The sequence below is a fragment of the Pelodiscus sinensis genome, chromosome 1 (assembly GCF_052426305.1).
Source record: "Pelodiscus sinensis isolate ZL-2025 chromosome 1, ASM5242630v1, whole genome shotgun sequence".
Classification (NCBI taxonomy): Eukaryota; Metazoa; Chordata; order Testudines; family Trionychidae; genus Pelodiscus; species Pelodiscus sinensis.
In genome coordinates, this window is record NC_143052.1 from 328,187,298 (window position 1) to 328,315,089 (window position 127,792).

General features: G+C 46.2%; 1 protein-coding gene across 1 annotated transcript; it reads left to right on the top strand.

The window, feature by feature from the left end:
- The first annotated feature begins 57,394 nt into the window (after positions 1–57,394).
- SMCO4 (single-pass membrane protein with coiled-coil domains 4) lies at positions 57,395–120,704 on the top strand. The gene is made up of 3 exons (XM_089775757.1): positions 57,395–57,843; positions 107,455–107,601; positions 119,913–120,704. Exon 3 carries the CDS (start codon positions 120,046–120,048, stop codon positions 120,223–120,225), a length of 180 nt encoding a protein of 59 aa, XP_089631883.1. The 5' UTR covers positions 57,395–57,843; positions 107,455–107,601; positions 119,913–120,045; the 3' UTR covers positions 120,226–120,704.
- The last annotated feature ends 7,088 nt before the right edge of the window (positions 120,705–127,792 follow it).

Below are 127,792 nucleotides of genomic sequence, written 5' to 3' on the forward strand. Positions count from 1 at the left end.
GTGATCTGTCGTTTTCTCTTCTGCCTGTACGCAAGTGAAAGAGGAAGGGGGTCTGGGGTCTGGGCCCACCCTCGCTCCGGACCCCGACCCAGGGCCCTAAGGTGAGGTCAGCGTCCTCACTCAACGGAGGGGGTAACTAACCCCAAACCCTCCGTTCTCGGGTTCCGCGGCCCCGCCCTGGGCCACTTCTCACCCCGCCCTTGGACAGCACATGCTCTCTCCAGGTCCCTGTCCAGCGGGGTACCTTACCCTCCTAGGTCCCCCTGTCCGTCGCTGGCCGCCTCCGTCCTTCCTCCTCGAGGGCCTCCCTTGCCCCCTTTTGAATTCTCCGCCGTCTGCCGCTGGCCCCGCCCCTGCGCAACGTTCCCGCCGTCGGGTAGCCCCGCCCCCGGCTCCATCTAGAACACAAATCAGTGACGTCATCCGCCGGCGCCGGGGGTTGGTCCTCCAGCCTCCCGCCGGCTGTGCCGGCCGCGCCTGCGTCGTCCCTGCCCGGGGCCGCCTCCCGGCCCGCCCGATGGGTTCCGGGGTCGGCCGGAGTGCGGGGCGCGGGCGTGCCGGACGCCGCCCCATCACAATTACTCATAAAGCTAATAATCTATTTAAGACTATTAACACTACTACTTATCAATACCTCTAAATAACTTCAGATAACAATACTTACATTTAACAGACACACAAAGCATAACAGCAACAGCAACATGTTCGTTATATGTTACGCTCTACGGGGAATTCGCTTGGTTCGGTGAGCGGGAGGGGGTCTTCGGGTGATCAGTCCTCAGACCTGGCTTGTATTCTGCCTTCCAATTTTTGTTCGAGAACCCTCAATCTGGTATGGGTGGGGGAGCTGATTTATAGAGAGAGCTTCTGCGCACTTTTTTGTGATAGGCGAGCAAACCCTGTCCGATACATGACAGGGTGTGGGGGAAGGGGAGGGGGTGAGATGGTTTCCTGTTTTTCTCTTTTTGCCTTGTACAATATGGCACATCCAAAGTGAACTTTCATAGTACTGGCAGGGGGGAGGAGATTTTAGCTAGGGAGGCTATGCACACGAGGCCTGGCCAGCAAAGAGCCTGCTGTTACAGAAAGTAGAACAGAGAACTTTAGAACTAGTGACTGCTAAAGGGCGCTTGCTAGTGAGAGCAAGAGCACATTCCAATGACCGTCATGAGTGGTAAGAAGGAACTGAGGCGGGTGGAGGGTCGGCAGGGGTATCTAATGGCCGGTACATTGGAGTCACTCCAGGTGGCTCCCCTGCTGGCCCAACGGGTACTGCTAAAGGAAACATTTCCGACAACGCATGCACGCTGCGCGCACACACCTAGGTGGAATCGACATGAGCAAGCACTCGAAGAAGAACTGTTTCTTCTGAGTAATTTTTTCAATAATTTGTTTTATTATGTCTTCTGCCATCTCATCAATTCTTCTTACTGTATCGTTCGAATGTGGGATAGTTTTAGTTTTGATGACTTATTTTCACTAAACATAATTTCAGTGATTCCCATAGAAGCTGGAATAACAGGCTTCTCAGCAATGGTATGTGGTTTCTTTGTTTTTGCTATCATTTGTGTGATTTCATAAGAAGCTTGTAAAGCTTAGTGAGAGCTTTCATAGCAGCACTAGATATATTGATACCTTCACGTTTTCTTGTAAAATATTCAATTGATCTATCTTTTAACGTAGGATGCTTTGATTAAAGTGTCATTTCAACAGAGACGGTTTCATATAGTGGTTAGATAAAGTCTCACAGCAAATCATGCAAAGTGGCAAAGGGGGTACACTTCTGTTTGTAGTAAACCCAAATTTAAGATGTTTGGAATTGTAATTGCGTGTTTTTCTTATATCAGAAGAATTTCCACTTCTACCACTTGTACATGTTTTTTTCACTACAGGTTTTTCCACCTCAAATGATTCTGACACAGTTTCCTGTGTACTACCTTCTTCCAAATCTGCAGTTTTATTCTTTGTTTTCACAAGAAATTGGTCCATTTTAAACCCTTCAGTTTATAATCAGTTGTAATTATAAAAAACTAAACTAAAATTGCACTAATAGCAATTTTATCATTTACTTCTGATAGCAACAAGTGTAATATTCGACTGATCACATCTGTCTGCTACTGATGCTGCCAAGTAGCAAGGCATGCCAAAGATGAATGAAGTTTGCTGATAACATACCACTCGTCACCACTCGGCCAATTCTGTACCTCCATCTAATGTAATACAGCCAAAGGATTGAAGGAGTTCACGGATTCGACCGAGGTTTGCCAACTGATATCATGCAAGTAGCCAGGTGGGCGATTAAATTTTTGGAGGTAAAAAGGACAAAAATAATAAAGTTCTGTAAAACTTAAAACAAAAATACAGTTTTTTTTCCAAATGTCAGTTGTATTGACATACACCCTCCCCCCACCCCCAGACTTCTCTCATGTACCCCTAAGGGTATGCGTACCACCGGTTGAGAAACACTGGGCTAGATGGACTGTTCTGAGCTCCAGTATGTTTATATACAATCTGGCTTCCTGTAGTGTCCATGAACCTTGGGCTATGTGATGATCCACGTGGGCACCTCATCCTGCAAGGGAGGAGTTGCATAAAGCCTCTGCCCAAGCTGTTACTTGATTTACACACCAGGGCTGTGTCTACACTGGCATGAATTTCCGGAACTGCTTAAAACGGAATACTATTCCGTTTTCAGTTTTTCAGAAAAGGAGCGTCTACATTGGCAGGCTGCTTTTCCGGAAAAGCCCTTTTTCCAGAAAAGCGTCTGTGGCCAATGTAGACGCGCTTTTCCGGAAAAGAGCCCCGATTGCCATTTTCGCGATCGGGGCTTTTTTCCGGAAAAGACTACTGGGCTGTCTACACTGGCCCTTTTCCAGAACAGTGTTCCGGAATAAGGACTTATGCCCGAGCGGGAGCAGAATAGTTTTTCCAAAATAGCGGCTGATTTTGTACAGTAGAGCGTCGTTGCTTTTCCGGAAATTCAAGGGCCAGTGTAGACAGCTCGCAGCTTATTCCAGAAAAGCGGCTGATTTTCCGGAATAAGTGGCCCAGTGTAGACACAGCCAATGTGTCTAGAAATGCATTAAACTGTAAGGTCCTGCCAACACATGACTTAGAGAATGACAAAAACTGCTGCTGACTGCATTGCTGTGAACACTGCTTAAGCCTTCTCAGACTCAGTCAGATGCTGTGCTCTGGAAGGTATCTTTGTAACTATTGAACTTTGAAACTTTGTACTTTTTCTTTGTAACTTTCAGCTACCCTGCCTAGAGGAGGTGGCGCGGCTGGACCAGGGTCCCCACGTACCAGAGGCAGTCCTGTGGGGGGAGGAAAGGGGCCACACAGCACAAGGTGGTGGGGCAGTGGGTGGTGGAGTGGCCAGAAACCACGCGCCACTGGAAACCGGCCTGGCTGCCTGCTGGCAAAGGTCCAATAGAGCTGCTGATGCACTCTGCATGGTGGGGGCAGGTACAGGAGGCTGTTATTGCAGTGTCGTGCCAGGAGAAAATGGCAGGGCATGGAGCCATTTCTTGGTCACTTCTTCCCCAACAGCCAGTGTGCCCATCAAGTAGTGAAATGTCCAGTGGGGCTTTCCAAGACATTTCACTACTTGATGGGGACAGAGTATTTAAAATTGGGACACTCATTGGTATATATGTTAGCTTGACTTAATCTTGAAAATAATTCTCATTCCTTTTTTCCCAGTTAATAAACCATATTGGTGCACATAAGTCACGTTAGGGGATAGGTTTGGAAGGTGGGAGGGGGCTCAAAGCAGGGTTGGAGTGTAGGGGTGTGAAGGCTCCATCTGGGAGTGCAAACTCTGAGGTGGAGCTGGGATGAGGAGTCTGGGCTACAGGATGCCCCAGCTCGCAGAGGCGTAGCGAGGGTGTTATGTGCCCAGGGACAAAAACAAAATTTGCACTCCCCCACGTCCTAACACCACGTGACAGGGCCTCGAATCTGGTGCACAGCTGAGCCCGACAGGGGTAAGGGAGCTTATACTGCATCTTCCCCCACCCCTTCCAGTTTGGGGTGGGCACTATCCCACTGTTGAAGAGGAAGGAAGATGAGGCTGGTGTGCAGAGGTAGGGAGAAGGCTTCAGTAGGCGGAGGTTGATGGAGGAGGAGCAGGCGAGCAGAGGCATGATAGGGAGAGCAGAAGGGCAATTACCTCCCCACACCGTCTTTCCTACATCAGTGATTGTAAGAGATTAACTTACCTGTTAAAATAACACTCAGAAAAAACTTTTAAATAAAACTAACACACAACACGAGAATCGCCCTCGCTTTCTTGAAGCAATAAGTAGCCTAAGGCTGAGGTTACATTGCAAGCGAGGATTTCAGTCTGCCACGAGGACTGTTTCCTTCAGACTGCTGTGAGAGTCTATCCTTAAGTAAAGGAGAGAGGTCTCTCTGAGCTGCTCTTCCAAATTTCACACAAGCCATTCAACTGAAGCCATAAATATCAAGATGCTAGGCCAGCCTTGCCTTTGGCAGACTGCATGGCCAAGTATTCACAATCACAACGTCCAAACATGTATAAGACATTTAGTTGAGAGAGCCACATTAATCCCAAGTCTCTGCTATGACTGGGAGATGTGGGTGACCTATAGAAAACACCAGCATTTTCTTTGGAAAATCCCTGGGGGGGATCTATGACCTCAGTAATGCCAACTTCTTTAGAAGTGAGGCTTTGATTATCCAGCACCAGCTGAGGTAGAGCGGGCACTGTGTGCATGTCTGATATATTTTTTACCAAAACTGATACTTGCCCAACTTGTCAAAGGAGAAATGAAACAGGGAGGCCAAAAGGAATAGTTTAGAGCAGTGTTTCTTAACCTTTTTTTAAATAAAGTATCCCTTTTAAAATATTTATAAGTACCCCCAGAACCTACAGTTTTCAGGCTCACAACATTTTTTCTACAATTGCAACACATTTGTTTAAACAACTTCATCGTATCCCCATCACTCCTTACAAGGTACATTGCCCATGGAGGTCAATGGGACTGGGCTATTTTATATGTAAAGGTACTGAAAAATGTATATGTCAATACCAAGATGGCAATGTGTATATTATGTAAATAATACCGAATAATAATTGCCAAATGAGACCACTTCCCAACCTGCTTACAAAGGGCCTAATTAAAATTTAAATTTTAATCTAGGATTGAGCCCAAAACAATCTGTTGATATGACCAAAAGGTCCAGGTAACATTTAGTCACCCTTCAAACATATAAGGGAGCAATCAGTAAAAGCCCCACTGCCAGGTAGAGGTGATCTTTGAAGAAAATTGGAGAGACTTTGAATTTTACTTTTTCTGACAGCAGCGCTTTCTCTCACTGAACGTGGGTCTTCAGCACAGGTTTCACTTTATGTGTCAGAATAACAGAAATGCATTGTCACAGCTAACTTCATTCAGGTCAAAGCAACGTGCACCCCAAAGACAGAAGAAAAAATCCCTTGAAACTGGAAATCAAAACATCTCACCTCTTCACAGAGCTCACAAAGGGTCTTGTTCACCCAGAGACACAAGTCATGACAACTCTCTCTGGAGGGAGACAAAACGTCCTACCTCTCGGTGGACGTACCAAATGTTTTCATGTGGCATCTTACCATGCTGTTTAAATCGACTGCTTGGATGAGGAAGACTCACAAAGAGTCTGTCCATCATCCACACTGGAGCAACATGGTGATTTACCACCGTGGTAACAGACCTGATCTCTTTTTGGAGCAGCAGTCTCTTGGGGGGAGAGGCCAAGGGTGTCTCTATTCCAGTGGTTCTCAGGCTTTTTGGCCCGTGGACCACATGACTCAATGTAAACCTTTCCGCAGATGGCCAGTTGCTAATAGAAACCCACCTTTAATTACACAATTATGCCCAAGCCATTTTGCTAGTGCTGCAGCCGGGGAGAATGGTTTAATTGCAATTATTAAACAGATTAAATGTTAACTCTCTCATGTTAGTTTATCAAACTTCATTTTAAATAACGTAAAATATTAATTTATGTCCAATACAAAAGGTTTCAATGTTTTCTTTACTTATGGCAGGGGTAGGCAACCTTTTTTGGATCAGGGGCCACTGATCCACAGAAAAATCAGATGGGAACCACACAAGTGAGAAACAAAAACACTCCTCCCAAAACCCCAACCCTCACTGAGACCTCTCACTCCTCTGGCAGTCCAGCCCCAAGGGGCGAGGGGAAGGGACAGGGAGGACTGAGGTTCAGGGCTTTCCATAGGCTAGATTTGCTTTTCTGATTAATTTTATGGACCCCTTAGGTTCTAAAGTGGGGACAACAATAAGGGGTTCAGTGTGTGTGAAAGGGCTGCCAATGAGTGGGATAGGGATGGGGTGCTGGATCTGGGAGGGAGGTGGGGGCAGAAGGGGGCAAGATTTGGGTGGTAGGTAGGGTGCAGAAGCAGGCTGGATGTAGGGTGTCTGGCGAGGGGGAGGGAGCAGGAGCAGATTGGGGGTAGGGTATATGGCTAGGAGGGAGGGTGCAAGGAGGGGACTTGGGTAGGAGTTGGACCTCCCTGGTCTGGCATCTTCTGGACCTGACTGGTCCCAGATGAGGGATTTTTTGGACCAAGGGAGGTTATTTCAGGGCTCCTAGTTCCCCTCCCCACTAGGCTTCTCTGCACCTCTGTTCCCTGCAACCCAACTGAGCTGCCCACCCCTGCTGGTTCCCTGCACCTCCCCCAAAACTATCCCCCACAATCCAAGGGAGTGCAGCACCAGTTCCCTGCAGCCCCTCACAGCCCAGCTGAGCTGCCCTTCTATTCCCTATGCCTTCCCACATCCACCTTAGCCCAGTTGAGCCCCACATAGGTTCCCTGCATGCCTCCCCCACAGCACAGCTGAGCCCTGTTTCCCTGCACCTCCCCCAAGCCCTGCAGAACTGCTGATCCCAGCCCTGATTCCCTCCCCCTTCCTACCTCCCCTTGAGTCCAGCACCAGGTTCCCAGCACCTCCCTCCTCCTGCAGCCCAGGTGAGCCCAGCGCCCCGCACCTTCCCCCCCCCCCCGCATCCCTCAGCAGAAAGGGCAGGGCTAGAGGTGAGGTTGGGGGCTTGCCTCCCCCAGCACTGCCTTCACTAGCCACCCATGCTTCTTTGGCTTTTTTCAGGATATCTTTCCTTTCACACTGTCCTGCCATGCTATTTTCTCCACGTCCTCATCATTCATACTTTCTATGTGCCCAAATCAGCAAACATGTGGTCCTGGATTTTCTCAGCTATCTTACAGATTTTGAATCCATCCTATTGCTTTCATTTAAAAATCTGATCCATTGTATAACTCTTTATACCTCAAGACATCTCATCTTAAACCGGATTCTGCACTATACAGAACTGTGGGTGTGTGTTGTTTTATTCAGTTGGTCTTTCAGTTTGTGGCATATGCTTTCTGTACACAACAGAGATGTTATTCCATATTTTTCCAGCACTTCCCAGCCTGGACTGCTTCCCATATTCAAGCTTGCTGTCTTCTGTTTATACCAAGTTGCCGAGGTGTTTGTACTGGTTTGTCTCAAAGTACCTTGGCAGCTATCCAACAAAAATACTGCAGCTCTTAAGCCTCCCCTAATGCTGTTAGGCAAGGACTTGATTTGATCAATGCTGGGCTAATTTATCTGGATCAGAAGGGCACAAGCTCAGGCTCTCCGTCTGTATCATGTCTCTATCATTGGTTATCAATCAAGTATGAAGGATACAACTGGGTGGCTGTCCAACCAACAGTTTTATTTAACACAATATCAAACTTAACTAATAGGACACCTTAGATTCAAAACCAAAACCAAATCTGGTTGTCAAAACCAAAATAGTGACATGAAGCCAGAACCCAAAATACATACAACAAAACTGAGCCAATACAATAAAGAGGGGATCATACCACCGTGCTCTCTATGGCCAGAGGTGAGATACGAAGATGTCATGGAAGCAGAAGACACCGCAGGCAGTGAACTCAGGATAGCAGGTCATTGTCGTAGGCCCTCAGGAAGGCAGGAGGTCTTCTCACTTCTTCAGTTCTTCCCTTTTTGACCTGTTGTTGTGTGTCTAGTATGCAAACGAGGAGGCAAGTGATGGGTATGCCTAAAGAATCTGACTGCCTTAAGCCCTACTAGTGTTACCCTGACCTAGATCAAAATATGCTCTGTGCTAGCAATTGCTACTTGGTGTTGGGAAATAGGGTTACTCCACCACTGTGGACTGTACCAGACTCTCTCTGGTTGGAGATTCCCAGTCTCTCAGTGGTAGGCAAGCAGCCAGGCTCCTGCGTCTGGTGGCCTATTGAGCTGACAGCCTGCCTCAGCTGCCTGAAGGGGTTAGAGTTGAGCTGCTGCTCCAGTACCACAGAGTTGCAGAAAGTGCACAGAGAGCTCTGAAGGGTGGGTGGATGTCCCTTATGTGCCCTCCTGTTGCTGAGTAGATTAGGGTCAGGTGACCCTTCTTTTCCCACCTTTCCCTTTCCTGCCTTTTTTGGTCATAGGATAATGACAGGGAGGCTGATTGCAGCCTCGGGGAAAAACAACAAAATGGTGGACATAAAAACAGTGGTGGACCCCACCCCCAACAATGCCACCCGTCTTTCAACAAGGAAACAAGTCACATTAAGCTAATGTAAATAAATCCCCTCTCCTGCCGCAACAAAAATCCCATTCATAACTCACTGTGTTGGAATGCACTCCTATAGTCACACCATACATACTATTGTCATAGTCTTTGTACAAAATATAACTTGCGGTATATCATTTGGAAACTAAGAACTCAATGGTCAAATGCCATGATGAAATGTGTGTAGGAACATTATATATAAAGTTATGAATTCTCTTTGAATGATGTTGATGGCACACCTTCAAACCCATGTAGACCTAATAGGCAGGCCTGATGAAGCAGGTTTTAAACAAAGGAATATGTTTACCTCAGTTTACATATAAGTTTCAAACAGCAGGCTCCTTGGAGAACAAGAAGGGGAAGACAGGAATAAATTAAAATCTGCTTTTCAGAAAACAGGTGAGAAGAAACAACATGAAGCCTCTTTCATGACAAGACTCCGAGTCTCTGTCCTCACAGCAGGGATTACTAGGGGTACGCCTAAATTTCAAACGGTGACTGAACTATAAAAGTGAAGGGCAAAACCTAGTTCTCTCCCTGTCCATCTTTTTATTTTCACCTAATAAGACAAAAGAAACAGCCTTTAGACTTTGGCAGCAGAGTTTGGCCTGGGAGTTTGTTGGAAATATGTGGTACGGTAATTCACCTTGAACCAAGTCTAGTTTGTTAAATTGAAAAAGCATTTTTCTTTATTTTTCTTGTTACTCACTCAATCTCTCTCTTTGTAAGAAAATAAATATGGTTTATTCTTTAACTAGAAGATTTACTTGGCATTGCTCAGGTCATAAACTCCAATCAATTTTGCTTTTCCTTCATTTAAAGAAGTTACTCACCTTCGTGCAGTAACCATGGGGTTTTTTTGCGCAAGAAAGCCTGATGGCTAAAATGGCCATCGGAGCATTCTTGCGCAAAAGCGCGTCTAGATTGGCATGGATGCTTTTGCGCAAAAGCACTTTTTGTGCAAAAGCATCCTTGCCAATCTAGACGCTCTTTTGCAGAAATACTTAACGGAAAAACTTTTCCGTTTAAAGTATTTCCGCAAAATCATGCCAGTCTAGACGTAGCCCTAGTGTTGTATTCATTCCAATGTACAAGTGAGCATCACCACCAGGATTGCTGATGGGGAGGAGATGCCCCGGGGCCCAGTGACTTAAAAGGGCCCAGGGCTCCCAGCCAAAACTGCCTTTACCTCAGCCAGAAGCACCATTTAAATCAGCATCCAAGTCCCCAGCAGCACATGCCCTGTAGTCCGAGTGGCGCTGAAGGCTAACCCACAGCTCCACCTCTTCTGCCTGAGGTGCCCCCCCTTCTGGAGGACCCAGAGCTGGTGCCCTGCAGGGCCTGATGCAGTCTCTCAGTTCCAGTCACCACACTGCCCAGCATATTGCCAACAAGTTAAAAATATAACGTGCCATGGAAAGTTAATTTGGTTGTGATAGACAAAATAGCTAATATGAAAGCTGCTTGAGGCCTGCTGATAAATGAATACCCCTATCTTCTGTGAAAGCTGTAGTGGGTGCAGCTTTTCATTGGTGATGTTGAGATCTGACAACTTTCTCATTGCATATGTCAAAAGTGAAAGGCATTGTCAAGTTTTCCCAAAACAAATAAATACCAGCAGCTGTTTCCCAGTGTTTTTTCAATAGTACTACGTTTCATCCATGCTGAGGAAGCCTTATTGCACTTGATGGGCATCTTCTAATAAACGTCTCAAAGTTTTTCAAATATGCAAGAAAGCTCTTCCCTCAACTGCCGATGAAGAAGGGGTTGCCATATATTGCCCCTACGTCAACTGCAATGACATTCTTGATGGCAATGTCTTTTGAATGTGAAACTCAAAATTAATTTCATTGCCTAAACCCATAGCTCAGTCCATTGAGAATATATAAAATGACAATTTGACAATGTCTGATGCCAAGAACAAGCTCCTGAATATTAAGGGTGCGTCTAGATAGCATTCTTTTCTCAGAATAAGTTATGCAACTTGCACTACACAGATTGCGTAGCTTATTTCAAATATATTTTGAAATAACGTGCTATTTCAAGACATCCCTTAACCCTTATGCCGGAATAGCGCACCCGTTATTGCAAAATCTATTTCAAAATAACGGGTGCATGTAAAAGACATGGAATAGCTATTGTCTAGACATACCCTAAGAGATGTCTGTAGAAATACTGAAAACTGTCTCTCAAAAGCTGAAGAGAAAAAGATAATAAATGAAACAATACTACAGAAAATTTGAGTGATTGCTTCCTGTCCCGGGGCGGGACTCATCGCTGCAGCTTCTTCTACTGGTAGCACCAGGGAATTAGTTTTGTGATCATCAGGGCACCTCGTAGCTGGTGCCTCACCCATCCACACTCACTTTCTGGACCCATGTTGCTCCCAGACCACGGTGTCCTCTTCAGGACATTGCCCTCCAGCAGCACCCACTACAGTGGTCTGTCATCCCCCTTCTGGTGGATTAGCAGCAGTCTTCAGTTTCTTCTTCTGCTCTGGTGGCCACCTGTGGACTCAAAGTCTAGCCCCTCTGCCTCAGGGGAAAACCCCTTCCTGGGAGTATCAGTGGTCCTCTGTCTCACTTGCCACTGCAGCCCCAAAACCTAGCCCCTCTGTCTCAGGGGCAAGCCACAGGCTGTATAGGCCATGGTTCTTGGTGGCAAGATGTGGTGTAAAGGGGGGGGGGGAACCTAGGCTCACCCACTACACTGTTTCCCAGCCCAGATACCCTCTGTCAGCAGCCTTGTCCTTCCCTCCTTTACTGTCTCTTTCCCTGGGCCACTTCTTTAGTGACCTCTTGGCCCTTACATCAAGGCCACGGCCTGTCAAGTATCCAGCTGCTCCTGCCAGGAAGCAAGGTCAGCTCCCAGGCAGATGCAGTAGGCAACGCAGTATGGGAAGGAGGTGAATAGCCCCCGGTGGAGAAAGAACAAGTTAGGAACTATTTAGAAAAGCTAAACATACACAAATACATGGGCCCAGATTTAATTCATCCGAGGGTACTGAGGGAGTTGGCAAGAGTCATTGCGGAGCCTTTGGCCAATATCTTTGAAAACTCATGGAGATCGGGAGAGATCCCACATGATTGGGAAAAGGCAAATGTAGTGCCCATCTTTAAAAAAGGGAAGAAGGACAATCCAGGGAACTATAGACCAGTCAGCCTTACCTCAGTCCCTGGAAAAATCATGGAGAGGATCTTCAAGGAATCAATTTTGAAGCACTTGGAAGAGGGGAAAGTGATCAGGAATAGTTAACATAAATTCATGAAGGGCAAGTCGTGCCTGACCAATCTGATTAGCTTCTATGCTGAGGTAACTGGCTCTGTGGATATGGGAAAGTCTGTGGGATTTGAGTTTGGTTAGTCTGCAGAAGAAAAGAGTGAGGGGGGGATTTGACAGCAGCTTTCAACTTTGTATGAAGACCTTTTAGTTTTGTAATAAGTCTTTAGTTTATTGTATTATGTCTTTTTATATAAACTTTGTATACTTTTACAGAACATAGAAACTGTGTATTAAGCCTTTTTACATAGAAACCTTGTATCTTGTAGGTAGATTTTTAGCCCCCTCTCCCCTTTGCTAAACTGATTATCCTGTTGAGTGAATGAGGTGTGAATGGATAAGACATGAAAGAAAAGCATCTCTTGCAATGGTTGGAGAAATGTGGAAGCCAGATTCAAGAACAATAAGAACAATGGAACCTGTGAAGTGGGCTCATTGAAAGAAGGCTGGACCTATGGATGCCTTGGGAGTAAGCAGCAAGCACCTGCTTTTGGAAGGTCCCTCTTTGAAGGTGAATGGGGGAGCATTAAAAAAAAAACACCCAGAAGAAGGTGCCATAGATGAATAACTACATATGCATATGATGACTCTCTGCGTGAGAGGGAAGACACTTTACATCTCTAAGGCATCTTGCAGTCAACATGGGAGCATTGATCTGGCTCCAACCCTCCCCCACCTAACTAATCTGGCCTGCAGTTAGGTGGAACAGATATTGGTAATAACAAGACATGGTGTGTGTTTGTGTGCTGTATTATATGCATATAAGTATTGACTGCTATATGTGTGTATTACCAATAAATGTGGCATTTTGCCTTTTCCCCAAAAAAGATCCCATGCAGTACTTTTATGTACAACACAACCATTCCTGCCCCAGAGACAGCCCCTCCAGTACCCCCCATCTGAAAGGCACTCACCCCCTTCCCCTGAGCCAGCCCCCCATAGTGCTCCCCATCCCCAATACACTCACCTCACCCCTGCCCCAAAGCCAGCCCCCTCATGCACTCCCCCTTCCTTCCCCCAGAGCAAGGCACCCCCAGTGCAATCAACCCCCTCCCCCCCAGCCAGGCACGAAGGAACCCACCTTTCTTCAGAGCACTGCTCCTCCCGCCCAGCTGGCTGCTTTGGCTTGCACTTTGGAGAGAGCCGGCAGCAGCATTTAACCGGCAGCTCACAAGAGCAGAGTGGCTTGGTCCCACCCCGCCCAGCCCAGCGCCCCCCTGGGGGGGAAGGGGAGCACTCCCCCAATCAAATCCAATCCCGCCCCCCAGCCAGGCAGGGAGGAACTGTACCCTTCTTCAGAGCACTGCTCCTCCCATCCAGCTGGCTGCTTTGGCTTGCACTTTGGAGAGAGTCGGCGCCGGCAGCCGCAGCAGCACTTAGCTGGCAGCTTGCAAGAGCAGCGTGCGCGCCGCTTGATCCCACACCAATCCGGCCCCCCTAGCGTGGTGCCTTGGGGCAATTGCCCCCCCCCCCCGCCTGCCCTTCGCTACGCCTCTGTCTGGACCCAGGAGCAGGTCCAGATGAAAGTTGAAGAGCTACGCCAGGGCAAGGGAGTTCATCTCCTGCTCAAGGGCAGTACCACACTCCTGTCCCTATTACCAATACCTGCACAACATCCTGGGGAGCAGTGCAGCCTTTTCCCCACTCCTGGTGTCAACTCCCTCTTTTGACTCAGTATAGAACTTTTGCTTAGGATCTTTCGCAGGCCTGTTTTCTGGCTTCCTAGTTAATAGATTCAAAGAACCGGCGCATATACCCTCACAGGTGTCTTTTTGATTTATATCCTGTGCTTAGGTGCTCAGATTAGCATTTGTGTGCATATGAATGGTGTTATATAGGTCCATGTGGATATACTGACATACTTCCGTGGCGATCCGATGTATGTATCCAAATGCTGGATTTGGACATTCAGTTTAGCTATCACAGTACTGAAAATTAAGCCAGTGAGATTGGGGTTTGCCCCGGGTGCATATGGGTAAAGGGAAACCATGGGTAACCACACTGTTTGCATGTCTTTGGAACCAGCTGGGAAAATTATTGAAAATATAAGCATATGCATGATTATACAGTATGGACTTGTCTGTTTATGTGCACATATTTAAGCAAAAACCCTGCAATAACTAGTAAGGGTTCTAAATACTGAAGCCATAAAAAGGATTTTTCTCCAATTATTATTATACACGTAATAATTATGTGCAAAATAGGCTAATTATTCTCAATTTGCTGAGCTTACAGCTGTTCTTCTGCGATTCTTCTTGAACTATTGCACCTTATTCTATTTGGCTAACATTCCTTTAGTTCTCTTCCTTTAATGTATTCCATTTCAGAAACTATAAAGTGAACATTACCTTCTTTACTGTACAGATGATTTTAAGCAGAGCATAAATTGGAACAGTGTCCTTTTTTGAAACAACTGAATCTTAACACACTGCAACAAATTCTCTTGAATAGCAAGAAAACTGCCTAATAGGAAAATACCTGTTTTTGTGAGTCAGTTCCCTGTCAATGTGAAACAGCATTGTTGTTCATGATGAAACTTTGGCTATCTAAGCAATTTTCCATCATTTTGAAGTACATTGTCCCCTTTGTGTTTGTAGCTTTTCCCAAGCTAAATTGACATCTGGTTGCTTCCTTGTTTTGTCTTTTCTATTCCATATGTTCATCTGTTTGCCTATAGTGGAGGGATGGCCTTGGAGTTCAGGCACAATAAGGGGAATTTGGAACAGGTCTGATACTAGAGATTGTTGTTTGGAGTGAACTCTCCTTTGGCAGCTTCTAGTGTATCCTTTCATGTTATTAATTGTTTGATGGAGATTTAGCAAGCATCTGCTTCTCCCAGATACACTTCTAAAACCTATGCTACAGGCAATTAAATCAGTGGAATAGTGCCTTGGATAACAAGCTGAGACTGTAGCTCCACAAAATGCTGAAATGGAGGTTAAAAGTTTTGGATGAAAGCATAAAAACTGAGTAAACAGTGACGTGCTTCCAGGACTGAGCTCAATAACTGGCTGAATAGAATAGAATTAATTAGGGATCTTTCCTGGTGTCTCAACAGACATTCATAAAGCAGCTAGAAAAGTCGATGCTGGCCACTGCCACCCTGGCATGAACTCTAGTAAATTCTATCCTCTGAGGCCCAAGAATAAGAAATTGTGACTATCAGATGAACCCAAAAACAACAAGCAGACCTGTGGCACCTTTGGGTATGTCAAAGTTGCTGCTGTGGATCTTCCAGTGTTTGAATTAGTGGGTCTAGTGAAGACCTGCTCATTCGAACTGAGAGGGGCACTCTGTTTGATGCCGGTAGTCCTGCTTCCATGAGGAGTAAGGGAAGTTAAAGGGAGAGTGTGCTGCCTTCGACTTCCTTCAGTATGGACAGCGCCAAAATTCAAGTTAAGGTATTTTGACTTCAGCTACACAACTAGGCTGTGTCTACACTGGCATGAATTTCCGGAAATGGTTAAAACGGAATACTATTCCGTTTTCAGTTTTTCCAGAAAAGGAGCGTCTACATTGGCAGGCTGCTTTTCCGGAAAAGCCCTTTTTCCGGAAAAGTGTCTGTGGCCAATGTAGACGCGCTTTTCCGGAAAAGACTACTGGGCTGTCTACACTGGCCCTTTTCCGGAACAGTGTTCCGGAATAAGGACTTATGCCCGAGCGGGAGCAGAATAGTTTTTCCAGAATAGCGGCTGATTTTGTACAGTAGAGCGTCGTTGCTTTTCCGGAAATTCAAGGGCCAGTGTAGACAGCTCGCAGCTTATTCCAGAAAAGCGGCTGATTTTCCAGAATAAGTGGCCCAGTGTAGACACAGCCCTAATGTAGCTGAAGTTGCGTATCTTAATGCTATCTCATCCTGTAGTGTACACATACCCTTAGGGTACGTCTACACTACATGCCTCTGTCGGCAGAGGCATGTAGATTTGTTGCTCAGCAAAGGTAAATGAAGCCGCGATTTAAATGATCGCAGCTTCATTTACATTTACATGGCTGCCGCGCTGAGCCGACAAACAGCTGATCAGCTGTTTGTCGGCTCGCCGCTAGTCTGGACGTTCCCCCTGTCGACATCAAAGCCCTTTGTCGGCAGCCCCGGTAAACCTCGTCCCACGAGGAATAACGGGGCTGCCGACAAAGGGCTTTGATGTCGGCAGGGGAGCGTCCAGACTAGCGCACTGAGTGGACAAACAGCTGATCAGCTGTTTGTCGGCTCAGCGCGGCAGCCATGTAAATGTAAATGAAGCCGCGATCATTTAAATCGTGGCTTCATTTACCTTTGCCTATGTGTCTAATCTACATGCCTCTGCCGACAGAGGCATGTAGTCTAGACACAGCCCTAGAGGCTACCTTCAAATATATGTTTCTTTCTAAAATGGTGTTAAGGGCTTCTGGAGGCAATCCAGACCAGTGTGGGGTTGTGTCCCTCTTAACCTGAATGCCTTGATTTCTCTCAAAGCTTTGCTACTATAATTCCCTGCTTGGGACATTCAGTCAGCAAACCTGCAGGTCACCCACTGAGTATCTGTGTGTAACTGCAGCTCTGGTCCAGCAACTCTGCCCAGCAGCCTCCCAGCAACACACAAGTCACACTCCCTGATCTCTATCAGTCTTGTTTATAGCCAGCAAAGTGACTCCGCTCCTCCCCACACAAAAAACCACCCACCCCCTGCCCTATATTTTCCTCAAACCATGTACTCGGCAATGTTCAGCCCTCCTCTGGACAGTTCAGAAGAATGATAAAGTTTGTTTGTTCCTGTAAAGAGACATCACAGTTTATTAACTGGTGTAAGCACATCCTTTGCTGCAAAGACAGTACTGAGTTGGCTCATAAAAATAAAAATGAATTTATTAATAAGACAGCATAACTTAACCTAAGTAAAAGCTAGAAAGGGTTACAAGCAAATAAATGTGAAAATACACATCTAAATGTCTACAACTGAGGGTTGGTCTACACTGGGAATTTACACTGTCATAGCTATAAACGTAAGAAACAACAAATGGTCTGATAGCACTTTATAGATTAACAAATATGAGCTTTCGAGAGCACAACCCACGTCTTCAGATGACTGGAGTTTTGAGTTTAGGATGTGCAGACCCAAAATAAATAGGGGAGAAGAGAAAAGGGGGAAGGAAAAAAAGAAGGGGGTGGGAAACAAGGAGCAGAGAGTATGAAAATATCACAGGGAAAAATAAGTAGGAAGAGCTGGTAGTCTATAAGCACCTAAAGATTGGATAGTTAAAAGAAGCAGATAAGGATCATAGGATAGCAATTAGATGGAAGGGTACCAACGCAAGAATCTACACAGACAAAGAGCTGTTGGCACCTTCATTGAATGTTAGGGTGATAATGTTCCAACCATCCGTTATCTCGATTGAGGCCATCCATGTGAGAATTGAATTTGTGGATGAATTGTAATTCTAAAGCCTTTCTGTGTATTTGGCTTGTTGAATTGGTTTGTGACAAGACAGCCACCTGAAGATCTTTTAAAGAGTGATTAGATAGATTGAAGTGTTCTCTAACAGGTTTCTGCATGTTCCCTTTCCATGTTTCTGATTTGTGTCCATTGATTCTTTCCCATAGGGACTGTCCACTTTGTCCAATATATATTGCAGCGGGGCATTGCTGGCATTTGATGGCATAGATCAAATTACTGGATGTGCAATTAAATGAGTCTTTGATTTGGTAGCTTATGTTGTTGGCTCCAGTGATGAATGCGCTTGTATAGAATGTGGGCAGAGCTGGCATTGTGGCTGATTTCAGGGCTGGGTTCCTGGATACTTATGATGTGGTTGTGTAGTATGGTTACTGGAAAGAATTTGTTTCAGGTTGGGGGGTTGTCTATAAGCGAGAACAATGTGAAAAACTTATGCTGACTTAACTCCTTTTGTATGCAGTACTAGCTTGATGAAAGACTTCTTTCATTGACATAGCTACTGCCTCTTGAGGAGATGGATTATCCACAAAGGGGGGAGAACTCCTCCATCAATGTAGTGCCTACACTGAAGCACTACAGCAGCACAGTTTCAGTGATCCAAATCTAGCAAGGTACAGACTTTGTTCCAGCTGGTTTCTCTCCCCAGTCATTCTTCTTCCTAACCACAGCTGATTTTACCTCAGTCAGGACCTCCCACAGAAGTACAAGGTGCTGGCTTCCCTTCTTTTCCTAGGTAAAATATATTTGCCTAAGCAGTGTTTCACTTGCATTCAGTTTCCAGAGACTTGAGACCTGTTTCCATCCCGTTAGGTGAAGAACCTATCTTTCTTGGCTCTCAAGAATTCCGTTTCCTTATGTCTAGTAGTGATGGATGCCAAAGAAGGCCTCTGTCATTGTTTGAATCTTCCAAATTTCAGTGCTTTTGTTTTAAGAGGCAAGATAACCTCATGCTGTTCTTCCTTTCCTGTGAACTTTCCAGCCCACTGCTGATTTCTGTGGAAATGAGCCTTCCACTGGTTTTGGTCATGCCTTGCTTAATCTCATTAGAGACAGGTAGATAGTCAGAGGTGACTGCCAGAGAGGGACCAAGGGGGATTCTGACCATTTGATTGCCTTGCCATGTGACTCCTCCTCAAGCTATCCCCTACTCCAGAGGAAGGCCCCACCTCTTCTTGCTCCTGACCTCCCCCCCCCCTCCACTCAATCCCAAGCCTGGCCTCTTCCCACTCCTGCCCCACCCTCACCCCATCCCTTCCCTCAAGCCTCAGCTCCTCCATGCCTCTTTTCACCCCTGCTCTGCCTCCGTTCCATCCCCACTCCACCCCTTCCTCCAAGCACCCTCCCCTGAGTTATGCAGCCCACGGGATTAGCAGGGGGTCTAGCGTCAGAAGTAGGGGTTGCCCCCTTTATGGTGACATGGAGAAGTGGGAATGTCCTGGTCCCACTCTGCTCCCCTGGCTCCCAGCTATGTCACTCTGTTTCGTGCTGCTAGTGAGAGTGGGGGCAATTCCACCCCTTAAAATTAAATTAAATTAAATAAATAAAATTAATGGAGATTGCCTGTCTCCTAGAACTGGAAGGGACCTTGAAAGGTCATTGAGTCCAGTCCCCTGCCTTCACAGCAGGACCAAGTACCATCCCTGACAAATTTTTGCCCCAAATGGCCTCCATAAGGATTAAACTCACAACCCTGGGTTTAGCAGGCCAATGCTCAAACCTCTGAGCTATCCCTTCCTCTCAAGCCTCCTCCCTCGAGTAACATGGCTGGGAGCCGGGGGAGCAAACTGTGCTGGGACCGTGTCACTCTGCTTCCCACCTCTGCCAGTGGGTACCTAGCCCCCTGCTAATCTGCAAGGTTACCCTGGGCTCCACAGGGCCCTCCAAAGTGAGGGGCCCATGGCGGGTGGATGAACCATCTATGGATGGGACAGCTCTGCCCACTGGCTGGCCCCCTTCCCCTCTCTTCCATGCCTTTTGGGGGCATGGTACCCTTCATCCCCCTCCCCCACTTGTCACCCTTGTAGATAGCTGCCTTCTCTCCTGTTTGGGAGGGAACCAGTTTCTCCTATTTGGCCTCAGATTTCAAAGGATAACATCAATAAGAATCCATATTTCCTCATATAGAGATAATATATATATATATATTACACAATGATATTAATCCTCAGTGTCTCATGAGCTTTCAGAAAATATTTCACTCACTACATTTATAAAATACAGTAATATAATATTGTATACAATCAGTTCTTTCGTTTGCTTATCATTTGAGTTTCAGGCCTATCCCCTGCCTTTATAGACTAGTGAACCTTTGCAATGGATTCTTCTGAAGATTACTCCCTCAAAGTAAGGTTTATTACCAGACACACCCAGTGTTGTGAGGAAGGTGACATAGAGTCTGGTAGTGAAGGAAGCTCCATGCTGTGGTTTTTTCCTCTGTTAGTGTTTGCTAAGATGCAGATTATTCTGCTTTCTTCAGTCTCCTCAGCTGCTGTCTTGATGGTCACTGCTGTCACTGCTTATATGTAAAACTGAGGCAAAACTACATTACTTTGTTTAGGACAGACCTGTTTTAAGATTTTATCTAGGCAAGGCCACCTGGTCTTTATATTCTTTTAAAATCATACAGTGGTAGTTCATAACTTTATATATAATGCTTCTACATACATTTTACCATGGTATTATTGACCAGTGAGCTCTTAGTTTTTAAATATCTCATAAGGCATATTTTGTAAAAAAATATGATCACAATACTGTGTAAGGTGTGAATACATAAGTGCTTTGGATCACAGATGGATTATCATTAAAAGGCTTCTTTGTAGTGTTGTAGGAATATTGCACCAAGATATGTGAAAGACAAGTTTGGTAATGTAATACCTTTTTACTGGACCAACTTCTTGTTTCTCTCATTAAAATGCTTCACAGTAGGAGTGTATTTCACGGAGAGGCTTAAATAAACAAGAGGTGGTGGTTATTTGACCTATACATTTGGGACTGTAATTCTGAGGTTGAGGAGCAGCATGGGTGCAGATGCAAAGACAAGAGCAAGATAAGGGTACAAACTGGCATTTGGGAGAAGGGAAGGGGAGTAAGAGTATTTAAACATGTGGTGACTATCAAGTAGCTATGCATAGATTCTAATACTGGTTCAGTTTCTTGGTGTGTCTTTTTAGAAACCAAATACTTCACTGTAGCAAAGGGTATGGCCTTCCACGGAGTGTCACAGCACAGAAAGGCCCAGCAACCTCTGGTGGCAGAAACCGGAAAAGCCTCTGTTGCCGTACTGGAAGCAGGACGGGGCTCTACAGGAACGGAAAGTGTAAGAGGCAGTCCCTTGCACCAGGCAGCAACGAGGAAGCAGCTGAAAAGTCCCAGGTTTTTTAATCTCTCTTCATATGGCACATGTTCCAAACCCTTAGTCATTTTTGTTGCCCTTTTCTGAATCTTTTCCAATGCCGATGTATCTTTTTTTGAGATGAGGTGACCACATCTGTATGCTATTCAAAATGTGGGCATACCATGGTTGTAAGCCAAAGAGGAGTAGTGGAACATCTTAATAATAAGAAATGTCCTGGTACAAAAGACTCCCCAAAAACTAATGTATGTACCGACCTAGGACCGGGTCAAAGTTGACAGCATGAAGGATAGTAAGTTGTTTGTACATGTCTATAAAAGGGCACCGCAAATGGTGAGCACCGACTGACCTTGGCGAGGGGTGCATTAGGCACCTAAAGCAGCAGGTATCATTGCTGAAACTTGTAGAATGCACAGTGGCTTAACATTGGCTAACCACTGTTAATATCTGTCATTTGGCAATAAGCCTGCTACGTGTTGGTACATTGTGAACGCTTGCAGAATGCACAGTGGCTTGGCGTTGAGACTTTCTGCTGACAACTGTTAATGCATAGCATTTGGCAATAAACCTGCTCGACTGATTTCATCCTTGCCTGAATCTGTCATTTCTGGGGGCTCTCAGATCTCCTATGTTGACCCAAGTGCACAGGGTCTAACGCTTTAGATAAAGGGAGCACACATATGCACGCAGCCAAAAGTATATCATCACCAACGGAGTAGAGGATCTGTCAGGAACACACCGGGGAAACCCTGAAAACCCTGATGGATGACACTGATGACACCCCTTCCGGTTAATATGCTCTGATGCCCGGTGGTTGGGGGTCCAGATGGGAATATGGGAGCTGTCAACAGCCCCCTCCCCTCGCAGTTTGGGAAGCCCATGGCGGCAAAGCCGGCGATGAGGGTCCATGTCGCCCAGGTAGATGACCTTGCGCAGCAGGATGGTGTTGATAGCCCTCACCACCTCTAGAAGGAGACAAACAGAGAATCATAGGGATGCCGAGGCCCTCGAGCCTTTCCCCTCTGCCCCTCACCAGGAGCAACCCTGACTTGCCCCATCTGCCCTCAGGGTTTTGGGAAGGTGGGACTGAAAAACCTCCCAGGAAGAGGGCTTCCATCCTCCCATTCCCCCGTTCCCTAGGGAACCCCACTCCAATGTTATACCTTCATGACCACAACCCCAACTGTCTATCTCCCCAAGCCAAACTGGTTCCCAACGGATGGTTAGCTGTCCAGAGTGGCAAGCTTCCAGATGGTTATGCCTACTTGGAGGGGAATGATGGGTCTCATATGGGTGTCCTGTCACTGGAGGGCAGGGGTGAGCCACTCATACAACTCCAGAAAGGTGTCCTTCCGCATATGGAAATTCTGGGGCCACTGCTGGTCATCCCACTGCTCCAGTACAGTCTGGTCCCACCAGTCAGAGCTGGCGTCCAGTTGCCAGAAGCAGCAATGCATGATGTGCAGGGGAGAGTGGGTGGGGTCGAGCTACATGAGCAGCACTCGGAGAGAGGAGAAGAATTGCCCCACACGAAGCTGGGGGTTCTGTTCCTCCGGGGCCTGGAAGGCAGCCCACAGATACTGTAGCAGAAGGTGCACTAAGACATATAAGCGCCGTCGACTGCTTAGAGGCAGGTCTGACTCCATGGCAGGAGTGCTGAGGTGTCCACAAGGGCAAACATATTGGGTGCGTCTAGACTGGCAAGATTTTGCGCAAAAGCAGCCGCTTTTGTGCAAAAACTTGCCGCCTGTCTACACTGGCCACGAGAATTTGCGCAAGAACACTGACGTTCTACTGTCCGAAATCAGTGCTTCTTGTGAAAATACTCTGACGCTCCCGGTCAGGAAAAAGCCCTCTTGCGCAAATGTTTTTGCGCAAGAGGGCGAGTGTAAAAAGCCCTAGTGGCTGCTTGGAGGCTCCATAGCTGCAAGCAGCTCCCAGACTTCCTGGTAACCCAAGACCCCTTAAAGGCAGACCCAGCCTGCTAAGGCCACGAGGCAGAAGCCCTTCTGGAACCTCTGGCCAGAGCTGTGCCAGCCCCTGCTATCCCCAACGACACCCAGAGCAGGATGGCAGCTCCAGGGGAGGAGCAACCACCCGCACCCCCAGCACAGGAGGCCCCAAGGGGCCGAAAAAGAAGGGCCCCATCCTGGTCCTCGGGGGAGCTGGAGGCACTGCTGGACCTGTGGCAGGAGGAGGAGGCCCTGCACGACACCCACTCCTGTCGCCACAATGTGGACATTTTTGCCCGCATGGCTCAGGTGCTCGCCCACCAGGGTCATCCAGTCCAGACCCTGGAGCAAGTCTGGGCAAAAGTAAAAGAGCTGTGCCTGGGCTATGTGCGGGCCAGCGAGGGCCAAGGGGCGGGAGCCGACACCTGCCCCCACTACCGACGGCTCCACCGCATCCTGAGCCAGTCAGCACCGCAGGGACCGGACGTCCCTGTGGACACCAGCGTGCGCCCCCCCCCCATCACCAGGACCACCGAGGCGGGGGAAGGAGACACCAGCAGTGGGTTCAAGGACGAGGCCAGCACTGCTACCCTGCAGGCCCTCTCCGGCAGCCCTGATGTCTCCCATGCATCCTCGGAGGCCGGGGAAGGATCCACCGGTGAGTGTTGCACTTTGCACTCATAAGGGTGTGGGGGGTGGGGGAGCCAGGCGCCAGGAGGGGGGAGTGGGAGAGCACGTCACTCGGGCCACGTGAGCTGCACAGGCTGTGTAGCATTAGGCAGTATGCAGCACATGCAACCATGTGGCCGTGGCAGGCAGCTCCAGGGCGCGCCTGGGACCGTGCTGCTCACACACATCCGGCAGGACCAGGGGGGAAGGGTGGATGCTAGCTGGAACCAGCCAGGGCCCCAGGGACTCAGGCCAGAGCCCACAGCTCTGCAAGGGTGCAGCACACAGAATGGCACACTGTCCCATGCCTGGCTGTGAGGCACAGCCAGCTGCTCCTGGTAAAACTGCAGCGTCACAGCCTGTGAGCGTGGCCCCCACTGAGCCCCTCGCTTGCTCCCAGTGCCTTGGCTGGCCCCCCGAGGGAAGTCCCCACACATGTCCCTGGGCTACGTGTGTGAAGGCTAGCGGGAGGGGGAAAGGAGAAACGCTCGGGCCAGCCCTAGGGCCGCCTGAGTTTTGCTGCAAGGATGGGACACTCCCCAGTCATTCTCCTGGTTCCATCCAGGAGGCATCCCACGTGATGGGGATCTGAGAGCCCAGACCACGTCTGCCAGATGTGCTCCCAGGCACTGTGTGGGGATTCATCTCGCTCTCTGTCAAACACCATTTATTAGCCCAAAGCCTCACAGCCTCCACCGGCAGGGAGTTCCACAGGTTAACACAACACCAGCGCCCTCCCACCCTCTAAGGGGCCAGGACACAGACTAATGGTTACAATACATAGAAGAGGGCCCTACTCCAGGGGAGGTCCTGTATGCAAACATACAACACGGAGGGGAGGGGGGTAACCGAGTGGGCCCAAGCCACACTACTGTGGTGTCACCTGGGCTCAAGGGTGGAGGTCATGAGGTGTGGGGACAGTGGCCGGGCTGCCTGACTGACCCATCTTTTCTTCTGTTCCCTGCAGTGGGACCAAGCACAAGCCGGGGACCCTCCAGCCCTATGGCAGTGGCAGCAGCAGCACCCCCAGCCGCCCAACCACCAAGGCGGCGGGTCCGCCACCGGGACCAGCTCCTGCGGTGCCACGTGCAGGCCGTCGAGCGCGTCGAGGCTGCCATCACTCGGCGTGTGGAGGCGGACCTGCAGTGGTGCCAGGAGGCCTGGGGCTGTTTCCAGGCCAGTGCGTCCGCACGGCAGATTCATTAGCCACCCTCACTGCACACATTGGCCATGCCATCCACTATGGCATGGCCTGGCCCCATGCCCCCGCCATCCCTCCCCCAGCACCGCACCTGCCCCCTCCTGCAATGGCCTCTCCTGCCCACCTTCCCTTGCTGCAAGTCCGCCCCTGCAGAAGCAGTCGCAGGGGCCACCCCTCCCAGGAGTAGCTCCTCTCTCCCCAATGTAAATAAAAACTTACAAGTTTGTGTTAAAAAAAAAAACTTGTGTTTGTTGTTTATTGGGAGGTAAGGGGAGGGGAGAGGGAAGGGTCGGGGATGGGAGGGAGTTGTAAAGGGAGACCGAGGCGGCCCTACTATGGGGCCTGGGAGAACATGTCCATCAGGGCCTCCCGGATGCACACCCCATCCTGGTGCGCCTGGCGGATGGCAGCTGTGCGGGGCTGTTTGTAAGCCTGGCCCTTGCCTGCCATCCATGCAGGGAGGAAGGCCTCCCCCCTCCGCTCTTTAAGATTGTGGAGTATGCAGCACGCAGCCACTACCTCCGGGACATTCTGCTCACCCATCTCCAGACGGGTGAGCAAACAACGGAAGCGGGCTTTCAAGTGGCCAAAGGCGCACTCCACTTGGTTGCAGGCCCGGTTGAGGCGGTCGTTGAACCGGGCCCAGTTCTGGTCCGGCTGCCCCGTGTAGGGCCTCATTAGCCAGGGCAGCAGGGAGTAGGCTGCGTCCCCCACGACACAGATGGGCATAGGGACATCCCTGACAGTAAACTCCCGCTGGGGGAAGTAAGTGCCCGCCTCCAGCCTGCGAAACAGTCCAGAGTTCCGTAGGATGTGGGAGTCGTGTGCCCTGCCGGACCAGCCCGCAAAAATGTCCAGGAAGTAGCCACGGTGGTCCACGAGGGCGTGGAGTACAATAGAGAAGTACCCCTTTCTGTTCATAAAATGGGCTGCTTGATGCTCCGGGGCACAGACGGGGATGTGGGTTGCATCCAGGGCTCCCCCGCAGTTGGGGAACTCGAGGGCAGCGAAGCCGGCCACCGTAGCCTCCACGTCGTGCAGGCGGATGACTCTCGGGAGCAGGATGTCATTGATGGCATGGACGACCTGCAGAAGGGTACAGAGAAATACAGGGGAACACATCACATAAGGCAGGGTGAGTATGCGCTCCCTTGGCCCCCCCCATGGTGCCTTCTGTGCTCACGCGCACACACACACACACACACACACACACACACACACACACACACCAGGCCCCCCACCCCAACCAGCAGGCCTGTGCAAGGGAGAGACGGCCCAAACCCCTGGGTGACCCAGCCTGGAGTCTTGGCTGCCCCTGGGCATGGAGTGCAGCACCCTCCCTCCACCCCACTCCCCCTGGGACTTACCTCCAGTATGACGACACCAACAGTGGATCTGCCCACCCCGAACTGGTGTGCCACCGATCGGTAACTGTCCGGGGTGGCCAGCTTCCATAGTGCGATGGTGACCCTCTTGTCAACTGGGATGGGTGCCTGCAGCCGGGTGGTGGTTCTCTGGAGCGCAAGGGCGAGCCAGGCACACAGCTGCAGAAACGTCTGCTTTCGCATGCAAAAGTTCCGGAGCCACTGCTGGTCGTCCCATTGCCCCAGGACCAGCCGGTCCCACCAGTCGGTACTGGTGTCCAGTCTCCACAGTGGCCTATCCACGGTGGGATGGGGACGCCACAGGGATGCCATGGCCTCTGTGGTGAGGGAGTCCAGAGCGATCTGCGCCTCCAGGTCCTGGTAGAGGAGGGCAGCAGCCTGGAGCACCAGCTGCAGGCACTCCAAAATGACCGGCAGGGGCCAGAGCAGGCACATGGCCACCCCTGGCTCCATGGCACAAAAAACAAGGCAGATGAAAAAAAAAACAGGCAAAGGCCCTAAAAGGCACAAGGCAGTGGTGTGCAAAAAAGCAGAGGGCAACCACAAGAACCGCTACGGCTGTCAGTCCCTGCAAGAGGTCCCAAAGCTCGCAGCAGGAGAGAAACAGCTGTCCAGGGAGATCCCTTTAAGCACGTGTCTCAAAGGAGCTCCAGCCCCCACCCCCGGAAGGGCTGGTGCCCTTTTGCCCTCTTCAAAATGGTTCCGGGCTTCTGCTTTTGCGCAAAAGCGTCTCACCAATGTAGACATGCTTTTGTGCAAAAGCGCATGATTGTAACGATAACTCCAGGACCAATCTAGACGCGCTTTTGCGCAAATACTTTTAACGGAAAAACTTTTCCGTTAAAAGTTTTTGCGCAAAATCATGCCAGTCTAGACGCAGCCCTCAGGTGGTGAAAAGGCTTTGCTGTCCCTCAGTGAGGTAGGCAAAAAAGAGCCTGAGACATAACTGTACAGGGCGGTCCCTTTACGCTTGAGCCTCACATAGCCTCAAGCAGCAGCTCCAGGAAGTGACTGCTGTCCTGATGCCCTGCCAGAAGTGCTGCTGGGTGGCCTTAAATGAGATTCAGCGTTCAATTAGTGTGGATGCTCTGTTTCAAAATATCTCAGTGCTATTTCGATGGGCATTTGCTGTGTAGATGTACTATTTCAAAATAAGCTATTTCGGAGTATTTCCTCCAAAATAGCTTATTCCAAAATAAGTGTGCAGTGGAAGATGCTGTAAGAGAGTAATATCAGCCATGGTTTTATATTTATTTCGACATTTGTACTAAAATCTTTTGAAAATATTGCACTGAAATATTTTATAAAGAGATAAAGAGGATGACTACATTCTAGAAGGAACAAAGCAAGGGAATGTGTACCAGGTTTCCTCCTCCCACCCCCCACCCCTCAGTCTTAAGCGGGACTCAGAAGAGGGTAATACAGTTGGAAGTGTGAGAGGAGAGTTTAAATTTAAAGTGTTTGTCACCTAAGGATTCCTTGCTAGCCACTCCACTCTGAGCCTCTGAGTCATATCTGTGTAGACTGGTCACAGAGACAACAAACCAGAAAGGGTGACTGGGTGCCTTACTTTAGGAAATTGCATCCTTATCGTCCACTCCGTTAAATACGTATTCTTCCTTCATACACACCACTTTTTCTGACCACAGGAAAGCATAAAATACATAATGAATTCCTTGCAAAAATAAAATAACACCTCTTGATACACTGTGGTCAAGCTGGGAGCTGTAAAAAAGAAAGATAATCTTCATCTCTTTTTCCACTAAGTCATCCATTTAAATCTGAGATAATAAAAATTTGCAATTAACATTGATATGTCCACCATTTTGTGAGAGCTTTTAACAAGCAATTTTGGTGTGATCTTTGAGTTATTTCCTCTAATAGAAGACTTTCTGTTGTCAGGGCTGCTTCTGTCTCAAAGAGTATTAGTCTAACCCGTATGTGCACTTTAGTTAATTGTGTTTTGGCAGACGTTCACAACCGAAATCAAATGCTGAACACAGCAGAGTATTTTTCTAATTGGAGATAAAATTCATAGAGGTTTTTTAATCATATGATTACTTGCTATACAGTATTTCCAGTGAGATTTAATGAGCTCATTTTAGGGCACATTGGTCAAACCAATGGTATTGCTAATTTCTAAAGCCTATAAACAAGTCACTTGATGCATCTCTTTGATAAATTATATCTTTGAAAATAAATTATTTTCTTCCTTAACGTATTCATACACAGAAGTGCCAATTTGGGAACAAAAGTGTGCATTATTTTGCAGTAATTGTTTTGCTTCAGCTCATCTACACAGTGTAGTGTTCCTTGCTAGCCACTCTGCACTGAGTAGCTCAGTCATATTATTTTACCAACCCCAAGTCTTTGTAACTGGAAAAAAACTCTCTTGAGCTTTGGATAGAGTAATGAGGCTTTAGTTTAAGACATCAGGCATAAAGGGGTTGTAGCAAACCAGTCTGAAGGAATAGCAGGAGGAAAGTGTCAGGGAGTGTGGAGAACCATCAGGCCCGGCACCCCCATCCGCAGCCAGACATGACTCTCAGCCAGCAGGTAGAACAGCAGGTTTCTTGGTTCACAGGGATACAGCATAGAACAGACTTCTTGTTAACACAGGCACCAGACGTAATCACTGCAATCCATCTTGGGGATGGGGTCCCCAGAACCAGGGCTCTGGGCCCCCTCCCTACTCCCCAAGCAAGCTAGACTCCCTGCATCCTAAGACAGCTGAGACTAACTCACAGAGTCAGCATCCAGCCCCGGCCCTGCAGGCAGCTCTGCCTCCTCCTTTGTCCAGCTTCCGGGGCAAAAGGTGTCACCTGATTGCATCTCCCACCTAGGCTCAGTTTACAAGAGAGTCTGAGCCATTAGGTATATGCTGGGCTGGGCAGCCTGGAGCAGCCTCTCCTCAGGGAAAGTCACACCCAAAACTCCCATCCCCAGCCAGGCACCAGTGCAGTGTCCAGGGAAACTGAGGCAGTACACACACACACACAGTTACAACAGAGCAGCATAGGTCAACAAACAGAGTGAACACAATCCCCACTACGTCACATTGAAAAGGGAAATAGCATTAATAAGAGCCAAATGGCATCACTTTCAGTGGCATAGTAGCTTCCTGATACCATGCTGGCACATTGATTTGGAGGAAAGAATGTCGTCTAGCAAATTTTCAAGGTTGTTTTCCTGTGGCACCTGTGCGTTCCTTGGAAGGCTCCCATCTAGTGCAGCGGATCTATCACTGGAGTGAAAGTTGGAAGAGAGGGGTTCTATTTCCTGGGTTTTTTTACTGACTTGAAAAGGCTAGCCACTTAATCTGTATTCCTCACTTTCACCATCTGCAAAGTGAGGATAATTTGAGGCACGTTTTTGTAAAGTGTTTTGAGATCTATGGATATAGAGCTGCACATAAGCATGCAAAGTATTATTATTGAATTATCCAGGGCTCGCCAAGCGGCAGCGAGCCCTGCTCGCCAGCCGCATGATTCTGCGTTCTGCGCATGCGCAGATCATTCTGCGCATGCGCAGATTGCTCGGCACCGGCTCTTCCGGGTTGTAATCTACTCACCACAGGTGAGTAGATTACATTATTTGTCAAGCCCTGGAATTATCACATTCCTACTTAGCTTTGTGAGATCTGACAAGCTCACAGTCCAAGGATGGTTTACCTCTGGTCAATAGCATTTCATAGGTGGCAGATTTTGGGACATGTAGAGATAAATAAAAAGTTATGTTTTTGCTTCTTCGCATAGTTCAGATCTATTAAGGTTTTCAAGCTTGGTATCAGTATTATTCTTGCTTTTTCCTACTAAAAAGTTTCTCATTTATATGCAGAAATAACAAGGCAAATAAGTGTTAAAGATTGACTGACATCTTTAAACCATTTCTAGCAGTAATGATTTACCTGTCTGCCTTTCTGTGTGTATGTGTAGATTTTCTTCTCTCTCCCAATATATAACAGCAAATTATTTAGCTGCCTCAGACTTTTTATTTGCAGCTTGTGGCACCTCTCCTTTGACCTGTGCACAAACCAGCATAGTTGAGGGCATATAAGATTTACACCTTGTAAATTGTAGTGGTAACTTATTATATATGCACTGAGAGGCTCTCCTACTATAGAACACTCTGTTCTCCCTAAATGAAAACGATCATGGGAAAATTTGCCATAGGTGCTATAGTGAAAGCCAATATATAGTAATATGTCTTCAACAAAATGGTTTAAGCATGATTGCCCGCTGTTAACTATTTTTTTCATCCCACACAAGGGCTATGTCTATACTGCTGGTTTTGCTGGTGCTGAGTATGCAAATGAGGCACAGATTAGCATATCGCACACCTCATTTGCATACTTTATGCAAGCCGTTTTTGCGTAAAGGGTCTTTGCAGAAAAAAAATAGTGTGGACGTTTTCTTCTTGCGCAAAAACCCCTTTTCCTGCCAGACTGGTAAAGTTTTTTTGGGGCATAAGGATCTGGTGGGAAAAGGGGGTTTTGCACAAAAAGAAAACGTCCACACTACTTTTTTTTCCACAAAAACCCTTTGCGCAAAAACGGCTTGCATAAAGTATGCAAATTAGGTGCGGCAATATGCTAATCTGCACCTCATCTGCATACTCAAACATAGCCAAGATGTATTTGTTACTAACACATTCCAATTTTAAGTATCTGACAGTACAGAGCCAACGTTAAGTACATTGGAGTCGCAATACTTCCATGAGCTACAAAAGTAAGGCGTAAGCCCTCCCTCAACTCTGGGAGCACTAGGACTCAGATGGTGCATTCTCCAACCCCCACCATGCAGTCTTGGGAGAAAATGTCAGAGAGGAGCCAGTCAGTGACTCTAGCCAGGAAGGGCAGAGTCTAGCCAAAGCAGAGACCTCAGGGTATTCAGAAAATCTTTCACAGTATTGACTTGACTTTCTCTGTCCTGTGCTGATTGGCCGTTTGCTCCATCCTCCTCCCTCACAGCCTCGTCACCTCAGTTTCATTCCATACTTGCCCCTTTTCTTTGAATCCTTGCCCTGTCCTGGCTCCCTCACTCTATTCCCCTTAACAGATCCCCTCCTACCTAAAACCACTGCGAAAAGTATCATAGAACTACCATGCAGTCTTGGTTTGCCCTTTGGCACTACTATAATAAATGTAATTATTAATAATATTAACCTAATTTACAGATGAGTGACAAAGATGAGTCTGACTCTCTTCTTTCTACCAGACATAAATTGTTTTTTAGAGGTGTGATTCTATCGACTTTGGTGTTCTGGATTTACACCGGTGTAAGCAGCATCATTTTCAGAGCAGTTCAATAACTTGTTCAAGGTCATATGATGAATGAGTGGCGGAGCCAGGACTAGAACACAGATTGTAGAATCATAGAACTAGAAGGAACCTTGAGAACTCATCTAGTAAGTCTCTTGCAGTCATGAAAACCCTGAGTACCCCAGTGGTGATGTTATATATAGTTGGGGATTCCCTATTCACCTCCTTTCTGCAGTCCCTTGCTCTTAAAAGAATATACAATGGCAGTACCTCCACCTGGCTGGCCCTGTACACTCTTAATGGCATGCCTTGGGAACCTCCAGGAATAAAATTATTCCAGTAATAATCTGGATCCAACTCTGAAACAACAATTATAAATAATATACATCTAATTGAGTACATCAGAATTAACCCATCTTTACTTAACAATTTAAAGAAACAGGGTTTAACAGATTAAAAGTGAATAAAATCAGTTAAAGTACACAGAAATAAAGGAAACTTGTCTGGCATTTACACTGCCACCATTTATCCCACCCCAGCGTGTGCACTCTTTTGGATTTACTTGCTTGCATGGGCACGCTTGAAAGTCTGCAGCTGGAGTGGAGACAGCACTGTGCAGGTTTTGTGTGTATCAATCCAAGCTGCATAATCCCTCTGCCACTGGAGCAGGCCCCACCAAATTCCAGCAGCTCTGTTCACTGGGCAGATGGCTCTGCTTCTCTTTGGACCCAGAATCAGTTTGTTTTCTGTGCTCTGTCTCAGGCATTATTTTCCCAAAAGCCATAGTTACATAGAGTACCTTCTATGCAGTATTATGCAAGCCCTTCTCAGACTCAGGCACAGCCAGGAATCACCAACACTCTGAAGCAACCTGCTAGATCCAAGCCCCAGCAGGCTCTCAGTAACAGGCTCTAGCTTCAACCCAATAGCTCCTGGCCTGGAATGGCTCCACACCAGCAATCTGGCTCCTTTCCCCAAAATGGAGCCTCCCCACACTCTCTTCCTCTTGGAAGAGCCACTGTTCCCTCCTTTTTCCCAAGGACTCATGGGAGTTGTAGTCTCTAGGGCTAGACTGCTGCACAAAGGAGCCTTCCATTAAAAGTTGGAGGCTCCTGTAGTACAAGGGAGCCTACAACAATATTTGTATTTAAATAGCATCTTCACAACACTAGCTCAGAAAATTTTAACAAAAGGAACAACAGAATCTTGAATTCTCTTCTCAGTTACATCTTGAGATAATTGTCCTCTGTCTAGAAAGGCCAAAGCCCTACGGAAATAAAGAATAAATAAATAAATTACTTTTGGATGAACTTCTACTTGACCAGAAACGTGACTTTTTCTGGGTAAATCTAACAGCAGCAAAGAGATGGGTTTACAAAGACTGCTAATGAGCAAAGAATGGAAATTAAGAGCCTCTTTATATGCAAATGCATTATTTGTTGTTAAATTCTGAAGCGCAGTGGGACATTGGGTAGGTTCATGCACAGGGCTTAATTTGTAATGAAAGAAATGCAGAGGCTCAGCCCTGCAAGCTGCAGCACAAATTAAGTGGGTCAGGGTGCAGGGGTTGCCCTGCTCCACCGACCTACTGTTCCTGCTGGAGAGTGGGGGAAGCCCCCGTGCCCTGACCTTGCTTCTGCACTCTAACCCTGCTCTCCGGCAGGAGCACCAAGCCCCAACTCCATTTCCCTAGCAGTAATACAGGGAGGGGGACAGCTGCAGACAGAAGGGGCGGGGAGAAGCCCTCACTCACTCTGGCCCAGGTCCCACCAAACCGTAACCCCCCTCTGGGTACAGAGCAGGGCTTGCTAGTGAGGGCACTAGGTTCTCTAGACTGACTGCTTTACAGAAATAGTTTTAAAGATATTTCTGGAAAAATACAAACTGTGCAACATGTATGAAAATTTCTTAGCAGTTGGAGGGATAGCCCTGATGTAAACTAATGTCCCCTGACAGCCCTTCCAGATATCTGCACCTACCATGCACCTATCTAAACTATTAGTAATGTAGCCATTATCAAAGTACCAAGATGTCACTCACAGAGCACCAATTCACTACAAGCCTGGGAACTAGGGCCAAAATTCACCCCGGCTATGTCTACACTGACCCCGTTTTGCGCAAAAAATATGCAAATGCGGTGAAGCATGGAATATCGCTATGCCTCATTTGCATAATTAACGAGGCTCCGTTTTTGCGCAAGAGGCTTTTGCACAAAAAGGAGCCGTTTACACAGCTCCTTTTTGCACAAAACCCCCCTCTTGAACAAGAGCTGTTCTTCCACATTTTTTTCAGGAAGCATGGCTCTTGCACAAAAGCCTCTTTCGCAAAAACAGAGCCTCATTAATTATGCAAATGAGGCACAGTGATATTCCATGCTTTGCCTCATTTGCATATTTCTTGCGCAAAATGGGGGAAGTGTAGACATAGCCCCCTTCGCAGAAGACCAGCAGAAGATATGGGTGGTGTCCAGAACAGGTCCAAGCCATGTCATAGCACAGAACAGGGCAACCACCCTGAGCCATGCACTTTGGGGGTCCCGCACCTCAGAGATACATGGGGTCCAGGGAGGCCTAGAGGATTAGGGGGCTTGGTGTTGGCAGCAGTGAGCAACCCAGCCCCAGCCTGCCCCACCAGTGTCACTGGGGGAGGAGTTGTAAGCTGCAAAGAGGGTGGGTTTAGGGACAAGGGTTGAATGGGGGCGAGAAGGGGCCAAAGAAGATGTGGGAAGAGGTAGGGCAGGGTGGATGCTCGGGGAAAGGGGTGGAAGGAGAGGCAGGCTGGGGCTAAGTCACTGGTTAGGGCAGGCTGGGGCTAAGTCACTGACTGCTGCTGTTGCTAGGTCCCTGCTAACATCTGAGACTCCCCTTTCACCCCATGTCTCCCTGAAGTGCAGGGAACAGGGTGATTGTCCCGGTCTGTCCAATGGATGGGATGGCTCTGAAAATATAAACCCAAACTTCAGTGCAGCTGGGCCCATGTTTCTGAATATTGGAGGAGCATGGGCACCATGGGCCCATAACTATGGCACAAGACACTTAAATTCCACTTGAAATAATACTAATTCCTGCTTATTATGGGATATTTGCTTTCTTTTTGAGTCATGCTTTCTATTGCACAGTCACATGCTTGTTTTCTATAGAGGGACACATTTTACTCTAGGGCTATGTCTACACTGCCGGCTTTTGCCGGCAGAGAGTATGTTAATGAAGCACAAGATCCTTATGCCTCAAAAAAGGAGGTATACAGATCTTGCACAAAAGGGAGTTTTTGCACAGAATGGATCCATCTACATTGCTTGTTTTTGTGCAAAAAGCCTTGGGCAGAGAATATGCTAATGACAGTGCAACAAATGCTAATGAGTGCTTCATTAGCATAGTCTCTGCTGGCAAAAGCCAGCAGTGTAGACATAGCTTAGGAGTTTTAATTCATTTTGGAATTCAGGCATCAAGACAACTGCAGCCAAATTCTCAAAATGTAGCAAGTAGTAACATTATAACATATACATTCCCCAAACTCCCTCTTGGTAAGAAATAAATAGAGGGTGAAATTCAGTGAACAAACTCATTAAAATCATTGGGATTGCATTGGTATAAATCAGCATAGAAGTTGGCCTGCATTACTGAGATGTAACTGATATGTCACTGGGTTTGATATTCTTGATATGTTGGAAACACTTGAAAAATTACTAACCCTCTTCCAAAACTTTTGCAATACAATAAACACAACAGAACATCTTAAATGTTGAAGTTACATTTTTAAAAACCCAAATATGAAAATAGTTAAGAAAAATTAAGAACTTTAAAAAATGGAAATTGCCTGTCAGACTTAAGCTCCCTCAAAAGGTAAGATCTACAAGAAAACCAATTATGTAAAATTGATTGCAAGGCATTCTTTGAGTTAGAAAATTAAATCCATTTGGAGTTTAGTAGTACTCTAGAGATTACTCGCCATTTCCAGACACTTCTTTGGATGGAGATAAGAATCAAAAGGCTGGGAACACCTCGATAATCACAAAATCAAAGCGAGCATTTCTTAAAGGTAAACTGCCTTGCTTATAGTATCTTGTCTAACTCAATATTACAGTATAGAAGCCAAACAAATATTAATAATCCATATTCAAAACTCAATTTGGAAAAGGGCTCAGAGGAACATCCGTTCCCGTTTCATTATCTCCAAATCTGTGGTGCTGTTGATGTTTCTCAATGAGAGATGCCTTTTTCCTGATATAGTTCATTATCAGGTGGGATTTTTATGTGTCTCAGATGGCGGCATTTGAATTCATGAGACAGGCAGGCTATTTTCATAGATATTGTGAGATGAATTCTAATTTTAATTTTTTTTATTACTTTAACAACAACCTTGCTGTACAACAAAATAGGAAGTCTCCTACCAAATGCTGAATCGTATTTCCTGGTCTTGGACTGTGTCAGAATGATTAGCTCCTATTTCACTGTTATTTTCTTAAATATAGTAAGAGCCCTGTGTGAGGTAATATGCTTTATGAAAATATGTTTATGATATGAATGTCATAACTCAGATATGCTTGAATCAAGATAACATGTGTAACATATCATTGAAAAGGTTATAATTTACTGAATATGATTATCCCATTTGTATGCATGTGTCATTTTTGTAGATTAAGTTAGGAACATTGACCTGTGTATCTGTTAATTTCATATTTGCTGCTTTGGGGGGAGGGGTCCAGGAGTCTGTGCTTATCTATCTTTGCACTGAAAAAGAGGGTAAATTTTCATGATCTTTCACTGTATGGTATTGGTAGTCCATGCAGTGTAACCCTGGTTCAGCTTCCAGAAGGGCTGCACATCAGTATGATAAAGATTTCTCCTTCACTATATTGTCTGCTGTCTGTATTACAAGCAGAAGTGCATGGCCTTTTCCTGTGTTTGTGCTGGGGAAGTCTGGAGAGCCATTCTCAGTGAGAGAGGATTGCAAGATGCCCTAGCTATTACAGGGTGAGCAAGCTCAGTGGTGTCTCAGCCCATTAGGTAGCAAATCCAAGGGAGAAGGCGACCCATCACGGCCTGAAATACTTTTGTTTAGTCATTTTTAATACTGTGCAATGAAGTGTAGTGACAACAATAGTTGCCCTTTAAAGGCTGAGCTCTATAACAAGCCTCCTATGGGAAACCCAAGAGCAAGCTGGACTGATGTCAGAATATGAGTTTGTACTCTGAGTTGATTATGCAACGTGTGCAAAGATTGAGATTTGCACACCTGTGGAATGTCTCAAGAATCAGTAGTGCATGAAGGTAAGCAAGCAGGTCATGCAGATCTCAAAGGGAGAGGTGAGCCATTAACATAGGGCTTCTCCTTACTACTTCTGAAGCTGCATTCAAGCTGGGCAATTTGGTTCTCTTTTGGGCCGTACTCTCTTGCCTTCTGTTGGGATTTTTGAAAGCATGGAGCAGGAACCAAGGCAAATGTATGCTTCTAGGGTGATTGGTCCCTATGGGTATGTCTACACAGCAACATTATTTCAAAATAACTAATGTTATTTCGAAATAACTTAGTCCTCGTCTACACAGCAGGCAAGTATTTTGAAAATTCCTACTCCAACTCCTGTAACCCTCATTATACGAGTAGTAAGGTAAGTCAGAAGAAGAGTGCTCCTTTTCAAAATAAGTGCTGTGTAGACACTCCCAATTTTGAAATAAGCTATTTCAAAATAAGCTACGCAATTGACATAGCTCAATTTGCATAGCTTATTCCGAGTTAAGCCCTGCTGTGTAGACGCACCCTATGAGTATTTCCTAGGTGAGGAAGCAGAGTGGTCCCTTACCAAATCATGGCTTCCCCAGGAATGCAGATTTCTAAAGACGGGACTGCCACAGATTTGAAATGGGGGAGGGACTGTTGCACAATTACTGCACTCGTGTGCAAACAATTTTACCACATGTGAGCGGGTGTTTATCCTGCACTGGCCCAGAAAGGATTAATACAGAGTGATTAGGAGACTAATTAACCCAATGGGAAACAGTTGAGGGGAATGAGGTGGTCCAGTAATCCGCTGACTAAGTGAGGGAGCCCAGCTAAAGAGGAACAAGCTAGGCTGAGCCTATAAAAACAGGAAATTGGAAGAGGAGACTGCTAAGAAAGTGTTCAGTCATTTCCTGGGATGAGGGAGGTGTGCTTGGGCTAGCAAACCAAGAGAGTAGGGATGTGAGAAAGATGGAATGGGGTGAGTGAAAGGCAGTAAGATCTGGAAAGGAACAGACCATGACTGCTGGCTAGAGGGTCCCTGAGCGGAAACTGGAGTATGGGGGCCCAGGTCCCCTGGCCAGCCACTGAGGCTGTGTCTAGACTACACCTCTGTTGACAGAGAGATATAGATCAGGCACGTCGAAATTGCTAATGAAGCAGGGATTTAAATATCCTGTGCTTCATTAGCATAAACATGGCCGCTGCTTTTTTTCGAAACGGAGCTTGTTCGAAAAAAATGGCAGTCTAGACACGGAACTGTCGAAAATAAACCTTTTCAACAGATCCCGTAAACCTCGTTTTTTGAGGAATACAGGATCCGTCGAAAAAAGGTTTATTTTCAACAGATCTGCATGTAGACTGCTGGTTTTTTTTAAAAAAGCTCCGTTTCGAAAAAAAGCAGTGGCCATGTTTATGCTAATGAAGCACAGGATATTTAAATCCCTGCTTCATTAGCAATTTCGACGTGTTTGATTTGCATCCCTCTGTCGACAGATGGATGTAGTCTAGACGGAGCCTGAGGGGGTGGTACTATGAGGCAGTGAATAGGATGACTGCCTAGGACTATTAGCAAGGACTGACTTTCCAGTCGCAGAAAGGGAAGCCATTTGGTGGCCTCCAGAGGGCTAAGTCATGAAGAGGCAGCAGCAGCTTGTGGAGCAAAAGAGGGGTCACAGTCCCAGAATGAGAGGTGAAGAACAGAAGGTTTGTTGATCTGGCTAGCTATTCTCCAGAGAGTCCAGGAAGAGGGCCCATCCTAGTAGTGAGTAGACCACCTTGTTGCACCACAGATTAGAAAATCTGTTCCTAACTGCCTTAATCTTGCCATTTATAAAGAAACCTTGTGGACAAAGTTTAAGAGAGATGAACCAAAATATCAGACCCATCTTCCAAATTTACAGTTGTTTATAGTCTCATCCTGGATATAGACAGCATTCTCAAAAGGTGTCTATATTATGAAGGTCTTATGACTCAAATAGAGGTGCCAGAACTGAACCTGTATAGAACAGAATAGAATTTATAGGTTCTATTTCTAGCTCTTCCTAACAGGTGTTTTGCTTGAGCTTGGACAAGTTAATCAAGGCCTGATCCTACTCCCACTGCAGTCAGTGGGAAAGACTGCAATTGGCTTCAGTGGGAGTTGGGTCAGGCCATAATCTCTCTGAACACATTTTCATTTTAACAAGCAGTAGACATTGATGTTGGCAGAGAAAAGGAAAATGAGACAATCTCTTTCCAAACAAAAGAGATTCACAGGCAAATTGGAATTCACCATGTTTATTTTCCTTACAGTTAATGAGCTGCACGATCCAATAACTAATTGTATCTTGTGCCTTTCATAAAGCTCTTAAGGCATTTCATTATCAATTAATGGCTCAAGCACGTCATCATTACAGAACATTTTGCAGTAATATATTAGGAATTAATGTTGGGTGAGTGTTCTATAACTGCTGAACAAACCATTACATATCTGGGATTTAAGTCAAACAGATATGTGTTGAACATTATAAGGAAGATTTTATATTCCTTGCAAACTTACAATCATCGCTTTTTTCATCCAACCCCCCACCCCCAACATTTTTCATAGTTAGCCTTTTCTTGTTCCTTAGATAAGTTCAAGTAAATTAAGTGTTGCCATGCTGGTATATATAGTTCATTCAAATGTTCAGGGCAAGAATGGATTACAGTAATCAGAGTGGATCAAATTCATACCTAGAAAGAAGAAGGTGCATTCTGCACCCATTGTCCCTCTAATAGCTCTGTGCAAAGGACTCTCAAATTTATTTTTTCTGTCTCTGATATTTCTCACCTTAATGCAAGGCATTCTGCTTTTCCTTTTCTCTCCAGTATGTTCTCCTGGATACCTTGTTCATTCCTCAGATTAAATTTGGCACAAAGTGACTCTGTAAGCTTCCTCCCAACCAAACTGTTTTCCCTTTCGATTACAATGGACAACTTTACTATTCTCCTTTCATTCTAAGTCTACACTCAAGGTCCTTCCCTTTCATCTGTTTCAGAGGGGTAGCCAAGTTAGTCTGTAATAGAAAAAAACTTTAAAATCAATGAATAGTTCTGCAGCACTTTAGAGACTAACAAAAATGTAGATGGTATCATGAGCACATTTTTTGTTAGTCTCTAAGGTGCTACAGGACTATTGATTGTTGTTTAAGCCTTTTCATCTGAGATTTCATCAGATACTGTCTATTCTTCCTCAATACTATTTATAAAATTGCCCCTTTCTCTCATCCCCATACTAATACCTTAGCTCATGTCACAATCTTTTGCAACCCAGACTACTGCAACATCAGCATAATCTTCATTGTGCATCTAAAAGCAGAATATGGCCCCCAAAGTTGATAATTAAAAGTTATTTGTGAACTCCCTGCTAAGTGGTCACCATCTTGATGAAGAGGGATACCATTTATAACATCTGTAGACTTAGCATCTGACTTCAGCAGAACTTTTATGTTTAAGCAAAAGGCTTCACATTTAAAGATTAAAATTCTTCTCTTGAATGTCTCATGTTGGGCTCCTATAGTGACAATATCACACAGCATGCAACATTTCAGCATGACATATTTTGTGTTATACAGATAGGAAAGAGTCTATTATTAATCTTCTGCATAAGAAACATGGCAATTCCTCCACTGCTATGCCAGACAATGTGATTTGATTGCCTTTGCCTCCTGTCAAGCCCCCGACTGTAAATGCATTCCATAAAATGAAAGTGTTATTCTAGTGCAGAACACCAGACAGGAATGTGTTGAGGGAGTTTAATACACTATGAGGGTAATTAAAGACCAGTATCTATGCTGGAAGTAAAATAAGCCCACCACGTAAAAGCTTTCTTAGAATGGTCTGATAGTAAGTTGTTGAAAATAATTATTAAATGTACAGGAGCTGTGCAAAGGAAAAACAAGACAAAAGCAATTTTATATATAAAAGAGACTGAAACTAAATGATGCACAATGGGGGTGCTTAATTTATTTAAAGGTTTTGGCTAAATATTTTTCACTCAGCAGAAAGCGGAATGGAAAATGTTTCTGTTGTAGCTCTGGCCAACTAGTGGAAAAATAAAGCACAATAGCCTAATCTTTTGCTAACATGCACAGGAGTTGTTATGTGTTCTGACTGCCAGGAAGGAGAATGAATGTCAGTGGCAGAAAACACTAGCAGCCACTGACAGCCTAAAGCAGGGATGGGCAATAAAAGGATGATAGTTTGCCAGGGTTAGCCCCTGGTGGGCTGCCCCCAGTATATTTACCTGTACCTCCGCAGCTATGGGCGATCACAGCTCCTGTTGGCCACAGATCACCATTCTTGGCCAATGGGAACTGTGGAAAATGGCATGGACTGGGGCACCACTTCCTGCAGCTCCCATTGGCTGGGTGATCTGCAGTCACCCATAGCTGCAGAGGCTCAGATAAATATAGTGGCAGCAGCCTGCCAGGGACTAACCAGATCTGGGTTGGTATTTGTGTACTCCTTACCTGAAGCATAAGGAATTCCTCCTGTCTTAAAAGACAATGGTACAAAATACCAAGCGTTTCTACTTTTCTTACACCAGAACAGCCAGGAAATCATGTTCAGCAGAACTATATTGAACCATAAGCTGCCATGTTAATATTGCCAGTAAACTCCAGGGAAACCCAGCACTGCTAATTGAGAAGAATTTCTAGCCTGCTTTGCAGATCACCTGAATCCAAGACAGGCTATGGGAACTGATTGCCGTGCACAGGAGTCATAAATCCATTCTACTCTTAGTACCTGAGGAGGATATTCATGCAGGACTTTCCTCGCCAATAAATAAAGAGAGAATATCCTTCCTTCATTTCCCTGTGTGAATGTATCAATTTACCCAACACTTCAACTGGAAATAGCTGTATATGAGCCTACTCAAGTTTCACGTGTTGTCAAGTGAATGATATACATTGCTGACAAGCTCGAGAAAACAGGCCATTTCACAGTTGTGAGCTGCAGACAGATTGAACTAATGTAGATCTTCCATAACATGCTTTTCTGAACAGCTATTCCTTCACATTTTTCTAACTGTATGGCTACGTCTAGACTGGCATGAATTTCCAGAAATGCTTTTAATGGAAAAGTTTTCCGTTAAAAGCATTTGCGGAAAAGAGCGTCTAGATTGACACGGAAGCTTTTCCGCAAAAGCACTTTTGTGGAAAAGCGTTCATGGCCAATCTAGACGCGCTTTGGCGCAAAAAAGCCCCCATCGCCATTTTCGCGATCGGGGCTTTTTTGCGCAAAACAAATCTCAGCTGTCTACTCTGGCCCTTTTGCACAAAAGGGACTTTTGCCCGAACGGGAGCAGCATAGTATTTCCGCAAAAAGCACTGATTTCTTACAGTAGGAAGTCAGTGCTTTTGCAGAAATTCAAGCAGCCAGTGCAGACAGCTGGCAAGTTTTTCTGGAAAAGCGGCTGATTTTCCGGAAAAACTGGCCAGTCTAGACACAGCCATGTTTAAAAGCCTCAGAGGGTAGCCGTGTTAGTCTGCAACGTTAAAAAAACAAGTAGTCCTGTAGCACCTTAGAGACTCATGAGCTTTAGTGGGAAAAACCCACTTCCTCAGATGTGTGGAGAAAAAAGGGGAGACTTTCCAATTTATGAAAGAAAAAGAAGGGAGAGGATGAGAAAAAAACCTGTCAATTGTAATACTGGTGCTAATGGGACACTGTGTCTACACTGCACCCCTTTTCCAGAAAAGGGATGCAGATTAGACACTTCGGAATGGCAAAATACGCGGGGGATTTAAATATCCCCTGCGGAATTTGCATTAACATGGCTGCTGCTTTTTTCCGGCTTGGGGATAAGCCGGAGAAAAGCATCAGTCTAGACGTGATTCTCCGGAAAATAAGCCCTTTTCCGGAGGATCTTTTATTCCTACTTGAAAGCGGCAGCCATGTTAATGCAAATTCCGCGGGGGATATTTAAATCCCCTGCGGATTTTGCAATTCCGAAGTGTCTAATCTGCATCCCTTTTCCGGAAAATAAGCCCTTTTCTGGAGGATCTTTTATTCCTACTTGAAAGTAGGAATTAAAGATCCTCCGGAAAAGGGCTTATTTTCTGGAGAATCACGTCTAGACTGGCGCTTTTCTCCGGCTTATCCCCAAGCCGGAAAAAAGCGGCAGCCATGTTAATGTAAATTCCGCGGGGGATATTTAAATCCCCTACGGATTTTGCTATTCCGAAGTGTCTAATCTGCATCCCTTTTCCGGAAAAGGGGTACAGTGTAGACACAGCCTTAGGGTATGTCTAGAGGCATAAGGGATTGATTGGCAAAGGCTTCCCCAGCCGACAGATCCGCATCTAGACTACTGCACTGTGCCTGATCAGCTGATCAGCTGATCATCAGCACAGCGCAGAGGCCATGTTTAATGATCCCTGCTTCTTTGCCTATGCCAGGTAAACTAGTTTACATGGCTCCGTCGATGGAGCCATGTAGTCTAGACATATCCTTACAGTCCATTCAGTTAGCCTCCTTAGCACTGGCACTACAATTGACAGGTGGTTTTTTTTACTCACCCTCTCCCTTCTTTTTCTTTAGCAGCCTCTGGAAGGGAAAAAGAACTCTGTTCATGTACACAGCAACACTTCATGACAGCATAAGGAAGGGAGTGAAGAACATTGCACATAAGAATGGCCTTAACGGGTCAAACCAATGGTTATCTAGTTCAGTACCCCATGTCCTGACAGTGGCCAATGGCAGCTGCTGCAAAAGGAATAAACATAACATGCAATCACTGACTGTTGTCCACTCCCAGCTCTTGGTAATCAAAGACTAGGGATACCCAGAGCAGGGGGCTGTATATCTGACCATCTCAGCTAATAGCCATTGATGGACAAATCCTTCATGAATTTATCTATTTCTTCATTGAACAAAGATTCAGTTTTTGCTTTCATAACATCCCCTAGCAATGAGTTCCATGGGTCAACTGTGTGTTGTGTGAAGAAGTACTTCCTTTTGTTTGTTTTAAACCTACTCTCTTTGGGTGACCCTGGGTTCTTGTGTTATATGAAGGGGAAAATAACACTTTAGTCCCTTTCTCCACACCATTCACAATTTTATAGACCTTTATCATATCCCCCTTTAGCGGTTTCTATTCCAAATTGAAAAGTCCCAGTCTTTTAAATTTCTTCTCCTGTGGAAACTGTTCCATACGCTTCATCACTTATGTCACTCTTCAATTCCTTTTCCAATTCTATTATATCTTTTTTGAGAGGGGTGACTAGAACATCAAGGTGTGGGTATACCATGGATTCATATAGTAATATTTTCTGTCTTCTTATCACTTTGTTAACACTTCCTAACCCATTTGCAGGACCAAATTCTACTACTAATTGTGCAGTGGGACTGAGGGGCAGGTGCCCAATGTCTTCAAATAAAGAAGGGGAATAACGTAGTAACAATTATGCCTGGACATGCAGAATAATGAAAATCTATTATATCACTGCATTACAAAATGACACAGTCAGGATGTGTCCAATTTTAGAACCCAAGAAGGTAGGATAAGATGAAGCAATACCTATTTGCCATTGCATTTAGGTCGTAGTGTACCTTTGATATGACCAGACTGGGTCATAGTTCTCAGCAGAGGTGGCCAAGACATAAAAAGGTTAAGTTCTCTAAGTTCCTGCAAACAGCATACCTGAGCCCTTGCTGAAGTTACTTAGGGCCTCATAGGAGCATAGCTACATGCCACTGCTCATAAGATTTTTTTAAAAAATAGGGAAATGCTACTTAGATTAAATGGTTTTTGAATGATATCATATTGATTTCAATGCAGTTTTGTTTAAAGTTTAAAATAAAAAGTTTTGATTGTTTTTCATTTGGAATTTTTTTAACAATATACTTTATTTTTATGTAAAATAATGGAAGAGAATCAAAATCAAAACACAACATTTTGAATGACCTAAAATGAATTTTTAAAAATATAATATAGAGGAAAAAAATCAAAATTTTGGCTTTTTGTTGTTGTTCTGAATTAGAACAATTTTCATTTCAAAATCTCAATTTTTCATGGGACTGAAAACCCCTTTATCTGACAAGCTCAGATATATAAGTGCAGTTTGCCATTCTTCTACCCAGTTTTGTTAGCCATGACAGACAGATTTTATATATAGAGAGAGGTAATTCAGATTTTTCCATGACAACAGCTTCTACTACTATATTTGTAGCTAGTGGTGGTCCAGGCAGACAAAAGTATAAGCGAATGCACAAAAGAAACCGACACCAACAGCAAAACAGTAAAAACCTAAAGGGGCAAAATTACGTAATGCATACCATAGCATTACGTAAACACTTCTTATAGAAGAAAAACATTACAAAGACCAAAAAAACACACACACCTAATCTATATATCTACTATTTATTTGAGAGTGCGTGGTCTAGCTCTCTGTCTGTTTGTTCAAGAACTCCTCCTGAATGATAACAGCTAGGACCACCAAAGTTAAGCTTCTTTCATAACTTAAAGCAAGGAAAACGGGATGTGCATGGAATGCGACAGTTTCTCAGCAAACGGAAAGGGAGAGGTCTGATCGCAGAGACAGTTATACTCCAGAATGACCCCAGGAGGCAGCAAGCAAGCGTGCTCCTGCTGCCCTGACAGCCCCAGTGAGCTATGGAGCAGCCACCAGCCAGCTAGTGCGACCCCTGCCACCCTGTGCTGCCCCAGGGAGCAGCTGGCAGCTGGGCTATGTGGCTCCCACCACTCCAGGCCAGTCCCGAGGAGCAGCCACCAGCGCCCCCACCTCCTGCTCAAAGCCCCTCCTGACCCTCCAACTCTGACTCCTGCACCCACCACACCTCCAACCCTTTGCTCAGAGACCTCCACATTCCTGAGCTCCTTCCCTGACTGCTGGACCCCCAACACCTGCAGTCCCTCTGCCCTGAAGGGCCTGAGCTACTAATATTTGTAGGAAGGGAAATACAAAATGTCAAGATATGAAGAGACATTGATACAATATTGTGTGGTTCTTAATGATGCTTGTCACTAGGAGGAATGGTTCCAAACCAGAAAAGCAGATCTGAAACACAAACACACACATACACACACACACAACCCCCTCTCCCCCCCAACTTTGGGGAAGTTTGGATTTGGATCCAGTTTCAGAGGTGAACTTTGTGTCCATGTCTAACCACTATTAGTCTAATTCTGCAACCATAGTTGCACAACTCCGTCTCAATCATTTATTGGCACAGCAACCTGTGGTGAGACAAGCACTGTGATGTAATATAACGTGTCTCCATAGTAAATGTGAATCCTTAGGAGACATTATCAAAAGAGGTTACGGACTTACCTCGGAATCCAAGGAACTGAGCTGTTATGAACTTCTGCAAATAAAATGTGAAGCGAGATTTTGGAATTGAGCCCAGAGATAGCTATTGATGTAGGCACAATTTCTTGTATTTTTAGCACAAGCCTTGCCATTAATAAATGAAAAGGTTCTAGGTTGAAATTAAACTTGCATAGACATGAGAGGGATATGCCTTCCAGGGTTAGGTCAGTTTGCATATGACTCCCGTCCTGGGACTGCAAGACCAATGCCAAGAAGGATTTCAGTTAGTGACAACTGTGAATGTGTTTCTGGCCACTTAAGACTTCTCCTAACTATTAGGAGCTAAGCAGAGATCACTAGCTCATTTTACCTTTGTTTACCTACTAATTTATTTTTGGTTATAACAACACAGAGAAAAAAGTCAGATTGGATAGACATCTATTAGGGATGATAGACGGTGGTTGGCTTTGCTATGAGGGCAGAGGACTGGACTTGATGATCTCTTGAGGTCCTTTCCAGTTCTAGTATTCTGTGATTCTATGATTCTGTGAACGTCTATCCTAGCACCTTTGGAAAAATCGCTCATTGCAGCCAACCAAAGTAAAGCCACTATCCAAGCAGCAGTAGCCTACTTGAATAAAAATAAAGCTTGATCGTAATCTCCTCCCTAACATAGACAAGTCTTCTATCATGCTCCTCCCACCCCAAGAGCCAGTGCTTTATGGTGTAGTTTAAATGTCATCAGTTCAGGCTGTTTTGAACCAAACAAGCAGCCATAGGTTCCACATTTGAATACCCATCACAGAGAAATGTAGCAATGTCCACACCCTTAAAGAAGGGTCCTCATTTCTGAGCCAGATCCGAACAGATAAAAAAAGGTTTTAAGGGCATTCTGCAAAAGCCACACCTATACCCTGAAGTGACGTTGAGTCTTTTGACAGGTCACTGAACAGTCAACAAGTATGGGCTGGAATTAAGGTAGTGGATAAGGGGAAAAATCCTAAATATCTGAGCCGTCTGGACACCTATTTGCTATGATTTAGGAAAATTAGAAGTGGATGTAGAGTAGCAGTATATTGATACAGAGGGGAATCAAATTGTCTCCAGAAAGTCCTTGAACAACACAGGATCTTTTAAAAAGAAAAGGATTTTGTTTCTAAATTTTTCCAAAAAATCTTGGCATGTGCCTGACACTCAACATAATCTTAAAAAAAAAGTTGTCTATTGGTCCAAAAAACCTATGGGAAGCAAAGCTCAGTGTTTGCCACTTGAATACGTCTGTGATATAAAAAGGAAGGTGTGATGGAAATGTCAAACTACAACCAACACTAACTAACATTGCATAATATAATTTAGCTTACTTGGGCTTAATTCTATAAAGAACTGAGTTCTTCCCATGAGTTACTAAGTCCCCTCAATTCTTACAGAGGTCAACGAGCATTGGGGGGTGGGGGAGACAATGTTCTCTCTAATCTTCTCCATCCATGTGTGGATTTTTTCCATCCAGGTACAGAGTAAATTTGTATGTGCACCAAGGCGTGTGCGAATGTGCACCACCAGTAGAAACAGAAAACCTAGCTGTAGGTGCTTTGCTAATCAGTTGGGCGGCATTTGAATCTCTCTTTTATTGAGTGAGTGAACTGAAGGTTGTGTGGCGAAGGTGCTATTACAACAAAGATGTTGCTCAATCCCCCGGCAAAATCTTCAAAACTGTTGCCTGGAGGTAGAAGGGTGGTTTTTTGAGGACAGGTGTTGATGCTGTGGTCTGTGTCCCTGTTGCCATTGTCTCTGTCTGTAGTCAAAGGATCTTTGTGTTTGCCTATAAGGGTACGTCTAAACTACATGCCTCTGTCGGCAGAGGCATGTAGATTTGTTTGTTCAGCAAAGGTAAATGAAGCTGCGATTTAAATGATCGCAGCTTCATTTACATTTACATGGCTGCCGCGCTGAGCCGACAAACAGCTGATCAGCTGTTTGTCGGCTCGCCGCTAGTCTGGACGTTCCCCCTGTCGACATCAAAGCCCTTTGTCGGCAGCCCCAGTAAACCTCATTCCACGAGGAATAATGGGGCTGCCGACAAAGAGCTTTGATGTCGACAGGGGGGACGTCCAGACTAGCGGCGAGCTGACAAACAGCTGATCAGCTGTTTGTCGGCTCAGCTCGGCAGCCATGTAAATGTAAATGAAGCTGCAATCATTTAAATTGCGGCTTCATTTGCCTTTGCTGAACAAACAAATCTACATGCCTCTGCCGACAGAGGCATGTAGTCTAGACACAGCCTAAGTGTCTCTAGGTCTAGGGTAAGGGTTGTACATCTGCCGTTTGTTAGGTGAAGTGTACATGGCTAGAGTCCTGAGAGATGTATGTGAGTCCTTCATCATATGTAGGACCTCATTGGTTTTGCTGGCAAAGAGATGGGACCTGTCAAAGGGTAGGTCCTTCACCTTTAGCTGTAGTTCTTTCAGTATGCCCAAAGCTTGAAGCCAGCAGGCCCTGCGCATTACTATGGTTGTTGCCATGCTGCAGGCTGTGGAAACTGCTACGTCCAAGGCTGCTTTAAAAATCTTTTGAGTTATGTTAGCATATACAATCATTTACAAATTATAAGCAATTTTAAGTAGAGTTTTTTACATATTCACAACTCCAACTTAGCAGACTTTTTCCAGAGGTGTTATCTATAAAGCCAAGAGATGTTTACTGTAAACTTGTGTATGTTCTTAAAGAGTATTACAACACAAATGTCAGTATCTTAATATTTCAGCCAAATCTTTTGACTTACTTTACTGAATTGTTAACTACAGTTGATACCCCAAACTGCCCTATTTCTCTTGAACAAAATAAATCAATAACAGAACAAAAATGTACTTAATCATGTTTATCCTGGACAGGAGCAGATGAGAAAATCCCCTATGCTTTCATATAGTGATTGCTATGAATGGTTAGACATCAGTCTGTTTATTACTGACAATGTCCTGGTGATACATCATTTTATTGACATAAAATCTGTAAATTACATCCAAATGGTAAAATGAAAAAGGTTAAAATAACACTTAATTGTATATCAGCCAGTATTGGATAGATTTATATATGTAAAGTTTTGAGATAGCCTATTGTGATATTCCAGCACAGATACACAATAAAACTTAATCAAGTATTTATGTATTTAAGTTCAAAAATATTACAGGAGCATATTCTCAGACCTCTTAAGCAATTTTGATCTTTGACCTACATTGAATTTTCATTGGGAAGAGTGTGCAGTAGTTAGAGCAGAAGAAATGGAGCTAGTATTTCTGCATCCTTTTCCCGATTCTACTATTGACTTACTATGTAATGCTGGTCAAGTCACTTAAGCTTTCTGTTCTTCATGTTACCCATCTACAAAATAGGTATGATAATATTTACAGAAATGTTATGAGAATTAATTAATAACACATGTAAAGCACTTTGAGATCCTTCCGTTAAAGACTATAGCTAATATACAATGCTTATTTGATTCAAGAAACCTACAAAACTTTTGAAATTTTGTAGCAGTTTTAAACTATGGTTTTATAATGAACATTCAGCCAGATCACCCTAGCAATTAAATAACAAAAAGCTTCATTAAGTTAAGTTTGCAAAATGCAATTTTAGTAAAGATGTTTCATTAATCATGTCCTTTAAAAACATAAATATGAAAAAGAATGAAAAATCATATACCTAGAGTCTATGAATAGTTCTGACATAAACACAGATTCTCAGGTCACGGTCTGAGACAATTAAATAGAAAATTCTCAGTGACTCTCATAATACAACCTTTATGCTGTGGCTTTGTATTGTATCCACATAACTTTCTCTCACAACTGTACATATATATATGAAAACCTTAATTCCATTCATACAAAGGTTGTTCAAAATCCGACCTTTAATACATAATTCACAGAATCAAAAACAGAAAGAAAGATTTACCCGTTCAATTTAATATTAAACATATTGGGTCACATTCATCCCTGAGGCAACTCCACTGATGCTATACCGGGAATGAATTTGGAACACTGTAGTTATAATCTGTTCTTCTGTGCCTGGTTTAAATTGTGGTTCCCTTCTGTCCATCTCTCATGGCTGTGTAGGTGAAAGTTAAATATGTAATAGTTCTTTTCAAAGATTTTGGGTAACCTGGTGTTAAGCCCCACAGAGCCCCATGTCCCAAATATGTGATGGGGAAGTAGAATGGGTACTACATTTGTACACACAACCACTGCACTACCCAATTCATAAAATCCCTTGAAATTGCCACAGTGTGAAAGGCATGGTATGAAAAATCCACATCCCTGTGAGACCTAGTTAATATGCAGACAGTGCTAGGTTGATGGAAGCATTCTTCTGTTGACTTAGCTACTGCCTCTTGGGGCAGTGGATTACATAAAACAGTGGGAATATCCCTCCTGTTGGTGTAGATGGAGTCTACACTGAAGCACTACAGTAGTGCATCCGTGTCACTGTAGAAAGTTCAAGTCTAGATAAGCCCTTAGAAAATACTGTACTATTTTATTTTTTCTCTGCTCTAGCTCCAAGCAGCTCAGTGTAACTTGAATATCAGCCATAGAATATCTTTGCATTCTGAAATCAAAGGGTAGATTAGAAATTTGCTCACAACTGAAGAACTGAGGTTCTTAACAGAAATTAAAAATGTGGAGAATTAGTTAATACTGTCACCTCTAATAGTAAGAGGGCTCTGTCACCACATGCCTTATAACTTTGGGTGCACGAGTGGTGGTATAATAATCCCTTTTCTAATACCAGTTATCTATTGACTCTGGACTATTCCCAGGATCTCCCTAGCCCGACGGGTGGAATCCAACATTCTCAGGCTGCCTTCCACCTCCAATACTGTCCCTCATTTCTGGGTAGCTTTCACTTCAACCCCATCCATTTTAAAGGGTTTGCAGGTTTTATTTTTTCTTTCTCTCAGATTGTGATGATTCATAGATACTAATAGCTTGGGGAGTAGAGCGGCAATTCACTCTTGTCTTGATAGCTGGTGTATTCAATGTATTCCCATTAATTATTATAGTCCATCATTTCTTTTTCTGGATTGTACCATGGATTGTAACCTGCAACTGGTTTTGTGTAAACATATAGCTTGGGGTGAACCACTCCTATTCTTGCTGTGAGATATATTTGAATTGGCAATTGAGGTCACAAGCATAATATTTTATACACATAAATACATAGATCCAGAATCACAGTTTTTATACATCTTACTATATATTTTAGAAATGAGCATCTGTCTGTATGTCTGACTATCTGTGAGTCCACTTGTTCACAAACTGCTCCTATAAAGTAAAAGCTAGGACCACCAATTTGGTATACAGCTTCCTCTTATAACTTAAAATAGGGTAGAGATTTGGTTGTGCCAGGACAATGGGATGTGCCTGGAATTAAATTGTTTTTCAAAAATGGAAAGAGAGGGTTCTAGCAGGAGGAATAGTTATATTCCAGAATGACCACAGGGAGCAGCAAGGGACCAGAGATGGGGACTGGGACAGTTATAACCTCATTAGGCCAGCAGGGGGCAGAGGTAGAGAAAGGGAAAGTTATCTACTTTATATTTCAGAGAGTTTGCCTGTTTGTGTGTCTGTCTGTCCCTCAGCCAGAGGACATGAAGAAAAACAAAACTTATTTGAGTTAAGGACCTGAGTAGTGCTGGGCAAATCTTCTAGTCTGCTATACATTTGAGAGGTTTTGTCTGTCTGTCTGCTCAAGAACTTGTCCTAAATTGTAAGAGTTAGGACTACCAAATTCAGCATACAGCTTCCTCTTATTGTAACTCAAAGCAAGTTAAGGGTTTGGTTGTGCCAGGAAAATAAAATGTACTGGAATGGGATTGCTTCTCATAAAACCACTACAAAAAAGAGACAGAATCACCAACCAGGTGAAAAGGGCTGGCTGGGGGCATACCCCACTGTCCAGGACTGCCATAGCCCAAAGCCTGCTGCCCCAGGCACACTTTGAGAGGGTGAGGGTATGTGTGAAGCTTACAGGAATGCTGCTGACAACTCCTCTTTGTCAGGGAACAAGGGGAAAATGCAGTTTGCTTCATTCCTCACTCTGACTGGTGAAAAGTAACAGAGAGGTAGCTGTGTTAGTCTGATCTTGGTAAAACAAAAAAAGCAGTCATGTAGCTCTTTAAAGACTAACAAGATAGTTTTTAGGTGATGAGCTTTCGTGGGCAGACCACTTCTTCAGATCATATTCTGAAAGTGAATTGGCATGACCTTTATATAACAGAGAGATACAATGAAAAAAGTAAACAAATTACAAACTAACAAATCAGCTACATAGAACAGAAAGTAGGGACAAGGGGACAAGGAAGAGACAAAGAAGGACTGGCTGGTGAGTGCAGAGGGCAGATGAACCTAGCTGGGGAATTTGCACCCCCTTCCCTGGCTGTGGCCTCTGAAGGCACTTCTCACATGGCCCCAAGCTGCTGTGGAGAGAGAGGGCTGGGGTAGTCTTCTCTCCCTAAGGCAGCCTTCATAGTGAACTTCTCATCCCCAGCCCTACCCCAGAGCAATGATTTAAATGAAGCATGGACATTTTCATTTTATTTTCCAAAAAAATGAAAATTGAGTTAAGGATCTGAACAATGCCAGTTTAATCTTCTAGTATCTCACAATGACCATCAGGTTCAGAACACTACACATTTGCATACAAGGCTTCACTTGACATATTTTTGTACACAACCACATTGTACGTTAGCAGCTAACTCAATTGTTTACCCTATGGTTCAGACCCACTGTGTGTGCTGGTCCTGATTGTCACTGCTCATGATGCTCTAATAGCACTCAGTTAGGAAACAGATGTTAAGGTACCTGTCAGAAACATTCACCTAGCAAACAATTCTCAAACTGTGAGATGGAGCTGGAGGAGATTTTCAGCTACTATTCTTCTGGAAGAAGAGGGTGTGGAAATACTTGTCATTCAGGATTTCAGCATAAATCTCTAGACCAGGGGTCAGCAACCTTTCAGAGGTGGAGTGCCAAGATTTGAGTTATTCGCCTGGATGTACAGGTCTGAGTGCTGGTGATGCTTTTTAAAGTCAATAATAGTCCTACTTACAGCAGCTTCATTAAGAAATTAAGATGCAGATCTTACTATTTAGTGCAGGGGTCGGCAACCTTTCAGAAGTGGCATACCGAGATTTAATTTATTCACAGATCTGTGTGTCAAGGGGAGGATGGAGAAGGGGAGGCAAGAGCAGGCTGGGTACGATGTCCTTATTTTCTGAACCAGCTGTAGCTAGGAAGAAGGGTTTAATGTAAATTATGAAACAGATTAAGTGTTTTAACTTTCTCATGTTAGTTGATCAAACTTCATTTAAAATAAAATAAAATGTTACGTCCAACACAAAAGGTTTCAATGTTTTCTTTATAGTAGCGGTGGGGAAGCTTTTTTGGGTCGGGTGTCACTGACCCACAGAAAAATCAGTTGGGGACCACACAAGTGAGAAGCAAAACAACCTCCTAAAAAACTCTCCAGCCCTCACTGATGTGGTCCTAACTGACACCTCACTCCTCTGGTGCCCCAGCCTCAAGGGGTGAGGAGAAGGGAAGGGGGGACTGAGGTTCAGGGCTTCCCATAAACCAGATTTACTTTTCTGGGATTCCGGTGTTAGTGGATTTTATGGACCTCCTTAGGTTCTGGGGAGGGGTACAGTTCTGCCAGCAAGTAGGATAGGGATGGGGTGCAGGATCTGGGAGGGAGGTGGGGTGCAGAAGGGGGAGAAGTTGCGAGGTCTGGGTTGGGGGTAGGGTGCAGAAGCAGGCTGGGACTAGGGTGTCTGGCCAGGTGGAGGGAGCAGGAGCAAGGGAGGGTGCAGTGTGTGGTCAGGAGGCAGGGTGCAGGAGCAACTTGGATGAAGGAACAGAGTGGGGTGTCTGGCCAAGAGAGAGGGTGCAGAAACAAGGGAGGGTGTCAGAGGTGCTGGGCCTTGGGGGGGAGGGAAGCAAAAGGATTGGGGGGAGGGGTCTGGGCATGAGGGCGGACCTTACCTGACTTCGTGCCTCCTTGCAGCAACGGCCGCAAACATGCTGTCCCGGCTGCCTCAGAGGGATGACCTGCTGCTGAGGCCCACGTGGCCCAGCGGCCTTGCTGATACAGTTCAGGGCCACCCTAGAGGCCCAACTGCTACTGTGGTCTGGGACCACCCCCAAAGGCCCTGCTGCTGTGGCTCATGTGGTCCGAGGCCAGCCCCGGAGGCCGGAAGTGCTGCTGCCGCTGCCATGTGGATCCGGGTCAGCCCCGAACCACGTGGCTGAGGCAGTGGCACTTCTGAGGCCAATCCCAAACCATGTGGCCACGGCAGTGGAGTCTCCAGCCTCCGAGGCCAGCCACAGACCACGTGGCCATGGCAGCGGCACCTCTGGTCCTGGCCGAGGTGCTGCTGAAAAGCCTCAGCCCCAGCTCTGCCTCCTCCCACCGCAGCTTAACCTTCTGCAGGGAGGAGGGAGCACTCTCCAGAGGCTGTGCAGGGGAGGAGGGGTGGGGCTGAACTCCCTCCTGCGTGCCACTGAAAATCGGCTTGCGTACTTTAAGTGGCATGCATGCCATAGGTTGCTGACCTTTGCTCTAGGCCAAGCTTTCTCAGTCATTGGAGCTTGGCCCTACGGATGAGATCCCTAATCATTGATTAGGTAGGCAACCCTCTTGCTTTGCATTGTTTATTTATTATTCTGAAAAGTAGCTTTCTGGAATTTTCTGTTTTCTTCCAGCCACAACCCTTAAGTACCTCGCTGGGCTGCTGGAACTAAGTTGAGGGTTAGGGTCGATACTTAAAATGCCACAAACGCACAGTTACTGGGTTCTGCCAACACTGTAGTTAATCCACTTTCCAGGAAGGTGATAGTCAGGTCAACAGAAGAATTATTCCTCCAGTACATTGACCTTGTACTGCACCATGGGCAGCAAGACTGTCCATCCTTCCTCCTTGTTCTCTGTTGGTGCATAGCCAATTCTGAGCCATTGAAGTGGTGGCAGTAGCAGCCAGGTGTTCTTAGCCTTTGCTCTCCTGGGGAGTTTTGCAGGTTCCTTTCTAGTTTCACTGGGCCAGTCATTCCAAAAGCGGATCAATTCTGTGCTCTGGATCAAGCTCCTCTATCCCACTGGCACATGTCAAGGTAAAGACTATTATAGCTGAATATACTCTTAACAGACTCCTATTTCATTAAATTGCATGCAAAAATCCAGTAATATAATGTTTTAGGTTGTATGTCAAGCACTGAAAGGAAATATCAACTTTAGGGTTGCCTATGCAACTTAAATTCTGTCCTCTTGTGTATCTATCCTATAACACTGTATGTGGCAGGAGGCCTGTAGGTAGGGTTGAGAGCTCTCCTGCCCAGAAATGTCCTGAAAGCCATTTGCAGCAATGGAGTCTGGTCCAGGAGAGCTGGCAATCCTGCCTGTGGAAAAAATCCAGGAGGTGATCACCTAATTAAAAACGACATCATATTACACAAAGGGAATGAATTGAGGTTAAACTTGCAACCTTAAATCTGCCATTTCTTAACTTTCAGGTGCTTGACTTTACAACCTAAACCAGGGGTCTCCAGCCTTTTCAAGCATGAGATCACTGTTTGAATGTAAGTGCAATCCAGGATCTACCTCCAACCCTAATACCCTTGCCTCGCCCATTTTCCGAGGTCCCATCCCTGCTCACTCCATCCTCCCTTCCTCCCCCATCTTTCCTCTCTTTCCCCAGGGTGGGGCAGGGGATTGGGGCACAGGCTCTGGTCACGGGGATTTGGAGTGTGAGGGGGCTCTTTGCTGAGCCTGGGGCGGGGGATTGGGGTGCAGGAGGAGGCTCAGGATACAGGCTCTGTAAGAGAGTTTGGGTCCAGGAGACTCAGGGCTGAGGCAGAGGCTTGGGGGGGTAGGACGGGGTTTATGACTGGGCAGGTGATCAGAGCTGGCTCCATCTGGACACTGCTTATCACAGGTGGCTCCTAGGTGGTGGGGCAGGGAGGCTAAGGCAGGCTCACCCTTGCCCTGGCCCTGCACCACTCTCCAAAGCAGCCAGCAAACTCCATCCTTCCCAAGCTCTGTTGTTCCCCCCTCCATTCTGTGGAGATAGAATACAGCAGCTGTGGCCAACCCAAGGCTCACGAGCCACATGCAAGCCTCTTCCATCCCCAGGTGCAGATCACGAAGCATCCTCTTCCCCTCCCCCGGCTCGTAAGCTGTCCTGCACCCCCCAAAAACAGCCCTCTCCTCCCAGCTCCCTGCATTGACCAGGGCAGGGGAGCTGTCTGGTGCGACCATGAAAGATGCATAATTAAAGATAGCAGTGGCCCCAAAGCCTCAAAACGCATTTAAAAGCATTTTCGTAAAGGGGAGGAGCTTTTTTTTTCTTGACCAAATGTGACCAGGGTTTCCTTTTAAAGGAGCAAAAAGGGGCTGTCTTTTTTTATTATTATTATTTTTTTTGCTCGGCAACTTTGCCCTGGCTCTTCGCGCTGGATCCACTGCTATCTTGGCTCTTTGCCCAGAATGTATTCCAGGGATGGCCAACCCAAGGTGGGAGAGGGGTCACCCTGACATCAGCACCTAGAGTTGCCAGGTGTCTGGTATTCTACCGGACAGTCCGGTATTTGCACTCTTTGTCTGGTAAAAAAAATCAGAGCATACCGGACATGTGCAATGTCCAGTATTCTCTGATTTTTCCAGGGACATGGGCTGCGCACCGGATGGAAGCCTGGTGTGGGCAGGGGGAGCGGCTGGAAGGCAGGGCCGTGATCGGTGCTGGGAGCCTGTGATTGCGCAGAAGCCTGGCGGGGGCAGAGGGAGTGGCTGGGACTCTCAGCCACTCCCTCTACCCCCGCCAGGTGCACAATCACAGGCTCCCAAGGCTGATTGTGGCCCCGCCTACCAGCCTGGGAGTCCCAGCTGAGAGGTGGGGTTGCAATCGCGGTTCTGGGCTCCCCAGAACAGAGGGGTTATTATCCCACGTTCCTTTTTTTTTTTGCTCCACCAAAAAATACCGTGTATCCGGTAAGCCTATCAGCACCTCTCCTGTATCTCCCTTGCCCTGCACAGCAAGCAGGAGGCTCCCAGGGAGGGACAGCTCCAAAGCAAAGGGCAAGAGTTGCATAGCAGTGGGAAGGGCGGCACCTGAAGCGCTGTGCTTGATAGCCTCTTGGCCAAACCCGTCCGAGGCTCCAAGATCTACTGATTGGTGACCACTGACCTAAAGTTTTCTCTCCTGAGGGCCGATGTCCCTGGCTATGGACGGGGCTGGCCTTACCATGAGGCAAACTGAGGCAGCTGCCTCAGGTGCCAGACTGGGGGAGTGGCGCCACTAGGACCCAGCATGTAGAAAACTGTGTCTGTCTGCTGGTGCAGCGAGGGAGCATGGGGGCTCATTTGAGCTCCCTGCCTCAGGTGCCAAAATGTTATGAGCCGGCCCTGCTACAGAATTTAAGTTCAGATTCCCTTTGGAGCACACGACCTAGACAATCTATAGCTTGGGAAATGGCTTCTCCCAAACCTTACTACCACTGTGCAATTCCCTCCACCCAGGAGGGAGGTGTAGTCGGGGCATTTTCTATGAAACTCCCACCTTCAACTGTGGAAAATCCCCTCTCCTAGGGCCTGCTCAGCAACGCCTGGCTTTGTTAATCAACTTTCTAGGTATGTTGCAAAACTGCTCTTGCATCTCATGCGTTGGGGCGGGGCAGCGGCTGAATGTCTTGGTAGGCTCTGAGCTGGGAGGCGCGTGTGTTCCCACAAGCTGAACTGGACCGTCGCCCTGCCCTGAGAGCAGCCCCCAGCGTGTACCGCGGCCGCGGTCTGCGCAAAGGTTACCCGCGGCCGCCTGCAGCTCCGAGCTCCTGCACTGAAGCGGGGGGAGCTGGGGAGGGGAGGCCGGGAAGGAGCGGGGAGGACAGGCTGGAGGCCGGGGCAGCGGGTCTAGCCTGTGTGCAGCAGAGGGCGCCCCGCGAGCCGCTGGAACCTCCAGTGCCGCTCGGCGCGGCCGGGTCCCAGCTGGTGTTGCCACGTCTCCTGGGCTGAGCTGGGGAGAGGTGCGGCCGCCGGAGCTCCACGTGCGCCGGGAGCCGGGCGGGGTGGGGGAAGCGGCTGGGGCCCGGCGCTGGGAAGTTGCAGGCGGCAGAGGCCGGACCCCTCGCGCCGAGGACAACTCCAAGTAAGGACCCACGGCAGGCGCCCGGCCAGCCACGGCTGCACGGGGCATGGGAGCGGGTGGAGGGGGGATGCGGACAAAGGGGCCGGCGAGGAAGGGAGCACGGGGGAGTTTGGGGTGCAGGGGAGGGAGCGGGGCTCGGAGAGGCACGGGGGGGATGCTGGGCTTTGGCAGGCACCGGGGAGTTCTCGGGGGGAGGGGAGACAAGTCGCTGTGCAGAGAGAGGGGCACATGGGGGGTGCCCAGGTCAGGGCTGGGTGCGAGCTGTAGGGAGCAGGTGCTTTGGCGCTCCTGGGGAGGGAGACTCCCGAGGTGGGGCTGCCAGACAGCTGCCGTTCTCATGCTTACACCCTTTGAAGATCAGTTTAGTTCATCCCCCAGCCGCGCTCCCGAAGTGGATTGAACTCCCGGCGTGGAGTCGGACAGGCCAACTTCCTGTGGACTTTGCCTCTGCTCCCTCCCGACAGCGGGGGCCTTGGATTTACAACCAAACTGAAACCAAAAGGAAACCGGTTCCAAAAGCCCAGCGCTGGGGGAACCTGTCTTCACCTTAGAGAGGGAACCTTGCAGCGGTTTACTGGTGCCTAGGACAGACCTGGAGACTCTGAGCGTGCCTACAAGTTAGGGAAGGACAGTTGTGGTTCGAAGGGCTAATTTTTTAATAAAACATCAGGACATGTAACGATCTTAGCAGAGAGCTAGTCTGGAGGGCGTTGGTAGTTGTAAAAGTAAATTTAGCTTGGCTGTAGGAAATCTGAGTAAGATGGGGAAGCCCTAAGTGACAGCCCAGAACTCTTGGCTAACATTTCAGTCCTGTCTGAATAGTGAAGAGTAGAGGCTGCTTTATTATTAATTAAGAGTAATTAGCTGAATCCTGTTAATTCTTTCAGTCTTGATATATCCAGTGGAAATATAGTTGAGATTGGTCCTGCTTTTAGCAGGGGTTTGGACTGCATGACTTTCTGAGGTCTTTTCTATGATTTATGACCAGGAGTCCAGGCTGGTAGCAATAATCATTAAAACAAAATTTCTGCAGACAGTATTTCACTAGAAAGCATTATTTTTGTTGCTTCTTGTTTCTGTGCTCACTGATTTTTTTGTTTTGTTGGTTAGGGTTTTTTTTAAGTACTGTCAGTAGTTTAAACCAGTATCAGTTATACATTTCTGTCCATTATTCTAAGGAAAATTACCGCATTTGTTGCTGGTTACAAATTTACTTAATCACAGACTTCCTGTAGATAATTTTCTGAAGATTGTCAATCCCTTTGAAAACAGTTCTGAGTACTTTGAACATTAATAGGAAATGATTAAAAGGAAATGCATTCATTTTTAAATTTTTGGATTTAAGTTCTCCAGTTCTCTTACAAAACAATTTTAATTGAACAATGATTGAGACTTGTATTGAAATGACATATCAAAAATCTTAGGAGAGCATTAAAGAGAGACCCAGTAAACTTCAGGATAATCCATTTTAAATTTAAATAATAGAGTTTTGTCTATTTTCCAGGCCTAGTGCATCAGTTTATAGTGGCAAGACAGGAATAGGATTCTGAGACAAGTTTAATGTATAGCTTTTTTAATTGTCCACTACCTACAAAAACTGGTCGTTTTTATAAACCAGCTCTTAATTTTTCAGATGTTTTATGGAAGAAAAAGAAAAAAATACATGTTTGTCAATGGAGATTTCCCCATATGTCGTCCCAATCCATCTGTGAAATCTCAAACTCCTTTCAGATGGATTACATTGTAACAGCAGTGCCTTAGCATGTTTCCTGGACTTTTTCTTATAAAATTCTCAAATACCAGAAGTGTATTGCCAATCATTGTATTGTTGGCTTCCGTTACAAATCTTGAGCTATTAAAAAAAGAAAAAGTTGAAATGTGCTCAGGTCCCTTGTTGAACTAGATCCTAACTGCACTGTAGCAGCTATTTTAGAGGCCTATTTACAGCACATATCCATCTGGCAGCATAGTTAAGAACAAAATGTGTTTCTGCAGTGTGATAGAACTTTGGAGTTTCAGGTGATATCTGCACTAGAGAACTGAATTACAGGTAACTGAATCAGTGATATTGCACCAGTGTAAGTACTAATGGTACACAGGGAGGTTTGAAGGGCTTCTGAGAGATTTAAAAGGGCCTTCTGCAAAAGGAAATTTGGGAACAGAGGGTAAATGTCCTTACTTCCCTGGGAAACTTGAGGAATTACCTGGAGAAATTCCATCAGTACTGCCCGTGTCCTAGGCATTTCCTCAACATGGAAGACATGGGGTTTACGGACAGCTTAGGAGGGAGGTTTTCGCGGTGAGTGCAAAATGGTTGCAGTGCGGTAGAAGAGGGGATTCTGCCGGTTGAAGTGGAGATGCAAGGACTAGGGATGTCAACATGTAATCGAGCACACGATTAACTGATAAGCCAGGGCTTATTCATTAGTCTTATTGACTATCTGCATTCCCTCACCCCTTTGTTGCCTCTGTATCAGAGGCAGCAAATGGGGGATGGAGCAGGAGGCATGAACACGGGCTCCACTGAGCTGCTGATCCCCTCTCCCCACCAGCACTGCCACCTCTGATAGGCAGTAACACGGAGGGTAAGGGGGGCAGGTGGGAGCCAGTATCCGCAGGAAGCTGTCTTTCAAGCCAGCTCCCCGCGTGTATCAGCTCATGCAACCAGCTTGCCCCTCCTCACCGTGCTGCTGCCTTTCTATCAGAGGCAGCAGCATAGGGAGTGTGTGTGGGGGGGGGAAAGGCAGGAGCCAATGCGTGTGAGGAACCAGCTTTTAAGACAGCTCTCCTCATGTACTGGCTCTGCAGAGCCGTCTGCTCCCCCTTTCCACCCCATGCTGCTGCTTCTATCAGAGGCAGCAACAAGGGGCGGCAGGCGGGAGCCAGTCTCCTTGGAGAGCTGGTTTGTAAACCAGCTCCCATCGTGAACTGGCTCCCACCTGCCACCCTGCACTGCTGCCTCTGCTACAGATGCAATAGCATAGGGTGGCAAGGGGCTCTCTGGGAATGGGGCTGGGAGCACACAGACTGCTGGCTCTACCCCTGGGGACTATCGACTAGTCATGTGACCAATAACATTTAGTGCGGGTTCATGACTATTCGGTCAATCGCTATCTAACACTGTCCAAACTGAACAGGTGAACAGCATCACTAGCAAGGACAAGGTTGAGGAGCTTTCCAGCTATGTCATGTGGTTGTTGTGCATTTACCACCAGTGTCTGAGTAGGTGTCTGTCTGTGTGCTTTATCTGAGGGTGATCTTTAGCAGGTGGAATTCTGGTTTGAGGCCTCGTCTATAAAAGGGTTGTTAACTATTGTGTGTTCATATAAATATGTAACTGCTTTAATTTTCAGCACTTACATGTGGGGAGGATGGGCAGGCAGGAGCCTGTGGTCCTGGGGAGCCGGCTCTTTATGAGCACCTGCCTGCTCCTCTTCCCCAGCTGCCTTTGATAAAGAGGCAGCAATATGGGAAGCAGGCAGCTCTGCGGGAGCTGACTCATGCAGAGAGCCGGCTTGAAAGCCTGCTTCCCACGTGTATTGGATCCTGCTTGCCCCTCTCCACCCTCTGTGCTGCTTCCTCTCTCTCAGAGGTAGCAGCATGGGGGGAAGGGGAGACGGCACCATGGGATCCGGTATTTGTGGGGAGCTGGCTTTTAGGACAGCTCCCCACCAAGTAGTGGCCCCCGCCTGCACTTCTGCCTCTGTGGGAGGCAGCAGGGGAAGGGAGGCTGGTGGTTCTGTGGGAACCAGCATGCATGGGGAGTCATGGGCACTGGCTCCTGCCTCCATCCTCCTCCCCCTTGCTGCCTTTGATACAGAGGCCACAAGGTGGGGATGGTGGTGTCTGTGTGCTCAGTAGGATTAATTAATAAGCCCAGGCTTATCGGTTAATCATTTAAGCAACAATATGCTAACATCCCTAGTCTCTGATCACAGACAGGTGGGAGTGAGTTGTTCTTGAGATCTGGCTACATAACTGCAGTACCATTGTGTCTCTTGGGGGCAATAGTGCTGTGTTGAGGTAGCCAGAGCAGCAGCAGGGGTGGAGATTACCCTGCAAGTCCTGGCTACCCTGCAGAGTAACTAGCTAGTTGGGCACCAGTTTGTGGTGTGACCACAGCAACAGGTGAGAGAGGTAGTGTAGCTGTTTCCCTACTTGTGGCCTATGTCAGTGTGCTGGCATAATATGCCTGGGAATATTTTTCACACACTAAATAAGAAGACAGTTGAATGTGATATGTGCAGATAAGAGCAGAGTACTAGTGAGGTACCATGATCTGTCAGCACATGGGATGATAGATATGATGTACTATAGATCCTGTGCCTATGGTACCTGATACTTACCTTATTGTAATAACATTGCTGTACAGATTAGACCTTCCTGGTCTGGAACTGTCAGGACCTGGCTGATCCCAAGTGACGTTCTGGATGTTTAGTCTCCTGCCTCTGCCCCTCTCTACTCCCTCCCCAGCTGGGCTGCCCGTCATGCTGCCACTGCCCCCCAACCTCAGGCTGCCATGGCCCGCCGGGGTTCTCCAGCCCAGCACTGGCCTCACACTGTCGTGGCTATCCAGATGTCCCTGATTCTATGCCGCTGTGGACAGCTGGGGCTCTCCAGCCCCTGGCTCCACGCTGCTGCAGATGGTCGGGCTTCTTTGGCCCCGCACTGTACAGGCAGCTAAGGTTCCCTGGCCCTGCACTGCCATGTGCTGCCAGGCTTCTCCAGCCCCCAACCCTGCGCTGCTGATGCTACTTGCTGCTGGGCTTCTCCAACTCCCAGGCAGATGCTGTTCTCCAGCTCCTGGCTCTGTGCTGCTTTAATCAGCCAAGTTTCCCTGGCTCTGCACTGTCACAGTCCGCTGCGCTTCTATGACCCTAGCTCCAGCACTGCTGCGGGGCTCCTCCAGCCCTGCTGCACTGACCCCCTGGCCAGACTGCTGGCCGTCCTGCCATTAGTCTCCCAGATCTCTGGTCCAGAAGCATCCATTGTCCTGCCAGACTATGGATGTTGCTGGATCAGTGAAAGCCGGATTTCAGAGTCTGCAACCTATAGTATCCAAATTGCAATTTGTGTTACGTTTAATCCCCTCCTTCTTGCCATCTCACTGCTGGTCAAATGACATTTCTTGACACCATATCAAGCACTGAGAGTGGGAATAGTGGCCACGGCTGCTGAAAGCAAGGGTGCTGCTAATAAGGGAGTCTGGTTTCCCACTCTAGGGAGGTACTGAGGAACTGAACTGGCTGGGCTCAGGAGGCACTTAGTATCTGCCACCTGTATTGTGGAGGTGTGCGTGTAGGAGGGAGAATGGGAACTGGCAGAACAAAGGGAGAGGTGGATGTTCTTGTTCTCAGAGGAGGCTGCGTCTGCCCTTCTACAGTAAAGGCTTTCCTCTAAGATCCTGGACGATTCTGCCAGGTCCAAGTCTGCAAAATCAGCCCTTCCTGGTACATTTGATAATAAAATGATACTTACCTGACAAAGGGCTCCTCATTTCCCGATTTCCCCTCTTGGAGTGATTTGGGCTCTTCTCTCCACTGCCATGGCTAGACTCCTGCTCCCACCACAGAGCTCCTGGCAATGTCTCTGGCATCTCCTCTTCTAGTTTGTGTGGTTCATGGAACCAGTGGTCTCCTTGTCCCTCAGCCTGCACTGCAAGATGGATCCAGTAGCATCTTGAGTTGCAAGGAAGAGTGAAGTTCAGGTGCCTCCAAGAGACTCCCTAGTTGTCCGGGCAAAGTTCTTGGGCTTGCGTAGGATCCCAAGTCGGAATCCTGGTGCCTGGCATTTATAGTGCTGTCTGCAGCAATCGGTGCAGGGGCAGGAGGGAGGCATTCCACTTGGCTCAAGTTGAACTTACTTTTCAAACGATTTGCTCTTTAAAGCATCTTACTCCTGCCTCCTCTTCTTACTCTCATGAGGTGAAGGTGGGAGTTCCATTGTAACATCAATAGAAATGGCAGGTGGTCAAATCCCTGGTAGGATCTCACAATGACACTGGGGACTGTCTCAGGTTTGACACATGCATTTGGAGGAGGGAATGAACTGTCCATTGCAGAAGTAACTGCATTGCCCTTTTGACTCCCTGCTGTGCCTGCACAGGCCTCCACCAGTACCACAGGGTTAGCTGTTCTCATGGTAGCGGCTCTGAAAATATAGATAGCCATGGGCTTTTCATTCATTTGTGGTGTTTTTTTCCAGCATGTGAGAGACCCCAGGACTCTCCTGAATGCATTGTTTGATGCTGCTGTTCTCTGGCCTGGCAGCTGTGTTGTCTTTTTGCCTGATAAAGTTCTGGATAAAGGTGTACAATTCTCTTGCTTTCTGCACATAGAGGCTGAGTCTAGACTGGCAAGTTTTTCCACAAAAGCAGCTGCGCAAGAACACGGACTTGAATTTGCACAAGAACACTGATGATCTAATGTAAGATTGTCAGTGTTCTTCCGCAAATACTATGCTGCTCCCGTTCTGGAAAAAGCCCTCTTGCGCAAATGTATTTGCGCAAGAGGGCCAGTGTAGACAGCTAAAAACTATTTTGCGCAAAAAAGCCCCAATGGCGATCGGGGCTTTCTTACGCAAAACCGCGTCTAGATTGTCACGGTCGCTTTTCCGCAAAAAGCATTTGCGGAAAAGAGCATCTAGATTAACGGAAAAACTTTTCCGTTAAAAGCATTTGCGGAAAATCATGCCAGTCTAGACTTTTCCATGCTGAAGAGCTAAGGCAGCAGGATGTCTCCTTGTGATGATCCATGAAGCTCACCGTAACTCTTTGTGCGTAACAGACATGCTAACTTGGAAGGGCTTGTCCATGGATATGAAAGTCTTGTCTAGGTTGGGGAAAGCTCTCCTGGTATAACTGCGTCAGTGTGTTTGCATAGTTACAAGCCCGTGTGTGGGCCCTCTACACCACTGCAAGCTCCTTTTTGTGCTGATGCAGAACGTCTACTTTATGGGTTTGTGTTGGCATAATTGCACCATTGTAACTGCACTGATATAAATGTCCCTAATCTCGATAAACCCTAAACCGACTTCTGAGAATGGGGGTGGGAGGAAGGAGGCTTAGTACATTGGTGCTGACAAACTGCAAATCAGCTGCTGTAGGGTTGCTTTATATTCAGTCACAGGAAGATGAATTCAGTTGTTCCTTGGGCTGTGGGTTTTTAGGCAGACCTGAGGCTTGAGGGGTTACAAATGTTGTGTGTACTATCTGTTGGTCTCCATATTTTTTCCTCCTGAGTTGTTTAGATCTTTTTTCCAATCCTGCTCCATTTTGTATCTTACTCTTTTGTGGCTCTGTGTGTGTGTGTTTTTTCTGTGTGACTTTTATTATCTCTTCTTTTCTACAAAGACCCTCTCCAAGACCCACTGTTACTAGTAAAAATTCCAGTCTGAATAAAGAATTGCATTGTATTGATTGGACTTCTGCCTATGATTTCAAGTGGATGTAGTAAATATGCTGTTAAACAGTTGCGTGTTAAGGACAGCATCTTGGGGCCAGCTGAGAAGTAGGGATGGCAACGTGTAGATGACTACACAATTAAGTGATACTTCTGGGCTTATCGGTTAATCTTGTTGACTACATACATTCCCCTCCTCCTTGCTGCCTCAGTATCAGAGGCAGCGGCGGGGGAGGAGGGAGTGAGGCTGGTGCCTATGAGGTGTTGGCTTAAAAGCCAGTTTCCCACAAGCACTGGATTTGCCTATCAGAGGCAGCAGCGCTTGACGAGCGGGGGGGGGGAGGGGGGCAGAGGAGGCTGCTGCAAAGTAGCCTCTGTCTGCGGTGACCTGGGCTCACCATGGATAGAGGCTGCTCCACAGCAGCAGACCCTGTTGGCAGAGGGTCTGATCTCCCCGCGGACAGAGGTTGTTCCGGCATCCCCGAAGCAGCCTCTGTCTGGGGAGAGCCTGGTCACTACAGACAGAGGCTACTTTGCAGCAGCCTCCTCTGCCCCTCCCCCCCCTCGTCTGGCACTGCTGCCTCTCATAGGCGAATCCAGTGCTTGTGGAGAAACTGGCTTCTGTATCACAGGCAGCAACACAGGGCAGCAGTTGGGACCTGGTCTGCGCGGGAAGCTGATTTTTAAACTATCCACCTGTGTGGTGGGTTAACTACTAGAGGTTCTCAGACTGAGTCTTGTGAGGTTTTTATATGAGAGAGATGAGCTGTCAGCTTCAACCTCCAAAATATGCTTAGTCTTCAGCATTTATTATGGCGTTAGATATAAAAATGTTTTTAATTTGTAAAAGGATGTCCCAGTCATAGGCTTGTGGTGTGAAAGGGGTCTCTAATACAGAAGTTTGAGAACCACGAACTAGTGTCAGGAGATCCCCACTTATTACTGCAGTGAGTGTCTATATTGATGGGCTACAGTGGGGTGGGGGACCTTTTTGGAGACGGGGGCCCTGACCCACAGAAAAATCGGTCTGGAGCCACACACAAGTGAGACACAAACCCTCTCCCTCCTCCTCCTCCTCCCCCACCCCAAAAACTTTAAAAAATCCCTCCAAACCCTCCCTCACTGACTGAGGAGGAGAAAGACACTCTCCATATTCCCCTCACACACTAGTGCCTAGGGGGGCCAGATTAGTAGATTTTGTGAGCTCCAGCCCTGTGGTGAGACCGTGGCAGGGCTGGAGCCGTGAACCTCAGGGGCCATATCCGAGCAAGCCAGTGGCCTGATGCAGCCCCCGGGGCTGTGGTTCCCCTCCACTGGGCTACAGCAACACTCCTTCAGCCCTGCATATGTGCACTCGTAGCATTTTAAGTATCAACATACCCTCTGTTTATTTCCAGCAGCCCAGCTGGGTGCTTGACAGGATCAGTGGTTGTGGTGTAGTTGTGTCTACACAGAAGCTTTACAAAAGAGAAGCTCTGAGATTCATTATCAAACTCCATAATGATTCTAATCCAAGCCAGCGTTTAAACTTGTGCCTAGTATATTTAGCCATTGTCCTAGCTAGCCTCTGATCCAATTCCCTTTCATGGTTTCTATTTTATCTTCTGTACAGCTTGCAGATCTTTCCCATTAGATTTTTTTCTAATGATCCTTTCCTCTGTACACTAATTGTTGTGTGTGTTTTCTTCCCCTTTAACTTTTCCTCACGTGTTCTTTATTTGTCACTCTTCTGTTATTTTTAGTTACATCCCTTGGTTTTACTCCTATTTTTCCTTTTAAATTTTGTTTTTGCTTGCTCATTCTTTGCTTTCATTGCCTTATATGTTACTCATTTCAACTTTTATCCTCAAAGGAGCTGGTTTCACTCTTGGAGACCAGCCTTCTCGTATTGATTGCCAGCTGCTTTTATTGAAACTAATTTGCATTCTCCACTCTCATTGTGCTAGACAGAGCACTAGTGATTTTGAGCAAAGCTCTTTCCCCAAAGGCTTTGCTTAGAATTGTCTCTGCATTGCACAAAAGGATTGGAGAATAAAGAGAAGCATCAGTTGTAAAAGCTGCTTCTGCTTAAACCAATGTGCTTGTGTCTTTGTCGCAAGGAAAGTAAGAATGTGGCAGCCTTTGCCCAGGGCACAAATGACTCCTTCAGATGGAAGAGTGCTGTTGCCCAGGGTAATGAGTTATATTGTGCACCCTTTTACAGTGTATATGCCACAGAATCAAAGCAGTTTAAGTCTATTTCTTGCCTCAACCCTGTTGTTTATAAGCACTTACCTAGCTGTGATTTTTGCCCACGAGCAGCACTGAAAGATTGGATTAGAGAGCAAATATACCCAGGTTAAACAGCCATGATTGAATTTCAGAAAACTTGGAAAAAACCTTGAACTAATATTACTTTTAAAAATGTTATACTTACTTTCAATACTCCAGGAAATCTTTATTTATTTTTACTTTTTCCATGAGCCTTCTCGTGATGGGGACATATGCGTGCCTTCAACCTGTCTTCATTTTGGGGTTCCTGCTATCCTGTGTGTGTGTGTGTGATCGTGATCATGCCTCAGATGTGCTGGGCCCTTCGGTTTGGAATTCAGCTCTACCGCCTCCTAATTGTAGCAAAGTCCTTTCCCTGTATTAATAAGTTATCCCCAGTCACTTTTCCCTTTTGTCAGTTTGTTTTTGTTTGATACTTTTGAGGGTGCTTTTATGTAGCGATGTTAAAATATGTTTATTTTTGTAAACGTGTAACTGCTGAAATTTTCTTCGGGGGGAGACAGTGCTCATGGGAAGCGAGCACCAGCTCCCATCTGCACACCCCCCTCCCGCTGCTGCCTGTGATACAGTGTACCAGCGTGGAGGCAGGTGGCTCTGCTGGAGCGAGTATGCACAGGGAGTCAGCTTGAAAGCTGGCTTTCCCCCTGTACTAGCTCCCATCTGCCCCTTTCCCCTCCCGCACAGCAACACGGGGAAGGGGGCAGGCAGCTCCATGAGAGCTGGTGTAGCAGGGGAGGAGGGTACATGTAACTCTGTGGGTTATCGGTAACTGATTAACCAAGTCCTATCAGTTAACCATGTATGCACGTTAACATCCCTACATTTATGAATATCATACAGTGCCCTAAGAGCCAGGACTTACTAGACACAAAACTATTATTAAAACTAGATGTCTTTCGATTTTGTACTTCATTTCCTAGCATGGCACATTTATATACAGGCAGTCCCTGAGTTACGCGGATCCGACTAACATCGGATCCGCAGTTACGAACGGGGCCCTCCCTCTCCCTGGTCTCCAGCAGACCAGGGAGAGGAAGCAAAGTGGCGGAACACGCGGGCAGCCCAGACGCATCTGGGCTGTCCGCTGCCCGCGTGCTCCCCGGCTTTACTCTGCTTTGCTCCCCGTCCCCCTGGTCTGCAGACTGCTGAAACTGACGCGTCTGAGCCGTCCGCTGCCCCCATGCTCTGCGGCTTTGCTCCCCGTCCCCCTGGTCTTCCTGTAGTCAGCTGCTGGTCAGTTTCAGCAGCGGCTGACTTGGGGATGCCTGGGGCAGAGCAGCTGGGGTGCTGCCGGGTTGGTCCAGTAGCGCCAAGGAGCGGTGCTGCGGGACCAACCGGCAGCGCCCCACCTGCTCTACCACAGGCTCCGGGCTTTGCTCCACGTCTCCCTGGTCTGCTGGGGGGGGGGGCATTAGCTGCGTCCCCCCCCAGCAGACCAGGGAGATGCTGAGCAATGCGGCGGAAGACCCGGGCCCGGACCCGCGGCGCTTCCAGATCAGCGCCGCGGGTCCGGCCCGGGTCCTCCGCCGCTTTGCTCCCCATCTCCCTGGTCTGCTGGTTCCTCCAGCAGACCAGGGAGACGGGGAGCAGCTTTTCTTGCCCCAGAGGAGGTGGGCGGCGGGACCAGGCGTCCCGCCGCTCCAGTCCTCCGGGGCGAGAAAATCCCCATTCGTAACTGTGGATCCCACGTATGTCGGATCCGCGTAACTCGGGGACTGCCTGTATAGCACTTTTTCATTCTATCAGGTCTTAATGTGCTTTACAAATATTGCCTTAATCCTACAGTCATTTACACACAAAGTAGTTCCATTTTAGTTCATGTATAATGTGGTTACCTGCTTGTTTGCAGGATCAGGGTCTATAGAAAAATTGGAAACAATTAATTACCACCACAGTTCAGTGATCTCTGTAGTAAAAGCAGCAGCAATATGACAGTTTAGGACAGAAACCTAAGGATACCATATTCACTTTGAAACTGGTTGGGGAATTCAGATTGGCAGAATGTAGTTACCTGTATTGAATTGTACACAATTCAACAGATAGTTCCTTTATATTCAGTTTGCTTCTCTTGTTTGACTTAGAGCAAAGTCCATTTCTGTTAGTCAAATTGTGATCTTACAGTTCAGTGTTTGTAACCTCACCTTTTGCTGCTGTCTGGTTTTGTTGGATATAGTGTTATCTTTAATACCTTAAGGTCAAATTCAGCCCCAGGGAGCACAGCATGTGGCTCCTGTTGAGTTTGGTGTACCCACATGAGGTGATCCAAGGACACAGTTCATCGTTTCATGTGCATGCATACACAAAGTGTGATTGAGCTGTAACCACAGTGTGAACCATGTTAAGTTTCCTAATTTTTGTGTTGAATATCTGTCATAACACATTATTAATTTTTTGCGTTTAGGAAACTGCCAGTTTAAGTCAGACTAGACTGCATTTTTTTTACCTTCCATTGGTGCAAGGAAGTCCTAAGATCTGCTAGAACTGAGGCTCAAGAGCAAAATATTTCCTGTTTTATTCCAGTTGGTTTATAGGAGACCCTCGCAGTTTGTGGAATTGCTGATTGCGATTTTGCGATTCTCTCTCATCCCCCGCCACCATTGCACCCATCCCCCACACTGGGGATGCAGCCTCAGGGGGAGGGGGATCTGGCAGCAGTGGTCAGGACTTCCCCACCCACACTCCCAGCTGTTCCTGGCCCCTGCGGCCTGAAGCCGTGGTGAGCTCATTGCGGAGGCTGGGAGCCGCTGTGCCTATTATTTGCAGATCCGCCATTCGTGGTGGTGCCAGGAATGAATCCATCGCAAATGGTGAGTGTTTACTGTACTGCATTTGATAGCAGCTTCTCTGTTTTCTCCTACTCAGTGTTGACAAGGCTTCTGTGATTTTAGGAATAGCTGCACTTCAGCAATTCGTGTAGCTGCACTCTTGCTAACCCACTCGAAGAAGACATGCAGGGATTGGTAGTGATTGACTTAGAACGGGGGTCGACAACCTTTTCAAACCAAAGAACCAAACTACATCAACATTCAGAACAAGTGGTCAATAAAGAGCCGTATAAGAATGCAGGAGTCAGGGCAAGGTTTTGGATGTGTGAGTGGCTCAGGAAGAGAGTTGGGGGTGCAGGAGTTGCGGCAGCAGGTGGAAGGCTTAGGGCAAGGAGTTGGATGTGTGGGTGGGCTCAGAGCAGGGGGTGAGGACTGCAGGAGTCAGGACAGAACTTGGGAGGCTGGGGCAGGGGAGGTTCAGGAGATAGAGCAGTGGCTGGGGGCTCATGGCAGAGAGTGGGGGTGCAGGAGGCTGGGAGGTGGGGGGTGCAAGGTAGGGGGTTGGGTATGTGGTGGGGCTGAGTGCAGAGGGGGTGTAGGAATCGGCAGGGGGCTGGAGGATCTGAGGGAGCTTACCAGGGCTTTCCGCCTGGTGCAAATGGTGTTGCTCTGGGGGGAGAGGCACGGTTTCTGCAGCGTCTGCCGCCGGAGTTGGAGCGTCGGCTGTGTTGCGGCTGCTCCTAGGGCTGCACTGTGGCCCTGGCGCCAGGAACCGCTGCCCCATGGCTCCAGCTCCAGCACATGGGGCAGCAGCATGCCACATGGCTCCACCGAGCTACATGTGGCTACTGGAGCTGGAGCCCGGGCTGTGGTACAGCTGCCCTTGGGGCATGCACCCTAGGCAACTCCCAGCGGCTCCCAAAACAGCCATATTTGGTTCTCTTGCAAGCCAAGTGCCGACCCCTTACTTAGAAGGGGAAATGGCACTTCCAAAAACCGTTTGAGAAAATCCACTCCTACCCACTGCTCAGCATGTTCAGATCTGTAGGGGCTGGTGGATACACACTCTGAGTAATGGAACAAGTATGCAAGAATGAAAAGGGGGTTCTAATTGGAGATGAAAATAACAGTGATCAAGAGAGAAGTGAGACAAGGTTGTATGTCACCACCTTTGGTCAAGGTTTGAGTGGTGAAATTAATGAAAGAAACAAGCGGTATTCAGATGAATGGAAAATCAATAAATAACATTTTCTGTGCAGATGGCCTTTTGCTTGTTGGCTGATAGAGAAAGGCGGTCTGATGAAGTTAATGGAGACTAGGGGGCAGTGCCCACTGCTCACTGCACTCGTCACTCTCCGTGTCTTGGGGAGTAGGCAAGCCTGGCTCTCCCCATGGAGGCTGGGGGCCATACCAGCCCCAGCCTCTCGGGCCCCCCAATCCCTTCTGCAACCTCTTCCCAGGCTCTTGGGACCCCCAGCCACAACCAGACCTGGCCTCCCCTTTACCCTCCCCTTCCCGGCCTTTAGGCCCCCCCCATGTTCCCCTACCTCTTCTCTCCCACTCCACCCCTCTCCGCCAGCTCTGGCCTCTTCCCCGGACCCCCCACCTTCCTGCATGGCCTCTCCCTGGTCTGTCGGCCCCCCTTCTCACCCCATTTCCTGGTTGCAGCCAGCCCTGGCACCCTCCCCATCCGCCTCCCCTGCCTCTCGGCCTTCCTGTTCCCTCCGGCTGCCAGAGGAGGGCCGGGGCTGAGCCAGGGGGTGGCAGCAGCAGCTCTTTACAACGCTGGGACCCCCCCACACTCTGGACCCTGGCAGGGAGCCACCGTCACTAGCTGCTTAGGCCAGGCCCACTGAGGCTGCTGCATGCCTGGAGCTCCAGTGTAGAAACCCTCTCCCCTCCCCACAGCAGCACCTGCGCTTCTCTGCAAGCTTCCTCCAGTGCGGAGCCTGGGGGTCTTCTCCTCTCCCCGTTCCCCCGCAGGAAGCTGGTGCTGGCGCACTAGTCTTGTGGGGGGGATGGGGGAGGGGGAGCTCCAGGCACAGGGCAGCCCCAGCACTCCTGGCCTGAGCAGCTGGAGGTGGCAGTTCCCCATTGGGTCCCAGAGCATTGGAGTGCCCAGTGCAGCGAGGAGGTGCTGCTGCCGCCCCCTAGCCCTCCTTCAGGGGAGCTTGGGGCCAGCAGGAAGCCCAAGGCGCCCCGCGAGGGAGCGGAAGGAGAACCCTGAGCCAGGGCTGCCTCTACCCCTTCTGGGGACTCTGTTGAGTCTGGGGGGTGGGGTAATGTTGAGTGATGTGATGAGGTCGCTCTGTCATTCCTCAGGAAACACTTTCTTTAATATAGAGAGAGATTATATGTGAGTGTGGCAAAGAACATGGTCTAGAGGTGAATGTGGATAAGGTAACAAGTATGCAAGGAGACTGGGAATAGTTAACTGGTTAAAACTTTTAAGTTTAACCAATTAAACAGGGTGTGCAGGGGGCCCTCTGGGCTGGAGTGGCCCTCTGCCTGCCACAGCTAGCTGCAGGGGCTGCTCCAACCTGGCTGTTTCTGGCCCGAAGTGGGGCTGCCACCTCCCAGCCTGTGGGGCCAGAATTGGCAGCCAGCGGGAGAATGGAGGGTGCTACTTATTGCCCACTCCCATCCTTCAAACCTACAGGGGTTGTGAGCCAGCAGCCTTCTGCCTGCAGTGCCACACTCCTACATGACCATTAACTGTTACCCAATAAGCATCACCTGCTAAGGATGATGTTTATTGGGTAACCAGTTACCCATTCACATCCCTTCCTGGGAAAACATACAAGATTCCAGAGAACAACACAGACCTATAGTAAGTGAGAAAATATTACTCAGGAAGCTTCATTGCAGAAGATAGAAGACCCATCTGTTAGCACCAGAAGAGAAAGAGCAAAAGAGACATTCTCTAAGAATAAATACGTGAGGAGAAGGGACAGAAATCTAAAGGCTAATTTTCCAGCCTTTTTAAAACTCACATTTGGTCCCTGTTAAATTACATCTGTGAAACATGGATGTTCCAACAATTGATTATAAAGAAATTACAATTCTGAAAATAGCCTGGATAGAGCAATTAACCAGACCTGATGACTGGAACACCACAAATGCTCATCATAAATCCTATGAAAGGAAATATTTGATTTGTAAAGCACATTTTAAGTGGTTCAGTAGGTGATGCAGGTTTATGGGCACTGAAAGGGAAAGTTAATGGCAGAAGACCACAAGGCAGAAGGAGATGATCTTGCACAAAAAGATTAGCAGATTATATGCAGTTGAGCTACCATAGTTTGCAAACCTCCAGAAATGAAGAGGGTATACAAGAGAATAGTGGTAGAGATGTAGCCGTGTTAGTCTGGGGTAGCTGAAGCAAAATGCAGGACAATGTAGCACTTTAAAGACTAACAAGATGGTTTATTAGATGATGAGCTTTCGTGGGCCAGACCCACTTCCTCAGATCAAATAATGGAAGAAAACAGTCACAACCATATATACCAAAGGATACAATTTAAAAAAAATGAACACACATGAAAAGGACAAATCACATTACAGAACAGAAGGGGGATGTGGGGGGGGGGGGGGAAGGAAGGTGAATGCCAGTGAGTTAGTGATATTAGAGGTGGGGAAGGGGAAATGTCTGTGAGTTAATAGTATTAGAGGTGATAATTGGGGAAGCTATCTTTGTAATGTGTAAGATAGTTGGGGTCTTTATTAAGTCCGGTGCGGAGGGTGTCGAATTTTAGCATGAATGCCAGTTCAGAGGATTCCCTTTCAAGTGCAGATTTGAATGTCTTCTGAAGTAGGATGCAGGTTAGCAGGTCATTAAGACTGTGTCCTTTCTGGTTGAAATGACAAGAAACTGTTGTCTCTTTGTGATCTTGTCTGATATCTGTTTTGTGGGCATTAATCCTTTGGCGAAGTGTCTGAGATGTTTGTCCAATGTACATAGCAGACGGACACTTTCGGCACATGATAGCATAGATTATATTTCTGGATGCGCAGGAATATGTGTTCTTGATCTTATAACTCACTTGGTTAGGTCCAATAATGGTATCAGCAGAATGAATATGTGGACAAAGCTGGCAACGGGGTTTGTTGCAAGGGAAGGTACCAGGGTTGGTATTAGTGTGGTATGTCCTGTGGTGGTTGGTAAGAATCATCTTGAGGTTAGGTGGTTGTCTATAGGAGACTATGGGTCTGTCTCCCAGAGCCTCTTGGAGTATGGTATCCTGTTCCAATATAGGCTGTAGTTTATTGATAATGTGTTGGACAGGTTTAAGTTGGGGGTTGTAGGTGATGACAAGTGGTGTTCTATTGTTGGTTTTCTTGGGTCTGTCTTGAAGTAGATGGTTTCTAGGTATTCGTCTGGCTCTTTCAATTTGCTTTTTTATTTCTCTGGGTGGGTAGTTGAGGTTTATAAATGCTTGGTAGAGATCCTGAAGCTTCTGGTCTCTGTCAGTGGGATTAGAGCAGATGCGGTTGTATCGAAGGGCTTGGCTATAGACGATGGATCGTGTGGTGTGTTCTGGATGGGAGCTGGAAGCATGTAGGTAACTGTATGAGTCGGTGGGTTTTCTACATTGTTGCAGGATCACAGCCAGTGTTCCTGCTAAGCTGTGCACTAGCACAGTTTCACAGGTGATTAATCAGCCCTGCCCAGCAAGTCAGCTTCTGGCACTGAGCCTGCAGTCTCTGATTGGTTGGGACTGATTAATCACTTGTGAAGCTTGTGCTGTGTAGACAAAACTCTAGCTGGATTCCAGCATTGTGAGGGAGACTCTCAAACAGTGATAAGGGAGAGAGAAACATTTAACAAAATAGAAAATGGTGACTGTAAAATCAAAAAATGTGCCATAAAGCTGGTGTGGGGTAGGTCTGTTGCTTGAAATGACTTTTAACTCAGTTTTAAATGAACTAGATTTTGAGCTAGTCCACTTGCAAGTGTTCTTTACCTTCACAATTTGTCTTGTGTATTTAGTTTTTTCAAGTACAGGTTGGACCTCTCTAGTCCAGCACCCGAATGAGGGAATTTACTGGACCAGGGGAAGTCCCCTGCTATCGGCCCTCCACCCTTCTTCCCCTCCTGCTGCATTCCCGACTTCGCTACTGGGGCTGCTGCAGTCCCAGTCCCACTTCCAGTGCCACCGGCCTCCGAGTCACCAGCTCTCTTGCCACTGGGGCTGTCAGCCAGGACTCCCTGGCCCAGGAACATTTGTGGTCCTGTTGGACCACAAATGTTGCCTGACGTGGGAGTCCTGGTTTTTGGAGGTCCAACCTGTATTTGATTCTAATAAACTCTTGCAGGATGTTTTTTAAAATGTCACTGTTATCAGTCTGATGTTTACTTACCAACGTTTTGCTGCAGAGCTTGCCACTCAGACATTGCAATGCTTTGTTGGTCAGAGAGCCAGATAGAGAAGCTTGTGTGTTATCACTGTCCAAGCTGAGTGCAATGAAAAAATTAAATGTCACAGTGGGGGAAAATAAAACTCTACTTTTAAAATCCTTCTCCTGTTAGTAATCAAGTGTATTGTTACTACTAATAGAAATGAGGACCTGGTTATTTTTCAGGGGCTTTAATCTTCCTATTCTTATAGGAAGCGATTTCAAAGGCACGATGCAATAGCTAGTTGTCCAACAAACTATGGGTAGCTTGGTATCTAGTAGCTCTTTTGTACCTCTGAAAATCTCTCCCTCAGAGAGAAGTAAAAGGATGAGTGTATTTAACTCTTGGATTGAATATCAAGGTCAGTATGGTCTGCAGTCATTAGCTACCAAGGCCCTTTTCCCCAGTCTTTACAGTGGACAGTTGAAAGAGCCTAGAGCTCTTGAGGCTTTTCTGCTAGATGCATTTTCACTAACTTAAGTAGCATTCTGGGTTGCCTGAAGAATGCAAAATCAGGCCCTGGTGGTTATGCACCTTGGCCTGCATGTAATAATACTTAGTATTTAAATGATCTGAAGAATTCATTTTAAAGTGTGTGTGTGAATGTGCAGAGGGAAGCCCCATCTTCTCTTTACTATCTGTTCCCCCTTTGTTTTGCCCCAGTGCTTTCAGGGCTGTTTGAGGCTGCGGTGGTGTTTTTGTTTTTCTGTTATGGTCCTGTTATCAGTGCCTGAGTTCTGAGAAGGGCTTCACTGGAACAAAGTTGGCTTCTTTCCATACTTTTGCTGAAAGAGCTAATGGTCTGTTTCGAATCTAGTATCATTTAAATAGGAGCTTAGAGTTGTTGTTTTTTTAATGCCTGATGTAGCCAGTGTGCAGCAAAGGAGACTCCATTCAAAGACTCCCTGTGCAGAACCGTAGCTGTAACACTTTGAAAGTGAAAACGTTTGAAGTAAGACAGGTATGCAGGCAGTTCAGGCTCTGACAAACCTACAAGCACTGGTGAGCAGCATAGGAGGAATCGAGGCGAAAAGCTCGATTGTAATTAGCCTGTGGAATTAATGTTGCCATTTTCAGCCCCTCTCTCCTCTTTTTGTTTAAGAGTAGCACTATGTGGAGCATTAAACATTTTCCACATGATTTAGCTTTTTGCAACCCTGACAGGATTCAGGAGCTAAACAGCCACAGAAGGCCAACACTAAACTTGAGCTCTCTGACACGTCAGTTTTCCCAGCTGTACAATGGAGATGATGCTGCTGACCTTCCTTGCAAAGCACTTGGAGATTTACTGATGACAAGCACTATATAATAGGTTGGTAGTATTGAACATTTCAAAATACAGTTTAGAGAAACAGTCAACAAAAAATATTCTGTCAAACCAGGAATGGTTAAAAACATTTCCATATCAACCTTTAAACTTTTAGTTTTAATAATAATGCATGAGTTCCACATAGTGCTTTTGCTGGACAATATGTACTCGTTGAACACGTGGCAGAAACTTGGTTGTATGTCCTGATTTTGTTACTGTCTTGTGTGTCAGAAACCACTTTATTTATGCAGTACATGGGGTAGTTAGTTACATGTGAATATTGCTATTCACTAAATGCACAAAATGTAACAAGGATGTACAGGCAGTCCCCGGGTTACGTACAAGATAGGGACTGTAGGTTTGTTCTTAAGTTGAATCTGTATGTAAGTCGGAACTGGCATCCAGATTCAGCCGCTGCTGAAACTGACCAGCGGCTGACTACAGGAAGCCGGAGGCAGAGTTGCTCTGCCCCGGGCTTCCTGGAATCAGCCTCTGATCAGTTTCAACAGGCTGAATCTGGACGCCAGTTCCGACTTACATACAGATTCAACTTAAGAACCCCAGGCATCCCCAAGTCAGCTGCTGCCGAAACTGATCAGCGGCTGATTCCAGGAAGCCCGAGCAGAGCAACTCTGCCTCTGGCTTCCTGTAGTCAGCGCTGGTCAGTTTCAGCAGCGGCTGACTTGGGGATGCCTGGGGCAGAGCAGCTGGGGTGCTGCTGGGTTGCTCCAGTAGCGCCGCTCCTCGGCGCTACTGGACCAATCCACCAGCACCCCAGCTGCTCTGCCCCAGGTGTCCTGATTCAGCCGCTGCTGAAAGTGACCAGCAGCAGCTGAATCAGGATGCCTGGGGCAGAGCAGCTGGGGTGCTGCCGGGTTGGTCCAGTAGCGCCCAGAGCGGCGCTGCGGGACCAACTGGCAGCGCCCCAGCTGCTCTACAACAGGCGTCCGGATAAAAGCCTGGACTGCTGGGTGGGGGCGTACTAGCTGCGCCCCCCTCCCCCCAGCAGACCAGGGAGACGCGGGCGGGGGTCCGAGACACACCGCGGTCCCGCCGCCCGGGTCCTCCGCGGCTTTGCTCCGCGTCTCCCTGGTCTGCTGGTTTCCAGCAGACCAGGGAGACGGGGAGCAAAGCTGCAGAGCACGCCGGCAGCGGGACAGCCGTGGCGCATCTGGGCTGTCCGCTGCCCGCGTGCTCCCCGGCTTTGCTCCCCATCTCCCTGGTCTGGTGATGCCACCCCAGACCCCTCATAAGCCCCCCCTTACGATAGTCCAGCTCTGCCCCATGCGTCCCTGATTCAGCTGCTGCTGGTGAGTTTCAGCAGCAGCTGAATCGGGGATGCCTGCAATAGAGCAGCTCGGGTGCTGCTGGGTTGGTCCTGCAGCACCGAGGAGCGGCGCTACGGCACCAACCCAGCAGCACTCCAGCTGCTCTTGGGGACACCTGGGGCAGAGCAGCTGGGGTGCTGCCGGGTTGGTCCCGCAGTGCCGAGGAGCGGTGCTACGAGACCAACCCGGCAGCACCCCAGCTGCTCTGCCCCAGGCATCTGGATTCAGCCTGCTGGTGAAACTGACGCTGCTGGTCAGTTTCAGCAGTGGCTGAATCCCCACGCCTGGGGCAAAGCAGCTGGGGTGCTGCGGGGTTGGTCCTGTAGCACCGCCCCTCGGCACTGCGGGACCAACCCGGCAGCACCCCAGCTGCTCTGCCCCAGGGGTCCCCAAGTCAGCCGCTGCTGAAACAGATCAGCGGCTGATTCCAGGAAGCCCTGGGCAGAGCAGCTCTGCCCCGGGCTTCCTGGAATTAGCCGCTGATCTGTTTCAGCAGCGGCTGAATCGGGGACCCCTGGGGCAGAGCAGGTGGGGTCCTGCTGGGTTGGTCCCGCAGCGCCGTCCTTTGGCGCTGCGGGACCAACCCGGCAGCACTCCAGCTGCTCTGCCCCAGGTGTCCCCAAGAACAGCTGGGGTGCTGCCGGGTTGGTCCCACAGCCCCGAGGGGCAGTGCTACGAGACCAACCCGGCAGCACCCCAGCTGCTCTGCTCCCGGCTTCCCCGATTCAGCTGCTGGTCAGTTTCAGCAGCAGCTGAATGGGGGAAGCCTGTCTGGCTGCCCCAGCACTTCCGGGTTCCTGATGGTGCCGGACCATCAGGAGTCCCGGAGCATTGGATGCCGGACTAATGGAGTTTTACTGTATATCTTTTTTGAGATGAGGCGACAACATCTCTATGCAGCATTCAAGATGTGGGAGTACCAGTACTGTGATTTGTATAGAGGCAATAAGATATTTTTTGTCTTATTCTCTGTTCCTTTTTTAATGACTCCTAACATTCTATTTGCTTTTTTCACTGCCACTGCACACGGAGTGGATGTTTTCAGAGAACTATCCACAATGACTCTCAAGTAGTTGTAGCCAAATTAGTCCCCATCATATTGTATATATGTCAGCCAGTGGCCTGGGCTCTCAAGGATTCTCTCTCCCAAGGATGTCAGAGGGTGGGGGGTGGGGGGGGGGGTGTCTGTCTGGCTACAATGTATAGTTGGGATTATTTTTTCCAGTGTGCATTACTTCACATTTATCAACATTACATTTCATTTGCCATTTTGTTGCCCAATCACTTAGCTTGGTGAGATCTTTTTGAAGCTTTTCAAAGTCTGCTTTGGTCTTAACTATCTTGAGCAGTTTGGTATCATCTGCAAATTTTGTCACTTCACTGTTTACCCCTTTCTCTAGATTATTTATAAATAAGTTGAATAAGATTGGTCCCAGGACAGACCCTTGGGGGACTCCACTAGTTACCTCTCTCCACTCGGAAAACTTGCCATTTATTCCTGCCCTTTGTTTCCTGTCTTTTAACCAGTTATCAATCCACAAAAGGACCTTCTCCCTTATCCCATGACAATATACTTTACTTAAGAGCCTTTGGTGAGGGACCTTGTCAAAGGCTTTCTGGAAATCTAAGTGTACTATATCCACTGGATCCCCCTTGTCCACGTGTTTGTTGACCTCCTCAGAGAACTCTATCAGATTAGTTAGACTTGATTTCCCTTTACAGAAGCCATGTTGACTTTCCCCCAACAAATTATATTCATCCATTTGTCTGACAATTTTATTCTTTACTTTAGTTTCAAAACAGACTAGTCAACTAATCGCTTCCTCCCCACTTTGCTGCCTCTATCAGAAAGAGGCAGCAAGGGGGAGTGAGGAGGAAGGGGTACTTCAAAGCAACAGACTCGGGGTTCCATGTGGTGCTGCCGCTTTGAAATGCCATGTGCAGCTTGGGACAGCTGGAGTGTCCCTAGGCTGCATGCGGCGTTTCAAAGCGGCAGCCCTGCATGGAGCCCTGGGTCAGCAAAATGCATTGACTTTTCAATTAGTCAATTACTCGCAATTTAACATCCCTATTTCCAACCCCTCCATAAGAATTGGAGGACTTGTTGAACTGAAGGGCCTGCCTGCTTGCTGGATCAAAAAGAAGTTCTGTCCTCCTCCCCTCTCCCTTTAATTTAAACTTAGGCTGTTTATCCAAAAGTCCTTCCTTTGTTGGTCTCTGGAGGATCCAGTATTAGCATATGCAAGTTGGCCCTCTCTGTGGGGGTTACAGCCTGACTGAAACCACCTGACTTAGAAACCACCCACTGTTTTCGGTTCCTGGAGGAGCTGTGATAGCCCTTCCCCATGGGGTAGAGCAGAGTCCTACATAAACTATTCATTTAATGCATTGAATCCCAAAGATACTGCCAGGAGGTGCAGTGTCTGTCGCATCTCCCCCCTTAGAGTGGTTATATACAGTTCTGGGTCCCAGGGATGCATACACCTAATGTAGTATGGTATATCAAGAATATTGCAGGAGAATGCTATATCTATTACAATATATAATCCCTAAATTATTTAAATTGTCATAAAAAAAATCCTCTACAGGGCAGGTGCATGTTTCCTGTGGAATTGTGCTCCAGAGCTGAGAAGAAGAGGGGCCTCTCTAGATACTACCCCATGAAACTTCTGACTCTTGCAAAAAAGAGGTTTGGATTCTTTGTGCAGCTGTGATGATTCAGTTTTCAGTGCTTTAGCATTTAGAAAGCACATAGAGAATATCAGGGAGTGGCAGTCTTGTTTTGTGGCTTGGGCACTGACCTGGGATTCAGGAGAACTGCATTGTATTCCTGGCTATACCACAGACTTGCTTTGTGATGTTGGGCAGGACACCTCGCCACTTTGTGCATTTGTTTTCCCTGCTCTCTTTGTCTTGTCTGTTGAGATGGTAAGTTCTTGGGGCCAGAACTGTGTCTCATTGTGTGTTTGTACGGCACCTGGCATGCTGGGGCTCTGGTTTCATTCTAGGTGCTGCTGTAGTGTAGGTATAACTGCTTCGTTAAAATTAAGGATGTCAAGGACGAGTCGACTATTTGATAAGCATTTGTATTTGCTTATCGGATAGTCTGTTGACTAGACGACTAATCAATTCCCCCCTCCCCCCCCGCTGCCTCTATCAGATAGAGGCAGCAAAGAGGGGGAAGGGGTACTTCAAAGCGGCAGCGCTGCACAGCTGAGCTGGGTATCAGCTGTGTGGCACTGCCACTTTGAAAGCCCAAGGTGGTGTTTCAAAGGGGCAGCCATGGCTCAGCTGTGCAGTGCTACCCCTTTAAAATGCCGAAGTGCCATGGAACCCAGGATCAGCTGGGGACTCTCCAGCTAACCCTGGGTTCCACGCAGCACTTCCTCAGAACTTCCCCGGCAGTTCTGGGGAAATGCCCCTCCGAGCCTGGGATCAGCTGGGGAGTCCTTAGCTGACCCTGGGCTTCAAGGCGCTGCCCCTTTGAAACGCGGAGGCAGTGTTTCAAACTGGCAGCCATCACACTGCTCAGCTGTGCGGCACTGCCCCTTTAAAACGCTGCCTCCATGTTTCATAAGGGTACCCGTGGAGCCTGGGGTCAGCAGGGGACTCCCCAGCTGATTCTGGGCTCCCCGCAGCATTTCCCCAGAATTCGGGGTCAGCTTGGGAATCCCCAGCTGACACCAGGCTATACGTGGCATGCAGTGCAGCATGGAGCTCAGAGGCAGCGGGGGACCCGGGCTCCATGGCTTTGAAATGCACAAGGGCCCCCTACATTTCAAAGTAGGCACCCACGTGCAGCCCCAAGTCAGTGGGACTTCCTGTTGGTCCCAGGCTGTAGGCGGGAGTTCCGCATTCCTCCTTTGAAATGTATAAGGAGGAATGCAGAAGTGCCTATCGACTAGTCGAGTAGTTGATGGAAATTCCATTGACTACTTGACTAGTCAGTGAACTGCAATTTAACATCCCTAGTTAAAATAATACTAAGGTTGCAAAGTCAAGCACTCAAATTAAACTTCCCTGTATGGTCTTATTTCAGGCCCCTTGGGTGTGTCTATTATGATAGTCTTTAACTGCATAACCACGCACTATTCGTGGTCCTCCACCACCTCAACTGAAGTTTCTCAGTGAAATGGTTCTAAGTTTTTGTGGTGTTCTTTTTTTAAGCAGGGGCAAAACAACATATTTTCCCCATTCTCATTCTTGCAAATCATTGAATTGAAATTTCTAAAAAAAAATCAGCCTGGGGCAGACACCTGGGATGGAAAAATTCAGTCTAAATGGTTAAAGTATGGCAGAGTTATAAGCAGCTGAAAGCATACAAGGAACAGTAATGGGCAACTTTAACTCTAGAGGGTGCCATCAGCTCCACCTATGATGTTAAAGTCAGAGTGTCCAAGTCACTATCCTTAGCTCTGCTGAAGTGCAGTGCTTTAATTTTCAGAGCCATGTCCATGGCCATTAATTCTTTTGAAAGGTTGAGAATCCTTTTTGAAACCTATGAAGCTGAGACAATACAGGGAAGGGGGAATTAGGTGAGTCTGAGTTATTTCAGTGCTACAGTATTTGAGATTTACCATAACAATAGTTTCCTTTTTGTTGCTTTTTAAGCAAACTAGATTCTAGCTGAGGCAGTTAACTTTTACCATCACAGTATTTTAAGGCACTAGACTCAGAATCTACCCTTACTTCCCATTGCCCCGAGGAGCTGCTAAAGTTGCCAGTGTTCCTGGCCAGCATTGGAGCTTCCCCTTAATTAATTCTGCCTTGAGGAATTCACAGGATTGGAGGCGCTGGGACATGCTTTCATAATTTGGGATGTTTTCAATTCTCTGGAATGCTGCAGTGAATGATAAGTCTTACAAATATAGCATTGCTGCTGCAAAATGTAATGTAAATATATCATTTCTGTGTGTCGGTGCAGAAGTGTTTACTGTCAAAATTTGGCATCATTTATTTGGTTGAAGGCCAATGGAAAAAAATCCAGCAGAGTCACTGGCTCAGGGACCATCTGTGAAGACTAGAGTTGCCAGATAGTTTCAACAGAAATACTAGACACACTTGACATTACGTCACAATCTACATTACATCTTATTTAGAAAATACCGGACATTTATATTTTCTCAATTTGCTTCCCGAACAGAAAGCTCAAATACCGGACTGTCCGGTTCAAAACCGGACACCTGGCAACCCTAGTGAAGACCATCCCTGACTAACTGTAACATCACATCTTAATAGCCAGATCCTTTAAACATTAAGGAGTTAAGAAACAGCACAACGTTTTAAGACTCAGTATTCTTCCCTGGTTTTACTTGATTCTTGTCCAATTATTTTCTGATCGTGTTGTCCAGAATATCTTAGGCATCTCTCTGGAACATGTTTGCCCTTTGTTTTAATATCCCTTTCTGCCATGAATTTCATATACTTGAGCTCAATTGCTGCTCATTCTATAATTCTCTGACAGCCTTGTTCTCTGCATTTTCTTCACAATTAAAAAAAGCTTCTCTCGATCTGACATCATCCCTCTTTATTCATTTTGAATGACACCGCACTCTCCAATTTGTTTTCTGCTAACACTGAGCAGTTGAGCTTTGTTCCTCTGCATTTCTTGTTGCTGAGGTTTGTCAGTGGCCTCTTGCTTTGATTAGTGTTAGGCCGTCTGTAAGCAGGTATTACATTCATGGAGACTTAAGTCCAATAACTGGGTCAAAATAATAGCTACAGAAGTTGAGAAATTCATAGGCCCTCAGGCCTTCACATTTGTCACTGGGCTATACACCATGGCTGTTCAGAACTTCACAGCAGCAGAGGGGAATAGAAAACTCAGATCTTCCTGGTCTGAAAGCACAGACACTATCACTTGAGTTAAAGGGTAGTGTAGCTGGTGATTTTGAACAGTATAGGACCTATGTCACATGATAGTTCTGAGTAAAAAATTTAAACACCAAGAAAATGTCCTTGGAAAAGCAGGAAGGTTTTGTCAGGGAGATTTTGGAAGCAGGTGTCAGACCTCAGACTACATTTCTTGAAACCAACTAGGTTTCAAGTTGACTTTCTCTTTATGAAACAATAGTAATAATATTGCGTTTGCATACTAATAAAACTCCCTTCTAGGAAAGGGTTGAGAGCAACACAAAGAGCAAAGGTAGTTGAGAGAATTATGTGTTGAGTTTTGAGTGTTAAAGAAAGGCATGTAGAATAAAAATGCACTTTTATTTCAAGCTTTAAAATCCTGTGTAGTTCAGTTAACTTTGTGGGAAGAGAACAATGGCAGGAAGGGAGGTCTCCTATCACATAGTCTGCATGTAACCAATCTATTTTGTGTAGAGAGTAAAATATGATTATCTTTTACCATCAAACTTTCAAAAACAATGCTCCCAAAGCTCACAGCACACACCCCTACCCCATAAAACCAAACCTAAGTTACGATCAGTGTTCCCTATAAGCAGTAGCCTTGTGCAGACACTCAGGAGAGATTTCAGTGTCTCCCAGATGGTTAGCAGCATTCCCACAGCTAGGGTTTGGATTCTACTGGTGGTGCACATTTGCATATGCTTTGGTGAACATATCAAAATATATTCTGCACATGGATGGGGACGATTAGAGAGAACATTGGTTATGATACCTGTTGAAGAAAACATTTTTTTTTCCCTCTGGGTTCTGATTTTTTTCCACAGGTCAGTTTTGTTTCCATCTTGATAAAGTCTGGATGTCCTAAGTGTTCATAGAACATGTGGTTTCCCATCTCTGTTATCCTAGATTAGTGTTTCCCAAACTGTAGGTTGTGAACCTAAAGTGGATCACGACTCCCTTTTCATGAGGTTGCCAGTGCTGATGTTAGATTTGCTGGGGTCCGAGTCTGAAGACCAAGCCCCACTGCCTGGAGTCAAAGCCACTTCATCCCTGGGTGTCAGGGTTCAGGTTACAGCATCCTCCTACTCCCCTGTCTTGGGCTGAGGCCCTTGGGCTTTGATTTTGGATCTCCCTGCCAAACATGGAGAGATTTGGGCTTTGACCCTCCTCACCCTGGGTGGCAGAGATCATGCTTCAGTCTCCCCCACTCTTGGAGTCGTGTAGTAATTTTTGTTGCCAGAAGAGTGGGGGGGGGGGAGGGTCATGGTCCTAGATAAGATGAGCATTAAGCCTCCGTAGCCAAAATGACAATGGGAAATGGCAGTGGAATAGAGTGTTGCAGGAAAAGTCTATTTCCAAATCAAATATGCAAAACTAGCACATTTACCCAGTGTTATTGGAGTCTTTAAGGAGGGGCTCAGGAGGGGGTCAGGGCAGGGGACTGTGTGTGTACAGGAGGCAAAGCCCCTTCCCCTAGACTTCATACCAGGGCTGCTTGCTCTTCCCCTTCCTGTCCCTGTCAAGGAGCAGGCGCAGAGTGCACAGCTCATCTGTACCCTGTGCTCCCGCACCACAGTGAGGAATTGGGAGGATGCCCCCAGCCAGCCCCTTTCACCTGCCTGGTGATTCTTCCTCTTCTGTATGGTTTTCTGAGAAGCAATCCCATTCCAGGCACATCCCATTTTCCTAGCACAACCAAACCTTTACCTTGTTTTAAGTATATAAGAGGAAGCTGTATACCGAATGTGGTGGTCCTAGTTCTTACTGTTTAGGGGGAGTTCTTGAACAAGCAGCCAATCTTTCAAACACAGTACATGTCTTGACTATCACCAGAACCAAACAAAACCTATTAAGAATTTTGATTGGCTATCACCTCACAAGCACAGTTAAAATCTGTTAGGTGGATGATCAGTGCTCTCTCACTGGCAGCTTATTTAGTGATAGTGCCCTCTTGCTTTGGCTGAGAGGTATGTTCTTCAGCAGGTTAGTCAACTTTTGTTTTTATTGCACATTCAAAGTTGAGCTCTCAAGTGGTATCTGCAGTAAACTTTAAAATCTTTTCCTCTCTGTCTGGCCGTGGCTCATTCTGCTATGTCACACTTCCATTCCTCAGATTCCGTGTGTGGTCAGCAATACGTACTGGTTCAGCAGCCAAGCACAAAAGGGAAAGCGATGTATTTTATATAAAGACTAGGGATGTTAGCATATAGTCATTTAAAGGATTAATTGATAAACCTAAATTTCTTGGTTAATCCAAATGACTACACCCCCCTTCCCCCACTTTGCTGCCTCTGAGGTGGGAGCTGGTGCCTGTGGGGAGGTGGCTGCTGGCTCCTGGTGTGTGCTGGTTCCTGTGGAGCCCCCTCCATTCCCCTCACCCCTGCTGCCTCCCAAGGAGGCAGTAGCATGGGATGCAGTGGCAGGCAGGAGCTAATATGTGTAGGTAGCCAGCTTTGAAGCTGGCTCTCTGAGCATGCTGGCTCTGCAAAGCCACCTGCCATCCCCCGCACTGCTGCCTTTGATACAGAGGCAGCAGCACAGGGAAGGGGGGCAGGATGCTGGACCAGCCTCTGTCCATGGGGAGCTCAGACCCTACACAGAGAGGGGCTACTGTCACTTCTGTATCAGAAGCAGCAGCGCAGGGCGGCAGGTAGAAGCCAGTCTGCACAGGGAACCAATTTTTAAACCGGCTTCCTTCGCGGACCAAATCTGCCTGCCACCCTATGCTGCTGCCTCTGTATCATTGGCTGCTGGCCCACCCCAGGGAGTATTTTAGTAACCATGGAGCTGATAAAATGTTTTTGTGGCTACATGATTACTAAAATAAGCATGATCTGACATCCCTAATAAAGACAGGACTGCAAAACACCCTGTTAGAAACAAGGTCCAAAGCTGTATACCAGCTGTGGCCAACCAGCGGCTTGCGAGCTGCATGTAAGATTGCCAGGTGTCCAGTATTTACCTGGACAGTCCGATATTTTCACCTCCTGTCCGATTTAAAAAAAAAAAATTTAGAAAATTACTGGACACCTAAAATGTCGGGTATTTTCTGGGGGGTTTTTCCTGTCGGGAGGCGAAAATACCGGACACCTGGCAACCCTATGACACACTCAGCAACAGCCCCCAGCCTATTCCCCCTCCCTCCCCCCGCAGGGCTGCCCGCCTCTTACCTGGACCCCCCCCCCCACTTACCTGGTTCTGCAGGGAAACTCCCTTCTGGCTCGACCAAGAAAACAAGATGACCGCTGGCAAAAAAGCCTAAAGACCTGAGCAAGGGGAAGCAATGCTTTCCCTGGGTCTCAGTGCTCAACCTCTCCTCTTCCTATCCCTATTCTGACTCTGCATGCACTTAAAGGGGCCATGCTATTTTAATGCTGTTTTATTTTATTGAATTTTTCCCCGGTGTTTTTTGGGGGGTGTTTGGTGTTTGGTGTTTTTGGTTAAGCCATGTGGCAACCCTAGCCGCATGCAGCTCTTGCCCCCCAAAAGTGTGGTTCGTGAAGCTGTTCCTGCATGTGTCCCCCAAACAACTACCCCCGGCTTCTTGCACTTATACAGGATTTTAAAAATGGTGCCCAAGATGATGGCCATCTTAAAGGGGCAGTCTCCTTTTTTTACAAAAAAGTAATTAATTTTTTTTGCTTTTGCTCAACACATCTGTTCTGGGGGGCTTTTTTTTTTTTGGTTGACAATTCTGGTGCGGCTCTTCACATTTCTTCTGCCACTGCTTTGGCTCTCTTTGTTAAATGGGTTGGCCACACCTGCTGTATGCCATCAACCTTTGAGTCGTTTGATTATTCAGGAAGAATGAATCCTAGATTATCTTGTGGATCAGATATATATTAAAAAAAATCCACATTATTTCCAAAAGGAATATAATAAGTATTTTCAATGTGATTTTAATGTATTTAATAGTTCGTACAATGTTTATATATCCAGACAGGAAATTATAGTGCCTTTTCCTGAGAGACTTGAATAGGAATCCTTTCTAACATTTCCCATTTTCAGTTTAACCTAGTTAAATTGCCTTGACTAGGATAAAGGCACATCCTGTTCCGAGGGAGTGAACCTTCATCCTCCTGCGGAGGCTTTGCTGAAATGAATAGCATGTGAGTCTATCAATGTAGAACAGTTTGGGACTTAAGTAATACTTTTCCCTCTTTACACCATCTGTATATGTGAAGCTCCGTAAGTCCAGGGCTTGTTCGGTTTCTTTCTCTCTTTAAATGTATCCTGTCTATAGCTGTTTTGTTTCCCATTTGTTTTCATTCAGCTTGTGTCCTTTTTGCACCTGATGGAGATGAATGTTGATTGCCGCTGCCCCAGTTGTTTCTGAAATGCTTTCTGCTTCCTACTGCTGATTTCCAATAAGTTATCTGGATCACAGCCAGCTTTCTCTAGCTCATTTTTTGCATTCCTTCTAAGTCCACGTCTTCTGAGGTGTGTAAATATTTTTGGTGTTTCTGCTGTATAGAAATTCATGAGCATTCAAGACCCAATATTGGGATCCCTTGATGCTAAGTGCTCTTTGACCTTGCCCCACACTCCCAGGGGACTCTATGCTGGAGTGTTTCCCCACTAGCACTGGGAAGTACTGACCCCACTTGTAAGGTTGATTTATGACTGCTGTTGGTGCCTTCGTGCTGCAGTAAGTCCCATAGCAAATGCACCTTTATTGTAAGGGGACAGACACCAACTGTTGGTGAACCCATGTAGTGGTAGATCCCTCTCCCTGCCTTCACCGCCAGTCCTATCTGCTTGAAAGAGAAGAGGGCTCCACTGGAACTGCAAAGAGTGTACACCTGGGAATGGGCTTTCCAAATGAGCGTTTTGCGCAGAACAATCTTGCCCATTTTGTTGGATTGGACAGGATGTGCCTCTGACAAGGTTGGGCAAAGCAATACCATTTATTGGATTAATTTCAGTTGGTAAGAGAGACAAGCTTTCGAGTTTGATGTGTCTTATGTGAGTGATGGACGTAATAAAAGCACCTAGATCAGTGGTCTCCAACCTTTTTACACACACGATCACTTTTTGAATTTAAGTACATTCCAAGATCTACCTCAAACTCAAATATCCTTGCTCCGCCTCCTTTGTGCTCCTTTGCCCCGCTTCTCTCTGTGGCTCCTCCCCTGCTCACTCCATTTACCTCCATCCCAACACTCACTTTCACCAGACTTGGGCAGCGGGTTGGGGCGCAGGCTCTGGTCTTGGATTAAGGGATTTGGAGTGTGAGAGGGGCTCTGATCTGATCTTGGGGCAGGCAGCTGGGGTATTGGAGGGGGTTCTAGATGCAGGCTCTGGGATGGTGTTTAGATGCTTGGGATGCACGAGGGGGTTCATGACTGGGGTAGGAGTTCAGGATGTGGACTACAGCTGGGTGCTGCTTAGCTCAGGTGGCTCCTGGGTGATGATGTAGTGAGACTAAGGCAGGCTCACCCTGCCCTGACCCTGCACCAGTCCTAAAAGCAGCTAACAAATTTGCTTTATCCCTAGTCCTGTTGTGCCCCCTCTCTGCTCTGTGGAGATAGGATACAAGGTGGGCGAAGGGAGCACCTTGACATCAGCACCCATCCTCTCCTGAACATAAGAATGGCTGTACTGAGATGGACCTTTGGTCTGACCAGCCCAGTAGCCTGTCTGCCGACAGTGGCCAGCACCAGGTGTCCCAGAGGGGGTGGACCGAAGACAATGATCAAGCAATTTGTCTCATGCCATCCCTCTCCAGCCTCCGACAGACAGAGGCCAGGGACATAATTCCTACCCCCTTCCCTACCCTGCACAGCAAACAGGAGGCTTCTGGGGAAACAGCTCCAAGGCGAAGGGCCAGAGATACGCAGCAGTGGGAGGAGGAGCAGCTGAAGTGCTGGATCACCTGTCAGAGGCTACAAGATCTACCAGTAGATCCCAATCTACTGGATTGTGACCACTGACCTAGATAGATCATGTCTAAACAAATTCGTTTTCTCCCTTCTCTGTGGTTTGGTGCTTCAGTTTATTTACCTGTTCTTTTAGAACATTTTGTGGTTTCTGTGGCATTCCTCCCCTCATTCCCCATTAGTAATAATTTACTAAGAAAAGAACATACTCCTTTTGCTCAGCCCTGAATTTTGGAAGCTGACCTGGCAGGATGGCCGCCTTCTGTCTCTTAGGAATTGTGAAAGAGATTTAAAGAAACACTTCCATGATATAAATGGAGGTTTCTGGATCTATTTCTGGGGTTGATAATTGTACTGGAAAACATCCCAATTTGGAACAGTGTTTACGATACTTCCTCAACACAAGTCAGTACAGGAGCCTTATGTAAACTAGCCTCCATCCCACTGTAACTCCAGAAAAACTTCAATGATTAATATTTATACAAAATACTTTCATGTTTCCACAGTGAAATTGTCTCACTATCAAATGAAATAGTTGCTTTTCCCTGTTGACTCAGTGTGAAAAAGATTGCAAAGGCTTTCAGCAAGGCTATGATGAGACACACATCGGCAGGAAAACTAGGCTTGTCCTTAATTCTGTGTTACGTTTTGTGAAATTGCCTACTCGGAGAGAAATAATACATTTACATGTATATTAACCAGTGTTTGCCAGCTCTTGGAACAAAGCCAGTTCTCTCAAGGCCAAACAAATACTTGGCGCGAATGAGTAATAATCTGCGGTTGTCACTCCTAATTTATGGATGGGTAGACAGAACAACGCTTGCCATTTTAAGGTGTCCTCGTTGTTTCATAGCCCAAAATACAGTGTCTTAGCTGTAGATTCAGAAATATAGATTATAGACAGCATGGCTTCTCATTGCAGATTTATTGGATATTGCTGTAACACCAGAAGAAAATCTTCCCTGGAGAATAGAAAAGGAGCAATAGAAGAATGAAATATATGCAAGCTGGAGATGGTTTGGGGATGGGAACTTCTAAGTGTCAGCCAGAAGCTAGAAAGAGATGTGGAAGGTGCTCTCTTTAAAGGTGCTCTCTTTAAAGGTGACCTGCAAAAAAAGAGGAGAAGGGTTATGCCCTTTTTGATGTCCAATGAGATCCTGAAGATTTAGTTCTCTTTCTCTCTCACATTAAAAAATAAAATGCTGCTGATTTCTAAGATAGGAATATCAAAATTGTTTTTGTTTGTGGCAAGCAGAGTGAGTTGCAGCTATCTCATTTCTCAGTCAGTGGGGTAGCGGTGTTGAGTCTTTCTACAAATATCTGTAGAAGCATTTTTGGTTGCAAGGCTTATGAACAAAGCCAATCCTGCAAAGTCTTGTTTGTGGATATACATTTCCTGTAACGGTAAGCAATGTGAGTAAATGTGTGTAGGACTGGGGTCTTACAAACAATCCTTTCTCCTTTCGTGCTACTTGTGAGGTCATAATTCTGTTCTTGGGTTGTCCATAGTATCTTTCAAGAATATATGTGGTAAGCAAAACCTGAATTTCTAATGTAGAAAACAACCAGAACAAATAAAATAAAACTACATGCCTTTTCAGGCTTTCCTTATACATCATGGAAAAGCAAAAAAGTTCACAACCCCCCCAGGGGCACTCCATAAATCACATAGCACATTAGTGGGTAGGAGGATACTTAATTTTGTGTATTTGTTTCTCTGTTATGTGACTAGGTCTTGAAAATGACTAGAAAAGTGTTATGTAATTTATGAACAGCTCATTAAGGTAGAGGAATTTATGGCCTTGAAGAGTTGATCTTAAGCCAAAGTGCCTCAGTTCTTGTCAATCTCTAAGAGCAAACATAAATGAACATTGAAAATGTTTACTGACCTTGATTTTCTTCATTCTGTTCCCTTTCTCAGCCATTTTCATCCCTCTCATTTTAATTTTTATTTCATCTCTTTACATCATCCTACAGCCTAGGAGTCTGATGCTATGAGATCTCCTCTGTGTTTGCTCCCCCTTTCAGTTTCTTTCTTCCCAGCTCATCTTTCCCATTCTCTCTTCCTCTGTCCATCTCACCCCTATGCTCTTCGTCTTTTCCTTCTCTGGGCCACACATTTTTCTCCTTTTATCTCATTTTTTTCCCTCTTCCCCTGTCCCTTCCCTCCTGGCACTATTTATGATTTCTGCCAATCTTGAATGGGACTTAATATTCTGGATGTATGTGTGGCCTGAGCCTAGGTCTTCAGAAATTCTCTGCATGGCAAATTTTTGGTGACAGACTAAAGGTAACTAAAAGAGCTCTGGTCTTCCGAACCTCTAAAAATGACATAGTAAGGTCAAAACAACAGGACGTCTGGTAGCCCCTTAAAGAGAGATTTATTTGGGCATAAGCTTTTGTGGGCAAAAACCCACTTTGTCAGATGCATGGAGTGGAAATTACAGAGGCAGGCATAAATATACTAGCACATCAAAAGAATGGAGTTACCTTATCACATGGGAGGACCAGTACTAACTAGGCCATTCAGTCAGGGTGGATGTGGCCCACTCTTAACAGTAGATGCGGAGGTATGAATACCAAGAAGTGAAAGTTGCTTTTGTAGAGAGCCATCAATTTCCAGTCTCTATTCATACCCAGATGAATAGTGCCAAGTTTGCAAATGATTTGTAGCTCTTGCAGTTTCTCTTTGAAGTCTATTTTTGAAGTGTTTTTGTTAAAGTAAGACCACTTTTAAATCTGTCCCTAAGTGTCCATTGAGTGTTTTATATCCTATATACAATGTTGTGTAAGGAAAAGGGGAGTGTGGGCTAGTAAGAGCAGGAGGCTGGGACACCTGGATTCCATTTCCCAATGATGGATTGGATTCATTGTGTGGTCTAAAGCCAGTCAGATGAGTGTTTCAAATAGTGTCATGTGTGTGTATTTGTACATGCATGTAGTCCTGAGCAGTTTTCTTTATTAGTTAGATGCACAAATGTTGATGCACTTGAAAATCTTGGAACTTTAACCTTCCCTATATGCAAAATGGGAATGACAATAGTGTCTGCTTCACAGAGTTGTGAGGCTAATTAATGGGTAAAAAACACTTTGAGATCCTTGTTGTCTGCCCCACAGGTTTATAAAATAATAAGTACTGTTTATAAATATACTGCGAGAAGAGGGTTATGTATTGTGCTTTGTTCTTCCTTCCTTCCTTCCTTCAACTCCCCTCATGTAACAAAAGTCCTGGTCTTGATGAGTGGGTTTTTTTTAAAACTCACTTTTATGTTTTCTGGATTGTGATGTGAATCTGTCATTGTTTCCTGAGCTTTCCAGAAGAACTTCAACAAGATGCTCTCCCATAGCCACCTGCATTTCTCATGCATGTTTGTAATGGACTGATACATTATCTATCTGGCTCAGTGCCAATGGGTTTTGTGCTGCTGGAAAATCCTATCTTAAATGTTACTTCTCAGTAAATACACTTGTTGGGAGAACCATTGTTGCAGAACCGATTGGATTTACCTTCATGCGACAAAATGAGGCTACGGTTTTTTTGTTCCTGAGTCCCATGGGCTCTCATTAGAGGACACTTACACTGGGAAAATGGTCCTTGGTTAGACAAGCTAAAGCTTTTCCTTTTGTCTCTCTAATTGTATTAGGTCTTAATTTAAATGCAGAAAATTTAAATTAGTTTACGTTAATGTCGCCCTGTCTTATTATGTGTAAACTGAGGAAAACTAACAGGGATTTGTTCAGCCTGATCCAATTCTATGTAAAGATGTTTCTCCTTGTAGGTGGGCTCAATCAAGGCAGAGGAGCCCGGGAGCTTTGTTACTGTATGGCAGGGGTGGGCAATAATTTTTGACTGGGGGGCCTCTTCAGAAATTTTTGAAGTGGCCCTGGACTGCCCCAGAAGGGGTGGGGCCTCAGGTGGAAGAGGCAGAGCCAGGACACTTCCATGCTGCCCTGCCCACAGATCCCGATTGGTCTGCGGGTGGGGCAGTGTGTGAAGTCTTTGCCCTCATGTCTCCCTGCCCGAGAGAACTGCCGGCTGTTCTGAACAGCTGGTGGTTCCCTCTAGGCACCCATGCCCCTGGAGGTGGGAGGAGACTTCGCATGCTCTCCTCCTGCCCCAGGTCAATCAGAGCCTAGTGGTGGGGGGAGCACACGAAGTCTGCCCCTGCCCTGCAAGCAGCAGCTGGCGGTTAACTCTAAGTGTGGAGCCCCTTGCTGGGTGGGAGGAGACTTGGCACTCTCTCCCTGCCCCCAGGCCAATCAGGGCTTCTAAGTACCACCCACTCCTTGCAGGGCAGGGGCAGCGTGGGAAGAGACTTCATGAGCTGCCCCAGGCCTTGTTTGGCCTGGGGACGGGGGGAGCATGAAGTCTCTTACTCCCTGCCCTCCAGCGCGCGGTGCTTAGAGTCACCACCAGTGTTGACTCTAAGCACTGCACACTCCCCCATCCCTAGGCCATTATTGGCCTTGGGGCAGTGGAGCATCAGGACCTCTGTGGGCCGGATCAACCCACTTGCTAGGCTGAATCCAGCCTACAGAGGCCCTTTTGCTCACCCCTGCTGTACGGGGTAGTTCAGTAAAATGTTACAAGATGTTAGGTGTCAGCCTGAGTGAAGATGGAGGGGGAAACCCTACAATGCTCGTGAAGACTGATTCTTATGACTGAGTACACAACAAGCACTATCTTGAAAGATTATCAAGCATGTAAGAGAAACAAGGGGACAGATACAGAACGAGAGTCATTTCAGCAGGCCTGGGTTCCCCAGGACTGCAGGAATCCTGCTTTGAATTTCTGTGGCGTGGGGAATTCTTTTCTGAAATCGTAGTGGTGTGTTAACGTGGGGTTGGCAGCGTTGGGGTACGCAGATATACGAACGGGGAGAATATGTCCTTATCCCTCAGTAATGCCCTGACTGAGTGTGTGCTTTGGGAAGCAGGGCACAGATGAATAGTGGGGCTTTGTTTATACTACAGAGTTTTACTAATTTTTTTTAAATGTTATTCAAATCTTGCCTTTTGGAGACATAACAGTGAGAGTATACACGTGGCAATGGGACTTGTGTTGGGAAAATCCTGCTTTGTTTGGTGACAAAAAATAATTCCACTCCTGTGAGGGATTTTTCTTCCTCCCCCTTTATTGTCCACAGAGCCAGTGTAGAGGCTGCTGTTTGTTTTATTGAAAGAGCTGGCTTCCACCAGTATCCCACAATGCCTGCCCTGATGTGTCTGCTCACCCTTGAACACTGATGCCCTGCAGGCATCTACCCCTCCCCTTTCAAAATTCCGGGAAGTGTCTGACAGCTGAGGGAGGTGCTCCTTTTAGAGAACAAAGAGCTCCTTGGACCATGCCCGTTCTGCCCTACAGCAAGGGGAGGTGGACGGATTGCTGTGCTGCTTTGGCATTCCTCAGCATGGAGAGCTCAGGGTACGTCTACACTACAACGTTAATTCGAACTAAGCTAATTCGAACTAACGGATCTAGACTAAAAAACTAGTTCGAATTAGCGTTTTGCTAATTTGAACTAGCATGTCCACACAGAGTGGACCCTGAACAGGGCTTAAGGATGGCCGGAAGCAGTGCCGGCAGGGCATCAGAGGAGGACTTAGAGCGTGGAGATGCTGTCTCAGGCTAGCCTAGGGCTGCACTTAAAGGGTCCCGACTCCCACCCCGGACGGACAGTTCGCAGGGGTGCCCCGCTTGCAAAGCAGTCCTGGCTTGGAGTGCCCGGACTTCCCACACTGGGCACATCACAGCACTCGGCCATCAGACCGGCTGCACTTGCCGCAGGCTGCCATCTGGAGAGAGGGGGCGATTGGGGGGCTGCAGGAGAGGTTCCACCCCCAGAAACCCGCAGAGCCAGCCCAGTGCTCCCCATCGGGGGCTCGTACCCCATTCCTCCCTCACCTCCTTCTACTTACCCTTCCCTAGCCCCCCTTCCTGATGTACAAAATAAAGGACAATTGTGTTCAAAAATGGAATCTGTCTTTATTGAACAAAACTGGGGAGAGACTGGGAAAAGGAGGTGGGAGAGGGGAGGGCAACTAAAATGATCAGGGGTTGGGAACAGGTCCCATATGAAGAGAGGCTAAAGAGACTGGGACTTCTCAGCTTAGAAAAGAGGAGACGGAGGGGGGACAGGATAGAGGTCTCTAAAAGCAGGAGTTGGGTGGAGAGGGTGCATACAGAAAAGTTCTTCATTAGTTCCCATAAAGAAGGACTAGAGGACACCAAAGGAAAGGAATGGGTAGCAGGCTTCAAACTAATAACAGAAAGTTGCTCTTCACAAAGCAAAGAGTGAACCTGTGGAACTCCTTCCTGCAGGAGGCTGTGAAGGCTAGAACTAGAACAGAGTTTAAAGAGAAGTGAGATCAAGTCATGGAGGTTGGGTCCATGGAGTGGTATTAGCCAGGGGGTAGGAGTGGTGTCCCTACCCAAGGTTTGTGGAAGGCTGGAGAGGGATGGCACGAGACAAATGGCTTGGTCATTGTCTTCGGTCCATCCCCTCCAGGGTACCAAGGGTTGGCCGCTGTCGGCAGACAGGCTACTGGGCTAGATGGACCTTTTGTCTGACCCAGGACGGCCATTGTAAGCTCAGGGCTCAGGGTCAGGGGGTCTCAGTGGACCCCCTTGATTTTCATGCACACCTGCTCCTGGGTGGCCAGGCTGGCAGCTCTCCTGCCCTAGCCGGCCACCTTCCTGTGCCTAGTGCGGAGGTCGTGGACGAGGTCCACGATGTCTGCACTAGCCCAGGCGGGTGCCCACCTCTTGCGGTCCTGGGCAAGCTCCCGGGAGCCGCCAGCCTGGTCCCGGGAAGAGGGGGAGGGCTGGGGGGCATCGGGTGGGTGGCTCGATCTGTGCCAGGTGCAGGGTCTGCTAGCTGGGTGCTGGCAGGCTTGCACCTGGCACGGGCACCATAGCCAGCCCGTGCCTCTTTAAGGGGTCCAGGGCCAGGAGGGGGGCAGACAAGTTTCTCTGGTGTTGGCCAGAGTGGCCACCAGGGAAACCTGGGGAGGGCTAGCCTCCCACTAGTTCGAATTAAGGGTCTACACAGCCCTTAATTCGAACTAGTAAGTTCGAACTAGGCTTAATCCTCGTGGAATGAGGATTACCTAGTTCGAACTAAGCGCTCCGTTAGTTCGAATTAAATTCAAACTAACGGAACGCTAGTGTAGCACCTATGAAAGTTAGTTCAAACTAACGTCCGTTAGTTCGAACTAACTTTGTAGTGTAGACATACCCTCACAGAGCTACTCATGATGTTGCTCCTGGCAGCTGAGGAGGCTGTGGGAAAACAGGGGAAATCCCAAGACGAGCAAGGATCAGCTCTTCCCACAACACAGCACTGGGGGATACATCCCCACAGTGCATTGCTCACACTGTCAATGGCGATGCTTCCAGGGTGGACATGATCTGTAGACGGAGGGAGCAAGTGTGAACATCCTGGAGAGATTTTTGTTTTGTTTGACTTTTGGGTGTCAACATAAATTTTGTTGACAAAACTTGGTAGCGTGGACATCCCAGACCAGCAAAACCATCGCACCGCTTCCATTCTGAAACATCCGTCCAACCTAGGAACATGGTGATTGGAAGGGAGTCCCTGTCCCTGGGGGAATTAGGAGGGAGAGTCTTCTGCCTCGCAACTTGCCCTCATCAGTAATTGTCCGAAGTAAGGGCTTCACTTTACGTTCACTTATAACAGAGATGGGCGAGATATGGCCCATGGGCCAGATTCAACCCAACAAGCCATTTGATTGGCCCACAACCCACCCTACCATGCCCCCTACCCCTAGGCCAATCGGGACGTGCAGGTGGGAGTGTGTGAGAAGTCTCCTTCTACCAGAGGAGTGCAGCTCCTAGAGGGAACCGCCTTGCAGGGTGGGGGGTGAGAGACTTCACATTCTCCCTTGCCCGCAGGTCCCAATTGGCCTGGGGGGCGCACAAAGTGTCGTCCTCCTCCTCTCTCCCCTGCCAGAGGTGCGCAGCACCTAGAGGGAACTGCCATCAAAACAGCTGGTTCCCACTAGGTGCCACATGCCCCTGGAGTCTCCACCCCAGAGTGGCACACGGTGCCTAGAAGGAACCACCCCTTCTTCCCAAGGCCCCGCCCCTTCTCCCTAAGGCTTTGCCCCTTCTAGGAGTGGACCTGGCCCATGGCCACCATCAAAATGGGTGAAGTGGCCCACTTACAAAAATTACTGCCCTCCCCGATTTATAAATTATGCAGTACTAATGTACTGGGCTAATCCGTCATCTCTGGGTGCCTGTGGAAGCAGGAGGAGACAGCCCAGCAAAGGCTTGCTGCAGCTATCTGAGGAGCCTTGAAAAACAGGGCATCTGGTATGCCCTGAAGGAATGAGCTTGAGACCAAGACTCCTCACTCCGAATGCTCTGACAGCAGCCTGGTTTCACTTTCAATCTGTAAGTATCTCCGAGATGCACCAGGACACAAGGATCTATGATATGATGTATGATATCATTGGTATTACAGAAACCTGGTGGGATGGGATGCATGATTGGAATGTTGGTATGGAAGGGTACGGCTTGCTCAGGAAGGACAGACAGGGAAAAAAGGGAGGAGGGGTTGCCTTGTATATTAAAAATGTACACACTTGGACTGAAGTGGAGATGAATGTAGGAGATAGCTGTGTAGAGAGTCTATGGGTTAAGCTAAAAGGGGTAAAAAACGAGGGTGATATCATGCTAGGAGTCTACTACAGGCCACCTAGCCAGGTGGAAGAGGTGGATGAGGCCTTTTTTAAACAATTAACAAAACTATCCAAAGCCCAAGATTTGGTGGTGATGGGGGACTTCAACTATCCAGACATATGTTGGGAAACTAACACAGCGGGGCACAGGCTATCCAATAAGTTTCTGGACTGCATTGGAGACAACTTTCTGTTTCAGAAGGTTGAAAAAGCTACCAGAGGAGAAGCTGTTCTGGATTTGGTTTTAACAAATAGGGAGGAACTAGTTGAGAACTTGAAAGTGGAAGACAGTATAGGGGACAGTGATCACGAAATAATAGAGTTCATGATCTTAAGGAAAGGTAGAAGGGAGACCAGCACAATTGAGGTAATGGATTTCAGGAAGGCAGATTTTGATAAGCTCAGAGAACTTGTAGGTAAGGTCCCATGGGAAGCAAGACTGAAGGGAAAAACAACTGAGGAGAGTTGGAAGTATTTCAAAGGGACGTTGTTAAGGGCCCAAAAGCAAACAATTCCGCTGTGTAGGAAAGATAGAAAATATGGCAAAAGACCAGCTTGGCTTAACAAGGAGATCTTGCACGATCTCAAAATAAAAAAGGAGTCATATAAAAAATGGAAACTAGGACAACTAACAAAGGATGAATATAGGCAAGCAACACGGGAATGCAGGGGCAAGATTAGAAAGGCAAAGGCACAAAATGAGATCAAACTAGCTACAGGCATAAAGGGAAACAAGAAGACCTTTTATAAATACATTAAAAACAAGAGGAAGACCAAGGACAGGGTAGGCCCACTGCTTAGTGAGGAGGGAGAAGCAGTAACAGGAAACTTGGAAATGGCGGAGATGCTCAATGACTTCTTTGTTTCGGTCTTCACCGAGAAGTCTGGAGGTGTGCCTAACGTAGTGAATACAGGCAGAGAGAGGGTAAGTTTAGAAGATAGGATACACAAAGAACAAGTTAAAAATCACTTAGGAAAGTTAGATGTCAGCAAGTCACCAGATCCTGATGAAATGCATCCCAGGATACTCAAGGAGCTGATAGAGGAGGTATCTGAGCCTTTAGCTATGATCTTTGAAAAATCATGGCAGACAGGGGAGATTCCAGAAGACTGGAAAAGGGCAAATATTGTGCCCATCTATAAAAAGGGGAATAAGAACAACCCAGGAAACTACAGACCGGTCAGTTTAACGTCTGTCCCAGGGAAGATAATGGAGCAGGTAATTAAGGAAATCATATGCAAACACTTGGAAGGTAATAAAGTGATGGGGAATAGCCAGCATGGGTTTGTGAAGAACAAGTCATGCCAAACTAATCTGATAGCTTTCTTTGATAGGATACGAGCCTTGTGGATAAGGGAGAAGCGGTGGATGTCATATACCTAGACTTTAGTAAGGCATTTGATACGGTCTCGCATGATATTCTTATTGATAAATTAGGCAAATATAACTTAGATAGGGCCACGATAAGGTGGGTGCATAATTGGCTGGATAACCGTAGTCAGAGAGTTGTTGTTAACGGTTCTAAATCCTGCTGGAAAGGGATAACAAGTGGAGTTCCTCAAGGGTCTGTTTTGGGACCCGTACTGTTCAATATCTTCATCAATGATGTAGATATTGGGATAGAGAGTACGCTTATTAAGTTTGCAGATGATACCAAACTGGGTGGGGTTGCAACTTCTTTGGAGGATAGGGACATAATTCAAAATGACCTTAGCAAGTTAGAGAAATGGTCAGAGGTAAACAGGATGAGGTTTAATAAAGAGAAATGCAAAGTGCTCCACTTAGGAAGGAACAATCAGTTCCATACATACAAGATGGGAAGCAACTGTCTAGGAAGGAGCATGGCGGAAAGAGATCTAGGGGTCATAGTGGACCACAAGTTGAATATGAGTCAACAGTGTGATGCTGTTGCAAAAAAAGCAAATATGATTCTAGGTTGTATCAACAGGTGTGTTGTAAGCAAAACTCGTGAAGTCATTCTGCCGCTCTACTCTGCACTAGTTAGGCCTCAGCTGGAGTACTGTGTCCAGTTCTGGGCGTCACATTTCAAGAAAGATGTGGAGAAATTGGAAAGGGTACAGAGAAGAGCGACAAGAATGATTAAAGGTCTAGAGAACATGACCTATGAAGCCAGGCTTCATGAACTGGGCTTGTTTAGTTTGGAAAAAAGAAGATTAAGGGGGGACATGATAGCAGTTTTCAAATATCTAAAAGGGTGTCACAAGGAGGAAGGAGAAAATTTGTTCCTCTTGGTTTCTGAGGACAGGACAAGGAGTAATGGGCTTAAAGTGCAGCAGGGGAGGTTTAGATTGGACATTAGGAAAAAATTCCTAACTGTCAGGGTGGTCAAATATTGGAATAAATTGCCAAGGGAGGTGGTGGAATCTCCCTCTCTGGAGATATTTAAGAACAGGTTAGATAGACATCTGTCAGGGATGGTGTAGGTGGAGCTTGGTCCTGCCTTGTGGGCGGGGGGCTGGACTCGATGACCTCTTGAGGTCCCTTCCAGTCCTATGATTCTATCTCTCTCACATGAGCACTTCTTCAGCTTCCCCGCCCCGACACTGCTCCTTATCTTCCATTCACCAGAGGGTTTCCTTCCTTTTATATCCTGACTGGAGCAATTAACCTTCCCCCAGCTAATTTGGATCCAACATAGTCCCAGCCACTTTGCAATCAGAAAGCTGTTGATCTACTGTTGCTGGATCTTGCTGTTCCCTCCCCCCCCATCTAGGAGATGGTGTCTTCTGTTTTTCCCTGCCAAACAAAATCTAATTTTTGTTTTTTAAAATTAATAGTCCTCTTCTGCTATGGGCAAAGACTTTGCCTGCCAAGTCTGAGCCTGAATGACATTTTCAGGGCCAAAATGTGATGACAATAAAGGGGTTTATAATTAAAAGCATGAACAGTCCTTTCATATTGCAAAACTGCAACATTGGGCTTCAGGTTTCCTGAAGTTTTGCTGTGCTTGTACTTTACAAATTTGTTTCATACATAGACTTATGGTTAGACAGTGTCAACAGAGTGGATTTTTAGAGAATCTAATCGCTTGAATGAGAGAAGTAAAGTAACAGATTATATATACGGTGGAGTCTGGATTAACCGACATCCGGTAATCCGACACTCCGCTTTATCCGACCCTGCAGCTCCCGGGAACTTTGTCCCCGGGAGCTTCAGGGTCAGATACAGCGCGGGCTGGGAGAATGGTCCCGCTTGCTGCCCCGTCACTCTCTAGGAGCAGCTGCCGCCGCTCCTGACAGGAGCAAAGTGGCCCCAGCAGGAGCGGGAGCAGCTTCTCCTAGAGAGCAGCTTCTCCTAGAGATGTCCCCCACAGGAGCAGCATCAGCTGTTCCATTGCTCTCTTGGAGCAGCTGCTGCTGCTTCTGCCTGGAAGCGTCCCAGCAGAAGTGGCATCAGCTGCTCCTAGAGACCAACGGAACAGCTGATGCTGCTCTGCTGGGGATGTTTTGTCCCAGCAGGAGCGGCATCAGCTGTGCTGTTGCTCTCTACATTAGAGTCCGTATCATCCGACATATTCGGTAATCGACCATGTGATGTTCCCATTTAGGTCGGATGATAGGAACTCTACTGTACTGGATAATAAGTAACTAAGTATTCCCCATTTTATTTCATCACCAGTTCAGAGGATGCATTATGACTTTGTGATAGGAGTTGGTAATGAAAGTCAAATTCCCAGTGGGCAGGTGACTCTAACATAGGATATGATTAGACTGCAGAGTTTTAGAGTTTTTCTGGGATAGAGCTTTTCTCTGGAAATGAGTGACAGGGGAGGGTTCACATGAGGATTACCTGTTGTGATCCCTCCCTCTGGGGCACCTGGTATTGACCACTGTCGACAGACAGGATTCTGCACTAGATAGACCTATGGAGGTATCCCAGAAAAACTCTGCCGCATCCAAGGAATGCATCCGCTTTTCCGGGAAAAAAAATAAGAAAAGCGGATGCGTTTTTTCAGCATCCCTGCAAACCTCATTTTATGAAGAAGAACCAATGTTCCAAAAGAGGTTTTTTTTCCAAAATTTGGCCCCATGTAGACAGGCCAAATTTCAGGAAAGCCTCTTTCGGAAGTAAATCGGAAAAAAATATTCAGTTTGCGGTAACCAAATTGCATTTCTTTTTCCGATTTATCTTTGTAGTGTAGACCTAGCCATAGTTATATTAGAAAAGCCATGTTGTTTTCACATTTGATTTCCTTTGCTGTTCATTCTCACAAAGATTGAATGCTTGGTATTTGAAAATCATTGCTGGCTGCTATCAGTGACTGGTTTAAATCTTCCAGTTTGGTGCTGTTTGTTCTTCTTCGTGTTGTTGTTTAAAAACTGACTGAACAAATGCCACCAGTCGGAGAAATATCTTGTTTTCCAAGGGTTCTTGTCAGTAACAGCAGAAGAAAATTGCTGTTTAAAAGAAAACAGCTGAGCAAACATATTATCAAGTCATTTGCTGGGTCTTGTAGCATATTGCATTTAAGTTTAATAAGATCTCTGGTTGTGTAAATAGGAAATGGCAAGATTTTCTTTTCTTCCTTTGGCAGTCTTACCCAAATTGAATACATTCTATGACAAATTCGTGTTTATTTTTAACTTGTGTGCTCTCTCTCTTGTTCTCTCTTTACTGAAAAGTGCTTCATGCTAGAACTGGACCCAAGAGCCTTTTTGATAACTGATCTTTACCTACAAAAAAATATCTGTTGCCATTAATTGACTGAGCCAAAAATGCTTGTCTCTTTCCCCTTCTTTCATGGAGTTTTGCTCTGTTGCTGGCATGCAGCCACAAAATAGCACTGTGTTATGTACCACAAATGTTAGCACCTGGTCTATGTTTAAGAACATCATCTTCCAAGATATATAAATCACCTGCTCCTCCCTTTCTCAGTATGGCTTATTTTTGTACCTCCGATCCTCAGAACTGTTACAGTCAAATAGAAATAGCTCTTTTTACTTTGACTTCCTTTTTTCCCCCTCTCACACTCTGGTAGAATACAATGATGGTTTTCATTTTCTGAATGCAATGAATAGTTTAGAGACTCTCAAAGCAGCACTTACTGTAAATGTGATATTCTAATAATGGTGGGTCAATTTTGCAAGAAAAAAAGTTGAAGGATAAAATTAGACTGCTTTTGTGCACTACCTTAATTCTCATATTGTTATGCATGCAACTAAAAGCTTTTACCCTTCTAAATGAAGGGTTGTAGGAGCAAATCATAATACTTTGACACAGCGAAATGGACAGAGGTAAATTGTATAGTATCACAAACATTTGTCTTTACACTCTAGAGGAGAGAACTGATCTTTTTCACCAAGTCCAATATTTTCTTCTAATCAGTGTCTGTCTTTTAGCCCTTCTTGAAACCTATAATAAAAATGTCACAAACGTGGTAATTTCAAAATCCTGCAGGTTGTTAACATTAACTTCTAAACTCTTGGTTGTACAAGATTTTAGTTATGTCCCACCTACCTGAACTGGATGAGTCATATGGCTGTCACCCAGAGCACTAATTTGTAAATGCAGGGATAAGACTTAGTCATGTTGCTTTCAGTCATTTATGGCTACATTGCATAACTCTTACTGGGCAGTATGTACAGGAGTAGTTCTAGACACCCTCCCCAATGGGACTACTCCTGTGAGTAAAGGTTGCATAATCAGGCTTGTAATTATAATTTCCCTCTGTAAACAGAGACTGTCTGTCAATAACACTTACCTGTTTCAATGGCAGAGTTCAATTATGTAATTAGAACCATAGCTTAAGCTGTCTTGCTGAGGAATGAGCTGGTTGAGGAGGGAGCAGGGGGATGAGTCAGTGGCTCTTTCTGTGTTAATCACCTGAGCAGTCCAGCTCTGCATGGCTCTCTAACCCTAGTCAGACTGGCCCATGTTGGTGGGTATCCGGCTTCCAGGCACTCCTGGCTCAGGCCATTGTCGGTACCCAGTGGGGCGGTTGAGGAAGGAGTTGTGAGCCACATCAGGCTCTGTACGAGAGCCCTTGATGCTATCTGGTCCAACTCCTTGTAGCAGAACCATGTACGATGAACCCTCCCAGAGCAATGCTTGGGGTCATTTGACCTGCACAGGAGTCTCAAGTGCTCAGTTTGTTCCTGGCATAGGGCTGGAGTCTGCTGAATGTCCATCTGTTGTAGAGGATGGTGCACACCAACCATATTGATTAACATCTGTGTGTGGTTGACGGGCCAAATGGCTACCCATGTGCACCTGCATTAATCTGTAAAGAGTGCAACAGAAAGCTGATATGACAACAGTGGGGGACAGGGTAAGGTGAGGCAGAAAAGGGTTCAGTGTGCTGTAGAGGTAAAGGACTATTGAAATGTGAGACCTGGTACGTGCTCCTTTCCCTTGTGTACACTGCAAACTGGCATGGATACAGAGTTATGCCAAAACCTGCAGTGTGTGCTTCCCAACATCCCTCATGCATGAACCCTCAGACATGTGCCCTTGAGGTTTAGATGTGGACAAAGGGGAGGGGGACAAAACCATGTTCGTGGACACATAGAGGCATGTCCTGCCATGAGGGCAGGGGATTGGACTTGACCTCTTGAGGTCCCTTCCAGTTCTTGTGTTCTGTGATTCTGTGTTCTCCCTCAGAAACTGAACTACTTTTACTGACCCAATATAGTCATATCTCTGCCAGCCATAACAGAGGTTAAGCCATGCTAGCTAAGCCCTGGGCCAAGGAGATCAAATTGCTAATCCATGTGGCTCCCCCCTCTGGCTGCAAGGTAGAGTCACTCCCGTCCTTGTATGCAAGCAGACCCAATAAAGCTCCAAAATATTCCCACAGAATCTCTTGTCAATATGGCTTGAATCTTGCTCCAGGAATGTTGCAAACAAAGGCACATTTTCATACTTCGTAGTGGAAAATGTAGTCCTATTAAGAAGGCTAGAGTGTATTCCCAACTTAATCTCTTCTCTGTGTTCCACGGAGGGGTATCCCAAGTGCTACTACAATCATCTGCGGAGTATTATCTGTTCAAGTGCCTAGCATCCCTTTTTCCCACTGCTGCTGGTTGGCTTCAGTGAAGCAAAACCTGTCTTGCTGCTAATTTGTTGATGTGTGATTTATTAATATGCAGGTGCCTGGAGGGTTTACCTTGAATTATAAATAGTTCCTGCTTGAATTTCAAGTGGTGCAGCTCTTCAGGGAGTGTGAACACAGGACAGCAAGACCTGGTCAATCCAGTTTGATTTGCAAACTCTTTTTGATTAGGAGATAGAAAAAATGATTCAGATCCATGTGGCTAATCTATTCATAGTGTAAGATTGGATGTAATAAAGTCTGCAGATGTCTAGACATGTGATGATACTAAGCGCAGGTAAACATGTTTTTGTGCATGTGTTTTGTGTGTAGCGAGAGCTGCAGAGATTGTAGTGTTGAGCTAGCATTGGTTAGAATAACTGGAATCAGTCTTGCCTATCCTGTCTCATTGGTCATAGTTCATATAGTGTGTGGTTTTTAATATTTAGATTACTAAAAATATCTTTCATTTTATATTGGGGTGGGCAATAATTTTAGATGGGGGGCCACTTCACTAATTTTTGAAGTGCCCAGGCCACCCGGAAGGGGTGGAGCCTCGGGTGGAAGGGTCGGGGCCAGAACACTTCCATACTTCCATGCTCCCCTGCCCACAGACCTGATTGGCCTGGCTGTGGGGGAATACATGAGGTCTCTGCTCCCTTTTCCCCCTACCTAAAGAGATCTGCCAGCTGTTCTGAACATCTGGCGGTTCCCTCTAGGCATTCAATTCCCGCCCTTCCCCCCCCAGTGGCAGAAGACTTGACACGCTCCCCCGCCCTCAGGTCAATCAGGGCCTGGGGGCGGGAGGAGCACAGGAAGTCTCTTGCTGCCTGCTCCTGCCCTGCACCTAGAGTGAAAGCGCCATGCGCCACTTGCAGGACAGGGGCAGGAGCAAGACACTTTGTGTGCTCCTCCCATCCCCAGACCCTGATTGGCCTGAGAGTGGGGGAGTGGCAAGGCATCTGTAGGCCGGATCCACTGCTTGACGGTCTGAATCCAGCCCAAAGAGACCCCTTTGTCCACCCCTGTTTTATATAGTCCTGGAGTACTATACTACGGTGCAACTAGAAATGCTTTCTCTGCGCGCTGATTTTCTTTAAAAAGGATTTCCATGTTCAATGGCAATGTAGCCGCTTCCAGACAATGGTACAAAACCCTACACAACAATTTAGGACGGGAAGTGAAAAATGCCAATTGAGGGAGATTTTTGGGGAGGGAGATTTGGAGGGTAGAACAGCAGGATGATAATATCTTAACTGGACTTGGGCCAGGCACTGCATATTCTACATATACCTTTATACTTGTGAAGATACAGTGATCTCTTCAGTTAATCTCAAGTAGTTAGAACTCTTGTAAGTCTTGTTTAAAAGATGGTCCTTCCAGGAGCAAGGGATGCTGGGATATTGTTATCTTAGAGGAAAGAGTTCCCCCTATAGAATAACCAGTAACACTTCCTGCAGCACCTTGTTTTATTTCAGATTACTGGTAAAGATTTCTTGCTGTCTAATAATTTAGTCATTAATCCTGACAAACAAGAAAGGCAACTGTTTTCAGTGCTGTTCCCACAGGAGTATCTGTCTTGATGTTTACACCCATTTGATCTGTCTTCCTAAACTGGTTACTTGAACTAGTCTGGTGTTTTTGTTCCAGCCCTGGTGAAAGCTTGGACGAAGATGAGCGACTGCTAACAGTCAGAGCAAGGGTTTGGGACATGCTCAGCCTGCAGCTGCAAGCTCTCCCTGGTTTGAAGAACTAGAAATGTGAAGGAGATTCTTAGCTTTCAGTTGAATAGAAAAGGTAAGTTTCCAGTTCTTTGCCTTATAAAAGAGAGTCAGTCGATCACACTAGGATTGAAAGACAAATGATTTGACTAAAAGCTCAGATGGTTCCTCTCTTGTCCCTCACTGCCTTACAGTCACCTTGGGTAGGGATGAGCCCTAATGGTCTGTGGAAATGGGGAGAGGAAGGGCACAGATCCATCGAATTTTGGGAAGGATCCCAAATAATTTTGGACTTGTGGGGATCACCAGTACCCGTGCTGCCATTGATAGCATATAGTGCTGCAAGCTCTTTTCTGCCTTCTCCTATGAGAAACCTATGTAAGCGAGGACACTTGTCTGCCAAAAGACGTTGTTGTAATAAAAGAAACTCACCTCACCCAGCTTGTGTCTCTCATGTCCTGGGACCAGCATAGCTGTAGTGCATTTGCCTGAATTAAGCTTTGTATTGAGTGGCTTGCGAGACCCTTGGTCATAAGAAGAGGTAGTTCAGTAATGTTCGGTGTTGAGTTTGTAGTGGGCTATGAATAGAATTGAGAACAATAGATTTCTCTGTTCTAATCCCAACTCTGGCATTGAGTTGCTCTGTGGTTTTGGTCAAAGACACTTAAACTTTCTGTCTTAGTTTCCCTGACTACATACAAATTGAGGACACTTACCCGCTTTACAGTGAGGCATAGAGGAGTGAATGAGTGTGTAAGCATAGATTTCAAAGACAGAAGGAACGTCTTGACCATCTAGTTTCACTCACATAGTCATGGAACTTTCTCTCAATAAACATTGCAGTCTGGAGATGTCTTTTTCTGTTATGCAGGTGAACACCATCTAACCCAAGCTGTTGCTTCTTTATTGTTTGTAAACTCTGTGCTAAATTGCACCAGAATATGCACAACTCTCTTATGGCTGGGCCCTGACTGAATTGGACAATTTTTTTCTTGCAATGTTTGTTTCAGAATTGGAAGCTATGCATGGATTCCTGGTAAAAGGTGCAGCAAGGGTCCTGCCATGACCAGAGGAGAACCATTTCCCTTCTTTTTATAGTAAACTAGAAGGTTTACCCAGTGTTGCTCGAGTCCTTGACTCCAATAAGTTGTATCTTTCTTCATTTAAACAGAAAATGAAGGTGGGGCTGGGCATGAGAGCTTCAGTATGTAGGTTGCCTCAGGGAGAAAGGACTTGCCCAGCCTTCTCTCACTTCAGCAGCTTGGAGCCAGATGAGAAACATCTCTCCACTGCAGCTTCAGTGGGCACAGCTGGGGGAGCGGTGCATGTCCCCCGACTGGGGGACAAACAGACACACAAACGGACAAACTCTTTGAAGTATATAGTAGATTGCTGGCCAAATGGAGTTATAGCTGTCCTGATCCCCATCTCTGACCCCTTACTGCCCTCCCTATGGTCACTCTACATTTATAACTGTTCTTGCTACCAAACCCCTCGCTTTCCATTTTATGAGAAACAGTCGGATTCCAGGCACATCCCATTGTCTTGGGACACGCAACCCCTGACCTTGCTTTAAGTTATGGTAAGAGGAAGCTGCATACCAAATTTGATGGTCCTAGCTCTAACACTTTAGGAAGAGTACTTGAACAAACAGATGGACAGACACACATTTCTAACATGTATTTAGTAAGATTATTTAGTTTAGTGTGAGTGAAACCCTAAGAATTGCCTCACTAGCCTTCTCTGAAATCCTTAGGCCGGATCTCTACATAAGCCCAACTTCTGCTAGCCGTGAAGCCAAATGACTCAAACCTATTGGAAACATATTTCTTTGTTGATGCCAGGTTCCCAATACTCGGGCACAGTAGTCTGTAATTCTAATGGAACTGACATTTATGCAAAACCTTCTGTTCCAATACTTCAGGATTTAATTAATTTAGTTTCTGGATGAAATATTCATTTTAAAGAGGTTATAAACAATTGATGTTTTCAGTCTGTGGGTAGCTAATGATGGCTTTCGCTGTACAGAACGAGGTGCACATTTATTGTTTGAGAGAGAAATTGATTTCATTTTAACTTGTTTGCTACTGTGGATCATAAGAAGTCCTAAAGGCTTTTCCTGTCGGTCATTTCCCTTGTTCCCTAAGTAACAAAAATATGAAACATGATGACATGACTTGTATTAATAATAAAACCAATATTTTCATGTTTCATGTGCTCTCTTGCCTCTCTCCAAGCTGTAATATATTCAGTGGCAAATGTAAAACTTTTTTCTTGTACAGCATCTGTTCTAGAGTGAAATAATAAAGCTAAATACTGGAGGAAGGGAGAAACTCATTAATGCAAGGGACAAAAGAGATTTCTTTTCAAGTGATTTAAAAGGAGAAAAGTTGAGGCAGACATAAAAAGACTGATTTGGGAGTGTAAAAGATCCTCACCCTAATCAATAGCTGTGGGAGCAGGTGGAGGGAGTGAGAGGCTAAGGGGAGCTGAACAAAGTATTTGTAGGGGTTTAAAAACAAGGCAGTCCCATTTGAAGTGGATGCAGAAACAAATTGGAAATCCAGGAAGTCCAAGAGATCTGAGTGTTATGACAAAGGATTTTCCACCCGTCCTGAAGTTCACTGAACATCTCTGAGTCTCATGAACCTGTTACGCATCTGGGTCCCAATACTGCAGAATGCTGAAAGAACTGTATGTCTCCAAGAGTCAAGCTGAGGTATTTCCTCACTCTACATGATCATCATTGCCCAACTCTCTCTATTGAGCCAAATGTAAGAGGGGAAAAAGCCCAGCTTATCTCTGAATCCAGGTTGAGTTTGCAGGAGTGTCAGTTAGAAATAACAACGTCATTATGTTTGGAAACAGAGAATGTGAGATATGGCACCACTGAGATGTCTCACCGAACCACAGAATCAGTTCAATGCCCCCAGTTGTCTGTTGGAGAAACAGCAAAATGGCATACACACTTGTGTCTCAATGTCTGCCCTGAAAACAACCTGTCATTTCCCTCCCACTGGGAAAACATGCAACATACAGAGGAAACTGAGGCATGCACAGGCTTCATAAAAAATATTAGACAACATGACAAACAAACTCCCAACTATCCCATTTTTGCTCTATCTGTCCATGCAGAACCTGACCGAAACATATGCCTATTTACATTTAATTTCCGGGTCTTATGTGTTTGTTTCCTGTTCTATTCTGAATATTTCCACAAGCTATGGATAAGCAGGATGATGCTATACTGCCTTTATTCAATGAAATAGTATATCTGGGTGAGAATCTCAGTGGTCAGTGAATTACTACTTACATGAGAGGATGGGAAAATTCTTTTATAGTTCACTTCTCACATGGAAGAATTAAAATGACTCTGTAAATCAAAATGAGTTTAGCTTGTTTTTGCTTCTGCTGTCAAGCTATACACTTGGGTTGGATGGTGAAAATGGGAAAAAAAACACTTGCAGAAAATTAGACTTTTTTTGTAGTAATTTGCTGCATCCTCCAGTCAATGAGGAGGCTGTTTATGCAAATTTCTGTTCTATCAGCAGGAGTTTACTGGCATCTGGAGTGACATTGTGTTACCTTAATGTGTAGCAAGAATGCCAGATGGATAGAATTTACCAATATTCTGTTCTTTTTTGAAAGCTGCAATGAAGCAATCACAAAGCTATTAATTGCTAACAACCAGACACGCAAAATGAGAGAACTGGAGGAGGTATGCAGCTCTGCTCTGCAGGATTTATGCTGCTTCCTACATAGGATACCTTTTTGTGTGCATGTGTTCCTGTTTACTACAATGTGTTAACCCAGAAGGGTATCAGAGAGTGGTCCTATTGGATTCTGGGAGGTGTGGGCAGGCCTAAAGGATCTTCTCCCCAGCTTATGGGGAGGGTTCACAGAGCCCAGAAAGCCAAATAATTACTGGGGACAAATAAAGAGAAAACATAAATAGCTGTGGAGGTCATAGGGTCAAAACAAGGGAGCCAGATGGGGAAACTGAGCAGAGGACCCCAGACAGCTCCCACTGCCCCTCGAAGGTCTCAAGCAAACCAGTAGATGCTGCCCAGTGGAACTTTGCCCAGATGCGTGAATAGATGTAGTGGAAATAGCCCCCCCCCCCCCCCACCAGTCATGGGCCCCTCCCTCAGCCAAGCTCTGCTTATGAGAGTGATAGAAGGAAAGCATATTAGCCCTAGATGGAGTAAGTTTCTGTACCCAGGGTGAACTAACAAGGGCTAACCGAGAACCAGAAGGAAACTTCTGGAATCAATCAGGCTAATTGAAGTACCTGGAGACAATTGGGAGGTTTCCAGAATCAAGTAGGTAGCACTAATCAGAGCACCTGGGCTCAATTAAGAACCAAATGAGACTGGTTAGAAAGGGCTCCTTTGCAGTTAGTAAGGCATGTGGAGTTTGGAGGAGGGAAGGAGCCAAAGATCTGAGAGGGGTGTGAGTGAGAGCTGGGGTCTGCAAGTAAGGCAGAGTGTCATGGAGGAGCAGGATAGGCTGCTCAGGTATCAGAGGAAAGATACTGAGAGGGGTTGTTTGGGGAAATGGCCCAGGGAAGTAGACGACAGCCTGGAAGTAAAGAAACCCTGTCTGTTGCCACTGCTTTAGGGTCCCTGGGCCAGAACCCAAAGTACTGGGCAGGCCCAGGTTCCCCTAATGCTGCCCATGCTAGTACAGAGTCTGTCCCTGGATAGCGAGACCAGGAATGTAGAGGGGTTACTCCCTGTACTATGGACAAGCCTGTGATGAGAAGGGCTCAGAAGGTTGTGACCTTTGCCTCTAGTAAAGGCCCAGGGGGCAGTGTGGAAGGTCATAGCGAGCCTCAGAGGTAAACACTGTCTGACAAAAGTGCAAGGCCTATGGGGCACGGTCAGAGCTTTGCCATAGTATATTTCATGATAAAAAGATAATTACGATTATTTAGCTTTCTGTGTAATCAGATTTTTTGAAACCCTCCCACCCATTCCTCCAAAAAGCCACAGCACTTGAGTTTCTTTAGTTGTTGGATTCCAAAAATGTTTAATTTATCGACAGATAACGTGTTGTGATGGGCATCTCTAGGTTGCTATCCAGGCAGAGCATACCACCGAGCATTGCTGAATTATTCTTAGTGAAGTCTGAGCTAGCGAATGGGAGTTCTTCAGGCAAAGGAAGAGTGACTGTGTGAGCCTTGGGGTTAGTTTATAAGGTGGTGTGTGCTTGCCATGTGCCCTGCTTGATTGAAGTATATAATGTGATCTGTGTGGGATTTGGGGGGGGATCTCTAAGCTGCGCCTAATAGTAGGCTACCAAAAAATGAGTTGCTCAACAAAGTTCTGATCTGCCATCCCTTCATCCCTAATCCCAAAAGAACTGGGATTTAAGACAGCTTCTATGAAACCCGAAGAGCTGGCGAGCAGAGGAGTTATGTGAGAGGGATTGAGAGAGGGAATGTGAGAGCGTAATAAACTTTCTCCGAACTTAACCCCTCTGCCCATTCCCCAAAGGACGGGCACACACACACATGCGCGCGCGCACACACCCCGGAGAGGGAGACTATTCAGTTTACTGCACTGAATGCATCGAGCATGTTTATTTGCCTTTGTGCATTTGGTACAGCAGCCCATGGCCCACCAAGTATGGGCTCTTGAGATGAGAATGACTGAACTGAATGAGCTAAGGGAGGCCAAGAGGTACACAGAGAAGACTTTTTAGGATGCAGTATAGTGGTCCCATCCCAGTCAGACAGCCTGTGAGGAAGAACATTTCAGGAAAGAAAACAATCAAAGTGGAGTAGAAGGAAACAATCTTGTCATTCCGACCGTCTTTCCAGATGACATCATGGCATCCTCTCACACTGAGGTGCTTTACTGGAGGAGGGTACCCCGGCTATTAGGAGGGTAATAGTAGCGGAGAATTTGATCATTAGAAATAGAGAGAGCAGACTTTGTGGTGATTGGGAAAACTGCATGGGGAATTGGTTGCCAGATGCGAAGGTTATGACTATCTCAAGATACTAGACACTTATGTGCAGTACTGGGGAAGAAGATGGTGATTGTTACATATAGGTAGTAATGATATAAGGAAGGATAAGAGAGAGGTCCTAGAGGTCAAATTTAGGCTACTAGGTAAGAGATTAAAGACCAGAACCTTCATGATAACATTTTCAGAAATGCTTCCAATTAGGCAGAACTGCAGGGTCTCAATGTGGGGATGAGTCAAAGGTGTTGGGAGGATGGAGTTAGGTTCATTACGATCTGGGGAATATTTTGGGAAATGAGAAGCCTATACAGGAAGGAGGGACTCCTAAACAAAATTGGAATCTGACTGCTCGAGTATAAAATTAAAAATGTCATAGAGGAATTTTTAAACTGAGGTCTGAGAGAAAGCTGACAGGTGCAGAGAAGCATGTGGTTTGGATAAGCACATTCCTTAGGGAGGGAATTAGTAAAGGGGATACTATCTCCGTAAAGAGGAGAGGGATAGAAGTTGCTGAACTATAGGTAGGAACTGAAGAAAAGCAGACAAACAAAAGTGTGTCCCATTTAATAACATCACATGAAGGCAGAAAATTAAATACCATTTTTATAACTGCTTGACATACAAATGCAAGAAGTTTAAATGACAGTATGGGTGAATGTCGGTGTCTTGATATAACATAGATCATAGAAATTTTGTGGAATGATAATCAATTAGACATGGCAATACCACAAATACAAAATATATAGGCAAGGCAGAGTACAGGCAGTCCCCGGGTTACGTACAAGATAGGGACTGTAGGTTTGTTCTTAAGTTGAATCTGTATGTAAGCCGGAACTGGCATCCAGATTCAGCCGCTGCTGAAACATATCAGTTTCAACAGCAGCTGAATCTGGACACCAGTTCTGACTTACATACAGATTCAACTTAAGAACCCCAGGCATCCCCAAGTCAGCTGCTGCTGAAACTGATCAGCAGCTGATTCCAGGAAGCCCGGGGCAGAGCAACTCTGCCTCGGGCTTCCTGTAGTCATCCGCTGGTCAGTTTCAGCAGCGGCTAACTTGGGGACGCCTGGGGCAGAGCAGCTGGGGTGCTGCCGGGTTGGTCCAGTAGCGCCAAGGAGCGGTGCTGCGGGACCAACCGGCAGCGTCCCACCTGCTCTACCACAGGCCCCGGGCTTTGCTCCACGTCTCCCTGGTCTGCTGGGGAGGGGGGGTCACTAGCTGCATCCCCCCCAGCAGACCAGGGAGACGCGGAGCAAAGCGGCGGAGGACCCGGCCGGACCCGCGGCGCTTCCAGCTGATCTGGAAGTGGCCACGGGTCCGGCCCCAGGTCCTCCGCCGTTTTGCTCCCCGTCTCCCTGGTCTGCTGGCTCCCCCAGCAAACCAGGGAGATGGGGAGCAGCTTTTCTCGCCCTGGAGGAGGCGGGCGGCGGGACCAGGTGTCCCGCCGCTCCAGTCCTCCAGGGCGAGAAAATCACCGTTAGTAACTGCGGATCCGACATAAGTCGGATCCGCGTAACTAGGGGACTGCCTGTAGATTGCACTGACGCAGGAGTGGGGTCATATGTGAAAGAAAGCATAGAGTCAAATATAGTTAAATGAGTCAAACAATAGCATGAAATCTTCATGGATAGAAATTTCATGTTTTAATAGTAAGTATAGCTGTGGGAATATACTACTGACCACCTCTCCAAGGTGGTGATGGTGACATGCTCAGGGAGATGAGAGAGGGCCACAAAAATGGAAAATCCAATAATAATGTGAGATTTCAGCTATCCCCAAAGTGACTATGTGCTTGTCATCTCAAGACAGGATGCAGAGATAACATTTCTAGACACCATTAATGACTGCTTCTCGGAGCAGCTAGTCTTGGAATCCACAAGGGAAGAGGCAATTCTTGATTTAATACAAAGTACCACACAGGATCTGGTCCGAGAAATGAAAAAAGCTGAACCCCTTGGTAACCGCAAACCGTAATGTAATTAAATTTTATCATCCTGTAGGGGAGGAAGTGCCAGAAAAACAACACCATGATAATGTTTAATCTCAAAAAGAGGAACTACACAAAAATGATAAGACTAGTTACATGGAAATTAAAAGGGACAGTCACAAGAGTGAAATGCCTGGAAGCTTCATGGAAACTTGCTAAAAACACCATAATGCAGGCTCAAGCGATATGAATATCTCCAAAAATGGAGACTAAGAGGATTTTTAAAAGCCACCATGGTATAACAACAGATTAAAAGAGGCTATTAGAGACAAAAAGATATCTTTTAAAAATTGAAAGTCAAATTATACTGAGGATAGGAGCATAGACTCTGGCAAGTTGAATGTAAAAGTAGAATTAGGCAAGCCAAAAAAGAATTAGAAGAGCAACTAGCAAAAGACAAAAATTAACAGGAAAAGTTTTAAGTACATCAGCAGCCTGCCAATTAATCAGTAGGGCCAATGGACAATCAGGGAGCTAAAGGGCATTCAAGGAAGACAAGGCCATGGCAGAAAAGCTAAATGAATTCTTTGCATTGGTTTTTACTGCAGGCAATGTGAGGGAAATTCCCACACTTAAGCCATTCTTTTTAGGTGACTAATCTGAGGAGCTGTCCCAGATTAAAGGTTTAGTAGAGGAGGTTTGGGAACAAATTGTTAAACAGTAATAAGGCACCCAAGGGTTGTGAAGGAACTTAAATATGAAATTGGACTGGGATATATAATGTATCACTCATATCAGCCTTTGTACTGGATTACTGAAGAATAGCTATGTGCTGACAGTTTTTTAAAAAAGGCTCCAGAGGTGATCCCTGTAATTACAGGCCGGTAAGCCTAAATTAGGTACCTGGCAAATTGATTGAAAGTATGGTAAAAACAGAATTATCAGACACTGAGATTAACATAATTTGTGGGGGAAGAGTCAACATGGATTTGGTAAATGGAAATCATGCCTTGCCAATCTACTAGAATTTTTTGAGGGGTTAACAAATGTGAACAAGGGGGATCCAGGCCATGTAGTATACTTGGACTCTCAGAAAGCCTTTGACAAGGTTCTTCACCGAAGGCTCTTAAGCAAAGTGAATAGTCATGGGAGAAGAGGGAAAGTATTGGTTAAGAGATGGGAGACAAAGGCTATGAATACATAGGCAGTTTTTCACAATGGAGAGAAGGGAGTAGCGGGAACCCAAAGGATCCATACTAGAGATGTTAAATATCGGTTAATTGAATAGTCGAGTAACCTCATTAATTCTTATTGGTTAGATGATTATTCTATAGTCCCCAGGGGCGGGGTTGGCAGCCAGTGTGCTCCGGCCTCAATCCTGAGGAGCCTTCTGCCACTCTGTTTGCTGCCTCTGCCTCAGGGTGCCAGGCAAGAGCTGGTCTGTGAGAGGAGTTAGTTGAAAAACCAGCTCCCCTTGCAGATCTCTGCCTGTCGCCTTATGCTGCTGCCTCTGATAAAGAGGCAGCAGCGTGGGATGGCAGCAGCCCTTGTGTGGGGTAGGGTTTGAGCCCCTGGACCAGGTGCAAGCCAGAACTGAGCCGGGCTGCCTGCCTACCTGTCCCCTAATACACTTTAAATGCAGAGCCTCAGCACAGGTAGGTCCTGGACCCATTGCAAGCCAGGACTGAGCCAGGCTGCTGGACAGTCTGCTACAAAATTTACTGGTGTGTGGGGGGGGGGGGGGAAGGGAGGGGAATGCATGTAGTCTATAGCATTAACCAATAAGCTATTGCTAATTGGTTAATTGACTACACTGTTACATCCCTAATCCATACTGGGATCAGTGCTGTTCAACATAATCACAAATGATATGGGAAAAGGAGTAAATTGTATGGTAGCAGAGTATGCAGATGATACAATATTACTCAAGATGGTTAAGTCCAAAGCTGACTGTGAAGCATTGCAAAGGGAGCTCACAAAATATGTGTGACTGGGCATCAAAATGGCAGATGAAACGTAGTGTTGGAAAATGCAAAATAATGCACACTGGAACACTATACACACAAAACGATGGGGTCTAAATTAGCTTTTTACGTTTGAGAGAGAAATCTTGGGAGTCATTCTGAATAGTTCTGTGACATCTGCTCAGTGTGCAACTGCAGTCAAAGTAGTGGAAAGATATAGCAAAAGGCAACAACAATGATTTAAGGTTATGGAATAGCTTCCATATGAGTAGAAAACATTAGAACAGTCATAGAGGGTCAGACCAAAGGTCCATCTAACCTAGTCTCCTATCTTCCAGTAGTGGCTAATTCTAGGTGCCCCAGAGAGATTCAACGTTACAGATAATCAAGTGAGCCATTCCCTGTCACCCATTCTCAGCCCTGACAAACAGAGGCTAGGGACACCATTCCTACCTATCCTGGCTAATAGATTAAAAAGTACCAGTGCTGAGAGGGGATATGATAGAAGTCTATACAATCCTGATTAGTGTGAAGAAATGGAATAAGAAAATATTATTTACCCCTTCATATAATACAATAACCAGGGTCACCCAATAAAATTAATAGGTATCAGGTTTTAAACAAACTGAAGGAAGTACTTCTTCAGACACCACTCAGTTAACCTGTTGCCAGAGAATGCTGAGCAATCAAAAAATTTAACTGGGTTAAAAAAAGAATTAGATAAGCTCATGGCAGATTAGTCCATCAGTGGCTAGTAGCCAAGATGGTTCATGGATGCAACCCCATTCTCCAGGGCTATGTCTACACTCGCGGCTTCTTCCACGAGTAATATGCAGATGAGGCTGAGCATGGAATATCACCGAGCCTCATTTGCATACCTAATGAGCCACCATTTTTTTTCAAAAGAGGCTCTTGCCCCTTCTTGCACAAGAAAAACCCTCTTGCTCAATGCCGTTCTTCCTGAAAAGTAGTAGGTGTTGTGTAAGAGGGTTTTTCTTGCGCAAGAAGGGGCAGTGTAGATGCTCCTTCTTGCCCAAGAGCCTCTTTTGGAAAAAAAAGGTGGCTCATTTGGTATGCAAATGAGGCTCATTTGCATATTACTCGCGCAAGAAGCCGCGAGTGTAGACATAGCCCAGGTGTTCCTAAACCTCTGGCTGGCAGAAATTGGGACAGGATGACGGATGATAGCTCACTTGATAATTGCCTTGTTCTGTTCATTCCTCTGAAACATTTGGCACTGACCCCTGATGGAAGACAAGATATTGGGGAATTTTGAATCTAGACTATTGGTCCGATTTAGTACAGCCATTCTTCTGTTCAGATTCTTCCTATTTAATGAGGAGGCTTAAATGATATATTTAGGTAATTGTTAAATTCCTGGGACATTTCCAAGATGGCAGAGTGCTCTGTAACATCAATTCATTTACTAGGTTGGCTTGTGATTTGTTAACTTACTGTAAATATATGTATACATAAAAGTGCCAAGTGGTATTTCAGGCCTAATTTTCAGTCAGAGCAGACATGCATGTACAGAACCTTATATGTATGAACAAATAAGGGATCTGCATGTGAATTAGGGTTGTGAAAGGTTTAATGAGTAATGCTTACCGGTTCAGGTTAACCAGTAACTGGTGGGGGTTGGAGCAGCTCCTTATCTGCCGTGGACAGGGGCTGCTCTGTCAGGACCATACTCTTCTAATCTCAGAGAGATTTTCATGTTGTGCACTGTGCTTATTAACCTCACCTCGCAGGTACTTCTGCTTAGAAACTGGACTAGTAGCCTATTCCCAGCAACTTATTTTCAATGACCTTGTGTGTAGAACAGTCTAGATATTGCCTCAAGGATTATCGCTTGGAATGAATTCTTCCTTCTGAAAATGCCAAATTTAATAAAATCCCAGACAGAGCATTGTTTCCTGGCATGTTTTAATATGGTTCTCCCTGCCAGAGAACAGGATCCATGCTTTAAATGCATCTTTCCGATTCTCTTTTCCATCAGAAGGCCCTTTATTCCACTAAATGTCTTATGGGGATAATAGATGTATGATGTCTGTGAATATAATGGTAGGATATGTACTTACTCCCCATGCTATCTGTAATGCAAACCTGTGGGAAGCCGTAGACCTCTGGTAGGGAACTCCTGCTGTTACAAGAAGAAGCAGCTGGTGCTATGTAGTGACACAAAACTAATTATTATTCTCATTGTCTTTAGCTCTGTTATCTTGTTTGTTTTGGTGCATTTAACATATGGTGCCCTGCATGGTGTCTGACTTGACACAGCACAAGTTCAGTGGCCTTTGGACAAACGTACACAGCATGAAGAACTGCTGTAATTTTTCACATGGACCGTGAAATTAATGAAGTGAGAGTTTTCAGAGATGGGCCTTCGTTAACAGCTGTGTAAATGTTCCTGTGCATTAGATAAAACTGATATGAAAAGTGAGCCAAAAATGTGTGATCACTATTCAGAATATATATTGTTCCTGTCTGAAAAGTTTTGGGTTTTTATTTCCTTTTACAGACTGTCGCAGAGGCAGCCATCTGAAGTAGCAAGGACTGTTATTCACTCCTTTTCAAAGACCTTCCTTTGCTTGAGACCTGCAACTCAACTTTATTTTTTGGTTTGGTTGAGACACAAAGAGCCTAAGAGAAGAATGAGGCAGCTGAAAGGGAAACCCAAAAAGGAGACCTCCAAAGATAAAAAGGAGAGAAAGCAGGCAATGCAAGAGGCTCGACAACAAATCACGACTGTAGTGCTTCCCACAATGGCTGTTGTGGTGCTTTTAATCGTTGTGTTTGTTTATGTGGCAACTCGCCCAAATACAACTGAATGATGCAGCTTTTAAAATTCTTTAACTTTGGGTGTTAATACTCATATTTTATGAAGAGCCAAAAATATCCCAAACCTTTCTTCCAATATACCACTTTTTAATAAGTACTTTACAAAAGAACCTACTGTCATCTCCAGTCTTCTACTTAGAGTGCTATTATTTCTGTTTTGGAATGTAACATGAAACGTACAAGTGAGTGTGCCAATACGTTTTATGATCCAGTTGATGTGCCTTTCAGACTTTTAAAATGGTGTTTTTTTCTTAAAGCTATTTGAAGTTCTATAGTGTGAAACGAAATTCTGTTGCTATAAATTTGTATAAATCAGCTTTCAGATCTTAGCTGTGTAATGTTTCTCCTGTGAGTTTTTGTACGTCTGTTTCACAACTTCCAAAGAAGTACATTACTTTAAGCTTAATGTCATTTGAAATGCTTTTATTTTAAAAAAAATATATTTTTGGAATAAAGAAGATATTAATTTGAATTAGAATCTTCTTTTTGTTTTGCCAAAAAGTGGTTTAGTGAAACATGACCTACATTATATAATAGTTTTCATTTAACACCATACAGAACACTTTGAAAGGATTTCTCTTTCCAGTGGGTCTTGAATATTCAAAGTGATACTATAATATAAGATCTATCAGAACAATCTGGCAGAAGCCAGAGAGAAATATTCCACAGTTTTATTGTGGCAAAATAACTAATAGTATAAATACAGTCAGAAGCCTTGCTTCTTCTGTTCTTTAAATTTAGAAAATACAGAAGAAAACATTCAAATAGACCATTCTTTGAGGATGGTAGTTTCTCTTTAGAACCTATCGTCAAACCACCACAGTTGCACTCCAGAAAATTAAAAAGTATATCAAATTTATTGGAATAATTCTATGCTCTTATAGTGCCCTTTTCTTCTTGATCCAAGGATCTCACCCAGTAACCAAAAAACTCTCAAAACATGTTGAGGGGGAAATTTAGGGATCACTCCATTCATTAATTCAGGGCAGATGCTGCTGAGGATGAATACAACACTGCAGAAATGTATCAGTATTTCACCTGGACAATCCCAGTGAAATTACTAGGACTACTCATGTGCGGGATTATTCTTATCCTCTTCCTCCACTGTTGTAACGTGTTACTGTATAGAATGCCATAACACATGGAAACTGCAAGAGAAATTGTGGGTCAGCACAATGGAAATGTCTATAGAGTTTTATTTAAAACAGTGGTCACTAGCCAGTAGATTGAGATCTACTGGTAGATCTTGGCGCCTCTGACAGGTGATCCTGACTGGTTTGGCCAAGAGGCTATCAAGTGCCAGCACTTCATCTGCTCCTCCCCCCACTGCTGTGCATCTCCTGCCCTTTGCTTTGGAGCTGTCTCCTCTGGAGCCTCCTGCTTTTTGGGCAGGGCAGGGAGGGAGAGGAAGGGTGCTCATGTCAAGGTGCTGCCTCTCCCCCCGGTATCCCATTTCCACAGAGCAGAGAGGGGGCACAACAGGACTTGAGAGGGAGTCTGCTGGCTGCTTTTGGGAGTGGTGCAAGACCAGGGCAGAGGTGAGCCTGCCTTAGCCCCACTGCACCACCACCCAGGAGCCAACTGAGGTAACCAGGGCCCAGCTGGAGCCCACATCCCAAAACCTTATCATGAACCTCTCCTGCACCGCAAGTCCCTGCCCCAGCCTCGAGTACCCCTGCATCCAAATGCCCTCTCACAGCCTGCACCTAGAAGTACTGCCCTCCAGTACCCCAACTGCCTACCTCAAGCTAAGATCAGAGCCCCTCTCACACTCCAAATCCCTTAATCCAAGACCAGAGCCTGCACCCCAACCCTCTGCCCCAGCCTGGTGAAAAGGAGGGAGAATGGGGATGGAGGGATGATGGAGTGAGCGGGGGCGGGGCCTCAGAGAAGGGGCACAGAGGAGGGGGAACAAGGGTATTTGGGTTTGAGATAGATCTTGGATTGCACTTAAATTCAAGTGCTTAAAAAGGTTGGAGACCTCTGGTTTAAGACATGGCAATTAAAATTCTTATTCCCAGAAAAAGATCTGGGAACTTTAATGATCAAAAGTGGTCCTGATCTCTGTCCTGCTCCTCACTTGACATGTTTGCGCAGTGACCATTAGCTCCAGGCTTAGTCTTGAATCACAACTGTCTCAGGTGTGCTCTCTACTGAATGGGCAAGTGCAGCAGAATCTCAGTGTTGTGGATGCCTCTGGAATGGAGGTGAAATGTTCATAACTCTGAACAAAACATTTTGGGATGCTTCTCAGGGTGAACTGCTCAGAGTGGGGCACACAGCTGTGCCTGTGAACTTCATTGGCTTCACCTTCTGCCTATAATGTAAGTAGCTGTCTGGCAAGTAGGGATGGGGACAGGCAGCTGGTTCTAGCCCCTGGATGCAGGGGGTGATGAGCGATGCACCCTGGGGTACTGTGGTGTCAGTGGGTACACAGGGCAGGCTGTGGCCCTTTAAAACGGGGCTGCTTCTCCAGAGCACAGTGTGTAGGCAGGAGCCTAGGCTCCATCAGCAAACACTCCAGGCCAGATGCCAGCAGGAGCTGGGGAAGTTCTGTCCCCAACTATAAGCTTGTCCTCATTCCAGCCAGGCAGGGAGGGGGGCAACTTCACCTCTAGTTTACAGGAATGAGACACAGACCCCCCATTGCTGCTCCTACTCTGCCTGTGCAGGGGTTAATAGCTGTGCCAGTGGATTTCCCGTCCCATCTGTAAGTGGCTGCTATCTGTATGGTGTGTAGGGCTGGGGAGCGGAGGTGGGACAACCCTATCTTTAAGATGCATAAAGGCTCAGTACAGTAGTTGCTGGGTTTTGTTTTTGTTGTTTTTTTGGAGGGGGTGGGGTGAGGTCTCTACTGCTACCTGATTGTTTACTTGTGGTTTCACTAGCTGTTCATTTGACCATTTAAGATTAATTTAAGACCATTTAAGATTCATTTAAGATTCTATTGTACTACAACTTGTTGCTCAAAACGTGTCCTCTCTTGAAAAATCATTTGAACCTCTTACATGGAGAGATTGATCTAATGATACGTGTGCTGGAGTTGGTCAATCTCTGGTGCTCCTCTTCTCAACTCTTACTGTATTTTTCCTGGCTATTAGTGTAATGTTTGTCCTTTCCTGTGACTAAAAATGATTTCTCTATTTGGGATAGCTACTGCTATGTGTTGTTCATTGTCCATGCTGGATAAAAGTTGGTCACCTTAATTAAGAATGAATTAAAATTTGTGACTGAAGAAGCTAACAAAACACCACTCAACCTATATGTAAATTTTGCATTGTCATTGGTCTCGTCTACTTCAAGTGTAAGTAAAATTCCATCTAGTTAGAGACCAGACTTGAATCTGAATCCTTTCTGCCTTGTCAGATGTTTCTTAGGGCATGGACAAGCTTCTCCCATCCTTGTCTGTAATGGGCTGTTCTTTGCATGTCCTCTGTGTTAAATTCCATGATTTTTTTCTTCTCTTGAGTTCAACAAAGGAATTCTTCTAGTTAGTCTAATATGTGTTCCTTGCCATCCCAAGAAGCCCTATACACCTGGGCTACATCTACACTAGCATCCTTTTCCGGAAATGCTTAAAACGGAACAGTTTTCTGTTATAAGTATTTCCGGAAAAAGCGCGTCTACATTGGCAGGATGCTTTTCCGAAAAAGCACTTTTCCCAGAAAAGCGTCTGTGCCAATGTAGACGCGCTTTTCCGCAAAAAAGCCCCAATCGTCATTTTCGCAATCGGGGCTTTTTGCGGAAAAGAAATCTGTGCTGTCTACACTGGCCCTTTTCTGGAACAGTTTTCCGGAAAAGGACTTTTGCCCGAACGGGAGCAGCATAGTTTTTCCGGAAAAGCACTGATGATTTTACAGTAGATCGTCAGTGCTTTTCTGGAAATTCAAGGGGCCAGTGAAGACAACTGGCAAGTTATTCCGGAAAAGCGGCTGATTTTCCGGAATAAGTGGCCAGTGTAGACACAGCCCTGGAAGACCCCCTCTAAACTAGTTCACAAGGCTACTATGCTATTTCATTTGACACATCTCTGATTGTGAGAACAAATGCTGTATGTCACTCTGGGCAGCATCTTATGTATTCTGAGTGCTACTGTAATCAAAATAATCAACTGTGTATAGCAAAACACTTAACACTTTGTACTGGTATTCTGAAATCCAGTGAAGTATTTCCAGGACACTGGAATGTGCTCTTTTAAAGAGTGCTACATCCCTTTATTGAAATGTTCATTATGCGAAATAACATAGAATAAATTAATAACTGTAGTTTGAAACTTTACAAAATATTTTAAAAATAATTATAGTCCTGTCAATATTTTTTATGTTGAAGAGCACTTTGGCATCTTTTACTGAGATGTCTTTATAGCATATGGGAATATGCATTACAAAAATGTATTTTCTTTGATGTGTGAAATCACTGACGCTTAAATCTCAAGGAATAAGCTGTTGATAGTTGGTCAAATGTCAGTTATTCTGAACTTGCCAGACAAAGGGTTAATTATATCTATGATTTTAACTGTGTGTAAATCCAAGTGTAATTAGACTTCAAAAATACTTTAGAAATAAGATTTCAAATAGTTTCCCAGCATATAGTGGCTTGCAGCAAAATTGAATGATTGATTACAAGTATTTTACCAGGAAACCATGCTGAGGTATTTCTTCCATAGTGTCTTATGATATGGTTTCCAAGAGTTCTCATTATCAGATGAAGTTGTTATAAACCTGGCACTGCCTTCTGATAAATCAAGTTATGGGAGCAATTTATTAGTAGCAGATTTTGAAAGCATAAATCAAATATAAGTAAAATACTTAAAGATCAAGGTTTTCATGCAGTTTTTATAAATGGCTTTGAAGTGTAAAGAAAATAAAGGAGTTCTATCAAACACTCATACAAAGGTGTAAATGGCTCTTTCTCAAAAAATATCTTAATCCCTATCACCAGAGCATATAAGACAACTGATACTGCAAGGGGTTTTGAGAGTAAAACTGCATATTTTTAGATGCTGGAACACTTGACCCAGTCTTTTGGGTCAATCCACACAATAGTCCTTTTGGTAAAGCTAAATAGAGGAAATATGAAATTGGCATTCATTTTTTATAAAGGAATAACGTGTGCTAGGATGCATGAATAAAAAAAAAATCTATGCAGACATGGATGAATAGAAATAGAAAAAAAGACTGAAACACAGAAAAGACAGCTGTTTCTGTAATTGGTGTTGAGATGTGTTGCTCATGTCTATTCAACATAGGTATGTGTGCTCGCCACATACACTGGTGCTGGAAGATTTTTCCCTCAGCAGTATCCACAAGGGACCGAGTCCCCCCTCGAGTGGCACACTCATGCTATATAGCAGTGGTCTCCAACCTTTTTACACCCAAGATCACTTTTTAAATGTCAGAACAAGCCAAGATCTACCATCCTTCCCCCAAACCCCGCCCTCTCTATTCTCTTCTCCATCACTTGCTATCCCCAGCCCTTATACACGCTACACTTCTGCTTTTTTTCCGATTCTTCTGTAGGAAGAGGTTTTTCCAACATTTGGCCTGTCTAGACTGGACCAAATGTCAGAATAACCCCTTCTTTCGGAAGCTCCCTTATTCCTCGTGGAACGAGGAATACAGGGGTTACCAAAAGAGCATGTTTGCTCTTCCACTAAAAAAAGCGGAAGAACAAACGTGTCCCTGGATGTGGAAGAATTTTTCCGGGATGTCTCTGGAATCCTGGAAAAACTGCAGTCTAGCTATACCCTCACTAGGTTGAGACCGGATGTGTGGGCTCTGGGGTGGGAATGAGGGATTTGGGTGTGGGAAGGGGTGAGTGGTGTAAGCTCTGGGAGGACATTTGGAAGCAGGAGAGGGTGGAGAAGTGGATACTGACTCGGGGAGGGGGCTTCAGGATGGGGAATGTTGGGGTCAGATGGAGGGTTGGAGTACTAAGTAAGTCACAGGCTTGTGTATGTGAGGGTGAAGGAAGTTGGGTTGGGGTATGTCAGGGGCTATGGGCAGGAGGTTCCAGTGTATGATAGGCTGAGATCGGGGTGGGGGGGGGGGGAGAGGAAGGGGCATGTGCAGGAATGTTATGATGCTGTGGCCAGATGGGGGCTTGGTCCCAATTGGGGACTTGTTGGCCAGGCTTAATTTTTAAATAAATACTATGTCAAACACAAAAAGTTTCTGCATTGTCTTTATTTATGAGAAGAGCAGGGAACCTGTTTTGAATCAGGGTCACTGACCCACAGAAAAGTAATTTTGAGGCCACACAAGTGAGATGCAATAACCCTCCAAAACCTCCCCAAGCCTCACTAATGGGGCCCAACTGTGCTGGTGGGAGCAGAGGACATGGTACTGGGGAAGGGTGCTAGTGGGTGCTGGGGCAGGGGACAGGGTGCTGGGGTGGGGGCAGGGTGCCAGTAGGGGACAGGGGCAAGGTTTTTCAGCAGTGGACAAGGTGCCAGTGAGGACAGGGTTTGGCATCAAGGGATAGGGTGTTACTGGGGGCAGGGAGTCCCCCGCACCCACCTCCTGCCGGGACTCCTCCGGGGACAACTCCTCCCTCCCCCTTGCAGAGGAGGGAAAGCCCCAGTGTGTGCCTCCTCCAGGGATGACTCTCCCTTCCCCCCGCAGAGGAGGGAAAGCCCCAGTGTGCACCTCCTCTGGGGACTCCCCCAGGGACTCCCCCCCCCCCCCCTCCACTCCACCCCACAAGTTCCCGGCACACCACAGACCTGGGGGAGGGGAACAGCCAGCACACTTCCGGAACCTCCAGAAGTGGCGCACAGCTACTGGAATTATGTCCAGCCTGCAGGAAGCCAGCACTACCCCCATTGTTGCTGGAGGTAGGGAGTGGGGCTTCTTGGGAGAGGGGGGAAATTGAGGGGCCCCCGAACGTCTTGTGATCGACTGGTCAAGCCCTCATGATCGACCTGTCGATCGCTATCAATGGGTTGGTAACCACGGCTATATAGGACACTCCTGGGCACCCACCCTCTCCAATTCCTTTTTGCTAGAAACTCTGAGTGATGTTGAATGGAGATGAGCAACAAATCTCGAACACCAGTTATGGAAATAGGTTACTGTCTTTTCTTCAAGTGATTGCTCACGTCCATTCAGCATGGGTGACTGAGCAGTATCTGCAGCGGTGGGTAGGAGCTTACTTCAGTTCTCTCTCTTATCTCCTGTTTATAGACATACAGAAAAGAGGACGGCACTACCAAATGCCGTGTTTCTTCTGGCATGCTGCATAATAGCATTATGGGACATAAAAGTGTGGACTGAAGACCATGTTGCAGTCCTAGAGATATCTGTGATGGGGACATTCACCAAGAAGGCAATTGAAGAGACTTGCGCCCTGGTGGAATGCAATCACTTGAAGAAAATGCTTTGTGGCAGGTTTGATCCTGCTATTTTTACATATGTACATGTTTTTGTCATGAGGAACTACCGGTACACTGGAGCAAATAGGCTCCTTGAAGGTGCTGTAGTCTTCCATGCACGACAGACTGCAGGATTTAGCTCAGGGGTGGGCATTGGGCAATAACTTTTGAATGGGGGTCACTTAAAA

Bases quoted from the DNA above. Each gene is read 5' to 3' on its own strand.
- SMCO4 (XM_089775757.1), top strand. From the start codon at position 120,046: ATGAGGCAGCTGAAAGGGAAACCCAAAAAGGAGACCTCCAAAGATAAA.